At 44.9% G+C, this 108,462-nt stretch overlaps 5 protein-coding genes across 15 annotated transcripts; 4 read left to right on the forward strand and 1 right to left on the reverse strand.

Annotated features, from left to right (window-relative positions):
• The first annotated feature begins 9,104 nt into the window (after window positions 1-9,104).
• On the forward strand, window positions 9,105-19,359 carry LOC105186927 (twisted gastrulation protein homolog 1). 4 transcript variants are annotated; one of them, XM_011147454.2, is made up of 4 exons: window positions 9,105-10,280; window positions 16,766-16,995; window positions 17,560-17,763; window positions 18,074-19,359. In XM_011147454.2, the coding sequence occupies exons 1-4, from the start codon at window positions 10,264-10,266 to the stop codon at window positions 18,391-18,393; spliced, it is 771 nt and encodes a 256-aa protein (XP_011145756.1). In that variant the 5' UTR covers window positions 9,105-10,263; the 3' UTR covers window positions 18,394-19,359. The 4 variants fall into 4 exon arrangements, with proteins under 4 accessions (XP_011145756.1, XP_019698647.1, XP_011145757.1 ...); XM_019843088.2 differs by lacking the exon at window positions 9,105-10,280 and adding an exon at window positions 10,555-10,676; XM_011147455.2 differs by lacking the exon at window positions 9,105-10,280 and adding an exon at window positions 11,430-11,799.
• A 669-nt stretch (window positions 19,360-20,028) lies between these two features.
• On the reverse strand, window positions 20,029-25,766 carry LOC105186928 (uncharacterized). 3 transcript variants are annotated; one of them, XM_011147458.3, is made up of 10 exons: window positions 25,540-25,766; window positions 25,179-25,457; window positions 24,880-25,101; window positions 24,683-24,758; window positions 24,199-24,380; window positions 23,857-24,112; window positions 21,428-21,652; window positions 21,241-21,321; window positions 21,017-21,114; window positions 20,029-20,504 (listed from the first exon to the last, which is right to left on the reverse strand). In XM_011147458.3, the coding sequence occupies exons 2-10, from the start codon at window positions 25,278-25,280 to the stop codon at window positions 20,400-20,402; spliced, it is 1,347 nt and encodes a 448-aa protein (XP_011145760.1). In that variant the 5' UTR covers window positions 25,281-25,457; window positions 25,540-25,766; the 3' UTR covers window positions 20,029-20,399. The 3 variants fall into 3 exon arrangements, with proteins under 3 accessions (XP_011145760.1, XP_011145761.1, XP_025157075.1); XM_011147459.3 differs by having other exon boundaries at window positions 25,179-25,482; XM_025301290.1 differs by having other exon boundaries at window positions 25,179-25,487.
• Window positions 25,767-31,053: 5,287 nt separating this feature from the next.
• Window positions 31,054-59,701, forward strand: fw (CUB and Sushi multiple domains furrowed). Its single transcript, XM_019843096.2, has 22 exons — window positions 31,054-31,861; window positions 44,681-44,798; window positions 47,551-47,609; window positions 49,478-49,687; window positions 50,091-50,186; window positions 50,410-50,532; window positions 50,790-50,953; window positions 51,145-51,271; window positions 52,154-52,303; window positions 52,468-52,644; window positions 53,284-53,463; window positions 53,926-54,044; window positions 54,206-54,440; window positions 54,691-54,864; window positions 55,225-55,404; window positions 55,753-55,998; window positions 56,261-56,440; window positions 56,591-56,764; window positions 56,998-57,177; window positions 58,310-58,418; window positions 58,599-58,781; window positions 59,084-59,701. Exons 1-22 carry the CDS (start codon window positions 31,807-31,809, stop codon window positions 59,187-59,189), a joined length of 3,345 nt encoding a protein of 1,114 aa, XP_019698655.1. The 5' UTR covers window positions 31,054-31,806; the 3' UTR covers window positions 59,190-59,701.
• Window positions 59,702-60,475: 774 nt separating this feature from the next.
• On the forward strand, window positions 60,476-63,678 carry sqh (myosin regulatory light chain sqh). The gene is made up of 4 exons (XM_011147460.3): window positions 60,476-60,616; window positions 62,207-62,412; window positions 62,573-62,786; window positions 63,186-63,678. The coding sequence occupies exons 2-4, from the start codon at window positions 62,223-62,225 to the stop codon at window positions 63,304-63,306; spliced, it is 525 nt and encodes a 174-aa protein (XP_011145762.1). The 5' UTR covers window positions 60,476-60,616; window positions 62,207-62,222; the 3' UTR covers window positions 63,307-63,678.
• Window positions 63,679-67,425: 3,747 nt separating this feature from the next.
• Window positions 67,426-105,219, forward strand: LOC105186931 (uncharacterized). 6 transcript variants are annotated; one of them, XM_025301303.1, is made up of 4 exons: window positions 67,426-67,925; window positions 68,481-68,731; window positions 99,793-99,866; window positions 104,618-105,219. In XM_025301303.1, the coding sequence occupies exon 4, from the start codon at window positions 104,636-104,638 to the stop codon at window positions 105,041-105,043; it is 408 nt and encodes a 135-aa protein (XP_025157088.1). In that variant the 5' UTR covers window positions 67,426-67,925; window positions 68,481-68,731; window positions 99,793-99,866; window positions 104,618-104,635; the 3' UTR covers window positions 105,044-105,219. The 6 variants fall into 6 exon arrangements, with proteins under 6 accessions (XP_025157088.1, XP_025157087.1, XP_025157090.1 ...); XM_025301302.1 differs by having other exon boundaries at window positions 99,793-99,862; XM_025301305.1 differs by lacking the exon at window positions 99,793-99,866.
• The last annotated feature ends 3,243 nt before the right edge of the window (window positions 105,220-108,462 follow it).

Genomic DNA, 108,462 nt, shown 5'->3' on the forward strand with positions numbered 1-108,462 from the left:
AGCCTGCTCAACGGCCCTCAATCTTCAAACGTGTCTTGGCACAGCGAAAGAGATGTAACGTGAATGAGAGATCCTTCCACTGTACTCTGCGTAAAATAATTACAAATTACAAATCAACTCAAATGGGGAGGATGGATTATTTAGAAGCGCCATCTCTCTCTTTTTCCTTATCAGATCGCAGATACGAGGTCTCTTCTAACACACTAGGCGTAAAGCGCAGCTCGTTTAACTGGTATGCAAATCCAACTCCCTTGAATGTAACGTGGCGAGATTTTATAGTTAATTCGATAACAGATAAGGACGAACTCGGTGTTCTTATATCGATCAGCTGGACGTCGAGGAATGTGTACGGATGGGTTGCACGATTTTGCCGCGAAGAGGCTCCAGGTCAGGTTGGCTCCAGGCCTCTGGGCGATCGGGCGAATAATTTAAGCGTGCTCTAAACATTGTTTAACCGTGCGACGTGTAAGCTTATCGTACAGCGCGCGTAACACAGATAATTATAGTTGTTTCGATTCACGGCTGGATGGTTACACTGGCTGAGTGCCAGACATATTCGCGGACGTGCAAGCCGTGCAAATAAACCTCGACTAACAGTCAATGATGACTATATCCACCTACCGCGCCGAGATTTAATCTAAAGTTAGCGCAAACTTATCGGGCTCTCGGCTCTTTAATTTTGATCGCGAAAAGATAACCGTCTGTAAACAACGTCGGTCTGTTTTTTCTGCGAAACGAGATCCAGCAGGAGAATCCCTGGCTAATTAATTATGAGCAAAACAAACAGTTCTCTCTCTCTCTCTCTCTCTCTCTCTCTCTCTCTCTCTCTCTCTCTCTCTCTCTCTTCTGCTCCTCATCCCTCTCCGATAGCAAAGAGAACGATCGGCGTGGAGCGGTTAACGCGACGTCATAAGGTGGAGCGTAAAATTCGCGATCGAGTTTGCGAAATCGCGATCAAGAGACAAAAAGGCAAACGCGCCGCGCTTAAACGCGGCCGCGGCAAAGTGAAAATCTATTACCGGACTTAAAGGCTCGGGCCAATAACCCCATTTACGTTTTATGGCCGGCTGCTCTATCTTGATTTGGGCGGCAAGTAGGTTCCTGGTGTGTTTCTCGCCCTGGAAACCGGAAAGAAAACAAGCGCGCGAAGAAGAGAAAGAAAGAACGATAGAGAGAGAGAGAGAGAGAGAGAGAGAGAGAGAGAGAGAGAGAGAGAGAGAGAGAGAGAGAGAGAGGCAGAAGGAAAGAAGAGTAGTAGGAAGAGGAGAGAAAGCCCCACACGACGACATCGATGGCGAACGAACACATCGACAGAGCTAAGTGGTCTTCGAGTATATACACGAGTGAGCACTAAAGTTTACGACCACGCCTCTGACCGATCAAACCGACCTGAACACGATTCTTCACTTTGCACCGAGCCGAAATCTCGGAACACCCGGATCGCGCCGACACGGGCGCCCAGAACCACAATCCGCCATGAAAATCGCGACTATACCCTTGATTCCGATCGGGATTTAAACTAGTGTCGATGGTACTCGCGCTCGAAGCGCTTCAACGTACAATTTCGAATCGTAAATTACTGGATTATCGGGGCGAAAGAGATTATCTAAATCTACATCGAGGTAACAGTCTTCTAATTAGCACGTTAATACCCAAAATGCCGATCGTGCCGATGGTATCAGCCGGGATACAATACAAATTCCCGAATCCAGTGAGTCGAGTGTTCGATATGAATCTGAAAGAAGTACTACATGTCTCAAAAGCTACAATTTATCGCACTTTCAAAAATTAGCGAGAAAACTCAGTCAGGAATTTTCAAACACAAAAACAGCATTTCACGCTACAATAATGATATTCGTATCGTCTCTCTCTCCTCTCTCTCTCTCTCTCTCTCTCTTCTGATTACTTATAGACGCAATCATTTAAATGCCTTTAAATACCTTTAATATACCTTTAGATTAGAGCTTTAAATGGAACATGCCGCAGATTTAGTGCGGTCTCTGTCGGCAAACTGCTGTCGTGTCAGCAAGCTCTTCTGTCGACACGACACGAACTTAATGCGTACGCAGATGGCTACATTTGCTGCTGACACTCTGATTGAATTCACCGTCGATTGAATCTGCCGGCATACCGGCGACACCTTATACGAGTCCGATGACGAAACGCTCAGCGTGTGCGATGCGGCTACGTCTACTTTCGTCCACATTAGATCGACCGCGAGTATCGACCCCCCGTCGGCGTTCCTGCGGGGGGACGGACGCGACGAGAGATCACACGCAGATCTCCCCACGTTCCGAGAGAGCAAGATGACACAAGCTGGATCAGGCCGCCGCGCAGACTTGGAAGCCACCCCGCTAAGGCTCTACGGTCGAGGTTCGAATTCTTCGACCGGTCATTAGGACGGTATACCTGTGTCTACAATCTTTTGTAGTCTCCTGTTACCTTGCCGGCCACAATGGCCGGGCCTAGACAAGTGTTTTCGTATCTGATTGACCCATCTCCACGGGGCAGGGCTCCGACAAACGGCTAATTTTTCTTCGAGCTAACGACCTTCGTATACCTGACGTCCCTCTATCTCTAGTCTCCACTCCTTTCCCCCTAGTCCCTCTTGCTCGCTCGCTCGCTCACCTAGCCACCGGGGCGCCCAATTTCGCTTCTTTTGTCTTTCCCCGCGGTTGCGTCGCTCCCTTTTAACTCCAGCTCCCGCGAGAACTGCGTAGTCACCGGAAATGCACGCGATCTCAGCCGGCGCGGCGAGTACTCGTCATACAAAGCGGAATTCTGCCTCCCTTTCCTGCTCCCCTTCTCTGCTCCTACCGCTCACCCCCTGTAGCCCTGATACTTGGTCGCTCCTCCACGTCGTCTTTCGGCTACGCACTCCCAAGAGGAATCGAGCCCGCACGGTCCATCCCTCCGCCAGCGGACCACCTACCGCGCGGGAACGCCGTGTCCTGTCGAGGACCCGCCGCGAGGAGGAGGGTCCTCACGTTTTTTTACCGTTACTCGTTTCGTTCGCGGAATTCATCGGGGAATATGAGATCGGGCAGAAAGGTGGGTGCACATATAGCGCGGTCGCTATAACGCCGCGTATATTTCTCCCCGGCGGATGAATGAAGGCGCGCGCGAGCGTGGCGAGTAATTATGAGCCGCCGCGCCGCGCCGCGCCGCGCCGTGCCGCGCCGGCGGAATCCGTCGTAGAAATTTCCCTCAGCGGGTTTCTCCTCGGGGGACCCGTCGTGTTTCGACGAGACTCATGATCTCCCCTTTGATAGCCGGCTCCGCACGACTCTGCAAATGTGCGTCAACGTGACATCGGCGCTATCGTGTGAGTTATAAGCCTGTTAATTGTTCTTCCTTTTCTCCTTGTACGGATTTTTATGTCGGCCCACGTTTGCCGTATCGTCCGACGGTTAGTTTGAGGCGAGGTGCTTTGAGTACGTCGGACGCGCTGAATCTCGCAAAAGTATTTCGCGAAACCCCCGCTGGATATCTCGAGCCGTCTCCGAGACTGCAACACAGGATCTGTTCTCCGCGAGATTTTTTAGACACTTGTTCGGCATCCGTCAGACAAGAGTAACGTGTAACTTGGTTATTAACATAACATGCGACTGCGTCGCGTGTTGGAGTCGATAACTTTCGAATGCTACGAATACGTGACGTATCGATTCTCTTATACAATATCTTCGTCCATATGCTTGATCGCTCGCTCGCTCGCTCGCTCGCTTTGCATCGCGCGTCCGATTTTACTTTTACTTTACTTTTGACTTTCTCCACGATATGATAGCCGGATGCAGTGCCCTCTGCACTGCTCTTTGAAGTTTGTCTTCTAACGCTTCAGGTGATTCGTCCCATTCGTTAGCCTCTTAAGTATTTTTCCTTGTTTTCTCTTCTCAAAGGATTCCTCCGACCTTATCTCGTTCGAACAACTGCCGAGATTATACTAGGGAATATTCTCAGGATAATTATGTCCCAATCTCCTCCTTCGATTTCTCCTTGACGTCGCATTGCTTTTGGTAAATTTTTCACCTCGCTGACAGATTAGAAAAGCTCGTATTACACGCACAATTAATAATTTGTAACTTAATACGTGTCAACATCATCTTTCTAAATTCCGCTCTCGTTCATCCTCTTCAAAACTCAAGAATTATTTCGTTCCGTTTTTTCGTGTTACGCATTCACAGCGACTACGAAGTCTAAATGCAAATTAGGCTTGAAAGCCTCACTCGAGGATCTCCTTTAAAGAACCAAACTCTCAAGCGGCACCTGTCGAGAGTCACCCTCGGCGCTACGCTCGTTGAAGAGCTTTTTGGCATCTCGAGAGATGTCTCAGGTAAAACTTTCCAACGGATGACGTTAATTGAAAATTCGATTTTGCATCTTGTCGTCGCGAGTGGAGAATCGTATAGTTACGCTTTCAGGCGTTAAACGTGTAGTCTCCGTCTCTCGGAGAACGCTTCCAATAATACACACACACACACACACTCTCTCTCTCTCTCTCTCTCTCTCTCTCTCTCTCTCTCTCTCTCTCTCTCATCACCGATCGCTGTCAAACACAAACGCCCGATCCGTATCGTTATCCCGATATTAACGCAATCTCACAACGCAATAATGACGTAAGATCGACGAGAGATCGTGTGGTCATTTTCGGCGCTAAATACGCAGGCAGGCATCGACAGCATCTCACGGCAAGAAGATCCTCCTCTGCGTGACGAGTATGCGACGAGCCTCCGATACTAGAGTAGCAGAGTGCCGTCGCTGACTGCCGCCTTCAAGAATGGACATACGGAATTACGGAGTCCATCGTGCAACCTCTCATTTCCCTCCTACTGCAATCAGCGGCATTTAAGCTTGGCTTTCGAGCGTTTAAGCATTTAGCCGCTTCCGCCATATCTCGCGGTTGTCTTGTACCGGGCTTGTACTTTTTTCGCGGAACCCGGATGGCTCTCCCTCGTTTGGTTCCCAGAAGAACGGACGTGCCGATAGACTCGAGTTCTCGTGGTGTGTCACCGAGCAGAATTGTGCCAGTCACCGTATGTTCTCGGCCGCTTTATCGCCGAGTAATCCGGATAAAGATCAATGGGCGATAAACGACTCATTGAGAATGCCGAATTCTTCGTTATTATAATGGGAACAGAGAATGGAAACGGCAAATAATGAGATACGCGAACGCGGCTCCTCTCTTCTCCGTGCTCTCTTATCAAGATTGTATGTTCTTGATTCCCCGTTCTTCTTCCGTTAAGATATTTGTGAATTGACAAGTCCCAAATCTCGCTCGCATTATCCTTCGATAACCGAGAACGTGATAATTCCGAGACACCTCGTATAAGACGAAAGTTTCATACATCTCGCGAGTACCGTCAAGCGTGGTACCGATACCTTCCGAATGAGAACCTGGACTCTCTCTCTCTCTCTCTCTCTCTCTCTCTCTCTCTCTCTCTCTCTCTCTCTCTCTCTCTCTCTTGATTCGAGATCGAGGTTCACGAGTCTGATCGTGAGTCCTTCGCGTGTGCGATCGCTCCCCTTTCGATATTGCGATAACGCAATCGGCGATCCGCGCCCGTTTCTTCCCCCCGTGGAAATCGCCTTCTATCCTATCTATCAGCCGGCGTGGAATAATTTCACACCTGGATACCGAGCGAGGCGCGTCGACGCGAGAAAGGTCAGCCGGATATCGGTGAGTTTCGGAATGTATCGAGAGAGAGAATGATTATCGGTCCTCTCTCTCTCTCTCTCTCTCTCTCTCTCTCTCTCGCTCTCTCTCTCTCTCTCTCTCTCTCTCTCTCTCTCTTTCTCCCTCTCGCCGTTCGATTCGATCAGATTTCTTGTTTCTTTTGGCAATCGACCGATGTAGACCGCAAAATGTAAAACGCGTTGTCGCGAAACGCGACGTTGACGCGTTCCAAATGTCACACGTCGCGTTCGATTTCCCGCTTGTCGCGACGAGCCCGAGCGGCGAGGAAAGCCGCGCGCCAACGACGCGCGAAAGGTCAGCCAGATATCCACCGATAGTTTCGGAATGCGTATCGATAATTGGAGAATCGCCGCGTCGTTAGGCGGGCAATTCTTTCTCTCTCGCGTTGCTGCGACGCGTTGCGAAACGCGAGCTCGCGCGCGAGAAACCGCGCGAGCGCGAACGGATACGCGGCCGAATGAAAATATTTATTTGCTCAACACTTGACACGCGCGCGAGTGCGCGCATCGTCAGTGCCGAGCGCTGTTTTCTGCGCGGATCATTCGTAAAGACTCCGGTCACGGATTAGCCCGCGCATCGCACGTTCCACGTTATCGCGACAAAGGCCTGCGTTAATCGTTTATTTATTTCGAAAGAACGCGCCTGATATTATTTCGATTCGAGACACGAAAACGTCGTTGAGTTTCTTCGCGCGCACATTGTACTAATGAGATGCGTTTGCCCAACGCGGACGGCGATAATGAATTATCTTGGTATAAGCAGCCTTGGAATAAAAATGTAATTATGTCTGCCAACGCGCGCATCCTCGGTTAGAAAACGGGATGAGTTATGATCGACAGCGGCAGCGGCAACGGCGGCGGCGGCGGCGGCGGCAGCGGGGCGGCGACGGCGGTGGCGACGATGAGAAACGATCAGGTATTCCAGGTAAAACAAGCGTCGCGCGAGCGCGACGATATCTACACACGTAAGCGATGTTGACGATCGAGAGCTTTCAAGGGTTTCGCAATGCGCACTTACTTAATGCGAGTGCACGCGCAAACTTCGCGAACTTCCTCGGCCGCTCTTGCGCAACGATCCCGCGAGCGAGCAGTTCTTTTCTGCGTGTTCAAATTCTTCACGTGTTTCTCCGCCGCAACGTAAAAACCTAAGGCGTCGCTGGTAACTCCGAATGCAACCTGCACTCATCTGCATTCCACTGCTGACGGCGGCATGGAGAGAGAGAGAGAGAGAGAGAGAGAGATGGAGAGAGAGAGAGAGAGAGAGAGAGAGAGAGAGAGAGAGAGAGAGAGAGAGAGAGAGACGCGCGAGCGTGAATACCAACGTTAAAGAAGTCTACGGAATTTTCAAGACCACTGCCCTGTATTTCCGCCTCGCCTGGTTCCCGATTCGCGGGACTTGTTCGACATGCGATCCGCGAAAAAAAAGAGGAAGCGTCCGCGAGAGAGGTTTCGATGGAACGCGAAGTGATGTGGGACGCGCGCGGAATAGAATGCGAATTCTTATCGAGACGTTTGTTATTTGATACCGAAAGTCGTCGTAATAAAAATTTGCGAAAATCCAAGGGCAAGAAGCTCGACTCGGATAACGCGGAGGAATAGTCTAAACATAAATGTGATCCGGATGAAGGAATTTGATCGTAAATACGCGAGGAGAATAAAACATCGCAATCTCGATGATCCGTACGTTGCGAATTCTAGCTAATGCTTGATAAAGCGAAAGACAACATCCATCGTAGATGCGCAGAATATCCAACTGACGCAAAAGACAGTTCAAAATCATCGATCTCTCCGCGGAGAGCTTCGATTGCAAAACTCGCCGGAAATAAATCTTATCGCGGTCGGTCTCGTCATTAGCATACATGATTTATTTTGTCGGCGAGAAAGCCGCTATATTTGTTTTCACACGCTGAAGGCATGTATACGTTTGATCGCCTAACACACTATTCGAATTCCATCTTGAAAAACTCTGCGCATGACTTTTAACATTTCTAGTGCAACCGTGCAAACATTAGACGTCCATTGTGCGGTTTTGATCAATCGATAATGCCTCCAGCGATATTATCAATCAATTAATCTCAGAGAATAATATTCGCAAATGGGTATTCATTAAGAATCATTCTCAATTTCCTGCTTGTTGGCGAGTTGTTGTAATCGGCTTTTAATTGAGTATAATGCGGGTTGTTCGCATAATCGAAACTGTTGTACTTCCGATTAATCAAAACATCTCATTGAATAAGTAATTACAGATACGATACCAATCGGATATATGTGTAACGCGCCGAGTGTCCCTAATTTTTCTATTCTTCAAGCTTTCATTCGCCTAACTCAAGTCTAACTCAAAAGCAGATATGTTTCGACTAAAGCCTCGCAAAAAATGATAACGTTCGAGCCAATCGCGAATTCAGTTGCGTGGATCGAGAACGGCATCGCCAGGTCTGTGAGCTCACGCGCGCTTTTGAGAATGATTTCAAACCCAACCAACAAAGCGCAATCTGTTCTTCCAATCAATTGATAGAATCTCTCCTCTTGTCATCGACAATCTCATCGAAAATTCCTCTCGTGCCGCTCGTCTCAGAATTATTAATCGAAACGAGAGTGCACACACGGTGAATACGCGTGAACTCGCAGACTGACCTGCTACTCACGAGCTTCGCTCTCGGACGTGCAAGGGACTGAAGCCCTCGACACACCGAGCCCCCGAAAGATTCATCATGCGGGACCATCCACGAAGAGAGAGAGACGTCTCCGAGGATTTCGGAGTTGGTCCGATCGACCGGCACGATCGAGCGGCCTGGAGCTCTCGGCTCACCCGTTACTCGTCCAGCACGCTCTCCGAGAGGGAAGGTAAGAAGGAGGAGAACGAGGAGGAGAAAGAGGAGGTGGAGGAGGAGGAGAACGAGCAGGAGAGGGTCGAGGAACAGGGAGCGAGTGAAGGAGAGAGAGAGAGAGAGAGAGAGAGAGAGAAACGTGGAGAGGCTGTGCGAGGCACAGGTAAAACAAAAAGTCGAGAAAAAATTGAAAACCAGTCTTATGCAGTCGGTAGTCCGGACTACCCGACCGTCAGCAGACTCGTTCTCTCTCTCTCTCTCTCTCTCTCTCTCTCTCTCTCTCTCTCTCTGTGCTACTCCCTTCCCCTTGCCTATCTCCCATCGCCATCCTTCTCTCGTTTGATCTCAGCCGTTCTCTCATTCGATTTCTCTCTCGCTCTCCTCTTCTCCACCTCCACCGCGAGAGATCCGCGACGGTACAACCACCACCACCACCACCACCACCACCAACATCACCGCGAGAACGCTGCCGTTGCCGCCGTCGCCACCACCTCCTTTTCCTCCTCCTCTTCCTCCTCCACCTTCACCTCCTCCTCCTCCTCCTCCTTCCGCTTCTGCGGTCCTCTCGGTCCACGCTCTTCCTTAATTCAGTCCAATGAGAGCCGCTCTTCGATTCGTCACACCCGCCGACGAATCTCTCTCTGTTCCGTCTGTTTCTCTCTCTCTCTCTCTCTCTGTCTCTCTCTCTCTCTCTCCCTCTCCCTCCCCCTCTATTTCTCTCCCTTTTCAACCGTCTCTCCGTCTCTAATTTTCTTCCTCGCGGCGCGGAGGAGCGGATAAAGATCGACGTCGATTTCCGAAAAAGCGGCTCGAATCGAGTGCTCCTCTCTCGCACGGCTACCTGGAGAGCGCGAACGTACGAAGGAGCGAGCGAGCGAGCGAGCGATCCACGACGCAAGTGCGTCGCGATGCGTCGCAACGCGGTGTCGTAACGCGCGCGCGGCGCGTGCATCCAGACGGTGCGTGACAGTGCGCGTGCGGTGCGCGTGCGGAATTTCAGTGCAACCCTTCCCGGATGGGAGACGCGCGCGCCGGGCAGGAAGAGGATCCTCGCGGATGGAGGAGAGGCCCGCGTCAGCCCGCAAGTTTGTTTTGACGACGGCTCACCGTGCACCGCTGCACTTGCCGCGCGAGATCGCAGCGTCGTAAACACGCGCGCGCGCGCGCGCGCGAGACTCCTAGTGCGTACTCGCGAGCTGGAGGAGGAGAAAGACAGCGTTTGTTTATCGAGTGATCGAAACGACCGTTCGAACGTCGAGCGCGCGCGCAGTGCAATCGACGGGCGATCGTCTCAGCCGCGAGAGTGAGGTGAGAGTCGACGCGCAGGATCGCCGGATTCAATTCCGAGTTTCACGGAGATTCCGCGATCCCGGACGGCCGAATTTCGCAGATCTGACTCTGATACTTCAGAGTGCGAGTGGGCGCAGGTGTCCGCGGGTTTTGCGAACAGTTTCGTAGTCCGTCGGTCCGGGCATTGTCCGCTGAGGGATCCACGGCTGATTAATCGAAGCGATTAATCGGTTAACCAGGACACCCGCGCGAATGCGAGTGCGAGCCTCGGACGGGCCGGACAGCCAGGTTGAAATCGCGAGGGAGCGCGCTTCCTAGAGGATAGAAGGAAGGATTTCGCCTCGGCGAGGAAACATGTCCCGCGGCGGTCGCAACGCGAACCGGTTGCGCGCTCTTAAAATAGTTTCTCACGCGTAGGTAACTGGCGCGCACGCCGCCCCGCCACTGGAACACGATGCCGGAGAGTGCCAGGTAAATATCGATTGACTATCGCCGTTGGATCAATAGATAGATAGATAGATTAGATAGATAGATAGATAGATAGATAGATAGGCAGGTAGATAGATAGATGGATAGATAGATAGATAGATAGATTTCTCGAGAAAAAGCAGAGGAGGGAGAGAGTAAGAGGAAGAGAGAGAGAGAGAGAGAGAGAGAGAGAGAGAGAGAGAGAGAGAGAGAGAGTGAGCACCCGAGAGAGATCCAACGAGATCGCGATCGCGATCGCACCGGATCGCGGCGGCCAGTCGTCTCTGTGATCATGGAAAATAGCTCGGCTCCAATTAAAGAGGCCGATTTCAGCCGTAATTGCCGCGATCGCTGGAAGTCGTTGGTCCGTCGAAAGAGTTACGGAGAATCCTGTGGATGGTTCGTTCCCTCGACAGATATTTAAAAAAATTTTTTTCACGCGTGCCCTCTGATGAAAGTTCGAACGGAGTTCGCTGCGAGAATTTCGCTCCGACGAGTGGTGAAACGCAGAGATTTTCAGAAGTAACCGCTCGTCTCTTCGCATTGCCTCTCCCACCCTTTTTTCCCCGGAGTGTTTCGGCGAAATTTCTTTAACAAGAAGAGAGTTATTTTCGATGAAGAGCGCCGCGCGCGAACAAAGCATGACGCGACCGACCTATTTCTTCGCGACGGGATGGTTTCGGGGAATCGCGACGGGAAGATCGCGAAACCTCAGGATCTCAGCGAGATCGGAGCTTAATAACGATACTTTTGTTTTTATTATGAAACGCGTCGCGATTGCTTATCGATCCGCGTCAATTGAGAGCCGCGCTCATCATCGCAGTCGCGCTCGGTCGTACTTCAGCGAGAACGCAATCGCGCGCGGGCAACCTCGTGCGCAATTATTCTCAATGGCGATCTATATTCTCCGCGGCGGTCAATGCACACTTTTTCATCGCGACTTGCCAGTTCGCGGGAAAGCAAACCGCGAGCGCGCAAATGCCGCCCGCTGTGGTTCGTCGTCGATCGCGCGCGCGCGCGAGCGAGCGAGCGAGAGAGCGAGAGAGCGAGCGCGACGATCAACAGTGCGTGTCGCGGCACGCGTAAATCGACCTTTCCGGGTATAAAGGCCGTCCCATCGAACGCTAACTCAATTAACAGCCGAACGCAACGTCGAAACGTCTGCGAGGATTAAGCGTTCGGAAAAGTCGACTTTGTACACAAGACACGGTTCGACACGGTCAAGTCAATCGGCCGTGACACGTCTTAGATTCACGGGGGGAAGTTGTAAATCCAGGACCGTAGCCCTATTTTGTAGACCAATTAGCGCTGGATGCGATCACGTTTTCGATTCCGGCTTCTTCTATTTACACGGAATTATTGACGTGAGAATTTCCTTCGATGTAAACAGGCATCAAACGAGGAGCGATAATCGGTAACCGCAGTTAGCGGTAAGTGCGCGATAAGAGAGAATACGTTGAAAGAAATGACATAAACACGGCCATTAAATCACACGGGGAAAGTACCGATAGATGCGAGTAAAGTGAGTACATTTCGTCAAGAATTACGTGCCAGTTTGTTTCAACGACTCCTCCGTCGACCTCTTCGAGATCCTCTCTGCAGACATCTGCAGTTTCATCCGCCGCGATATCTAAGAACGAACGCTATCTAAGATCACACCGCTAATCGACGTCCCCGTTAATTGATGCTTCGCGTCAAACGTGAGCGCCGTCTGTGAATCCGACCTTTTCTTCGTCCATCATCAAGATGTTATTCAATGTTATCGCGACGCGTAGTCGCGTTGAAGCGCTAAATGCGCGTCGAGCAGGCGCGGCCTGTTCGATGGCGAACGCCGAGGACTCGATTTCGAGCGAGCGTGCCGCGAGCGTGTGCTCGCGCGACGGTAATTCCTGCAATAACCGAAAATAATAATACCGCAGACGGCAGACCGTAAATGACCGGAGTGATAGCGCAATAACGGCGCGATGCCAATTGACAGCGCGATGCTTCGATAACGCGGATATTTACGCACGAAGGAGGTCACGATGTGACCAGCCTTCATCGAGTCGCAGCAGCGTCGCGCGTCCGCGCGTTAATTCGACGCGGAGTCAACGTCGCTTCTCGATTAGTCCTGATGCAATTTCCCGAAGAAACAACTATCGACCAAGATGTCGCGTGTATACGCTCAGCGGCCGATCCAAGGATCGAGAATCGACGGAAAACGATCGATCCTGCCCTTCGTCGATCCGCGAACCGTTGCATCACAGAATAGCGCGAAAGGTTGACCTTTTCGCGAAATTCTGCTACCACCGAGACGGCAGCTTGAGCGATCCTTTCAGCAGCTTTCCCGAGTGATTTGCGCCGGAGTGATCTATTCGGCTAATCGAATTTTCCACTTGAGTGGGACGGGACGCAATCCCAAATATCGCAACGTGGATCGTCGAATTGAAGAGACGAGTTGCTTGAGCGAAAATTATACAGAGAGAGAGAGAGAGAGAGAGAGGTCTTTCGTACAACTTTCCAAAATTGCAAGAAGACAGCGAATTTTTCCTAACCTAACCTAACCATTCTTCGCGGGTCTGTTCGCTCGCTTCTGGCCGCGGATCCATTTCGCGTCGATTTCGCGAGCGCGGGCGGATCCACACGCGCGCATCCACGAATTACGCTTACCTGCGTGAGGAGGAACGTGTGAGGAAGAAAGGTGGGACGAAGGAGGCACCGGCGCTGATAGAAAATGATTGGAAAGTCTTCCTTCCTCTGTGACGCGAACGCGCGCAACGTACACCAGAGAGCGGACGTAGGTAGACAGCAGGCTGCCGCCTTCTACGAAGGCGATTGGCGTTTGTTATTGAAGTTATTCCATCGCCTGAGGCCACAGAACGAGAGGCGAGGCTGCGAGTAGCAGCAGCAGCACGGCCGCCTGTCCCTGGATGACAAACATCCACATTTCGCTCGAGCTGGAATTTTTATTAAAACCGCGCTCGATCGCCCGTCTCCACGTACGCGGTGTCCCGAGCGTATTCGCGCGGAATCGCGAGGAGACGACCGCCGCGACGGCTCGCGCCGCGCACCGTCCGGGTCCGGGTCCGGGTCCGGGGACCCGGGACCCGAGCGCGACGATGCTGGATCCGCGCGCGACGTTCGTCTTCTAGGCCGACGGCATATCCACAGCGGTGCTTTCCTCAGCTCTCTCTGTATCGTCTGTCTGTACTGTATTGTCTCGATAATCACGCGCTAATGGACGCTCGTAAATTTTCCACGACGGAATGCGTGTAGCGGCTTATGCCGGAAGATCGTATCATGACAAGTCTCACTAAGTAGACGACGACGGCGGCGAACCCGGCACCCGCACCCGCACCCGCACACAGTTTGCAGGGTGCACCAAAACATCGCAACGGATCCGACAATGGTATGCGACGTGACCAGTCCCTTCCCAATTCTGGCGCGGCTTAGTGCGAAAACTCAATCCTCGTCGGCATCAACTTTCCCTATCGCACCTGAAACTTTTCCTGACCTCGCAAGCTCGTACCCTTCGACACATAAACTCGAGTTTAACGACCGTCAGAATCCGTCAGATCCGATCCGTTAGAATTCGACGCGGCGAGAGTGCGGAGAACTTCCGCACATGTCTTCATTTTCACATATATCACGGGGGGACACAACAGGATTAACGAGTGGCTCGCGTTACCGATCGAAGACATCGCTCGCGCGCACTGCCATGAATCGAGAGATCCATGCCTCGAAGCGGCAAACGTCCTTCGAACGAAACGTCGTTACCGACGTTTGCCCGATTGAATCGCCACCGAAAGTCGTTATTGCGTTAGTGGATGATTATCCGCCGACGAGTTTCCCACCGTGGATTTAGAAAAGGAAAAGAGGAGGAAGAAGAACACAAATAAAGTTCAGCTGCTAAAGTGTAACTGCTTACACACAGATATGAAAGGGAAGAGCAGATAATTACCTGAAAGTCGTCGTAGGAGCGTTTCGTGGTGGTCGGTGCACCTTCATTTACGAATGACCTAGGACCCTCTCCAAATTAGAGTGGGGATCCTACCTTTAAAACTGACGACTACAGGTCGTCCCTCAAAATCCTTGTGAGTCTAGCGCGAGCAACTGTTCCATCAATTCTGTCATCTGGCAACGTTGGGAAAAGTGAATTACTAACTGCTGTAAGTTAATAAGAAAGCGATCGACTAGACAGAATATAGGGAAGTGCAGCTTATTCAGTGTGTGACACATGATAAATGATATCTGCAAAGTTTCCATTGCGTCTGAATATTCGGAAGTTTTGAAAAGCCAAAGCAGGATACATGTGTACGACGTGCATGGCATATAACCGACAATGTGTGTGAAGTGTACATATAGATATACGGAAACTCCAAAGGAATAAACTTTGTAAATCTCATGTTCATAAAGTGCAGGAGTTTATGTGAATATTTTCTGAATCGTTTATCGCTGTCTTCGGAATCTTCGGAATATTCTTCTATTCGACGTCAAAGACTCGAGACTATAAGATAAGGAGGTATTAAATTGTTCGGAATACGCTGCTTCTTTCTTTCTTTTTTTTCTCTCACTGTCTCTCTTCTCTTTCTCACGTTATTAGTAAATACTACATCTGTACCGATTTCAAATAATTTCAAAATACACCAAAACTAGCCTGCCTGGAGACTGGATAAAAAAAAAAACTAGATTGCCTGGAGACTAAAAATCGATTAATGACGCAAGTCAAACATCTCTGAAGAGCTTATTATATAACTCCGATATATTATATAAGATATTTGAGATTTCTCTGATACACGGTACTCCGTATTCCGAATATGACATCTAGAGTAACGTTTAAACGAAAATATAGATATGATATAAATTGTTGTTATGTATAACTCACGTTACAGACAATATTATTTTCCTAACGGAACACAAATATACGAGAGAATGTGGAGCTCGCAACCGACAGCAACGCTTGATATTCGATCGTGTCGAGTCTGTCGTGCCTTCTCGATCACCGTGTGTAACAGGTCGTTGCGATGGAATTCTCTTCCAATAATAATTCACCCGAGATATCGTAGGACGCGATTATGCACGATATAAATAGAAGCTTAATTGGCATGTTTGAAAGGTGCAATTATTGTACGAACGATCATTTTGCATTCGATTAATGTCGTCTTTCTCCTTGTCCTCCTCGGTATGTCGGCAAGTTTTTAATGCTCCCGGGCATGTAATACGCGCGTGTACGCACCTTACACCTACCTACTAACTCGTCTCGAAAGCGAAGAGCACGATCGCTCTTGGTCCGCTCGTGAAAATGTCTGAAGATGACAATCGCTTTCGTCGCGATAGATCTTTGTATTTTAGTCGTGATAATGAACACAGATAATGAACAAAATTCACATTCTCCAATTTTTCTGCATCAAGATAAAAGTAAAACAGCGTTTCAATTTTTCCTGGGAACAGGAAGATTCATATTTTTCGACAAATGTTCGCGCGTGAGAAATTCCTTCCGCTTCAGCGCGATCTCTTGAAAACTGGAGAATTCCATTCATCCACTTTTCTTCTTATTTTACTGTAAAATTTCTCTCTTTCGAGCGGTGGAATCAAATTCTCTTGCAAAGAATTCTCGCGAAGATTGCGAAGAGTCGCAATCTTCGCAAGAACGTGGCTTCATCCGGCCGTTCGCTTCCGGCAGTTACGACTTTAAACGAGGCACATTTTTAATTCTCGCCGCGGCGCGGCGGTCCGCCGCGAGTTCCGGAATTTCCGCAATTATTCCGTCAGGCAGGAAGCGAAATCACTTCCACGCGACAACGGCAACAAAGAGGCCCCCGAATTCGCGAAGGCTTAAACGAGTTTAAACGGTGACCTCGGTGTTATCCCTGGAAGAGAGGAGCAACATTACGCTGATTGCTCGGGTTATAGTCGTGTCGCGTTGCTAGAGGAGAGGAGACTGAAATTTCATTCTTTTAGCACGCGTTCCCCGCTTAATGACACCCTGACTCACGTACATGAATATTCTTAATAATCTTAATCGGGCCTCGTCCGCATAATCGCCGCCCTCCTCGCCTCCCGGTAACACACCATCCCGGCAGTGGCGCGAGCCGGGAGACATTATAATCGCACTTATAATTATAGAGTGTTTCGTGTCTGCGCGTAAACAATGATCGTGGCCGACGTGGTTGGCTTCTACATATGCGTGCCAAGGAAAAAAGAAGCGGAAAGATCATACGTGTTATTTCATTATCATCATATAGATTCACGTGGACGACGGTCGTGCGATTCTCGGTTTATAATACTGCCATGAGACAAAATTCTACACTCTTTGAGATTTATAACACACAGATAAAAAAGAGAAAGTCTCGTACGTACATATGCGTACGGAAAAACTAATTTTCAACGTTCCGTGGATATATCGGGAGGGTCTATCATGTGTTACGAGAGACACTTGTGACGGCAATAATACTTTTGCTGAATGGGCCAAGGGATAAGAAGAGTAAGTCGAGCCGATTTTGTTTCAGCAACAAGATGGGCTTTAGCGCGTTGATCAGCACCGTGACTATTGTCTGCATTATACTTATGATTACCGTGACAAAACGGGCAGAAGCGTGCAATGAGGCAGTCTGCGCAAGTGTCGTGAGCAAGTGCATGCTCACGCAAAGCTGCAAGTGCGACATGGACACCTGTACCTGTTGTAAGGAATGCTTCTCGTGCCTCAGCTATCTATACGACGAATGCTGTTCGTGCGTAGGTAAGAACTGCGTTCCTGTACGAGAGATAATCGAATAGAATCTAATCCGATATATCCAAAAACTTTATCAGATTTATATTATCAAGGCGTTCTTCAAGGCGTAAATACAATAGATGTCACCGAAAATCATGGAAACAAGAATGTAAGATACAAGAAGTCGGACTCTGATAGTCCGATAATTGCAAAAATCGAGATGAAATATAATTGAACTATATGTATCTCTGCCTACTTTTAGAGAGAGAGAGAGAGAGAGAGAGAGAGAGAGAGAGAGAGAACAGAGAGGCGATAGGAAATAAAAAATTGAGTAAAATCACCACGAGATTCAGATCGCTTTTAATTTAACGCGACACGCGACGTGAGCAAAATCGCTACGTACGTATCGGACTGATTTTCTCTCTCAATGATACGGCAGCGTGTATTTTCCGCGAAAAAGTAGGCAGGTCAATCCGGCTTGAACCGCCTACTCAATCGGTTTTCATCCTGCATTCCTCGATAAGGAAGGAAACGACGATAATATCGTTGCATCCTGTATATGATTGCTAACGCGTCGGATTGTGCGCGCAGATCTCTGCCCGAAGCCAAACGTCACCGAGAACCCGTTGAGCAAGAAGTCGCATGTGGAGGATTTCAACGAGCCGGTGCCAGCTCTCTTTCAGGCGCTCACCACCGAGGAGGATCCGCTCCAGCGATGGATCCCCTTTACTTTTCCCGTGGATTATGACCTGTCGCTGTTTCACTCGAAAGACAAGGATATGACTTATCATATGCGTGAGTATCGAGGGTCAGTGCAACGTCTACGTAGAAAATTACGCGCAAAGTATAAGCGCAAAAAGTTATTACATAAAATCAATTATTTCTTTATTTATTCAATGTCCAAGTCATCGTACATCGACATTTGTCCCGTCTCCCACGCATGATCGACCACGATGAGACCACGAAACAAATTAACGAGCATAACAAAATTATTCTATCTATGAGCGTTCGCGAGCTCGTCGAGAACGTCGTGAACGACACGTTGCTCGACACCGCAGAAAGGATCGGGGAGACACAATAACACGACATACTTTGAATGCCGCAGAGACCAACCTCGACGGAGAGTTGCACGCGCTGAAGCCGAACGTGATGACAGTCAACTGCACAGTCGCCTTCATGGCGCAATGCATCTCTTGGAACAAGTGCAGTGCGTCCTGCCAGAGCATGGGCGCCACCAGCTACAGGTGGTTCCACGACGGCTGTTGCGAGTGCATAGGTGACACATGCATCAACTATGGGATCAACGAATCGAGATGCTTAAATTGTCCCTTGAAAAAGGAGGAAGATGACGACCTGAAGGATCAGTACGACGATTACGGTCAGGTGGAGGACGATCTGGTTGATGACGAGGTCATCAACACTTAGTCATCATCAGACCGGCGTCTCCTGCTGCAACAAAGACCTCGCGAACAGTGTTTCGCGAGTGATTTTTAATCGCCGAATCCCGGCACACGATACCCGATGCCGATTGTACGTTACGGACGTGATGATGGTTGGATTGATATTAAAAGGACTAATATTTTTATTGTTTTTTGTTATTGTGTACGAAGATGCCTTTCGGAAGTTATCCTGAATTTTGTGCACTTGAGAATTTTATTCGTCGGATATCAGTCGACGCGACAGGGTGATTCTTTTAAGACTCACCGCGGTTGAGTTCACGCGCTCCAAACTTCTGCTTTCAGAGCTCGCAGTTGTCGCAGAGTTGCGATCTGTGCGACCGCTTACGAGCGATCTTGAACGGTCGCGCTCATCATTCAAAAGTGAGTTCATGTTGTCTTTTTTTTGTTATCTACGAGCGACGATCATAGTGGGACAAAGCAAATCTAATTTTTTAAGAGCTCGAGAATCTCAAACGTGGAAGTGTACAACTGCTAAAGAGAGATTTGCAATAAATTTTATCACTTAAGAGAGTTAACTTAAGTTTTAATATAACATTAAGATGCAACGAGGTTGCCGGATATAAGTGACATTCTTCGCGTTTCGTCGAGAAGCGATCCAAGTCTCCAAGCTCGGCTTGGCCTCCGTATGCAGTTACGCAATATGTAAATGTGCGTGTAACCTCTTGTCTTATCCGCTTTTTTTTTTTTTTTTTTTCTTTAAGAATATACTAGGTTATCGAGTTCTCTTTCGAGCTTAGGTTATCGAGAGTCTTGATTATCGCGCGTCCGTGCCATAAGTAAAATTGTACATATATGTCAAATCGCTCTCGATCAAACGTCGAAGTCGTCTTACACACGCGAGATCCCTTCGGGATTACCACGAGCAGGGGAGATAACAAGTGAATGAAGCTACGTGTATATTCTTGTAGATACATGTGTGTATACGCTCGCGATAATAAAGAAATCTTCGGAAATTTCTGAACGGCACTCTGCGTATCTACGACGATATCTACGATATCTCGCTCTCGGAGCAACGGAGAAATGTTTAACGATCGCGCGTGCAGGCGTTTCATTACCCGAACGGGACATGAGAGATTTAAGAGCAACGCGTTCGCAAGCGAATCTAACAAACGACAAAATTATAAGAAACATTTGATGACCAATTTTGAATGACAATCGTCAAATTATACGTAATTATGTAATGTATCATAGATCTGTGAATCGTATATGTGTATATATATATATATATATATATATATATATATATGAGATGACAGGGCGTACACAGGGCGTTCATTTTACGGACGTAAAACCGGAGTGTTTCATTTCGTAGTATTCGTTAGGTTGACACAGAGACCTACCTAATTCCAATATTACGATATGCGCTCTCTGTCTGTCGGCGAAATACATCTCGCCGACGAACCTTTCGTGTCGCGTGGTATTTCATTGGTTTATAGCAAAGCCGTAAATGTTACGAGCATAATATTGGGAGCACCCTGTATGGCGTCTTTTAAGTATATATATATGCAATATGTAATATTATATATATTATATATGATATTATATATATATATATAATATTATATACATTTTATATATATATATATATTTTATATATATATATATATTTTTTTTTTTCTTATCGTTAGTTGCACAGTCAATATGCACGTACTAAGCGCCGTCATACCGCGCTCACAAATATCAAACATGTACACGTCATGAATAAAATTGGTCAATTCACTATCAACGTGAATCAACGCGAGTCAACGAACTGCGTCATAACGACAAAACGACAAAACTCTTGGATCACCTCAATCGCAAAATATATCCAAACTTGATTTCCCCTTCGGTAACTTCTTTGCATAATATGTAGAATAGATAAAACATTTTAGATAAAAGTGTCATGCCTTTTTTATCACGCGCGCGCGCGCATGTATGCGATACACCTTCCTTTCTCAAGATTGCATAAAACGCGAGGCGAGTGGCAGACATTTAAGCGGGTGGATGTTCGTCTTGTATCTCGTTACTTTCCGGCAACTTGATGAAGGATAAATCACCGCCGCTCCACATTGAGTACAATTGCGACCTCGTACATTCCTAAAATCATCATCGACGTTTACCTTGAGATTAAGAGGAAGAACGACAACAACAATCAGAGAGGAGAAAGCGAAGGATGAACGACGTCTAACAACATCGAAACATGGTGCAATGTGATGAGACAGTGTGCGACGGGAGTATAAACGGATAAGCGAAAAGGAATTCGTACGCATTTGACCGTACGCATTTTAGAAATATATGGTCTTCCCATGTTTCTTCACGGTTTAATTTATATCTTCTCTATAAAAATATAAACGTTATATTTTTTTTCCGAAAACGAACTCAAAAGTGGAGAAAAATGGCAAATTCCTAGGACACATTGTTTGTACACACACTGTTTATTCCTCTATTTGCCATTTCTTTCTACGTTTTAATTCTTTTATCCACCGTAAGCCGATGTCTTAGGAAGCAGGAGGAAGAAGAAGAGGAAATAGCGACCTTAACGAACTTAGGGATCGCTAATATCATACTCTAACAGAAAACGTGCTCTAACTCTAAACTTATTTATTTACCCCGCCACCCGCGCTCTCCGAACCCGACCTGCTGTGCGCCGAGATGCAGGAATCGGTGGACGAGCTGCTCTTGCGAGACGGCAGTGTGTCCGTAGTACCTTCAAAGAGAGACAAGTCCTAAGACCATCGCACGAAAATCACACGAGCCTTTCCACGTCGATTGTTCGAACGACTCAGGCGAGCGACGAAATATTTCGAGAATCCACAATTACTACGCGACTCACCGGTTTCGGTCTCCCGATGATCGCAGTGCGAATGAATGCTGTCTTTACTGTCGCCATGACTGCCGCTGCCACCGCTCTGTTCTGCAGTATAACATTGCAGTACAACGAAATCATTTACAATCTCCTCGCGATCCTACCTGCCGAGAGTAACTTAACTTGTCTACGACAAACGACGATCGAACCTTACCCGAGTCCCTATGCTCGCCGCTGTGAACACTTTGATCGCTGTCGCGATGTCCGGATTGATCGGAATGGTCGCTGGAGTCCTGCGGCCAACACCTGGGCGAGCCTATTCTACGCGAGCCTGGCCAGATAGCGGAGTCGTAATTCGATTCAAAGTTGCAAGTCGTCAACGTGACGCCCGGGATATGTTGACTAGCGTAAGCGGAGAGTTGGTTGGACGGTCGAATTCCTGCGCAACGTACAACCGTCGACTCGTACACAAGAAACTAACAAAGCGAACACCTACTGGTTCACGATTTACATTTAACTCTATAAGCTTATGTTGAACATATATATATGTTATCATCATATATATATATATATATATATACAGGTTGCGTGAAAAGTTTGCGGAGCGAAACTGAAATAAAGAATACCTAATTCTACAAATTATTTTATTCTACAATATAGTCTCCATTAACTTCAATACACTTGGCCCGATGGCTCTCCAATAATTTTATTCCATCGCGGAAGTGTGTTTCTGGAAAGTCCGCGAAATATGCCTCTACGGCTGCTATAGCTTCTTCATTCGACAAAAAATGTTTTCCACGGAGAAATTGTTTTAGGTTTCGGAACAGATAGAAGTCGCTGGGTGCCAAATCTGGCGAATACGGTGGATGATCAAGCAATTTGTACTTCAATTCATTGAATTTAGACATTGACAAAATACTTTTGTGAGCAGGTGCGTTGTTTTGGCGAAAAATGATTTGTTTGTGCTGCAAACCAGGTCTTTTCTCACAAATTTTTGCGTCCAATTGATCCAAAAAGTTACAATAATATTCAGAGTTAATTGTTTTACCTTTTTCCAGATAGTCAATTAACAAAATCCCTTTAGCATCCCAAAAAACTGATGCCAAAACCTTTTTTGCCGATTTTTCATGCTTTGTTTGCTTTGCAGCTGAACATCCAGCTTCGGTCCATTGTAAACGTTCCTGTTTCAATTTAGGATCATGGTGATAAATCCAAGTCTCATCCATAGTTATAAAACGACGCACAAAATCGGTTTTATTCTTCTTAAAACGATCCAAATGACGCTGAGAAATTTGCTTTCGAGCGAGTTTTTGTTGAATTGTTAACGTATGCGGCACCACTTTTCCAAACACCTTTTTCATTTGTAATTCTTTATGCAAAATATGCCGTACCCGTTCATCTGAAATGCCTACGGTCACACTTGGATCTTCACAAACAATAACATGTATTGCTCAATATTTGCTCAATGATTTCTGGTGTTGATGCGCTTTTTGGACCTCCACTGCGTGGATCATTTTCAATGCTTGTACGACCACGTTGAAACTCAACTGCCTATTTACAAACCATTGTTTTCGAAGGAGCAGATTCCACTAACACATTTACCATCTCGGAATGAATTTCCATTGCCTTTAAACCTTTTTTAACAAAGAACTCAATCATTGCACGCTGTTCCAAATTTTCCATTGCAAACAAATATACTGACACGTCAACTTCAATTGGCTTGTAAACACCGAAAGAATTGACAGATGGAAATGAAACCTAACCTAGGTTCATGTGAAGAGTGATTCTATATAACCGACTACAATTTAAAATTCTACCGTTTACTTATAGATGCCGCTCCGCAAACTTTTCACGCAACCTGTATATATATATATATATTATATATATATATATATATTATATATATATTATATATATATATTATATATTATATTATATATTATATTATATATATATTATATATGTTATATATATATGATGTTCTACATATTTTCATAGGACGAGGCCAGACCTGCGCTTCTGCGTTCGATGATAAGAATACTAAATTAGCCACATCACATGTACACGCGATAAAACGAACGTCTTATAGTAGAGTCTCAAGTCAGTCGTCGAGTCGTAGACAACAGGTAATCTCGCAAAGTCAGATATAAGCGCAAGCCTGTCCTCTCGCAGATTATTCATTTCTTTGTAACTCTCAGCCCGTTAGCTTTATTACATAATTCATACTGTATTAAAGCTTATGTTTCTGTTAAGTAACCACTATGTGTTGCTGAGCTCCTCAACGTACTCACACTCCCACATCTCTGCGAGGCTCGAGTAAAATTCTTTTTGATTACAACCGCAACAGCTTATGTTCTCAATTTTGCAAAAATTGCAAGAAATCAAGAGAGGTTCATCCTGCGATAAATTCTGTGTTGTGAAATTGAGTGTTACTTTTCGATCGACCATTGTAAAATTGAAATTTCGCAAAAGAATCGGGAGCCGAGTTGCAAACTTCAAATCTCCTTCAATATGTGATACTTCACAAATTGCTTATAGAATATATTATTTTTGGGATAATCTTCTAGAAATAATTCACATCTTTGTGAAAAGTATCGGGCAATTCGGGGAATTCGCCAGAGAATTCTATTGACGTTTTGCTACCTGGCTTGCAAGAAAGCAGCTGAATGGCTTCCTGAAGACCGTCCTGACTAGCCATTGTGGACGTTTTCCACGCCGAGTCAGGCGTGGTCGACCTGCTGCGGTCCTGCTGGGGCACCTTTAATCGGGACCTCGCATCTTGACGCGGCCACTCTGTGACGTGCCTGCAGTCCCAGGGCATCGACCAACGTCTTACCGTGTTGTCGCAAGACTCGCCCGACATTTCCGCCGCCGCGGTTTCCGACCATCTCCTCTGAACCTTGCGGATACGAAACTGAATGTGACGCTTACTGCTAAGCAAACCGAGTAAACGGAGTAGCGCGAGTTCGCAAGCACAACAATTACCTGCAGAGGAAACAACGAGTATGGCAAAGGGGATCTCTGATAATTCTGCATGGACTGCTGTGTGGACGAGATAGACACGGGCGGTACCGGCGAGCTGTAAAGACGCTCGAAGCATTGCTGAAGAGCGGCGATATCGCAATCGCCACTGCCGCTCTGCGAGCATGAGCATTCCGCCATGCCACCTGCGCGAATTCGTAATTAGAACCGAAACATGGCTTCTCTTAATGTAATCAGCGACTGTCTAGATCCTATTTCAATCATAATCTTCTCCCAAGGAAACTACGCTGCCTCTAAAAGTGAATAGTCTCTAACTTCCTCAGAAACTAACGACTGATAAATGTGACGCTACATACTTTAATATTCATACTTTATCCCTTAAATTTAATGTTCATACTTTATTGAACCATGACCACCACCTACCACGACTTTAACGAATGAGAGAGATCGAAAGTGAATTCCATTTGCCGTATTAATATGAGCTTACCCAAGCATTCGCAGCAAGCAACGCAGAATTGATATTGCAAGTTTATGAATGTCAAGAGATTTTCTCTGAGAATGTCCTGAAAGTGCAAAGCAGCGATTATAGCAGCGTCTAAGTAAGTAAGTAAGTAAGTAAGTAAGTAAGTAAGTAAGTAAGTAAGTAAGTAAGTAAGAGCCAACCAAACCGAAGCAATTACTAACATGTTTGTCCCCGTCATTATCACGAGACTCGTGATCCCTCAGGGCAGTGATCACGTGATTCTTGACAGTATTGCTGGCCACATGCGTAGCCCTCGTCAATTCCTCCCAACCGGTCAAACACTGACCCGTCAAACGACACTGTGCCACCGTGTCGTGAACCGAGAGAAGCCCTTGCAGGGATTGGGCCAATTTAGTACCAGCTGTACATAGGCCATTAAGTGTCTGTAGTACGAGAGACGGTTTATTTTTCTTCGTGGCAACACGTGGCGAGTATTACCAGAGTCAATATATATACCAACCTGCAAGTACGTCAGCCAGTTACCGAGGCATTCGTTTATCTCTAACTGACCCTTCGAAACCTGACCGTCAATAAACTTCGGCTCCGTTCCACCCTCGGCCATATCTGCCGAATCCCCTTACACTGCCGAGAACGTACACCCGAAGATAGAACGCATCGTCGTCTCACGCATACATCGATACGTCAGCACTCAACGTTGAGAGGAGATACGACATCGACTCGCGTCGGGATTCATAGGTACGAGCTCGCGGCAAGTGGAATAACGCGGTGCGAGCTACTCCTGGAGGAGATACAGACGGGAGGACCTAGGCTGATAAGACAAGTGAACCTCGATCGACAATGGCTAATGGCTCAGTACTCACGTCCTCCCGCTTCGGTCTCTTCCATTTACATGAGGCATCTCGAGGAACGGCGAGTCGAGGAGAGGAGTTATTGAATGTCTCGCCAGGAGATCCTCGTGATCCTCGCATCGACGTCGAGGTCGCCGACATCGTTCCTTCGTGTATTCGCCATACGAGCACCTTCGAGATACTCGAGATACAGGAGCACTTGCGTGCGCGTCCACCCGCTTGCTATCATCGTTCTTGACGTTCAACCGGTCCACTTGGCGCTTCGGAGCATTCTGATGCTACGTGCCGTTTCATTCATACGCCTTTCATTGAAGTGGACCGTTTCGCTCGGAAAGTTCGGAATTGACGCTTAGCGCTGCTCCCCAAGTGAACTATACTCGTAGTACTGCGGGCTCCTGTCAGATGACGCCATTCTATTGTTTAACCATGAATGAAGGAGCAACGCGTTTTTACGCGCGAAATTACGTTGCCGATTGGCCGATGAGAATACTTCAATAATTGCGACGTTAATTTGCGTGATTCTCCTCTTTTATTCATTTCTTTTTGTCTTTAATTTGCTCTTTAATAAATTACTGTGTAGCAAGCGTAAAAAAATATATATTGAAAAATACGACTGATGTATGTATGTTTTCTCAGGTTTACTCCCGCTCAACTTGATAAACGAGAAAATGTAACGAATTCATTTTTCCGCCACGTGTACTCGCTACGCATAATTATACTGGCACGATCTATTCCTTTTTTACGGAAGAAAATTGAAAGCGACTTCTAATTCTTATAACATGCATCAAGTGAAATGAGAGATGAGAAGACTCAGAGAGATCTAGAAGCCAACAATTCAATGTAGTCGCTGTCGATTCGATGATATACGAGGGTAGTCCCACAAATACCTGACCTAACAAAGAAAACACAAAAAATTTGGGAGAAAATATCTTTATTTCTCTACATAGTCTCCTTTTAGCTCAATACACTTTTCCCAGCGATGTTCAATAGCTTCGACGATATCCTGTTTATAGTGGGAATCGTCGAGCTCCTCAAAACAGCCATCAAGCCACCTTGGTGTCCATTGTTTTTTTGACTGTTCCTTCGTCTCAGGTGTGAAGTGATGGACCCATGTTTCATCCATGGTTATGAATCGACGCAAAAACTCGGCTTTGTTGCTGCGAAACTTCGCCAAACACTCGATTGTCGAAACATCCTCACGACGCTATTTTTGTTCCAATCGCGGCACCCATCTTGCGCACAGCTTTCTCATGTCCAAATTTTCAGTCAATATGCGATGTATGCAGCACTTTTTGAAATGCCTACCATGTCTGCTAACTCGCGCACTTTCAGTCGACGGTCATCCAATACCACTTTGTGGATTTTCTTCACCATTTCTGGCGTGGTCGCCTCATTTGGTCGACCAGTGCCACCCAATATTTTACCGTTGTAAACGAAGGAGAATAAACGTAACGATGACCAATTTTTTCCATGTTTACAAATTCACTGAGAGCGTTCACTATTGATGGCTGCCAATAAACAAATACTAAACAACGTAGCGTCGTCAAACTTCAAACTTAAGCTTTAATAAGGTTGGTACTTTCTACCATAGTCATTCTTTTCAACCGCTATCTATACGTCAGGTCAGGTACTTTCTGGGACTACCCTCGTAAGAACTGCATTTTGCAGGATTAATGCAATTTCATTCGCATAACTATATCGCACATTATATCGTGTCGGCGCGAAGATTCGATATAATGCATTCAGTTGACGTTGTGATTATAAGGAAACATGGGTATAATTAGGAGCGGCTTATGGGTGAATACCCGAAGATCTCGCGGAAGGAAAGTGGACGCGGTTTCCCCGACTCGTTAATTCATTTTACGTGTTTCACTGTACCTTCAACGACAATGTACCTAATTACCTAGTCTTGAAAAAGTGCGCGCTTCCGTCGTTCCCTCGACATTAACATCGGCTAGAAACGTCGCAAGAGTCTTCCTAGAATCCTAATGTCCTGTTCAGACCGGTAAATCTTTCCTTATCGTAATTATTTCGAGCTCACTCCGAAATACTTGGACCGCATCAAAAGCAGAATCAGATTCATCTTCTCTAAAAAATTCTCGTCTCTTTCGTGACTCGAATCTTCTAAACAGGTGGGACTCTACGACTTAAGCATTGCTGACCCCGCTTGAGGGTCTCCCGGGTTAACAACCTATCTCAGAACACCATCGTATCCTTGAATTATGCCCGTCTCGTTCTGAAAGCGCGACATATCCACGAGTACCTGCGTACCTGTGTTTCTCGAGCGAGCGCGTGGACGAGGTGAGCCTCGCTGGAGGTGAAAGGGGCCCGAGCTGACGTCGGTAGGTAGATGATTGAAAAAAAAAAAAAAACGGCGGACGCGAGAGAGGGAGGTGGTTTGTCGAGGAGAAGGAGGAGGAGGAGGAGGAGGGGTGGAGGAAGGAGAAGGCGGAGGACCGAAGAGGGAGACAACGGCAGCGGAGTGAAAATGCGATCGCGCGGAATATCACGGTGGCGGAGTTACTCGCGGAGCAGGGAGGGAAGGGAAGAGAGGGCTAGAGAGCCCAGCTGGCGCGGGCCCGAAGGCCCCGAGAAGGGGAAGTCTTAACGGTAAAGTCGCGGGTAACCTTATAGGCGACTTCACGACGCGAGTCCGTCGTCACTGACCACGACCGGCCGTTTTTATTTCTCTTCTTTTTTCCCTCACTCAGAGTGCGGCTGACATGGGTATACCCGAGATTGACTCTAAACGGAGGATTCGGTGGGCACACACCGAGGGACGTAGGTAGGAGCGAGTATTATACCCTTCTCGGATCGAGCACCTTGAACCTTGGTGGTGACTCATTCTTTTTTGACCCTTGAGCGCCGTGATTTAATGTCCCGAGATCTCGGCGGCCTCATGTAGGGTCACTCGTGAAACTTGCGTGCATCCATAGCATAGTTGTATAGTTGCTTCCGCTTCCTGCCGGTCGGGATAAGTTACGCGGTGGCCCGCGCAAATTAACGTTGTCGCGAGTCGCATGTTCGGCTGTATCGCTGCCTTAACCCTGGAATTAGTGCTCCAGTTCGAAAACAAGCGAGTTTCGGAATGTGCTTTGATCACGCGACTATCCAAATTTATATTAAAAGGCGAGACTAGCGTAGTTTCTCGAAACTTTGAGAGACGTGCAATGCAACGTGACTCTTATCAGGTAACTTATAAATAACTTCAGCTTCTCTTCTCAAGAGGGAAAAAAAGAGAGATTTAAAAATATCGTCCAGATATTTTATGAAGTTCTTATTTTTATACGTAGTCTGTAGAAAGCTATATAGATGCAATTGTACTATTAACAAGCGGTTGGGTATTATTCACGGTGGAACCGGTCCTCTTTAACGTAAGCAGGAGTTAAAAGGGGGTCGATCGGTCATAGACGGCGATTTTTCGATCTAGTCCGGTTTCGGACTAGATCGAAGCTAGTCTAGCGCGCAATAGTGTTTCTAGATTATCGAAGGATAATTGGAGCATGGCTAGGATCTAGCGTCGAATCGTCGAGGAGAATTTCGAAAATTTAGGAAACACACTCTACACCGGTTCCTGCGGTGAGATTACATGAGCTAGTATGATGTTCATAATTCCAATTGTGAAATTTCAATTAAGGAAAATCTACTTCTCGAACTATTCGCGCGAAAAGTAAATTATACATATAATATTCGCATTACGTATGTGTATACATACACGAAATATGCCCATAGGGAATATTTCTATAGTTTTTAAAGTGAATATTTTCTTCACGATATATATTCGAACCTAAGATACGATATTAAAGCTGTTCAATATCAAGAAGTAACGTGAATGTACAAACATTCACGTAAAAAAACGTGATTAAACTTCACGTAAAAATGGCAATGTCGGGAGGACTGCGTCCTCGCGATGAGGCGAGTCAGGAAATTACGAAGCATTAGCGGGATATCCATCGATGCAACATTCTCGTTATCGGAACTTCACTATGCAATTATCTACGACGATGATCCTTAATCGTCCGATCTATTCTATTTCTGTCAAATCATCACCGCGATAAAATTGCCATTCTAATTTCTTCTATGATAATTCTACAATGTATGATCTCTCAATCCTGAACCTGCTTGTTAGTCAATAAAATGATAATGATTCATTCTAACAACATGAGGAAACGGTCTTTCTATAGAAATATTATTATTTCAAGGCAATAATACATACTATTACCAACTAACAATGATGACATCGTTATCGAGCAAAATCTGCAATATATTTCAACTAAGATTTCTGCAAGTTTCTTTCGATCTCAGCAGCTACGTGTCAGTTACAACGATGTATTAGGTGTACAAATAAATAATTTAACAAATTTTTCAGCTAAAAATTCAAGGTTTATTGTAAAAGAAAGTAAAACAAATTTGCCAATCAAAATATTCGCCGTTGTTTTCTATAACTTTAAGTAGCTTTCAGGCAGCTGATGAATTCCCTGTCGGAAAAATGTTTTGTGCTTTGGACACGATAAAGTCGTCAAGCCATTTTCGAATCTGATCCACTGGTTGGTGGGTGCGTATCGAACAAGGCATGTTGCATCGACTGGAACAAGTGGTTCCATCAGTATAGAAGCGATGTCTGGTAAATACACCGGGTGCTGCAAGACGTCCCAGCCAAAACTCATTATGACGTCTTTTGTCACGGGAGCAATGTGTGGCCTAGCGTTGTGTCCTGCGAAACCCATTTTCCTTCTTTCTGAATTTTCCCCATCTCGTGCAGGCGTTTGGAAACAGTTTGTTGTGGTCCTCCTAACTCTATCTGCAAGCTCTTTTTGCGTTTGTGCTGAATTTTCAGCAAGCAGTTGCTCCAAATCATTGTTGCCGCACTTCCGAGGGCCTCCAGGACATTCTTCGTCACTCAGACTGAAATCGCCGCTTTTAAACCGTCTAAATCAAAATGCACACATATCGTACGATACAACACCTTTGTCGAGAAAAGAACAAATCGATTCGCGTGCTCTTGCAGCATTTTTTCCTTGTTGGAATTCGTAAAGAATACAGTGTCGGATATACCAATCTTATCTGTTGCCATGTTTCACTGTACTGAACTGAATAATTCTTGAGGTTGTGTTGAGCCGATGCTCGCGTCATACTAAATATAACTTTTCACAGCTATATGTCGACACTACATAACCGCAAAAGAGTGGGAAAATTTGATTATTTTAAACTTAATTTCTTAGCCGCTTAAAAAAATTTAGATTACTTATTTGTACACCTGATATCTTGCCATTAAGGATAACATTGGTGAAAAATTGTTCTCGATGGAGGAGTTCCTCCATCGAGTTCCTCCACTGACATTTAACGACGGCAGGGCCGAAACGATTAAAGTCTGCGCAAATACACGGACTCGATGGACTCGCGCTAATGCTAATACGTGCGCTACGCGAAAACGTAGCTGAACGTCGCTGTTCACGCGACTCGGCCGGTCGGTTCAGCTTGGCGCGGGACTTTCATCGCGCCGAGAGAGCAAAGGGGGCCTCAGGCCCGGGGCACTCGACGGTCGACCGGTGAAGGGAACGGATCGTCGGTCTCTGGTCGTTGCTCGTTGCTCGAGCGAACAGCGGCTAAAATGTCGTCGAGTTAGTGATTAAAGTCGTGAATTTCCCCGTTACGGTTCACGTAGTTCGCCGATCTCGTTATTAACCCTGCAACATTTCACCCCGATCGAGCCTGGACGACGGTCCACCGGATGACCCGAGGATGAATCGAGTAGGATGCGCCATGGAGGCTTCTGAGGAGATGAGACAATGAGACTTGAACAGCGTCACGAATAATCCGAGAAGCCGGAGAAACGCTAATCGCGGTCGAAAGACGTCCGATTGACGCTTGGATGAAGTGTGGAAGCGTCGAAGGACTGGAGGAATTATTTGGGATTATTGGGAAGTTGAGATAGTGCAAAAAGATTGGTGAAGAATCCGCGAGAGGATCAGCGTCTCAAAGGCACAAAAGGACCAGCGAAGGAGGACTTCCGGAGAATTCTCAGGAGCGTCATCAGAAGGTGGGACATCGCGCTGTCGCGTTATCGCCGAGTGCTTCCGCGTGGACGCCGGGCGTTTCGACACCGTTTTCATCGGCGAGAAAAGAAACGCACACATCTGCCGTGAAAGTTTCCCCGAGTGGTGCGCGAGTGGTGCACGGCTGAGCCCGTTAGCAGCAGGGCCCCGCGGATGTTCGCGTACCGAGCCGCCGTTGGATCGTCGATGTGATCGCGCGCCGTCTCTCGCCGATCCGTGGAGAATGATCTTGGTGTACGGGATTATCCTGCCCCTCGTGGGAAGCATCGTGGCCCAAGGCACGTATCTCTCGATCCACAGTAGCTAATTTCGAAAGTGGCGTAAGTCCGTGGGAGATTAGAGGCGAATTTGAGACTTTGGAAGAGGATCGAGAAGACGCAACCAGACTGGCATTTAAAATTCGCCGACGTTGCGACATGTACTTTTAAAGAAGAACGCTCTGATCGTGCAAAAGAATTCGCCGCGAGATATTCCTTCGTGACTCCAACGATATTTTAGATTATTTAAATATTCGGGCGATCGAGTCTCGCGTTAAATTTTTATTAAGTTGAAAGTCCGAGTAAGAGCGTTAGCTCTTGTTGGCTGAGAAATAATCGAATCTTGTTGTTGCCTGATCACGCACGTGAAATATAATTCGTTGAAATTATCCAGCTTATCCGTCTTATCGTTTACCGGATGTCGTTTAAAATTTTATCGTTTTATTACGCCACTTTCGAATCGGCAAATTATGTTTTCTCTCTTTCTCTCTTTCGCCGGCGCACCGTCGCTACGCACTTCGGCAGGTTGTTGCACAATACAGATATATATCGAGATGTGTTTCCGCGCGAGGTGAATCCTTTGCGTTCCCGCGAGAAAAAAGGACGCGTCTCACAAAGAGCCTTTTTCACGCTGAAAGCCTTCTATCGTTTGCGAGATAGATCTCGCAAAATGCAAAGTAGATGCACGTACGCGTGTATCCTCTCCGCGTGTGTCTCTCTGTGCCATGCCCATGTCCACGAGAGCATTCCTCGAGAATCCATGACTCTCGAGGGTAAAACTCTCTCGTAGATTCAAACAAACTACGTAGTTTCGTAGTTCCGAGCAGCATCATCAGGGTCAAAGGGAGCCGCGGCTCTAGATATCTATTTAAAAGTCTTCTTCGTCGACAGCAATTCCAAATATAAAAGGGAAAGAAAAGTCCCAGATGAGTGCAGAGTTGAGAATAATAATGAGCGAGTAAGCGAGAAAGAGAGAAAGAGAGAGAGAGAGAGAGAGAGAGAGAGAGAGAGAGAGAGAGAGAGCGCGCATTATCCTCCGCGAGCAACTCGCGGTAATAAAACTGAGAGCGACTGTCAACGAATGCACGCTCGCTCTGCCTACCCAAGAGCCGTAGGAACGGGAAAAGGATGGGTCAAAGGAGAGTCCTTCCTTCGGCGAGATCATTCGCATTTCGCGTTTCGCGTTTCGCGTTTCGCGTTTCGCGTTTCGCGTCCCTGGTGAGTAAGGAAAGGAGAGTAAGCGAGCAAAACAGGTACCGCCCACACTCTCTTGGCTCTCGTCCTCGCTGGTTTTCTGGTGTCTCGAGGTCACCCGGTATATCCGCGGATAAAGAGCCCGCTGGCTCGTGCCATTTCGCGATCTCCCCGCTCGCGCGATAGCTAAGTTCGAAACTCGCTTCCCCATGCGCTTTTCCTCTTTCTGTTTTGACATACCGCGGGTGCTCCCTCGCGAGAATAACGAGAATACTCGGCCGTTAAATGCCAACGAGTAAAAGTATTATATTGTCGAGATACGTTATCCCGTTCTACTAGATACGGCGCTTCGTATTTCGTTGCCGTCTAATAGTAGCGTTAATTCCACGCAATATGATCCTTTTTTCTCTTCTCTCTCTCTCTCTCTCTCGCTCTCGCTCTCGCTCTCGCTCTGTCTCTCTAGCTCCATCTCCTCACAGCAGCCACAAATGCCACGGATTGAAAGCGCGAACGCGCTCTCTATCTCGCTCTATTTGAACTTACACATTTCGTTGTGACGCAAGTGAAGTGCGCCCGCGTCAATTCGCGCGTGTGAGGTTGTGCAAAAACACGTGTGCCGAGAAATGACTTCGCGATCATTGATTAACCTGCACGATAAAATATAATTAGCTAAATAAATCCAATGGGAATTTAACGAATAGCTAGTACACTCTGAAAATTCTACTTGTCATTCGCCGTTAAATTCACTATTCTCCAAATTTTAGGGCAACTACACAAAAATTGTGAAATATATTAGTAAGCAAAATTCTACTCAGACGTCAAGTCAAGTCTAATCAAATTTGTGTAAAAACTACATATTGAGTGAAATTTCACTGCGTTGATCAAGTGCCACTGCTGAAAGTTCGTTCCAATGGATGTGACCTATATACGCGAGTGCAATTCGAACCTGCCGGAAGGTAAAAGGGTATTCGGGCCGTACGTCGCTGGACACACCGGAAGTAGGGGAGGCTCACCTGTCGCAATCGAAACGTGAGCCGGTAGCGCGGTCTGACCTCCTTTTTAGACCTTCTTCTATTTTCGCCATAAAAAATAAACGGAATTAAACTGGACCAGCGCCGCGAGAAACGGGATATGTAGATGATGCGTTCTATCGGGGCGAACCGCTTTTACATTTCCACGACCGTTATCCTTGAAACGCCGGCTTATCCAACGACGTCTATTCGGTTAAGTAGATCGTATCGATTGCACTCCGCGATCTGCTGCTGTCAACCAGATTGATTTCGTCCTTCGCGAGCCCGTACATTCCCGCATATTTCTTCCGCGACGCATATGTAACATCGGTAATTCCATCGGGAAAATGCAATCTCTTTGCATAAGATTATAGGTTTGTCGGAGTCAAGTCATGTCGCGAAGTATTTGAAAGTACGTGCGTAGGGTGCTCAGTAATCAACACGTCCGGTGTTAACGACGGTATTCTTCGTTAAGATCCAAAGTACGTACTTTCTTCGCGAGAACGTTCTTCAACAAGGGTACGAGATTTTCAACGCGACGGGGAAGACACACGAGTGAAAATAATATTTAAAACTCGATTTTCCCGACTCAAGTGAGATCCATGACTAATCTCTGCTCGAAAGTTCAACGGTTGCTTGAACTTTCCGTTATATCGAGCAGAATGGAAGCGTAGAGGATTGACGCAGGCCTTTGACACATTCTTGGATCGGCAACTCTCCAGGAATAATCGAGTTGTAACGATAGTAGGTACCTGTTCGAGCTTCCTGGCCGAAACGAAATTTGCGGAATATATATACGAAGAACTCGTAGTTGTAATAAACAAGGAAACATGCTATTTGAATGTACAGAAAAAATACAGCGTAATGTAATAAGCGAGAAATTTCAAGCAAAATGCGATTGCAGCAATAATATAATCGTTGTAATTACCACGACGCAGGTAAGACCACTGAAAAATCGCAACTACCTATCTCCGCGAGACAAACTCGGCAAATTTACTGTTAAACCGACGGCCTCGGTTTTCTAAAGCGATGATGAGTGAATTTCGACGACAATATGTGTGAAATCGCTTGTCTTGCTTGTAGCAGCAATATTCTTAATAGAACACTCATAGAAATTGGTCTCGTGTGGCCGCGACCGCAAACACGCATGCACGCATACACACACACACACACACACACACATACACACCTAAGCGAGAAAAGTGCTACAATGTGAAAGTGCTCGCAACTACTTCAAAATTCCGATAGCGATTCCGCCACGACTTTCTTCCGAACGTCGCAGAGTTTTCGGCCGGAACGCAACCCGAAACTATAATATCATTTTTCTTCCCTCGGGATGTTTGAAAAAAATTCTCACTGTTAAAATGGGACCGAAACAGCTAGTCATCTGCGGCTAGACTTCTTTCTATTTTAATCCGATGCTTTTAGCCGCAAATTATCGGAAATTGGATAACAAACTTCACTCGAGAAAAAATGCATCTCCGATTGACTAAAGAGCCCGAAGGCACGATGGTGGTGATTCTAGGACACTACCTCATTAACTGCACACATACGCGCGCCTGTGTGTACGTGTACGTGCAATTTGCAATTCCCATTTTTTAACGTCGGAATTAAAAGCCGGTTATCCGCACAATTTCCCATAATGATACTTTAATCGTTGATATTGTAACAATATATAAAGTTCCACGCATACCGAACAAAGCAACTTCTCGAAGGACGAAGTAATCTGAGTTTACGATTCGCAGAAGTATGTTAACTTCGTTTCCACCTGCGGCTCGGCATGCGCCGAGGCTCGCCGAGATCTCGCTTTTGCAATGCTCGCGACTTCTCACATCCTTCCTCGTTTTTCACTTTTACACCCCGAAGTGTTGGTTTGCGCGCCAAGTGTCGAACGAGATACGAGTCGAGTTCGCACGCTGCCGAGCGCGATCCGATCCGATCCGATGGCGTTGCGCGGGTGGCGGGTCAGTGTGTTCGCCCTCGTAATGATCGCGCGATGGAAGGTAAAAAGTCCTCAGGGGAAGGGAGAGAGAGGGAGATAGGGAGAGAGACCGCGAGAGAGACCCTCCCGTCGGGAAAGAGGAAGCGGACCGCGAGCGCGATCGACGCTGGGACGATCGTAACATTTAGCCATCAGGGTTAAGTCGAACGGGAGAATGCGAAGCGTGCAACTATAGCACAGTCGAACGCACACACTAGGGCGGGGTTCTTCGGATGCAATACGGATGTAGGAGCAACGACAGAGAGAGAGAGAGAGAGAGAGAGAGAGGGGGGAGGACAAGAGTAAATTGCGAAAATTGCCGAGGAAATTTCCAATTTCTACGTTCAATCGCCAGAATTGTTATCCGCTTATTCCCTACCTCGAGAAGTAGAATTTCTATCGACATTTTAGCGACATTTCTATCGCAAGAACTAAATAAGACTATGAAAGATTTCCCCGCCGGGGAAAAGAACAAAAGTATTTCGCGAATACGTGTAGGATGTTGTGGGAGATTCTAGATACGAGTATATTTACAAGATCGCGAGATGCTCCCTTTAGATGCTCCGCGTTAATCTTCAATGGACGGAGCGACGTCTAATGACGTTGTATCTTCCGACCTTGGGATTGATATTCTTTACGAGAGATTTATTTTCACCTGACTGAAATGCTCGACTCGGTGCTTCGTAATTGAACGAAATCACGGGCTCTCGCGCGGTTGCGCCAATGAAATTTCTAATTTATACGCTTAGTCACAAATCTCTACACACACACACGTGAGGAAAATATCAGTTGTTAAAGGATGCATGTTGCATCCTTTAACCGGTAAAGCCGGTAAAGAGAATTGAGGCGCTCTATTCACGCGTCCATCCACTGATCGACATATGTTTGTACGTTTGATGACTAAGCGTACAAACGATATTGTACAATCCGTGAATTGCGTTATATAACCGTGAATTCCGAAAACCTACTGTTGCACGCCGCATCCCGTTTCCGCAAACCTGCGTCAATTGCGAAAAGGAGGAAAAGAAGAAAAAACAGCGGAGCAAAACTTGCGCGTAGCCGCTTTCACGCCGTTCTCGTCGCGACGCAACGTCCTTGGAGGTCACCGAAGCAGCGAGGATGCGAGCGATGGCACCCCTCGACCGGCCTCGAAAGCGGCTCACGGTGTGTGCAGTTTTGACGGGTCGCGTCGCGCACGTACATAGTAATAATACACAGCCGCAACTATGACGTGTTTCATAACATTTCACGGCAGGTTAGGTGTAGAAAGATGGCGCAACAAGACGCGCGGCCATACCGAGCCCGATATTATACCTCGCGTTTCGCCGCGTACAATGGATTAGGAAACCCGATATAAAGCGAGCTCTCGTCGAATCTCCCGGCGATAATCCACGGCAACAGGTAAATGCCGGAAACGTCGTGGCGGGCTCGGAAGAAAACAATGTCCCGTTAAACGACGGAATAGTAGACTAGAACGCTACAAAATGTCCCGCCCTCAATCTCGTTACGCTTGAGGGACAATTTTTTTTAATCTTTTTCCTCATAAAAATGTCAACAAAACGTGTCGAATCTGTCATCGAGATACAATGTTGTAAAAATGGGACATCCTGCATGTCTCAACGACATCGAGGAAATCAACGAAGATTTCTACTAGAAACTATGCCTTTAGACGGACACGTATCTAACACGGTATAACGCGAATTAGAAAATAAATTAAAATTTCGGCGGAGAAGAGAGAACGAGAGAGAGAGAGAGAGAGAGAGAGAGAAAATGGAGATTAATTAATCCGCTCCGATAAATTCTACATATATTTTGTATATCTGGTCTGCTATGAAGTTCCTCGCTTTTATTTTCGCGGATGCTTCCATGATTTCAGTATTCCGAAAGTATACTTCCAGTCGGATAAAATTGGTAAAGTTTAATTTTTCCTCCTTCCGAGTAATGTTCGTACGATTTACGCAAAATGGGAAAGACGCTGCTGAACCTCTCGAATAAGAGTCGAATAAAATATGAGTTATGAGTAATCGTTATAATTACAGGCATTGTCGTACGATCGCGAACGTCGGTCTGTTGTCGAAAGTACGAGCGAGTAAAACTGTCAACCGGTTTCTCTCGGCGCGGCAGTAAAGTTCGCTCTCGGTAGCGGCGTCGCTTTTACGCAAACCAGCCGACACGTAATACCCGTCTGATTACGCCAATCAAAAATCGCAGGGTAACGTGAAGAAAAAAAAAAAGTGTCGCGTGTCTGATCGGATCGGCGAGCAGTGAGTTGTCTTCCGCGGGCGACTTCCGCGGGCATAACTTTGATCGGATCGTTGCAGTGTGCTATTGTTCCCAGCCCCGAAAGCTCTTATTGTCGCAAGACATGCGGCTGGCAACGCGTGTCGCAAGTTCGACAAATTGGTGGGAAAGTAACGGAAAAATGCAAAGTTGGCGGAGACCGAGAAGGAGGAGAAAATGACGTAATAATGCAAAGAAAAGCGAACGTTCTCTCTTATATGTAAGCTGAATCGAAAGCGACAGATCGAGTTTCTCACGATACTGAATGAAACGTTTAATTGCCCTAAAATTGCCTTAATCGAACGCTCGTTTCTCGAAGAATCGACGAAGCCGGACACTTAACCGCTGAACTCTGCTATTTGCGTGCGACAAAATAAAATTAGCCGCGAAATTAATTTCCGCATGCTTACATACCATATATATGTATTATCAGGTGCTTGCTAGACACACTTTCCATACTCCACCGCGCATTCTCTCCTCTGTTCTCGCTGTCAAGCGTATGCACAAATTCGTCTCTCATTTTCGATGCAGAAAGTGTAACAAAGTGCAGCCACGAAAATAGGCTCATTACCTTGATGCTCACCGAACGCTAAACAGCAAATTACTCATCCGTCGGAAAAGGCAGAGGTAGCACCGGTGTTATTTAAATTATGCCACGGAACGACGAGAGAAGAGAAGAGAAGAGACCGTGAGTCAAAGTAGCTCGAGCCGATCGTGGTAAAATATCGGCTGGTCGTTAGGTAATCTACTTTGACGCGCGGGAGAGATCCCCGGGTAATAATAATACGCGCCTTCGCAAAGCCTCCTTCCGGTTGTAACAGTATGCACAACACATGCACCCTACACATACGCACACGCACATCCACCCGGTCGATCGACCTCTCCCTCTTGCCATAGATCGCAGACACGCCTACTTTCTAACTTCCTTCGACAACGTTCGAATACCGCGCGCCGCGCACCGCTTTGCTACGCTTTGCTACAGATCCGCGCTGGTAGACGCGGTGGTCGATTGTTGTATCCATGTTCTTACTCAACGCTACATACATAACGTGCTGCATGCACGGTGCAGGAGAGATATTACAAAAGCTCTCTTCGCAGTTCGTTCGAACTCTCATACCCTAACTGCAATCGGGAAGTCGAGTCGCGACGTGCGTGACACGACGCATCGACGACAAGCGCGACGACAAATCGCGTGTTTTAATGAAACTTTAATTGAAATCGCGACGAGAAGACGGGGAGCGGAGTGAGCCGCGCCCCGGAGGGTGCGCTGAAAAAGCGCACGAGTCCGGGAGAAAATTGCTTTCGGATCACGATCCGGAATTCAAATTCTTTCGCTTTTAAATCCCCGGCGGTATTCGGTGCGCGAATGTAACGCGTATGAGGGACACGTAACGGAGTTTCGGGTGACATAGTGTCAATGTTAAGAGCACGATAAAACGGCCGATCGACGGCGACGTGGTATGCCTCGAGTCGCGCCGGCAATGCCGGAGAATGTCAAACGCTCGCAACGACGTTACGCAATACGGAATTGAACGATACAGTACGGTAAAGTAAGTGGATAAAATACAAATGAACAAATGTCCGTGTGCGCGATGCACGCAATGTCAGCTGCTTGCGACCGTGTATGAACGAATTTATGAATTTTAAGCAGCCGTCATCCTCTCTCGCTAGCATGCGTTTACCACACGTTCGCAAAAAGATCGCGTTGCGTACGGTTTGCGTTTCCGGCATATTCCGTGAACGACAGGGCGACGCAGCCGATGACGCGTCGATGATCGTCAACGATATGCGCGAGAAGAACTGTACCGTGACACACACGCTCTCCGACAGCGGTAATCCCGATCCGCCGTGGGTATACGAGCGTGTACCGTTATTTCGGCTCGGAGGTTTTGTAACCGAGTGACCCAGACCCGGGGAGAACGCGCGCGCGCGCGCGCGCGCCGAGGACTCGCCGCGTCGCCGGTGCATCCCGTGTATCAGTATTACGTAGAAACCGTCGACCGGTTTTTCACGCGGCTTTTCTTGCCCGCCATCGATCGCCGAGGATTCCTCACGAAACTGGTTCCTAATTACCGCTGCTGCTGCTGCTGCTGCTGCTGCTGCTGCTGCTGCTACCGCTGCTACTTCAGCGGTCGCAGGCTAGTTTGCGAATCGACGATTAACGATAAATGCGCCTGCACAAGTCTTGCCAAGTCATCTCTTTGCGCAATTTTAATTGAGTAATTCATCATTTCGCGATTGAGATTCCAGAAATCCCTGCAAAGCCGCAGATCTCGTTTGACATGTGATATTTTTACTTACGAGTATCAGAAATTGCGTGGAAATTTTTAATTTTTAATTTACTCGGTGAAAGTATTTTGCTATTGATTTTGCTATCTTGCGATATGTTTTTAAATCAATATCGTTTTATACTCTTATATCAACGAAATTTCTTTACGCGTATATGTCCACCCCCCCCCCCTCCCTATTAATGTAAAAAGCAATATTTCAAAAAAACGACCTTCAATGCCAATGGACACAATACAACACAGCGAGGGGTTCATTGCTTCGTGAAAATTAACGACGCATTCTTCACTCCTAAAACCGTTACCTCAAAGTGAGAGTCGCGCGGTCAATGTCAATGTGAGTTGCTGTTGCATTAATGCATTAAGGAATACTAGGTACTATGAAAAGACGTATTCTTAATTAGCTTATTTAAGGATTAAAAGAGTAATCTGCTGATGCATATGGAGATTTTGTGAGATGCCACATCACACAAGAGATGTGGGAAATAAAGTCGCATAGCTCGACTTAAAAGGTGGCATACAATCGAAATGAAACTTACACGAACGCTAATCGTTTGTGAAACGCAGCCTCGCGTGTGTACGCTCGAACACGGTCGATCACGGCGCGATATAATGGGGAAAGTAATTAAAATTGGAACACAACAAAAGGAGAGAAAAGAAAGAAATCTCATCTCGTCGGGATTACCCGAAGTAGAACAGACGCCCGATAGTCAATTGCGAGGTGAAAATAATTCACCATCTGGGAGTCGGAATGAAAACTTCGCGGCGGGCAAGCAACGAACCGCGATCTCGATCACATGCGAAGATTCATTAGAATCCAATGATATACCACTGAATATCAGAATATATTAAAATTTTTACCTCTTCTCTATCACATGAGTGTATGTCATATTTTTGGAAACGACTTAAAAATTTTTTGTTAATTTAATGTCAGAAAAATGAGAGAACAAAATGACATCGTACAAAATCGAACAATGGTGTGTTGTTAATAAGCGTAGAAAAAAATTGCATGTCGCTGACAAATCTCTTTGCGATTGTCGCCGATGCGAAATTCGGTCGCTAATTAAAAACGTTCGCACGCGCGCGCATAGAAGCGCGGGATTATATTCCGTTTCGTGAGAAATGCGATTCTCTCTCGAGAGCGCGTTTCGGATCGGAACATAATAACGGAAGCTTTCACTCCGAAGATGTCAGGCCTCGCACGGAGTTAAAATTAACGAAACGCCTCCGGGAGAATCGCGGCAGAGAGAAAGATCCTCCCTGCCGTTTCTTTTATCCTCGGATTACCGACCGTGCAGCCCGCACGAGAGAATGTCTCTCTTATAAGTTTATTAGTATGCCTCGAGACGTAACTTTGCCTCACGGGCAAAAAGTAATAAGTTCACAATTATTCGCGAGTTTTAACACATTTGTGACACTGTAATCAGAGAAAGGCAATTTCTATAAGTCACAAAGTAAAGCGAACAGTTTATCGAAGCCGTTGTGATTTTACACGCAAATGACTTCTCAGAATGTAAAATATTCAAACGAGCAGCGGGAATCTATTTTACATGCAAGTTTCGGTCTAATTGAATTTATATATGCTTGTTTGTCTTAAAAGTTTATCTTGAATATATGGAATGTATGGATGTTCGTAAATTCGCTCTCGAAGAAACAAGTTTCGGAACGTCAAGCAGTGTCATAACTCTGTTTTTTCGTAGAAAACACAACTATCCCGTTGCATATATTTCAGTTGCTTGAAAAATTCACTAAACAACCAGCCAGAGGATCGTTATCACAAGACTACCACGATGAGGCTACCCGCCTCGAAAATCCAAGGTGATCAACCAGATTCAATCACCTTGAAAGCACGACAGGAAATCGTTCCGCGAGTCGCGCGACCTCGCACGTGTAATCGACGAGATTGTATCGCGCGTCTTCGAGAATTGTTCATAATGTCTAGATGATAGACAAGAATGACGCCCCTCAACTGGAATAATAGGATAGCCCAAGCCGAGCGAAGCGCAATTTAAGGACAAATTCATAACTTGATTTTATCAGGGACGCGATTTACGTGTCGGGCTAATAATCGTTTCAATCAAACTTAATTTCACATCGAATGGATTTCAACGAAGAGAATATTCTTCGTCAAAACGGATAACGTTCTGAGGCTGGAAATTACAGCTTTATATAGGTTCGATGTATTTTCAACGCTTATTTGTCCGTCTATCAAGAAGTCTTTTAACTTTCTACGTTTTTCACTCGTCAACCTTTACGGTGACATTTTACGCTCGAAAGCTTTTCTCAGCTGATAAGTATCCACAGTGAAGTAAGACCCCGACAAAATACGGACATACCAGATAAGTCCACGAACAAAGCATAGCGTATCTTGTTGTGTCGAGATAATCGCAAAAAGCGGAACGACACGCGCAGAGCTCTAAGGACCTGTTCAAACGAACGATTTCGCCGCGTGATCACTACACCGCGAAGGGTTAAAGAGACTCCGGACACATTCGTAAAATTACGAATAACACGTGAGAATCGAGGAAACGAGAAAGGCGCTTTCATTTAAGCGCGCACGGAAAAAAACGCGCAGAAATAGCGCGTCGATAACGGGAATTCTCTTGTGGAAATAGGAGCGTTGAATTTCACATCACGATATGGCGTCTTCGGCGCGCATTTCGAGACATGAATCGTCGGCCTTTGGCGCGTTTCCATCACGCGACACGATAGACTTTCCCCGCGAAGGAAAAGTTCGCCTTATGCGAGCGCATCAACGGATCTCCCGATCCCGAAAGGATTCTTCATATCTCGCCTTATGCGCACAGTGTTCCGCGGAAATCGCGCGCTTTCTCGAATCCGCATACAGTAAAGCAGAGAGGGCCGATCTTTATGGAAATTTGAAAGAAAAAAATGTACCGCGTTGAAAGAATAATACAGAGGCTGCGTAATGAGCAATCATCGTCGTGCTCCTTCTGACGCCCGATTCCAACTCTAATGCGTGTCGTGGAAGTCGTAGAACTCGCATAATGGAATTCGCGTGGGATCCTATCCAAGGCTCCTACAACGGCCGTCAGCTTCGCTCGTGAAGTAACGCCGCGAGCGAGAGAAGTCGTGTCTTTTTAGTTCAGAGTAAATAAATGAATTTTGAAAAGAAATTTCAAGAGGAAAAAACGGAGTGTCGCCTCGAAAGTCGGCGCAATTTACGGGACAACCTCCTTTCCTGATAATATAAGATTACACAAATTATCATATAGTAATAAACATAAATATAATTCTCTCTTTCAAATCAACGATTTGAATGGTAACATTGATGAATACAGAGCACCCAGATGCATGTCTAGAGATCGAGCTAACGGTTCGTGACTGTTATTCAGATTGCTGTCGTGAGGACGACTCCCGTCTGCCTCGTCGAGCATGACCGATCATTTTGGTTACGGAAATGTTGAGTCGACACGTCATGCTCTGAAAATTCGGTCGATGATCACGTCACGGACGAACGCGAAAAAGCGGACTGCAACCGATGGAAGCTATATCGAAGGTGTCCGCGAGCATCCTACCATTGCATGCTACCATTGCGAGCGAGTCGCTTCGGCCCAACAACAGTCTTTGCAGATTTAAGATGAAACGATTGCTCTCGAATTATCTCTATACGCGGAAAATATATTTATTTATATGTCATGTACGTGTTATATATGTACACTATATATTTCACACTGTCCAAGTCGACAGGGAATTCTATAAAACAATTTAGGCGTTAGAAAATAAGAGAGATACATGTCTCTTGTGAAAGCAATACGTTTTATTAGTAATTCGTTAAGTAATAACATTCTTAAGTTTGCAAAAAATGTATTAATCGTACATTTAATAAAATCTAATTCCTCCGAGATTATCCCTGAATAGTGCGTGAGGATTGTAAACGGCTTCCAACAATCGCCGGGATGAATCGTCCGCAACGAGAATTCTAATGTATTAGCAATGATGGGAACTCGCGTGGATAGTTTCGCGCAAATTACGAATATAATAGACGGTTACGCGAACAATTTGATGTTTGTATCAGCGAGATGCCATCGCCTTCGCAACTAAACGTTCGTAATTTTGCTGATTACAGGACTAAAGTGCGGCCATCCGGCCGTGCCGATGAACGCGAAGGTGTCGTTATCTGACGAATCCTTGGCGACCGGCACCGTCGCGAAGTACACCTGCGATGCCGGTTACGAGCTTTTTGGGTAAGTGCAACAATATGTTACAAGTTATAGTCATCTGCAAGCAAAAGAAGAGAAAATAGTAGAAAGTAAAAGAAAGTAAAAGAAAGTAAAAGTATAAATTTGTATGTGAAATATTTTTAATGTAAAAAACATATTTACGAGAAGTTCTTCACAAGGTCTTCTCCAAAAATCACGAAAAAGCGCGATTTGAGAAGAAATAATTTTAATTGCAACTATCAATTACAATAGAAAATTTCTTGCTAATTTTTCATATTACTAACAATATTGCCAGACGTAACAGCTTTTGAGGTTTATCAATGCTTTAAATGTCTTAACATTAGTATATACTTAATTAAGACGGAAATCTCGTAAAACGTTTGCTGAGAAGTTAAAAACAACTATGACAGTGCCTCAATTGTTTGTATCACCGTGAGTCTTGTTGGTAACTTCTTGTCGTAGAATATTCATGATAATGACGCGATTTTACAATGGGGCTACGCCCATCGAGGCGATATCCGCGAAGATAACCAATATTGCTTTCCCGGAAAGAATCTCGATCGACAGGCGTGCCGTTCTCCTCGTTGCGGCGAGTGAATGAGAAAGAGTGTCGACAAGACGTACATAAAGAAGTAGGCAGTGTATTCGAAGAAAAACTATATTCTTAAACAAAGTCCGATAATTTATTCCATATGATAATCCACTCGCTTATCACAGCTACTATTTGTAAAAAATTCCAAAGTTCGATTCTTCAATTTACGAAATTAAGTATTTAAACATACGAATAACATATGGAAAATATAAAAGAATTGTTTCTCATCGGTTTCATTTGTAGAAAATCATTTTGATATGTAGCTGAGAAAGAGAGAAGTATGTTTTTAAGGTCACGATTCAAATTGTCCAACTTGAGACACGTTTGAGAGTTTCAATTACATACCTCCCGTTAGTTTGAGAATACACCTTAATCACGAGGTTTCGAGTAGTGTGTCGTGTATCTCACCGCGGTACCGTTGCGAACTGTACATGTTAATTAACGCTTCATTTCTTAGGTGTAACGACAAGCTGCCGGGCCGAATGTCGTCGTCGGTCTTTAGAGCTCCCTGTCTCATTGAATTTCAGTCGACACCGTTAAATTAAAATAATAATGCGCTCCTTTAATTCCCATCGAGCTGCTTTATAATTCACTCGTCACTTTCGGCACTTAACTTCGTTACGATGCCGATGGGCCGATGGACCGGTCTATTTTGCCATAATGATATTTCATCAGATACATCGCAGATACACACGCAGATAATGACTATATAGGTGAAAATTAGTATAAAATTTCGAAACATTTTGAAATTATAACAAGTCCGAGAGACGACGAAATACGACAACGGAATTATTATCGTACACCATGCGGCTCATCGTCTACGTCGAGAATTGCGATCAGAATTATTTCGTCTCAATTGATCCCCTTTTTTTCTTTATAATTCTGATTCCTATTTCCTTTAAGATTGAGTCGAGTTCGTGAAAATTTCGTTCTAAAGAATAAAGAATTACCGACTTTCGATTCTTCTACGAAAAAGACTGCAAATTCGTCGAATAGCGTACGACGAGCAAGACGAGCAAAGGGGGAAGAAGTACACCTGACAAGTAACAATTGTCGATAAAATATTAGATACGCGCCGCGCAAGACCTGCGCGAGACGCGTTTATCAATTGCGAGGTAACGGTGCTGCTTTTGTCGCGAAAAGAAAAGGAGCAAGAGGGAGAAGATGCGGCGGCAAACTTAATTTCCCATCGACATGAGAGCACACGACCGGAAAACTGACAATTGCGTTACGCGCGATCAGGAGAATATATTTTAATACTTTTCTTTTTTTTTTCTTTCAACGCACGCAACGCGATGCGGTGTTCCAGGAGAACGGAATGCACATTCGTCGAGAATGGTGATTGTCGATAATGCGGTCGACATCGCCGACTTTCTCCGTTTGCGCGCTTTTCCAACGGGACAGTGTTTGAGAAAAGTCACGAGAGGGGAACAAAGAATACACAATGTGCAAAAAATCCCGCTTGCATTCCTCGCCTCGAAACTGGAAACGGCAGTTTACGACAAGAAAAAAAAACATAAAAGAAAAGACGGCTACTTCTTCGTCCGCTCCGTAGACGATCGTTTCACGTCGTGTCGGATTATTTACCGACTTGAAACTTAGGTTCGGTCGTCAGGGTTAAGCGAAATTAATGGAACGTTTTCCAAGTTTTAAGTTCACGTCGCACGCGATGGCGCGTGACGTTAATACACGCCTCGCGAATAATTGCACCGTCCGGGTAATTACACGGATGAATGCGTAATCATAGCGTTGTCGGGCTTTTTTTTTGTCGAAAGCGCGTGAGCGCGTGTTCTTTCTTCACGGATCTACATACGAATTATCTATGAATGCCTCTCGTGACTACTCGAATATTGCTACGTCAAATTTTAACGGACACAACAGCCTTCCTTGTCTCTTATCGAGCTGATTTCTTTTCCTTCGAAAAGAAATCAGCACGAGTGCGTCACTCGTACACTTGCGTACCTTGCGTCTCTTTCTCCCCCTGGCGATACGTAATCACACATTATACGCGGAAACCTGTAACATGTTTCGCTTCAACCGCTAAGGGGTTTTCCATTTTATGACGCGTAACAAAGCTTTTATTATCAGCGTCATTTTGCGCAACGTCGACGTCGAGAGAGTGACATCGGTTGCTACTTTCCGATAATATATATTCGCCGTGACCTGACTGTTACTTTCTTCCAGGACCGGCAGTCTGACGTGCAACACCAGAGGAAAATGGCAGGGTGACCTACCGTTCTGCGGTGAGTATTCACTCTCTCTCATTGACAAAATCACGACGACTGCAAGAAGATTTAGTTTAGTTGGAGATCAAGAATTTTTTAACGATTTTAACGTTTTTAACGTTTTTAACGATTCGTCCGTCGTCAGCGTGCATACGATCTTTAGCATTTCGGAGTCGCTTTCGAAAAGTAATTTGTCAACATTCGAATAAACACACGTTAGTTGATGAAAGCGAAAGTACATTAATATTCTTAGATCGTATTTTTAAAGTCTGTGTTCTCGAGGACTATAAACTGCAGACTTAAAATCATGCAAGCTGTGATACAAACCTAATGCGAATAATAAGTTTAGTTAGATTACTTTCTAGAAAAAAAGTAAAAAACCATGTTATCTAAAAAAGAAACATTATAGTATCAACATATATAATACAGTTAAGTGCTCACACGGAGAGAGTTCACGTAATTTTGAAATGAATGAAAAAATAATTTTTTAATCAATAGTCCAATAATTGCCCAAGGCACAATTCTGTTTATCGACATAATTAATAAACTTACGATAATTAGATCGGTATATGTCTCGCCGGCATTGAACAATTTTCACCGCCCGCAATCTAGTAAAGTCCATTTTAATTATACATCTTTATAATTCACTCGGCGTATTCGCATCCGTTTTCCGTCGCATCAAGCGACGATGGTATTCGACTTTCTCCGTCGGACGAAATCCGCCGGTTCGTTTTCGTGATATGACTGAAAGACGCGAACGCGAGAGGTCGTCGAACGAGAATCGCATTTTCGTCGGAGGACACCAAAGTGCCTGCCTTAAAATGCCAATCAAGCCACTTTCCCTCACTTTATACAGAGTGTCCCGAAATTATCGCCTATTCTGCCAAACATAGACAAAACTTACGACAATGATAGATTTGCTTATGACGGAATGTTTTTAAAGAGTGATATTTAAAAAATTATATTTTGATCATATTATTTAAATAGTAAAGACTGGTAAATAGTGAAAACAACGAAGCGATTAGTCGAGGAATTCGTAGGTGACACAAAATCAACGAGACACCCTGTGGATTAAGCGACACCCCGTGAAAGGCACTTGCTCGTTCGCAATGCGTGAAATTTCAACAGCGAGCGTTATCCAACAAATAATACTTGATTCGCGACGATCGATTTTTGTAAATAGCCACGTTATATATAGCTGGGTTATGGTAAAAAGGCCGTTCCGGTTTTCACAAGACTTTCCCTGCGACGCGTAAAAAGTCGCTTGACTCGGGACCACAAGAAAATATATAATTGTCATTGTTCAACGGTAGCGGAACGATCGCCGCGCCGTTTCCGCGAAGTACCCGTCAGCGGGTCGTAGCGAATCGTGACGAAAATTGCTCTCGGAGAAGAAACATCCGCGTCGATACGCGCAGACGCGCAGAAGCAACATCGGCGATGGCAAGCCGATGCCGGGCGACAGTTAAGCGTCGGCGATAATTAACGTTATTGTCGAACGCATCCTGCCGTTCAGCTACGAGCTTTGTTACTCAAGCATCGACATTACCGATGATTAGAGACCGGCTAAATCGCGATTAGTAAGCGACGACAAGCGGCGCTTCGTTAACTCGTCAAATAGCTAACCAATATAACAACTAAGTCATCATCAAGAGAAATCATTCAGAAATTAGCACCTTGAGTAACGAATTTATCAATTGCGATATCGCGATAGCGACTAATCGGAGAATCGAATTTTTTATTCGATGCAACAGAGAAAAAAAGAGAGAGAGAAAGAGAGAGAAATTTTTTTGGAGAACACGAATTTTTCGAAGAAACATTCAGATTTCGTCAACAGGCTTGTGTAATTTTTTCTCCAACAAAATGCAACGGGACAATTGCGACAGGTACAAACGTTGGTTTTCGTAAGCCGGCGAATCAATCGACTACCGTGAGGGGCGGAAACGCGAATCATGGAAACGACGGTGACTTCAGTACGGAACACGACGGGAAGAGATGCACAGAGACCCAGAGTGAGCCGAGTCCCTGGTGGAGAGTCGATCTCCTCAAGCCGTATTCCGTCAAGATCGTTCGAGTGACGACACGAGGCTGCTGTGGTAAACTTTCGCGTCATAGAGAGCGTTATTACATATCATATATGCACAGTCGAGATTCAAAACGAGCACGGGATCGCGAATTCGCGAGACAACTTGTTTGTCTCGACTCGCTTTCGTCTTGGTAATCCTGAATTCCAGCATTTTACATTTACATTCAGGCCCACGTAAATCACATAAACCACGTTTCATGTATTTTACTACAAAATATTTTTTCTCACGAAAGAAGACATATAAATCTGTCTAATTTCAAGACAAACTTGAAGAAAGATTGCTTGACGTAAAGTAAACTTGGAGTCTCAGAGAATACTATCTCAGCTGATTTCCACACAAACCGTAAGCTCGTTTTAAGACCTGACTGTGACTGCGGTTAGCCGGAGGAATGACTTATCGATTGCCACGGCAGGTCATCAGCCTCTTCAGGACATCGAGATAAGAGTGGGCAACAGCAGCGCTGAATTGCAGCGCAATCCACTGTGCGCCTGGTTCCCTGGCACTATCGGTAAGTGCTGCGAAATGATCGCGAATCGTTCGCGAACGAGAAAACGTTCAGAATAAATAACACTCGAATCGCAAGCAGATATATTCGCGAGCAATTTTTTAGAGAAAAGAAAATATCTGTTGTTCATTCCGAATTGTTGGGCGCGTCGGTCGGCTAGTTCTGAACGTTTCTTGAAAAATCACGACGAATCTATCAAGACCGCTGACTGAAATCGAACTCGCAGAGGAGGGTATCACGAAGACCTTCGTCTGTGCCAGAGCACTGGTGGGCCAGTACGTCTTTCTGCAGCTCGTCGGCGTCGAGGGTAGCCTGAGCCTTTGCGAGGTGGAGGTCTTCGCTACGGACGGTAAGCTCAAAGTTCCGTCCTCGTGAAAAAGAAAACGATAAACCTCGTATCCGATTCTCATCCTAAGTAACGCGTAGAGTGTTGCCTCTCGCTAAAGTTGCACGTGAATCGAACGTAATATCTCTAACACATTGTCTAACGAATCTCAGGAGATCGCGAAGTTACCTCGAACCTTCTTTCAACTAGTACAATCGCAGAACGATCGTGCTATCTCGGAATATCCCTTCCTGTAGAAAAATAATGCCGAATGTTTGCAGAATTCTCGATAGACAGGTGCGCCCATGCCGGCACGCCCGCCGATGCCGACTTGACAGCCTTCAATTCCACATGTTACGAATTTGTGGTGAAGAAGGGCGGCTCGTTTCAAGAAGCGAGGCACTACTGCAAACAGCGCGGAGGCGACCTCGTCCACGGTTTCAAGGTTCTTATAATTTATCTCTAAACATGAATCTAAAACAACGATCGAACGACACACACATGTGAAAGATGCCAGTAATCCTGGCCAAGCATCCTTCATTGCATAAGACATATCGAAAACGACAACGATTTTTTTTTTCTTTCATTGTCGATGACACACGACGAGGTTTAATCAGGAAGATCTTAATATCGCAGGGCATATCGTCTACATTCATCCTGAACAACCTGGAAAGGCGGAAGGATAAATTGAAGACTCAGTTGGTCTGGATCGGAGCCCAGAAGGAGCCGCAAATCACCGCGCGAACGTGGCGATGGGTGGATGGTAAGTCAACGGACGGTGACGGTTGGCGAAATTTCGGCGAGACGGCCGCCCATTTTTCCCATTATTAATCGCGAGACGGAGCGGAGCGATCGCCCGTGAGAATCGTGCCGCCGCGAGGGCGGAGTTAGGTAATCCAGGGTGAGATTCGGCGACTCGATTGTCGTTTCGCGCGGCAATTATCCGGCAATTACAGGACAATTGTTATTTCGGAAGGGCAATTTTACAAATCTGTAACGGGGAGTCCCGGTCGAGGAGGAGGAGGAGGAGGAGGAGGAGAAGGACGACGGTCACGTTCTGTTCGCGATTCTGCGTGCGATGAGACAATCAGGTATCATGTAATCGTCAGAACAAATCGAATCGTTACGAGATTGCAGCCGAAGCATCGCGGTGATAAATAGAACGTGAAAGTTATAACCGTGTCGAAATCGACAGGAAGTTACATCTGCCGACGTGCGGCCGATGTCAATTAATAATTACTTTTGCCGCACACACAATATCATCCATCGTCAACGCAGCGGAACATATGGCAGATAATACTCGCTGATAGTGCGACAAAATAAATTACCGATCGTTTAGATCGGTACGACTCATAAAAATATGATATTCCACCTGTGAGAAATATTAACTTCTCCCGCACCAGGCTTGAAACTAATCGCAATGTAAATTAAACGACAGTACATTTAATTGCTACGCAACATCTGAAATATCGCTAAACGTATTTAAGAAAAAAACTGTACTATCTGAAATTATCTAAAACTTTATATACAGATGGAGAAAAGAGAATTTTAACCAATCTCTCGTAACGTGGGAACAAGGCGGGAGTGAAGGCGCAGATCGGAGAATTAATGAGAACATAAAAATAAAACAGGTCGTCTATTTCAGGCGAGATCGTGCAGAGGCCATCCTGGGGCAAGGACCAGCCGAACAACTACAACGGCGAGCAAAACTGCGTTGTGCTGGATGGAGGTCGCGGCTGGCTTTGGAATGACGTCGGCTGTAATCTCGACTACCTTCACTGGATCTGCCAGAGCAGTAAGCGCCGGGAATTTTGTTTTCGAAACGACGAAAAATCCGGCTCAGCCGTCACCGATTGAGCAAAAAAGAAAGAGAAAGAAAAAGGAACAAAGAAAAAGAAACTCGCGCGAGAGACGTCTCTCGTACTATAAAACTGTAAAGATTCGCCGATTTGTTCGCAGGACCGCCGACTTGTGGCAGCCCCGAAAAATCGGAGAACACCACAATCGTAGGAAACAAAAGATCAATAGGCTCCACGATAGAATACGTTTGTCCGGATGGATATATGCTGGTCGGATCGAAGAACAGAATATGCGGGCCGAGCGGTTTCTGGAGTGGCGACGTGCCTACGTGCAAGTGTGAGTGTAATTTTGCGATATTTTAAGAAAGTCAATATGTCTGTGTTCGCTTTATTATTCAGCCAGTGTGGCTGCATTTGTCGCCTGTATCCCAATACGAATGCAATAGTCTTATCCTTTATAATATCTATAATTATGACAATGATAATTAGCATCACACACTTGGAGAATGAGAAAGACAGAGAAAACGAGAGAGAGAGAGAGAGAGAGAGAGAGAGAGAGAGAGAGAGAGAGAGAGAGAAAATGAGACTTAAATATTGAATATAACGATCTTGTTCTATTTCGTAACATTAATATACAATATTCGTGATATATGCGATACGATAGCTCAAAGATTGCATTGAATTGCAAGAATCATCTCGTGACTTTCGCACGAAGCCTAACTATGTTAATTTGATTTCAACAATGAATTTTATTCACGCGATTTGAAGATACCCTACAAATGTTATCACGAAAATTAAGCAAAACTCCAAAAGATTTCTGAGAGATGAGAAGCGTCTTTTAAGTCGCATCTGGGTGGTTATCTGGGTGGTTTCGAGCATCAAAGAGGTCTTTAATTCGCACTGCGAGCACACGCAGTGCGAATACGAAGCGGATTCGTCATGCGTGACCTCCGTCATCTTCCGGATGTTTTTATAGTCGTCGACTGCGGCGCGCTACCGGATCTGGAAAACGGCGCTATCACGCTGTTGGAAGGTAGGACTACACACGGTGCTCTCGCGGATTACGTCTGCAAGGAAAACTACACGCTGGTTGGCGACACGAGACGGAGATGCGGCGACGGCGGCATCTGGAGCGGACATCAACCGCAGTGCTTGTGTAAATTAAATGCATGCTTTGCATTTGAGTGACAAATAACTCGAGATTCTTTCGCATATTATTGTAAATTCTCAATTTAAACGCTTGCAAGTTGGACATTCCGGGATATCTACAAAGTAAACAATCACTCGCGTAACATATTGAGATGTTTTTATAAATATTCTGACACGCGAATATTATTAAACATCACGTGTAAATAAATTTCATTGCATATAAAGATGGTGAAATAAATTGGATTCAATCTGATCGTGAATTAGATCAACAATTGATCATTATTAAATTGTTTCCGTACGATGTATACTCACAATAGTCTTTGATCATTAAACATATAAAAGCCCATGTGTGTGTATTAAAGTCAATTAGGGAATAACTTTACCTCAACACGCTATAGTTGAATGAAGAGTCATGTTTTCAACGTTGCCGCTGCTTACCAATACAATTGCATGGCTAATTAATTTTCAGTCGACTGGTGCCCCGAACCACCGGAAGTGAACGGTGGTGTCGTAACAATTACCGGAAGGAGAGCGAGCTCCACCGCCACTTATTCCTGCCAAAACGGATTTATTTTGTTCGGAGATAATGTAAGTTCGCCATGTTTTCTTTAATTCGCAACTGCTGTTCTTAATATTACCCCGTTCGCACGATTCGTATACGAATTTTTTAGCATTTCTATGAATTAATTAAAACTTGGTTAACAATTCGTGTGACTCTTTAATTATAATCCTTCGATTCGATAACCAAGGTCCTCACCTGCGGTATCGGAGGTGAGTGGTCCAGCAAGGCACCGCAATGTCGATTCGTCGATTGCGGAACTCCGGCCCAAATCGAATTCGGTACCATCGTTCTAATCAACGGCACGACCACGGTGGGCAGCCTGGCCGTCTACACCTGTCAAGAGGATCATTGGTTGGTTGGCGAAGGGAAGCAAGAGTGCACCAAAGAGGGCAAATGGAGTCACGACACGCCGTCGTGCGAATGTAAGGATAATTTTTGAAGAGTTTATGTGAAATTCCAGTCAAGAAGCATGAAGCATCTCGCTATGCAAGATAACACATAATATTTAAAGAACATCGCCTTATCTGTTAAAAATTTCACGTAAATAATAACTGACAGATTAAATCTTTCACAACGCGAAGGGCAATTCAGTGCGCCCGTCGTTTACTTAAAAACTTTTTTATACCGCAAACAATTCGATCGAATATTCGATATCTATGCATTTCTCTACAGTAATTACGTGCGAGGAACCCGAAGTACCTACAGGAGGTTATGTGGTGGGATACGATTTGAACGTACATAGTGCTATCGAATATCACTGCGATGTGGGCTACTTGCTTCACGGAGAAGCAAGGCATTCATGTGGCAAAGACGGAGAGTGGACGGGAGAGGTGCCGAGCTGCGAATGTGAGTCACGTCGTATCACTTTCCCGTCGAAACTTATAGGAGTGACATAATCACAGTGGTTATGAAAGGAGCGATTTACGCGATCAAGGTCATATTCGCGTCATTGTAGACCTTTACTTCGAACGAGATTTCCTTCGGAAATGCTTGTTATGATTTTCGATTAAATACTCAGAAAAAGCATACAGTGTATATTATATTGTGTTTTCCATTCTGTTTTTTTCAAATTTATCTCTATATACTTCTATTAAATGCATCTATTAAATGGAAATACAAAAACTCTCTTCAACTCAATTATGTACAACTCGACAATGTTAACTACTTTTAAGATGTTGTGTTGACCGGAATATTTATCGCGCGTAGACGTTGACTGCGGCAAGGTTCTTCCGGTTCTAAACGGCGCGGCGGAATACGCGAATGGGACGACTCATCTCGGCAGCGAAATCACGTACAGCTGCACGAGAAATTACCGACTAAACGGTGTATCCAGGAGATATTGCCTGGACAACGGTCAATGGAGCGACGCGACTCCAAAATGCGAAGGTAATATTGCCTCGGGAGAGATCGTTCAACGGGACAAGCAAATTTGAGCGAATTTAAAAATACCTGAAGAAGATATTAACACAGAGGACAAAGGTTTAAATTCCCGTTTCAAACAGGATGTGTGATGTTCGTAAAGCACGTGACCCTCTTTGTATAGTATAATTTCAAGATTGGTTTAATATACGATGTGTATGTGTGTCCTAAACTTTCGGAAAATTCGTTTTTCTGTTTTTCACTGCTCTCCGCGTACACATTATAAAAGTTTGAATACGAATTTCTCCTAATTATCCAAAGTGTCTTTTACTTTATACGGCACGTTCATTGCATTTGTATATCTTTTTATTTCAGAGATTCGTTGCCCGGAACCTGTGTTGGCGGAACACGGGATTCTTTCGGTGACAGGAAACGATCGGATGTATGGAAGAACGCTGATTCGCACCGGGACTGCGGAGAATTCGAACACAGGCGCGACTTCGTACAAAATTGGGGCCCTGGCGAAGTATCGGTGCGAGAGGGGATACAAGGTAGTCGGGGAACCTCTGTCCACCTGCGAGGAGAATGGAAAGTGGAGCGGCGAAGTGCCGCAATGCGTCTGTAAGCGCTCAAGGATTGTCGAATCTCAACGAAATCATGCACTAACACGAATCGATTGTGCGTCATATAATGTAGAAATATTACGACTATGATGGACCATTTCAAACAAATGTAATCTCTTCTTCGCTAAATAATCAATAAGGATTTCGTTAAGAATAGTGTTATGAAATATCGTAGAAAAAATTGTTTACGCCAGTGAAATACCGATCGGTGTTTCTTTTTTAATGTTAAAACTATTGAACAAATGTCATTCTTTTGACAGATGTCGATTGTGGCAAACCCGAGCACATTCAACACGGACATTACACGTTGACATCAAACGCAACGTATTACGGAGCGGCTGCACTTTACGAGTGCGACGGCAATTTCGAGCTGGATGGCTTCGCTAGAAGACTGTGTCTCGAAAACAGCACCTGGAGCAGTGACACTCCGGTTTGTCGAGGTAATTAGCCGGAGATATTTAATTCTTCAACATACATACAGAGAAAACTGTCGCGTAAAAATTACACGCATTTTGTAGGATTAAAGTGGTGTAATCATCATAGATATTAAATTATACAAGGATTAATCACAACGAGCAATTTTTTGATAGAAATCCGATGCCGAGATCCGGAGAAAATCGGTGTATTATCGACGCAAGTATCAACCCACAGTGTAGGCGGAGTGGCGCACTACAGCTGTCCACGTGGATTTTACATGGAAGGAAACGAGACAAGGATCTGTTTGCAAAATGGATCATGGAGCGGTACAACGCCTGCATGCTTCTGTAAGAACTTCCTCTGTTAACAGTATTATTTTTCGTCTTTAATGTTAAAAATTTTTCCGATTTATCGTTGGGAGATATAATTAATCCTTTTTGCACGAATTACACATACTATATGAAATCACGATCCACGATGCTGCGATATTTATCAATCATGGATCTACCGTAAATCTACCGTAAATATTTTTCTACTAATAAACGCGATCGGAGCGCCTTAACTTGTGCGGTCTTTTCAGCGGTCGATTGCAAGCATCCTGGACCGATAGAGAACGGTAGAGTGATAGTGGTGAATGGATCGACGACTTATGGAGGAGCCGCGGAATATCACTGCTTACCGCAGTATGAGAGGGTCGGCATATTCCTGAGGAAGTGCCTGGACACGGGATTCTGGAACGGCGAGGAGCCGAAATGTGAACGTAAATAGTCTATTCTTGAGGAATATGCTTGATATATTTAACATACAGAGTTTGCCAAAAGTTCCGGGACAGCTAGTTATCTCAAAAAATAATGATGAATTGTTTAAAACAATGTTTGAAACAAAAGTTGTGTAGGGCTTAAAAAATACTATCAGATATTGATAATTGTTTGACCTTGGAATGACCTTGAGAAACGTTATCAAGGTCGACATAAAAATCTTAAATGGAAACTCCAATTTTTTATTACACCATCTTTCTCCACCAATTAACTTGAACAACTTTTGTCTGTGTAAAACATTTTTTTATTTGCCTAATATTTTTTGAGATATTTAAGGACTTTTTAACTTGGTAACTTTTTTAATATTTAACTTACGATAACTCTCGCTAACTGTTTGTCGGGATATAAAAATGGTATTAGACTTTTCTATTCTATTTGGTCTCAGGAATATATTGTTACAATAGCGCCCTGACTTTTGTTAATTTGATGATTTTGAAATTTCGAAAGATCGATAAATTAACAAAAGATGGAGCATTATTGTACCAATATATTCTTGAGATCAGATAGAATAGAAAAGTCTAGTACCATTTTTATCCCGACAAAACAGTTAGCGAGATATCATAAGTTAAATATTGAAAAAGTTACCAAGCTATCCTTAAATATCTCAAAAAATATTTGGCAAATAAAAAATGTTTTAGACAAAAAAGTTGTTCAAATCAATTGGTGTAATAAAAAGACGGTGTAATAAAAAATTGGAGTTTCCATTTAAGATTTTTATGTCGACCTTGATAACGTTTCTCAAGGTCAAACAATTATCAATATCTGATAGCTTATTTTTAACCCCTACAACTTTTGTATCAAACATTGTTTTAAACAATCATTATTTTTTAAAATAATTAGCCGTTCCGGAACTTTTGGCAGACCTTGTATAATACCCTAATTATAAGACATCAGCAAATTTCATCAGCTAACTCCTCCTTCTTTCCTCAAGATATTCGAAAATTCTTTCGTAAAATACTTCGGCCAGCAAACAGCTCGAAGCAATATTATGGATCGTTTGTTTTATCCCGAGGACATATGTGAAACAATTAGAAACGTGACAGAAATATTCGATGTATGTCATTTATGTTGCAGTGGCGGTGAACGAAGTTGCTGAGGCTCAAGGTGTCGGCACCAGCGTTGGCATCGGAGCTGGCGTCATCATATTTATACTAATCATCCTCGGACTAGTCTATCTCAGGCTGTGAGTATCATCTTTCGAAGAAAGCATATTTCTTTCGACAATAATTCAAAGCCGAGATAGAATTGAACCGTACTTGTGAGGCTTGCGGATGATTCTTTAATTTGGACTCGGAGATTTCAGTCGAATAGAGGAGACTCTTTGATCGATTAACTGGAAACTAATGTACGCTAATATTTATAGACGAAAAGCTACGCCGGTGAAAAATACCGAGAACGTTCAGGCGGCGGAGAGGAAAGAGGACCAAAATGCCGCAGTAATGTCTTACGCGACGTTGAACGACGGTACACACAATACCATGTACGAGAACGTCCCCGAGGATGGTCTCTACGATAATCCCTACAGCTTAGGCGGTAGCGCGTACAGGTAAGTTAAAAAGATCGTATTAAATCGAATGAATTTCAAATTTCTATAAATTAAGGTATATGTGTCGCACTATTAATCTGCTTTTGTATTCTGCTTGATATTAGTATAAAGATAATTATTTCTTTGAACATACGCGCATATATTATTTGGAAAGTACGAATATCCTCGGAGTAAAATATACAAAAAAGATAAACAGTAAGTACAAACGTGATAAGATGTTCTACTTCGATCATTTCACCGCGTTGCGTTAAATGGGTAGAATTGATACAGAAATTTCGCATAATTTGATACGTTCGCGACAGGTACGGTGGACATCCGAGAAGAATGTACGGCAGATCTGGACACTACGAGGCCGAACCGGTTTCCAACAGGAACGGGATCACCATCAACGGAGTATCTGTGCGATAGCTCGAAATTACAACGACCGACTTCGACCTCGTCGGGAATCGAACGATCGGAGGTGATTGTCGTCGACCTCGGGAGATTTGTCGCACGATTCTCACCGTTCTCGAGATGGCGCTCCGTGTACAGAAAACGCCGAAGAACTTGTTGTCGTTATTTATGTTACCGCGCATCGCGGGGTGGTGACGATTTATGTAAATAATTCGCGTAAGAGCGGAGAAAGCACAGACTCGCGTGCCTCGCGACGTCTGAAAGAGTTGCACACTGAGAATGATCGTCCTCTCTACGAGATTTCATCTCCGAGGATCAACTACGTGTACGATTCTGTATATACGGTGTATCAATCGTTTAGGTTCATTACTCGTAGCCTTTAAGCGAAACGTTGTAGCGTAAGTTTACGATTGTGCGAATAAAGAAACCAATGCTCTGTTTTACTCTATATCACTATGTCTCATGTTATCTAGCTCTGACCTCACAGAATTTCAGAAATCAGGACTGCAAACTTGTGTTTTTACTTTCGTTAACTTAATCTCGCGTTTAAAAATAACTATTTTATATTATATGTAATATAAAATATTTTAGAAAAAAAAAACAAGAGTTAAAGAACTTTAATAACGATTCCTCGACTTTGAACCTTTGAAACTGATCTTTTCTTGATAAAAAATGTTCACTTACTGCTACCATCATCGCGAGAGATTACAAAACGATTAGTCTCCTTCATGTCCTTATATGGTTCTGAGTCGGCGCAACATACGTTCAACCAAGTATGGAAGCGATTCTCAATTCAGGGCTGTGATCACTTTCACAGATCATACCCACAAAATTTTATAAATTAAATATACTGCATTAATTATTACTATATAAATTATTACTAGAAAAATTTCTTCCTTAAAAATTTATACAAAATTATTTAGTATTACTATTATTAGTATCGTCATTAATTTATAATGTTTGGTTTTATCAAATTATTTTCTTCTCAGAATGTTTGAAATCCGTTTGTAAGAATTTAAATTCCAGCCAAAAATCACATAAATTTTCATATGAAATATAAAATAAAACTTTCGCTTATTCTTGATTACTAACAACATAGTAATTGTCATCGTTTCAAGATTTTTATAATTAAAAGAACGATCCAATATTATTCGAATACACTATAACTGAATGAGAAATCGGTTGCTGTTTGCAAACATCCTGTGCGCAAGAAAGCAATGCACAATCCTGAGGTCAACGCTTTGGCCTAAATTTTTCGTGCTCTTCATGATTCGCGCCTTTATTCTTCCATGACTTCCAGCAGATGGTGCTAGTTGGTCGGGTGTGGTGAATAACCACAGAGTGACGCGTAACGTGACTCACAGTATACACCGTGAGGTTCAGCTTCGTTCTAGTCACGAATTTTCGTTTATTGGATTTCCATCTTTATATTGTTTCATCGGGTAAGTACACTCATGCTACTGCTCCTCGTTTAATTCGCAATTAACTGAACGACGCGATTCTTTTCTCGAAAATCCAAGCATGTGGAACCTCGACGGTTTTGACAGCGAGTCTTCTCGAAGAACCGCCATTGTCACTCGGTTATGGTTTGCACGATGTGAGTCGTGTGCAATTCGAGAAAAATGTAAAGAGTCTTGGTAAAACCAAACAAGTCACGAAAACGCTATAGTTAGCAACAAAACGTTGCTTATTTAGGTTATGTGTTGTGCACATAAAGTTGTGAGAAAAAAGCGCTAATGACACGAGAGAAACGTCTACAAACAGGAGCAGTACCGTAGTAGATAACAGGCGATATAATGGGAACGAAGAAAACGAAAGATTTGAAAAGTAGGACGATTTTAAAAAGATGGGCAAATGCTTGTATAAGTGTATAAATATTGTTACAAAATTTTAACGAATAATCCTAAGAGAAAATATATATATCTCAAGTGACAAATATTCATAAATATAAGAAATGAAAATCAGAAATAATTTTATATTTAAAAAGAGGTTGTTATATCTTATAATATTTATGTGAATATATTTTATATATAAAATATGTTTTTTTAGTGTTAAAAGAGAATAAAAATAAAAATAATTTTTATGCATAAAATAAATTCAAATCTGCCACCGAATGAGTAATTTCACACCGTATAACCAGTATGACAAAGGCTTTTGGGATTTTGTGAAACTACATTTGAAAATTAATGTTATAATCAGATTTCTATGTTTGTAAACAATGCAAAATCTGATGATACTAAATAGTCCTGTTATGCAAAAAGTAATATCTTTAGAGGCTCTATCTTCAAACTAGACAAATCTATGAATAGTTGATAGGAAAATTAACTTAAGTTAGCGGTAACATGCTGTATGTGAAACAGAAGGTCACTCGAGCATACGTAGAGAATAACGACCCGTTAGTCGCACCCTCATCCAAGTGGTATTATTTTTATCCCAATTTCGGTCACGTCGGTATATCCTGAATTTGATTATCCGAAAATAAACACCGCGATGGCGACTTGGCAACTTGAGCCGCGTCATCATGGTGTTCCTTTTAATTCGGAAAGAACGCACCTTTGTTTCGCTAAAATCTCGCGATAAATTTATGACCGAAAAATCACAAGTTTATTTCTCAAGCAAACAATATACAAAGACCACTGTGATGTATGGTTTCTAAATAGATCATGTCAAGCACCGTTTTCTTTGAAATATATCAAATTGGATCAAAATTTATTGACCTAATCTCAAAGTCAATAGTGTACTCTAAATTTCTCAATAAATTATCAACTGTTCTAGTTTCTATATAAAAAAAAAAACATCAAATATATGTCAAAGAATCCATAGTTTCATCTGAGAAACATTCTTACATGTCCTTGTTACAATTTTTATGAAGTGCCTATTATTTAAATTTGTAAAGATATGAAATCTTAGTAAATATAGTTCTATTCTAGCGAATAATTTCACACAAACATAAATTTTAATTTTAAATAGGCATTGATTTCAATATATTATATACAACTGAATGAAGAAACTTTTAATTTCTCTTTTAATAGGTTACAAAACTTCAGTATGTCTTCTCGCAAAACTGCTGGTCGCCGTGCCACCACAAAGAAACGCGCTCAACGCGCTACATCAAACGTCTTCGCGATGTTTGATCAGGCGCAAATCGCGGAATTCAAGGAGGCTTTCAACATGATTGATCAAAATCATGATGGATTCATTGATAAAGAAGATCTGCACGACATGTTAGCATCCCTGGGTGAGTATTTTAAATCTCAAAACTTTTTCTTTCAAAAATAATTTAAAATAAGATTCATAAAAATCTTTTCACGATCTATCTACACGAATATCAGCAATTATATGTTCCCTTTTAAATGGAAGTGAAATATGAGTGTGAAACTTAAGCATTTTTTTTACAGGAAAAAATCCTACTGATGAATATTTAGAAGCAATGATGAATGAAGCACCTGGACCTATCAACTTTACAATGTTCCTGACACTATTCGGAGAGAGATTGCAAGGGACTGACCCGGAAGATGTAATTAAGAACGCTTTTGGCTGTTTTGACGAGGAAAATACTGGTCACATAAATGAAGAACGTCTTCGTGAACTGCTCACGACAATGGGCGACAGGTAATCAATGTATTATCAAAATTTTACTATAATTATAACATTGTTGTGCATTATTGTCTAAATGAGATTTATATGGATATATCAAAATATGTAGGAATTAAATTTAATGATCCTTTGAATGATTCTTTTTATGAGAAAGAATAATTATTCTGATTTATAAATGTTTTACCATTTTTAGTAATCATATAATCGGCAAATAATAATCGATCAGTTATATAATCTACAGGATTGTTAAAATCTTCCAAAAAATTAAATAGAAACTCCAAAAAAACATTTTTACAATCATTTGCATGAATATACGATTATATGTTATTTTTTACATTTAAAACATGAATTTTTTTTAATGATGAAATCATTAACTTAATAATGCAATACCAATTTTTTTTTTTCTATCGTTAGATTCACGGACGATGACGTAGACGAAATGTATCGCGAGGCACCGATCAAAGGTTCTATGTTTGACTACCTGGAATTTACTCGAATCCTGAAGCATGGCGCAAAGGACAAGGATGAACAGTAGTGAGCGAACGCGGATTCATCTACAAGTCGTTTGCGTATCTGATACACAAAATCGTAGATAATATATGAAGTATTTCGTCCATTCCTTGCACTTCTTAATTCGTCAGATTTTTGTTCATCAAACATCTTTATCAGTAAACATTTTTATTTCATTACTGATAAGGAAATTCTATTCAAGACTTACAGGACAACTCTGAACTATAAAATATGTTAAAAAATTTAAGAATTTCTATTCTGCTTGCATTTCGTTTGCTTTTATGCTTCTACAGAAATTAAAGTGGAAAGATTGCTCAAATAAGAGTAATCGTAATGCATTTAGAAGCGCAAGGTGCGTAATATAAAAAGATCTTCGCGTGCTATTCGCCGTCAGCCGTAATAATTTTTTGGACGATTGCTGTACAGTCGGTGAAAGTTACACGTGTAAAATATTTATATATATATACATATATATATACATAAACTGGACATGTAACTGTTGTAGATTCAGCATTTATATTTTAATATAATATTCTATTGCGTACGAAATTAAACGATATTTGTTTTCTTATTTCTCTTATCTAAAAATTATATTACAGTAATTATATAAATTCAATTATAGAGATCAATACCTAGACTTTAGATTTTTAATGATTCTCTTATGATAAATGGATCTCTCGAGCAATAATAATTATAGGTTGGATGGTGTAAAATTTTGCATGCATAAGGACATAAAAATTATATTCGTATAAAATTTGATAGGATTTGAAGCACATCTTTCAGGAGGAATACATTCCACAGAGGAAACGTTGCCCAAAGTAAAAGAGAACAAAAATGTTTATTGTTTCCCTCCTTGGGAAATATTAAGAGGCTAATAGCCGGCTGTTAGTGGCATGTAATTACGAGTAGACGCTTTTATGAGCAACAAATGCGCGCCACAGATCTGGCTGTGGAAAGCCGGATATATGTAATCGAAAGATTCCGCAACTTTTTAACGATTTTTCCGCTTGAGTTTACCGTTAATTTCACACGAGAGAAATTCTCATACTAATAATACACCATTAATTATAGTGAAATCATACATACGCGGCATTCTACCTTGGACGATTTCACAGAAATTTTCTTCACTATTCGAGAGCGTAGAAATTCGAACATGCAAATTAATTCTGTAGTTTCGTTTTGTTATATTCTTACCACAGGTTGTGCTAATATTGAAATATATTCCGTGCAATATCCGATATTTGACCTCAATTTTATCTTCGTAAAATGAAGATATGCAATAAACGAATATATGTTAGATCTGATATCGTATAAATCCGCGAAATTAACGATTATTGCGCGAATGAGGATATACCACAAGTTCTCATTAATAAAGAATCAAGAATTTACTTAAAAAAGACTCACCGGTTGCTACCAGCGATTGTTTGTGAAAATCTATATGCCTCGAAGATAATCCGATGCTTGGTGATCTGTTAACCTGAAGATGATCCTTTGCTCCGACAATAATCCATTCGTTCCGCACAATTCTCTCCAGGCGATCATGCATTGCTTCAACGACGTATTTATCATTCGTAAAATCTTCCGGCGTCATACTCCCGATATTTCCGGAACACGTACTGAAAGAATGCTTGATTATAAAATTCTCCGCGTTATATTTCCGGTGTCGTCGAAATTCACATACGCGAACGCGACCTAATAGCGTGACTGCACGTCCGAATGCAAAAATATTACGTAGTAACGCGTCCTCCGCGTCCTTACGTGATATCGCTATGGGACGCGGAAAAACTCACATAACATCACTACATTCTTCGACGCTTTGGAAATATCGCGAACGAGTAAAAGTAATTGTAAAATCTGCTCTGTTCTGATTACCCGATATCGCACTTCCGACATTATTGAGATGTCCCGAAACATCTACCGAGCAAACTCGAAGCGGTCTCGAACTCGACGAATTAGTAATTAACACGGCGTCTTGCTAATATCACCGAAGCGTTTTGTCTTTGCAAACACGATTTTAACAATTCGACGCCGTGTTTCGCGATATTTCCCAACGATCGCGATGGATTTCGCGGACAAGATGATTACTCTACTTACTTTCCAATATTTCCCGAAGCACTGTGCCCGTCGCCTTCGATTATCGAAGTATCAACGCGAGTCATGCAACTAACTTCAGTATCCTCCCGAGATCGCTAACCTAATTTTTTAAGGTTATACGTGCTATATTATCACGAATCGTTCCACGATACATGACAACTGTTTCTCGACATTGCGTATTTAAATTTTTCGACTAGAAAAAGAACAGAAAAGCAAGAAAGAACGAATTCTCGGAAATTTGAATTATGTCGACTGAAACTGGTGATCGTCGAGCGTGTGGCATGCGCTACTCTTCATCGAGTTTATACAAAGTCGGATTACTCGGACTCTTCGCGTTCTTCGAATAGTGTAGAATACCACGTAACGTGTTTGGAAGGCCGAATACTTTACTAGGAATGGTGCTTCGCGTTCGTAGCATCCGCAAAAGCGTCAACTCGAGCGTCCGTTAGTGTCGTTTCACTAAACAGGCTGATTACCGGAACGATGGAATACAAAAGTGCAACTTGTAAGTTGTTCATTATGTTTCGTACGTTATTTGTATTGTTCATACTATGTTCACGTATAAGAACAATATAATTATTATTTTGACATTTTATGTTTTTTTATTACGGTGCTAATTCTGGCGACCCTCATGAAAAATAATAAGTACAAAAATTTAATTTAATACCTTATTTGTTTCCCAAGTCGTTTTTCCAATTTCATGTTATTCCTCGCATGCGGAGCAAGTTAAAAGCGACAGAGAATTTCGAGAATAAGTTTTGTAAATAATTAACGTCATTGGATTACTTTGAGTTTATTGGTTTTAAGGAACATCGTGTATTGTCGCGTGCTTTGTAAACGCTGAATTGTCAGCACTAGAAAAATAAACGTTCGTAATGTTATTAGATCGTTGGAACAAAGGAATATGTGCGTTCTAGAATGTCCGCGAATTGCTATGCGGTCCATACGTGTTACTACGCTTAAGTAGTAACACATATGAGGACACAATAGTCGGGAATATTGTTCGAATGATTATAGAGACACGAAATTTTATATTCAGAAATTATACGTTTTAACGTAATCTCGGTTAGCTTCGAAATCGACAAAATTATCGTAAAAAGGAAACTGGTTTTGATGACACGATTTTCAGGCCTATTTCGGCGTAGTAATAAACATCGAATGCGTGCTGCGTCTATTTCTGAAAGTACCGAAGACGCGATCACGAAGAGTTCTTTTCAAGAAAGGATTATACGAAAAATCGCAGGAAATGATGAGGGCACTCGAGCTTCAACGCGTGTCAGGTAACATGAAAAAAATCCTCGTAGATGTGACGTTTCGCATACGCGATGAACAATTCACACACATTAACACAGGTACAGATGATTACAGAGATCATTGTGTAATATTCCGGTTGTGGTATTCCTGATATTCGCGGTATTTAGGTGCAGATCATTAACGAGTGGAAACGAATCGGGGGGAATAAACGTATCGATGTATATACGAAAAACGGTGAAAACTTCGCGAATATTCCCTATATTCCTATATTTTGAATTTTATTCTATATCAAAGATTAAACCGCGAGAAAGGTACCTCTAAATTCTCGATAAAAAACAAACGATACAGACGGCTTACCATCGGAATATATTCTAGCACGAAATGTCGAAGATCTTTTCCCGTAATCTATATTCAAAACGAAATAGACATATTTAAAATGTAGACGGACAGAGAGAGAGAGAGAGAGAGAGAGAGAGAGAGAGAGAGAGAGAGAGAGAGAGAGAGAGAGAGAGAGAGAGAGAGACTTCTAACAAAGTACAGAAGAAAATAGCTGAAAGTAATCTCTCGTCTGCCTATCGCTTCTTTCCTGTCTCTCTCTTGTCCTTCCCCTATCACACTCCAGAGCATAATTCGTAAACAAATCACTGCATATTCTGCAAAACATACGAGACGCGTAAACACGCGTAGCAAAAACTGTACAGTGGCAACGACAGGTATCGCCGCGTCGTACCCGCGCCCGCGGGGCGGGACGGGCGGACGCATGCGCGCGCCGCATGTAGTCCACGCCGGGTATACGGAACGGAGTCCTTTAGTCTCCTCTTTACCGCGCGTGTGATCGGTTCGCCTGTACGGTGAGACAGGTACGTTCCCGTCCGCCCGACCGCCCCCTTGCCTTCGCGTTCGCTCGGTCCGGCTCGCCGAGCGCTTCGTGTCGCTTCGTCGGACGGCCGCCCCCGCCTTCATCGCGCTCGCTCCGCTCCGCTCCGCTCCGCGTTCGTCCGGTAAATAGAGCGGGCTAGGCTACTTCGCCTCCGTGCCGTAACTGCGATTTAATCGTCGATCGAAGAGGCTGTGCGGGTGGCCCCTGCGTCGCGAGTGCACCGTGCGACCGAGCGAGAGCGTCTCGACGAGCTCCGCCGTCGCTCCCTGCCGCCGTCGGGAACAGCAATGGGCCAACGATGAGGAATTGGGTTACGACGCCACGCGACCCACGATGTCCTGCGTCGAGGATACCGCATTCGATCCTCGGGACCGTTCGTTAGACCGCGCTCGGCACACAGCCGTGAAGTACGTCTTGTGAGTAGCACTTACTCGTTTATCGAAGTCAGGGTCGAATAACGAGCGAGTAATTCCGCGAGATACTCGCGCTAACATTTGCGTCGCGTTGTCGTCTCGTGGTCATCGTGGTTTAAAGAGGGTGAGATAGATATATTGCGCGTCGTGACGTCGTGACGACAAGTAGTCGTCCTCGTTATTGAAGCGACGACATCCCGCGATGTTACGTCCGGACACTGAAATGAATGTGCGTTTCGTTATTGAAATAGCGTCCTGAATATCGAGGGCATTACGTCGCGCCGGGGACACCGTGCTGCGAATGTTCGCCGCGCTGTTGTTACGGAAACCCGGGACGAAGATTACGTCGCAACACCGCGCGCGCGGACATTATTGAAGTAATCATCCCGACTTGCGTCGCGAATTACGTCACCGACAAGCCGTGTAAACATAAACGCCACTCGTCATTGCGACGTCGCGGAATCGGGGCGAATCGCATGAATCTTCCGATTCATTCGCGAGGCATACAATCGGGAGCTACTACGCGGATCCTGAAACATTTCAAATTGTGATTTCAAGGAGGCCGCATCCCGCCGCGTCGATCGCGTCGGTGCTGCTCGCCAATCTGGGCTGATCGCGTTGTGCATCGGAACACGTCTGTCGTACACGTCGTCCGTCCCGTCGACCCCTCGAGGACACCTCGCCAGTGCATCGGATGTGTGAGAAAGTGCAGCCGCAGCGATACGGTGGACCGTAGAGGTTAGGCTAGGCCGACACCCACCGAGCGAGTCGATCAGCTGTTCCGCGGCGCCGACATCATCGTCGTTTCGGTAAGTACTCGTCTGGTTTTCACTTTCCTCGCCACCTCACCGTTCAGATGCATCACGCGGTATCTCGAAAACGACGAATCCCTGTCCCGTTCGATATCGACACGCACGCGAGCAAATTGTCGATATCTTCAAGCATTGCTATTGGATATGAACTTTTTTTATTTATCTACTTTTCCCCTTGCGTTTTAGGGTTTCGTTTTATCTGCATCCTAACGAAGACAATACAGTGTGATGGGAAAATCGCGTTTCAAAATCAATGTTCGGTAATGTACGCGTTTGATGAATCACTCCCGCGTCTCCCGCGTCTTATAATTATTTCGGCTCTCGCGTTACATCGTCACTGAATATCGATTCCAATTGCCAGCGTTCTTGGTATTAATATGAAAAATTCAGAATAACGTTGGTATTCCTAGATGCACCTGGCTCGAGCGAGTCGATGCGCTGCTCCACTTTTTCGGAATGCAGCCCGGGCCCAGGGCTGCCTTAACAACTGCGCTTAATGAGCGCCCTTAGCGCCTCTTCTTCTTTACTCGGTTGATCTTTGTTCCGCTGAAAAATACAGATACATTTTTATTGCTTGTTAGAATCTATATTTACTTGTTTACGTGTACGACATGCTTTGAGGACGGATAGATTCGCGATGAAAAGTATTCACGACTCAGCAAACAGTTACTTTGTTACGCAACAAAGTAACAATTACGTAACATACCATAAGATTTAGCTGACATTGTAACATCGATGATACTTTGTGTTTACTGGGGAGTTTACTGTGGCGTTTCTTCTTGTTACTGCTTGATTTGTTAACCATTTGCATCTCACAGCTCTAAATACTACTTCAACTAAATTCAGAAATCGGAGACGTTCAAGTGACAGTCGGCCTCTATCACCGCGCGCATTAATGCGCGCATTATTGGTGAAAAGTGAACGTCTCGTGGCTCACGGAATATTCTGCGGCTGGTGATGAATAAAGTGACAATCATTATGTGCAGATTATTCCGGTTTTACGGTTAGATATTTCAAGGCGGCCCAGCCTGGTTAGGTCCTTGGACAAAATTCCTCCGTGATTTCGGGGATTTTATTGACTTGACCGTCACGTCGTTTCACCTCGAGCGATAAATCGGATAAACACAGGTCTTATGTTTTCTGTCGTGAAAAAAGTGAGAAAGTTCGCGCCACATCGGTGTGAAATCATAATGCGACAATATTTTAATAATAAATCTTAGTTTCCATCTGTACGTTCTTTGCGCCATTTCTCGGTGTTTCCTGAAAGATATCGCGAGCGATATTGCGACGAATTGCGCAAGCATAAAGAGAATTGCGCAAAGAACGCAAATGGGAATATTTCATCGTGAGACAATCACGGCCTCTTGAAATGTCAAGAACATTATAGTACGAATATTTCTCTCCTATCGCTAATTCGTGTCGCGTGTCGCGCGAAAAGTCCTCGCTTTGTTTACGATGTTCGGCATGAGAGGGGAACGCACAGGTGGTCAACGTTTTTACGATGTTGGGTAGTCGCGACGTTGCAAGGTCAAGTCGTACATGCGAAGCAGTCATAATTTCCCCCCATTATAATGCTTGAATTACATTCAACGAGTGTCACAATTACATAGAAAGAGAATGCATATTAAACTTTGAGTTCGGCCTATTGTTGCAGCGGCACGGGTTTTTCCAGTAAGTCACGAGTCGTCGTTTAATCGCGACATAATTGATCGAGTCAACAAATTGTGTCGTATTATCGCGCGAAAATTACGCCTGTTTTCTAACGTTTAACGTATATTACGAGTTTCCCAGCTGCGTTGCGAGCTGTTTCCCGCGTGATGAAAATGTTTATTATGCCCAACTTACCGTCGCATTAGGAACGTCAATGGCGCAAAGAATCTCCGCTTTCACGGTGTGTCCCGAACAGTAGCGGTACGACGAAATCGCTGTGTCGGCGACGTAACGGCAGATTGCAACGGGCGACTGGCGTTTTTACCGCAAATTTACATTGTTGCGGAAACACTCGGCAAATTACGTCTGACTTTTGCTTATGATTGTTTTTTCCGCGGTCGTCTTATATAACGTCGTCATGACTCTCCGTTCGACGTAGGAAGGCTCGATAAACCGGAAATGACCCATTGAAAGTGTACCTTTTTAAAGCTTTTTAAAGCTCATCCAAGAGGAACGTCTGAGCTCTCAATTCGTGCACCTTCTTCGTAAAGTAAAAATATTGTGTGTGTGTGTGTGTGTGTGTGTGTGTATGTAGCATCGTGTTCTCAAAGTATTTGACACCTCCAACGCGTATTTTCTGTCTAACGTCTCTATTGACGCATTCCTTGTGAAATATTATTATCCGGCCAACAAATGTTATGTTGACGCTTTTATTCGCGCATTCACGTCGATGAAGACGACCTGAAAATAAATTTAAATTTACGGCCGCTCGTTTGCGTTTCCATAGGACTAATTATATGATAAATCGCGTGTAAAGTGCGACTATGGAGCTCGCAGACGCGCGACGTAATGCGACACGACCCACGCGCGAACGAAATCTCGTGTACGCAACGTTGCGTAAGAATTCAGGAACTAACTCGGCGAAATGAATACGCATAATCGGTCTATACGAGAGAGCAGATCGTATAAGAAAATTTACGACACCGACCGCGGTAAAGGGAGCCGTCGCGACATGTGCGGCGGAACATAATTTTTCTCGTCTCTCACAATCGTTGCACTTGGCGTGTAATACACACGTGCGTGCGTGCGTGCGTATGGTGCAAGCATTCATATAAGCGGAACATTAAATGTCATACAGACCGTCCTAGCAGTTTTATTCGGGTGCTTTGATGCAAGCACATCGCAACGAGCCATCGAATTTGTTTCCCAGTCACTCAGTTAGCGCACATGTTATGTGTAAGCAAAAAGTCGTTACATAAAGTGAGATTTCTCGACACCCCTTTCGCGATAAGCCGCAAGGACGTAATTATGCTTCTCCTCTGCCGTTTCCTTTATCATCTTGTGAGTCTTTTTACATTCGGTTTCGCCTAGAAACGCGCGTTTGAATTCCAGGCCAATTAGGGGCCTGTGTCTGTGGAAGGCTTCATAAATAGCAGCATATGTCGTTTAACATGGTTAGCACGCAACAAGTACCGTACACAACGTGTACGACAGGTACAACATGTATGGTAAGTGTTGCGAATCGAGAACATCTCGCCGACGATTGATTTGAACGGATCGTTCGATTGGCTGTAGGCTTCCGCGCCTCATTCGTTTAGATATGACTTTATCGAAGATGAGTTACGTGACAGATTCATATCCAATTAATAATGAAGCCATTTCGTTCTTCTCGATTACATAAGTTAGGTTTGTTTGTAAAACAGATCCAACGGACAATTTGTTTTCCCTGTTCGCTGTTAAACTGAATTAGTCGTCCCGCTATTTACCTCCTCGCATTAATCTCACCGTCGTTATTAAATATAATTGATAACTTTTACTCCCGATAAGGCGAACCCTATTTTAAGTTATTATCAGGAGAGCGAAATAAAAATAGAAGATAGTAAATCGCGCGTTACTCCCGCCGACAGTCGGAAATATTTAAGAGAGAGAGAGGTGCGAAATAGCGTTGCGCGAGAGGCAGCTTATCGTCGCTGTTTTTCGCGTTTGATCGACACGCGTGCGCCACGTAGAGCTCGAGGAAGATAAGGCAATCAAGCATATAACGACTCGCACATGTCGCGTGCTCATCACGCGAACGGTATTATGGGGCTACCGCAACTGTGCCGCCGCGTTTGCGAATAGGGGAACGCGGAACAAAGCGCTCGTTGCTTCGAATATACTCGCCAGGAGCGGATTAAGGCAAAAAGGAATTTGGCGAGGAGCCATAATTCGTCGCGGTTTTTCCCGGCCTTCAACACTCGGCGTCTCGCGGCGACAAAATTCCAAATTGAATTCCTGTTGAAGCCAACTTCACCCGTTTATCCCCTCTGTGGTAGAAACTTGCAAAATTTATCGTGTAGACGAATGCCGTAGATGAGTCACGCGCGGATATACAGGCGCGCGAGCGCGCGCGCCTGCCCGCAAGTCTGGCATAGTCAAAAATAAGACGAAGCGCGAAGGTATTCATCCGATGCCGCAAGGCATCGAGATATCCTTGGACGTTGCGGCCCTGATACTCTCCTCCTCCTCACCGGTTGCCCCTTGTGTCGTCGTAAACGGGACTTAGTCCTCTCGGAAGTTCCTTTGTGCGACGTTGTGCGCAAACAACAATAGCGATCGCGATGAATTAATGTCTTTTTACTGCCACTTATTGCATTATCGACAGTCGCTTTGATATCACTCGACCCGGCTTGCCCCGCGATCCCAATCGCCAATCGTTCTGATTACAGCCTAATCGTAATGCGTAATCAAATTGCATGCCGGGAACAATAGCAATAATATGTACTACGGTTTTGAGCCGCGTTCACTGAAATATCTGATTTTCCAGTCGATCCGTCCGATGACCATCGTATTTTAATCTGATCAAGATGCGAACCCTCGCATCCTTATCACAAGCATACTTTATCATAATAATTTTTATTTAATAACGTGGAAGTGCGACTTGTCAGTCGTACGATATCTAAATCCGATCGCGTATTATGAACTAGAATTTTTCTTACGCTTCTCAGGTGTGTAGAAATCAATTTAGTTCGGGCTTAGGTACACTCGCTTGCGGTTACTTCACTCGGCTTGAGAGTGGTAGACACTCCTAGTGGAGAGTAGTAGATATTCCTAGTAGATTTGCTACTTTAATTTAAGGTAACACGTATTTCGTTCACGCGAACGTTCACGGTTCGGTTAATACGAGCGAGTACGGTCAGAGCATGAATCATTCCTCACCCCTGCTTATTTCGTGACCGAGCAGATGGTGACAGACGTCGATCCAGTCGTTCTCTGTAGATCAGCCATCGGCTGATCTACGGCGCGATCACGAATCTGCGAGCATTGGCTGGCGACGACACGTAGACACGCGAGTTCCTCGTGCGTTCAATTTTCACGCATCTTCCCCCTCCCCCCCTCCCCACCGGTTTCCCAACGCAACCAGGATTCTCCCCTCGTATCGCGACCCTCGGCTTTTCCTCGATATTACCCCCTAGGGACGATCTCGGATGCGTTCATAAAAATGCCAAAGCCAACGTTTGGCCTCTCTTTGCCACTCTCTCTCTCTCTCTCTCTCTTCCGCCACTCGATGACGCTGGTGAATGATACGCGAGCGCGACGAAAGCTCTAAGAGAACGTTCACGAGCGCTCGTGGGGTTTTTAATTGGATTAATTGGGTAGTTCATTGACAGGATGAGAATCTAATCTGGAGAAATTACTTTCTATTAGAATGCCCGTGGTTGACGCGTATTCGGTCGATTTACGTGGTATTTCTCGTTCGTTATACGTATGTTTCGCAACATTTGGAGAGATCGTTTATCGTTAAATCTGAGAGACATGCTCGCCGATGTTATTTTCGACAGACGTGAATAAGTATTTTTGCATAGAAAAATAACAAAATATACAGGTCAAAAAGTGAAAAATATAAATTGTCGGTTTGAGAAAATTTGAGAAAATTTGCAGCTTAGATTAATCGCGGGGCATTCTATAAGTAGTCCCAATTAGTGAAACTAGTGAATTCTGTGAATGCCGCTTTTTTTTCTCTCCTGAAAACACGGAGGGGTGTAAGCGGCTGGTCCCCCTCATGGATGCCTATATCTAGATGTAGAGCCATTACTAGACGCCGCGACGTCTGGCAGTCGTTTTCTGCTCTACCTCTACGTACTTTTCTCTCTATCTCTTCGGCCACCCATTCTCTTTATCTCGCATTCCTGCCGATATCTCGCCAATATCCGGTTAATTTAGCCGGCAGGCGTGCGAGGATTTTTAGCGGCGCGAGGCAGCGAAGCGTTGAAATTGAATCATGAGTCATCGAAATCTGCGAATGTATATATATATTTTTTTCATTTTGCGAGAAAACGGCATCGCCTGTTTTTGCTATCGTCAGCGATTTGTGTGGACGATACGAAAGTGCTCTCGAGAAAGTGTCCTCGGAGACGAAAAGTCTGTCTGACAACGTTAATTGAAAACTAGCTGTCGGAGCAGAGCACTCAATTAAAAACTCATTAACTGCGCACCTCTCGGCGATCATGCGTGCGCGATCGTTATTCGCGGAATGAAAATGTGCTGTTAAGTGTGTCGAAGGTTAAGTCCTGCAGCTGAAATGTTAACCGGTCATCCAGGCGGAATATTATAATACAGAACCGTGGAAAATATTCGGAATAAAAGTATCCCTAGCGTCGGCTGACATTTTCAGTCGTTCTGCCGTTTCTTCCACACTCATGGCCGCTGACATTTCTCGAAAGTGGTGAATGCCTTTCTCGGTCGAGTCATTTCGAGAGATTCGACGTGACTGCTCTAAGCGATGAACTCTCACGAACTTCTCGAACGCGTATTTATTTATAAAATAGTCTCTAAAATGGTCTGTTTTTTGCTGCTGCTGATTGATGCTCAGTGTTGAACATCAATGAAACACGGTTAATCGCATTACACCTATATGCTTATAACTTTATGACATGTCACTTGTTTTTCAATTGTTACGGCACGATGTATTTAAGTTGGTTCGTATCAATACGATTGGAAACAATATACGTAGTAGGTAGAGACGCGATATATATCGCCAAGTAAATAAATGGAGAGAAGGAAGAAACATCGCGTCACACGGTGCTATCTGTGAGGTACTCGCGTGAGGGTAGTAATCCTGTTGTAACGTTAAACACGTACGAAAAATGCTGGCGGAAGATATGGAAACCTTGCGCGTTATTTTTTTATACATCCATATCGCATCGTATACGCAGTCGGCGCTCAAGTACAAAATGGAATACGACACACGGAGTCCGATTCGAAATTAATGCGAATCTACGGCTTCTTAATTCTCTTCTAACGTCCGCTTAAATTATCGATTTTGAGCTCGGTCTGATCGCCATGGAGACGTTGTAGCGCTGACGAAGAGCGAAGAGTGCTCGTAAGGGCCGTAAAGTCGAGTGTATGAATAACGGCATAAAATGTCGTTTTCGAGAACAAAGCGGCGCGATCCTTTGAAGAATCGCGAGAGAACGGCAAAATTGCGACACGCACACGAGTGAACATCTGACATTTAAGTTTCGTTGCATCATCTTTGTTTAGGTTTAGGTAAAACTTGAGGTGATATACTCGTACTACACGTGTGTTCCTTTTCGTAGTCGTGGTTTTTCACGACAGTGACTTCACGACGATCAGTTGAAACGGCCATAATTCTTTGAGAATTTTATAACGACTGTCGTGTTATTATCGTGCATATCTTGCATTTTTACATTAAGACGTTGCGGTGTCGTGGTGTTTACGCTGAACCCCACTGAGCTGAAATAACGAGCCCCGAATAATCCTCATTGCACAAATATTTTCGTGCGCTCGCCGGCTACAATCAATATTTACCACAAGCGACGATAATCCCTCGATTTTACGTGATAGTGCCGCACGCCCGCTGCTGGTCATAAAATAATTCGCCTCAAGCACGCCTTATTCAAGTTACACGGGAATTACGACGTAAAGCTCGTAACGAAGCCTGAGATCGTTATAACTTGCGCGAAAGTCGCTCGGAATCGTGCCTGTGAATTACTCCATTGCGCATTGCGCAACGATACGTTTCCATGCTGCGCGCGCGTTTAACGTTAAATACGATTAAGCTTCTTTTTGCTCGATGCGAAAATAGTATCGTAAACGATAAATAATGGAATTACTCGGCTAATTCGAACCGACAAGTATATATATATATGTATATATATATATACTTGTCGGTTCGAATTAGCCGAGTAATTCCATTATTTATCGTTTACGATAAATATATATATATATTATATATTACGATAAATATGTATATATATATATATATATATATATATATATATGACGTTCGGTAAAATTGTATGTATCGCCGAACTCGACCGCTCGGGAATATCCGACAGTTTACTTTTTTTGTGAGCGGCTATACGTAGACGTAGCTCGATAAAAGTTATATCGTTGAAATCGCCCCGCTCAGTGCGAGTGTCCCCCGTAATTTCCGGAAAAACTGGTTCCCGAAAACGCGGTCGAGTTGCGCCACAACCCAAGATGTTTCACTGTCGACCAGCGTGGCCGGTTATCCGGGTCACCCGGTATATGGGTCGACCCGGTTGCAGTTTGGTGGGCTTCCAGGACGACGTCTAGACGCGACGTCCTGAAGAGTCACGGTGGAAAAGCGGACTTTCCCCGACGCGGGCGCGCCCTCGAATCGTTACTTCGGGCCTATCTAGGCGGAACGATTTCCAACCGCATCTGATCTTCGATTTTCGCTTTTTATATAAAAATGACACACGCTACCTTCTATCTTGCGGCTAAAACAACGTATAAGAATTATGCGATATCTATTGTTACTTTTTGGAACTTTTTGAACCTTGAAAGTAATCAACCTTGTGTCGCGCATTCACAAAAGTTAACGATGTTAATTCGTGAAAAAGCGCTATTTCTGATAATTATAATGATTTCGCGATTGTTTATAACATAAAAAACAATCGGAGATGCGTATTTTTACTACGGAGTGTAGGTCAAGATATACGTATGATTGTGTTGGCTAAAAATAACTTATAGACTTGTGAACATGTGACACTTTTTCCATCCACTCGTAGAGCCACGGAATAAACATGGATCTTGCTGGCTCGTCACGTTACACGCTTACACAGATTGCAAAATTCGCATTTCTTGTTACCTTAGAATGTCGTAAAAGTAACAAGTTGGATTCGTGAGATTAGCGTCGTTAGAATCGTGAGATTTTCTCACGCTGATACTTCTGAGAAAGTGAGCTAAATGCCGCGACATCGCGTGAAAATCATCCCATTTAAGCAGTCTCTTTTTATTACGTGACAATGAGACGTAAGCCGCGTCGTAAGTCAGTCGCGGGATCGCTTCCCTACGACGATGGCGGTAGTGAATAGCGTGGATAAGGAAGGGTGTGATTCCGAGTAGAGAGATAGATATATAACAGTCAGCATCCACAGTCGAATCCGCGGACTCGCCGAGTTTTGAGACATTTATGGAGCAAAATTTCTGAGAGCTGTTAAATTTCTGAGTAGCGTGTAAAATATTGAAAGACACACGAGGGTCCTTCAGAATTTTCTAAAGTCTCCGAGAAAATCACTAGAAGCTACACCAGGGGGGTGACCGTGGCTCTCCCTCGATTTGAACCTATGAACGACGTTGGGGGTGTATAGCGCTGCGCAGACGCGATATCGATTTCTCGCGAGTGCCGTGTGCGCGAGTGGGCGAAGGAGAGAGCCGGCCCATCGCATCTCGCATCCACAACCATTCCCTGTGGTGTCCAAGGGTCAACCATGTCGCGTAGGGGACGCGGGAAGTGCAGGGCACAATATATAGTGGATTGAGGGTGCAGTACTGTGCCGCTCGACTTGAGCTGCCGACGATGACGATTGTGGAAGCCTGGTTGAAAATGACCAGTTCGTTTCCTCCCGAATATTCCTGAAAGACTTTTCTAGACCCTTTCGCGTATCTTTATTGCAGGATAAATCAGGGACAGGTATTACGGTATTTCAGTCACTTTCGTCTAAGAAGAACGAAAGAAATTGAATTTGAAACTGGATTTTTTTTTAAGAGAAGCTTGCAAGGCTCCTTTGAGATAATACCACACGGATTAAGATTCATGCATGAAATGAACAAATAAATGAAATAGACTCCCGTGTAATCTCCTTTCGTAATTCTTGATATGTATAAAGTAGAAATCCTTTGCAAAGTTATAAGAATAATAGGAGTATATTTGCAAGCGACTTGGTGCCGTCGGATTCTCCGAGTAATCGTCTTTGGGAGTTTCGATTCCATTTCCTGCGTTTCTCGTAGTAGTATAGAACGGAGTTTGCATTCTCCTGACAAGTTATTATGCCAAATCCGATAATTCTCTTGACGTATATATTTATTTCTGTATCATCGCAACATACATTTGCGAAATATAGTTGACTTCATTTTGCAATCGGCTGCGCATTTACTGAAAATTATTTCATTATTTTGAGAAAATTACTTCAGTATTTTGAGATGGAACAATCAGGTGTTTCATTCTAAGTCACCCGCGTCTCCGAAATCCCGCTTCTGTCGAAATGCGCGTGGAAAAATTTTAGAATTGAAACGAACCGAGATCTCTCTTTTTTGTAATCGATCGAACGCCGATTGGAAATGTGCACGTTCGAGGAAATTATTTCTCCGCGGCGTATCTTCTCTCATTCAGAGAGTGGGATGTTCGTTAAGCTCTCTTTTCGTTTGGAGAGGTCGCGATTTAAATGTCTCACTGGCGTTTAACCCATCGATAATCCCGACAATCCCGTAATTCAATTAGTTCCCACGTCCCTGAAGAAAAATGCCGACAAACGTCACGTTGCGCTCTCGGTGTCGGAGAAGACGTACAAGAGACGCTCTCGACCAATAAGCTGCACCAACACGAGCGAAAAAATGTCATGGTTATTGCGCACAATGTAGGACATACAGACAGCCCTGTTCGTTTAGCTGAGATAGAAAGCGCGCAGTGTATATAGCAGCGGAAAGACGTATCGCGATCGTTACTCGTAAACTGAAAGGGCGCGCGTAACGAATGGTGTTGTATTGGAGCGCCGGAATAAATCTCCTCCGATTTCGACAGCAATTCGCGCATAATCCGAAGAAACGAAACTTTTCCAGTAGGTAGAATAGAAGCGCCGCGATAATAAATGATCGTAGTGTGGTTTCTTACTCCAGCCGTGTTATTTCGGCAACGGAAAATTTTTACTTTACGTTAATATAATTTTCGAGAGATAAATGCAAACGAAAAGGAGATATTTTTCAGTATCAGTAGATGAATGATATTTTCTCGGGAAAAAATCCCGCGCCGTTTATTCGCTCACCGATGCTCCTGCTGATTTTCACACGCGATGCTCTATCGCGAACACACGCGATCGTGATGATCGTGATGATCGGTTTCGAGAATCGTTTTGTCTCGCGGACAAGATCGTAATTGTGTAATGAGAGTCGCCGCGACAGGTGTGGGTGACTTGGATTTATGTTTCCTTCCTGGCTAATATCCGGACGACTTTGTTCGCGCACGACGGCTACACACACATACACGTGCCGCACCTGATTGCCGTAGGGTTGGGCAGTGAGTTTTGAGGAACGGTGTGACAATGAAACCTGATCTGATAGGCTCGATCGGTAGCTTCACAGGCCACTGCGCCCGCGACAATGCCGAAAGGCCCGACGACGACGGGAGGGCGGAAGAGCCGCCGCGCCGCGCCGCGCCGCGCCGCGCCGGGGGCTCTGGGGTGAGAGAGTGTTTCGTTAAGTGTTTGAAATTCAACGCGACTTGCCCATCCTGTGCCTCGTGCGAACCTTGTTGCACTCTCCAATTTCCCTCGTCCTCCTCCCTCCGTCATAATTTCGGATCGTTTTTCGTGTAAACTTTGTAAAAGTAGAAGTGAGAAAAATTCGATACGTTCCAGTCAGCAGTCCTCCGTTCGTTCCATGAATAATTGGTGTGAAAATAATAAGAAAGCTTTTTGCTTTCTACATTTGGACTTCTGACATTTTGATTTCTGACATAAGAGTCGCAAGTGATAATAATAGTTGAAATATTAAATCTGCCAGAGCACAAAAATTTATACGGCGAATTTACCGTTAACATTACACTATGCGACTATGCGTTATATGCGGTACGCACGTTCGAATTGAAATGTTCCTTTGTGTACTTTAATAGGGTCTTAATCGGATAAATTTATTTGTCCGTGCCTACGCGCGTTTGAAAGTCGAGAACAACAATCGTGAAATATAAAAATGTTGGAAGCAGAGTTATTGCATTTTAAAAGTGGAAAATAGGTCAGAATGGATTCGAACGGAACGGCAAGATTAATGGCGAAGCAAGCGATACAAATTTAGATGAACGTTATTTTTCTCGGAATTAAATGTTCTCGTAGATTTGATCACGGCTGTAGCGCCTCGCGTCTTCAGAATTCCTTTTTTCTTTTTTTGTTTTCGGTTACGTAAATCCAAGCTCATACCGCACTTTCTCCTTTGATTTGCTCTTTTACTTCTCGTTGCATTTTCCACTTTCATTCCTATCCCTATTTTCGATGAACGTCGCAGATACAGAGACTTACGACGAGACTTATGCGCTCACGACGTTTATCGCACGATATTTCTGTCGGACATCGGTTCTCGGATCGCAAAAAAGACACGCGCTCGCCTGTCAGCGCGACTCGCGCTCGCGGAGGAGGCGTCTGATGGAAATATCGCGCAATGAGTGTCAGGTACAGCAGCGTTGCAACGAGGAATTCGAAGACACGCATTCGCGAGGCAACGGAGAAAACGAAAACAACGTGGAAAATTTGCGCGCGAGTTGTCGCTTAGCCAACGGGGGAAAGTTATAATAAGAGGGAAAGCATTCAGCCCGCGGAAAGCTTGCAAAACGTTATTTACCAAAATTCCGTGACATGTTTTAACACAATTATACTGGGGGAATATGATCAAAATACGTGCGCGCAAATATTTTAGGCGTCTTAAAAACCAAATCACCGACTAGTATTGTAGTAATAACATGCTTCGAATGTAACTTTTATTTAAAACGTGTCCATCGAGACATTTAAAGGTTGCAAAAGAGAAGTTGACCCATGAACTTCCTGGCGAGAGGAGGAAAAGTCACCCTGGAATTCACAGTCGCAAATTCTATGCATCCTCTGTGTACATTTCTACGAGGCGACGACGCAACATAAACACGATCATCCATCATCCACTGGCACGTTCTAATTCTGGCAACTGACCTAACTCACTGACGATACATACGTGTGCGAGTTAGTATAGTCGTCTCGCGAGGTGATTCGTAAGTTTTTTTGACGTTGCAGTTTCGTCGATGGCTTAGAACTAGTTGGAAAAGGTTGGAGTACAAAAGAGATATTTTTGCGCCACCTCCATCAGATTCTCGTTATCGCAATGAGAATGCATGCGAAACGGTATTTTGAAATAATTATTTTTGCCAGGTGTATCGTTTTGGTTCCATGAATTAATATCAAACTAAAAAAATATGTTTCCTATATATATATTTTTTTTCCGAATTAGCTCTCACTTTCATTGGTGTGTCGCGTATTTAATTTTTTCCTAGTTTGTGTGAACAGCATCGATTAATTGTTCGTGGAATAACACACTGACTGAAAAAAACCGGTTCTCGATTCAGACCTTAAATTGAAAACTTACTCAATAGGTTTACTCCATTCACTCCGGCTTGCTCCAATAACTCTTGTGATCTCCAAGAAGCGCTCCCTCTCACGCCTCGTCACTCTAAATTTTACGAGCCGCAAATGTTTGCCTTCAACCTTTCCCAAGTAGCTGCTTACGTGTCTATATAAGGTACACATAAGATATATTCGCGCTTGTCCGCGTTTGCTTTTATCTGCGGATATTCTTCGACAAACTTGGAGTCGATTTTCCGCGATTGTTAATTAAATCCTGCATTTGAACGAGCATACCGAAGACACCGCGCAGCGATACATCCAACAAATTCAATTCCCTCGGAGATCTTTCGAAGAGTTAATTTTTCTCCGGCAGAAGGATTCGACCGATAAATTTGCAGCCGCAAACCATCGACCGGTGGTTTCGTTGCTCCGACATGTTATCCAGAATATACTTGGGACGCGCGCAAATGTTCCGCTACGTATATGTATGATAGCGTGCGATTCCGCGAATGTAAATTAAACTCCATGGAACATAAAGCGAGAGGCGGCCGAGGCAACGAGGATACGGAATAAATGACCGGCCGACCTTTGTGAGTCGAGGTTGTATCAGTATAAAGGTAACATCAGCGATCCGTGCACGAAACCAGCAATTAAAGGAAAGGATCCGCGTTGCGGTACCAACCTTCCATTTTCGTTCCTCGCCGATTTACCGATCGCGAATTCGCGGACGCGCGCATCCCTCGATCCGCCGCGCCGCGCCGCGCCGCACAGTGTTGCAGAAATCGCTAAACGTGGCCAAAATAGGAAAAAATAAAAAGCGAAATTTTCGGCTCCCGTTTTCAATATATTTTCTAAAAGGTCCAAATTAATAAGTTGTAAGTAACATTTTGATGAAATCCAATTGTATCACGAAGATAAATGAATTCAAATGTACACGTGATGCGAAGTACAGCAGAATAGAGCTGGGTTATAACCCTCCAAATGATATAACTGATTTTGCGTTGAAACAATTTTTTATCATGAAAATGATGTGACCCTGTCTAATATCTCATCTGTGTAGTTTTATCTCCAATAAAGAGTGTATTAGAAAGTTATAAGTATATACAATAAAAATTACAGGACTCACTTTTAATATACAGTTAATCACTTCAATCGTGATATATAAAAAATGCATCATTTCGCAGCATGTTGTAACTTTGTGAAAATAAAGATAAAATATCTATTAATCCTTATGCAAAGGTAGAAAGAGCGATATCCAGCGCTTACAAAAATATGATAAATTTTATGAGCAGAGTTTGACATTCAGTGCGCTTACGGTCACAGACAGTAGACAGACGCTATCTACTGCAGGTAATATTGTTCAACACAAAAATTATATCCTCTATCAAAATCCTTTATTCTAGTTAATTTTGCTAATGTTAACTACAAATATAATAATTAACGATAATGTTTAAACTCTAATTAAATAATGTAGTAAACAATAGTAAAAATAACGACTGTAGAGTTATGAGAGAGTATCCATACAAGAAAAAACTCGAGAATTGCGACGAATGAAGATTTATTTGAAAGACTTCTTTCCTCAGATCCCATCATTTTGTCTTTAAAAAAAGTTTCAGATAAAAAAGCCGCGATCCCTTCCCTAAAGAAGTTATTGAATTGCTTGCAAATCTAATTGTAGCAAATATAGTTTCGGACGATGAATAGTTATATTAAATATTTTGTCTAGTCAATAGTTATACGAAGTAGAGAGCAGAAGATAAAAACTAAAAAAGGAAATAAAAAACAAAAGAATAAAGAAACAAAAATGTAAAAAATAAAATAATAAAATTAGAAAACATGTTATTTTAGTGATAAAGTACTAGTATTTACAATATAGTACGCTTCTTTTCATTCAACTGTAGTACATTATAGCGACAATTGATTTATGGCCACTATTTGGAGGTTTCGCCGAACACTGTGCGCCGGCGGAAAAACGCGAATTCACGACTTAGGCGACGGACGAACGCGCTACGACGATTTATCGTCGCGGGAAACGTATCGATTCGAGAGTACAGCGTCGGCGTCGCGGAGAAGGCTTCAGCCGGATTAAAAATCTATTAGGTAGGAAAACGTGGCATGAGAGAGGCCGATCGTCGCGACGCGCCTTGCGCCACTCGGGAAATTGTCTTGGTACGCTGACCCAGTGTGGTGTACGCCGTTGGATCGAAATAACTCCCTGGCCAGCTTCCTAGAACCACCGAAATTCTACTCGCTAAGCCACGCGTCTGCACCGTCTCTCCATTAGCGCGGCTAAAATGGATGAAACCGGAAGCAACTCGCGAATCCCGACGCGAGTCCCAACGATCGTCTGAGAATCGTGGATGAATTGCTGTTCATTGACCCGATGTATTATTCCTAGGGATAGAGCGATGAAGAGCGATATCGGCCCCTCTTTGTTTAGCTAAAATTACATTTGAACGTAGACAAGCTTCGACGATCGGACTATACCGGTTGATTGTAATCATCGCACCGACAGCGTGGGCGTAATTGATGGAACAATACGATATCTCTTGGAAGCGGAAATAGTACAAATAGAATTCCTCTCAGTCGTGTTTCTTTTGTCTGAGACTGTTGAACTTGCAATCGGACAATTTCTTTCTTTCGTAACTTGGACTTTCTCGCAAGCTTGCCCTCTTCTTGAAACGCAATTCGTCGCAAACGATACAGTCTATTATAAATTACTCGTAGCTCGACATTTCCTATTGATAGGAAAGCTATATATTTAGCACAGCTTTGGAATTGATTTCTTAGTACTTACTATCGCATCTGTACTGAATCTGTACGTACCAATTATGTACGTTATCCTATACATCAATTGACAAAATTTTTTAAATATATACTGAAAAACAGAAGAAAGTACCAATATTTGCTCTGTCCGCCTGTCTGTTATCGGAAGACAAGGGGGGTTAAGTGCCCCTCGCAGGAATGACTCGCTAGGCGAAAGGCGCGTCTTCGCGGAAGATCGTGTTCCCGTTCCTCAGCGTTTACAGCTAACGATAACTTTATTGGATTATCGCATCGTTGCACTTAACCCGTCCAATTCCGCCAATTGACTCGACACACCCACGCTCCTCCCGCGCCCGGAGCTCTCTCTCTCTCTCTCTCTCTCTCTCTCTCTCTCTCGCGGCAGGCTGTTTGCGTCGCGACGCTTTATCCGCATTCCGAATTGCCGGGTCACTCGAAACGCATCCTGGCTGGCCCCTCGTGAATTCGCGCAAGCCGGGCGCTCGCGAAAACTTCGTTTCGGCGAGACGTCGGGAAAACTCGCGTGACAATCGTCCAAACAGGAGCTGCGCGCGCGCTTTGATAAAAAGGACTCCTCGTATCTCGCGAGTCTGATTTTAAGTGACCATACAATACTCACGACGAGTTCTTCTTTATAAATGTTATTAATAATATTGGAATACATTGAATATATGTATATATATTCCCGTGTATGTTCGTTAACAAAACAATTCAACGTTATCCGGCCACCATACTATTGGGTTGGCAACTAAGTGATTGCGGATTTTAAATAAGAATGAAAATTCAAAATTTTTAATTTGCTTTTTTAAATTTTTTTCAATGCATGTATGCGATACATTGAGCTTCTCTGCAATATCACGTGTTGTGCTATGACGATCTGAATCGATAATGGCCTTGATATGGGTCTCACCGACTTCAACTGGACGGCCAGTTCGTTGAGCATTTTTCAATGAAAAATCACCAGAACAAAATCTGGCAAACCAATTTTGACACTGCCTTTCTTTCAAGGCTTCATTCCCATATACGGCACATAACTTCTTGTGTGCTTGCGATGCGTTCTTGCCTTTTCGGAAATAATACAATAAAATATGTCTGAAGTGCACGTCTTGCTTTCCCATTTTTAAATTGGGATAAAAACAAAACTAAACAACTAATCGATATAATTTTTGTACTAAATGAAAGGTAGAAGTCCAAACAATAAGAAAAAAATATAGGTTAGGTACTTTGAACACGTTAACGAAACAAAAGAAAGTGTAAAATCCATCTGTCGACAAAATCCGCAATCACTTAGTTGCCAACCCAATACATCTCGAAAGTTGACGAGTGGTTCAATTTCGCGTCTTCTGTCCCAAGTCTGTCCCGACAAGTAGGACATTCGACTTATGAGCTTTTTTATCGAGAGTTACACGAGAGAGAGAGAGAGAGAGAGAGAGAGAGAGAGAGAGAGGGGGGGGTGCTCGTGTACCCAGCGACGCTAAACGGAAGCAGTCGGCCGTGGGAAAAAGAGGGTCCCGCGACAGATTGAAGGTCAGCGGCGACGTCGTCGTCGCGTGCAAGATTAGCGTATTATGTTATACGTTATGTCACCCGTGTACGATCGTGACTGCATACGCGGGAACACACGACTGCAAACGTTCATGCACCGCCGAGTGTCGAAGTCGTGTAACGTTCGCTCGCGGTCGGACAATGAAATTTGCCGTGGCAATTTACGATGAACACAGGTGCCCCCGGCATACTTTCTATTTTAATGAGCGAGTTAATTTTAGACGAAGAAGTGCTTCTCTCGTCGAGATCGCCAGTGGTCGTTTCTTCGCGGCACAAAGTAGCCGGTCGCTGTGTAACCGAGCGCTTCTAAAAGTAGATAAATACTTGTGTGCCGCGGCTCTACGCTTTCGAAATTGGCGCGCTGTCACGCGTGTGACGGATCCCTTCACTTTGATGACGGTGCACGATATCGATCGCGCCATTGACAATTGACAATCGTCCAAATAGTCGTTGTTGCGACAAGTCGGTTAGGTTGCGAGAATCCCCCCCTGACAGTCGGCCTGATTCCGTCGTGGCTTTTATCGTTCGTGGCCCCGCGAACGTGATCAGAATAGGTTCCCCTTTCCTTCTCCCTTTCTTTCCCTGGCCCTTTCTCTCTTCTCGCCGTGATATCCTTTCGCAGAAATTGGAGATCATTGGAGCCGCGCCATTAGCATTTCCTTCCAAGAAACTCAAATAACTGTGAAAATATTTTTTTTATCGGCGTCACTTTATTAATATTCTTCTGAAACAAGGCTTCGCCACTCGACTGACTGATCGTGTTGGCCAGCAGCGTTATCGGCGATCTAATAAGCGGGTTCCGAACAGTCAACAAGCCCGTGCCAACATTGCCGGCCAACAAACCTCGGAATTCGGTCTGGGGCGAGATTCTTTGTTGGCCAACTTTGTTAGAAGCCAATGTAAACGGGTCACAGGCGGCCGATGTGCTCAGAGTCGAGGGAGAAAGAGAGAAGATTCTCTTCCCCCCTCGGAAGTCGTTCTCGGCGCTGCTAACGTGTGTGTGTGTGTGTGTGTGTGCTTGTCTCGCAGTAATCGGTACCGTTAGACACAATAGGTTCTCGCGGGCATTCGCTTTTGCTCGCGCTGTTAATTCACGAAATCGCGCGACTAATCCACTCGCCGATTATTCGCGCAATTCTTTTCTCCTCCGAGACGTGAGGCTTAATTCGCAAAAAAAAAACTCCGGTCGCGCGCGCGCGCGCGCCGTCTTCTCTGTTTCTCAGCGCGTTCACTCTCTCTCTCTCTCTCTCTCTCTGCTTCGAATAGGCACGAATACTTTGGGCGATCCAAAGTCGATGATCGCGCAAGGTGGACGACCGCGTAATAGTCACTCGAAGAAATTTCAATGCCGGCGTCGTGCACGCGGCAACCTAACCGTCGGACTCGCAACTCGCAAATCGTTAACCTCCGCACAGTGGCACACTGTCTCATCATCGTTCCGCTGTCGTTACGGCGATCGTAGTAAACCCGGCATCACGCGAATGCTGCGGCTCTTTGCACATCGGCATCGAGACTTTTCCCATCGTTGTCGACCGATCGATGATCGGCCGCGAGTCCGCCGCGAGTGCAAAGGGACTGTTCGTTGAATCGAGTCTCTTTAAACAACATCCTTCTTCAATCGTTTAATTTTTAAGTAGCTGTCGTGAACTGCGAGTCGTGAAAGCAGGGATTTAAGAGTATCGAGGGTGCAAACGGAGGAAATGTTTCTTCATCGGGTAGATTGAAGAGGAGAGTTTCGTTTCGACGAAATCTTTCCTCGAGAACTAATCACTGAGGAATCCGTAATCGAGAGAGAGAGAGAGAGAGAGAGAGAGAGAGAGAGAGAGAGAGAGAGAGAGAGAGAGAGCGCATCTGTTTCCTGCGAAGGGTAGTTAGGGGGGACGCTCGCTGTACACGTGAATCGCGAGGACGAGCTAAGTATAGCTCTTTGATCGGCAATGTGCTAATTACCGAGGGTACTGCGAGCTCGACTCCGCAGTGTCCAATAAATTCGAAAAGGAGATAAACGACGAATGAGTTCGGTGAATCTCGCCCATTCATCTCCCTCCCTTTCTTTCTGCCCGTTCTGCACTCGTCTTTCTCTCGTCGCTTTGATCGCCGCGAAATGACTTTATCGCTATAAGCTGGCCCCGCAGAGATCGCCTCGCTTACTACTGATCTCTCGCGTACGGGTCGCAGCGATGCAACGCATGCATCGGTGTGCATCCGTGCACTCTTGGATGAGAAGCGAGTCTGCAGCAAGATACGAAGAGCGATTTAAGCCAGACGAAACTCTCGCGGCATGCACTCGCGGTGAGCACTCGTCGATAAAACACGCGCAGCCCACGGTCGCGCTGATCCGGTGTTATTAATCTTCTGACGCACTTTGAGAGTCCGGCTTCTGTTTGATTTTCTAATCAGGAGCTGTCTCTTCAGAGATAGCGTCGAGATTTTCGATCTGAGAAAAATATTGAGAGACCCGCGACTGTATGTAATCTTGAGATAAATTATGTTAATAATAAATAAATATTTTAATAATCATATTTATAATAATACTAGACGGTTATATGGCTTGGTTATCGGTGATTCTTGGCTTCCTTTCTTGATGAATCATATTTCCGCGCGTAAATAAATTCCGCGGTGTCCTTGACGAGAAACTCGTATACAAACCGTAAATGGAATGGTGAAATCACTTGAATCATCGTGATACCGCTGCCGGCGTGTCTCTCCGCGCGACGCGATCCTACCTATCCTGGGTTAATCCTGCGTGCGCCATTAAGAAAGACGCCATTAAGAAAGACGCCGGTCTCACCGGTTCTCGTTCCGCGAGATCGCGGAAAATCGCACGATACAGCGGTAGTCATCGAGCACTCGTTAACTCGCCTGCTCGATTTAGCGCGGATTCTGATTTCTAGAAAATCCGACAGAACTGGCCGCATAGTCGACCGCGAGGGATGAAATCGGATATCTGATTATACCGAAGACTCGTTTCGTGCTCGCGTATAAGGAGAAGCGTAATGCGTGTACAGAGTGTGACGCAAAATAATGCAGACACTTTTCTGTACATTTCTCGATCACTTCTGCCTTGCTTTCCCCCATCAACATTATCTCGAGAATGAGAAAAAAAGAAAATATGTCAGGAGGCAACATGCCTCCTCACCTCATCGCGATAATGAGCCTTCTGTCTCGCAAACTTGGCGCATTATGTCACAGTGCCACCCTATATGCACGTAATCCTGATGGTAACCACTGTCGGAGGACGACTGCTCTATGTGCAACGGCAGATAGTCGCTGGTATTACGGTCCGTTGATACTACAGTTACGTTAATGCTCGCACGACAGAAGGAAGCCGAGACGCGGAAGACACAGGATCAGGGAGACGGAGCGATCGTTATGTTACGGCGTCGTATCCTCGTCCTTCGCCTGAGTCCTCGCGCTGTTCGCCGGGAACGAGGCGGATTACTGCGTTGTCGCAATTAACCGGCCTACCCCTTTTTCGTTCTCCGCGGGATGCATAAAGTGAAATGTCGCTTCTCCTAACCCAGGAGATCCTTCTTTCTTATCCTGAAATTAAACATTTTTTCAATTTTAGAATTTCTGAAATTTTCACTCAGTGGATTGAGAATACAGAGAAATATGAAGAGATATTTCTAAAGATCTTGGTTATAAATTTGAAGAATATGGAAATATCCGCGATATAGAATTGACGCGCTCTAGGATTTACAAATCCGGCTCTCGATCGCCGCCGAGCAACCTCACGCACGTCACAGAGTCGGGTCATAGAGTCTAGGATCCAAGAATCTATAAATAGGAGGATCTTGTTCCCACGGATTATCGCGTCACAGAATCCGACTGTATTCCGGGATTCGCGAACCGCGCACGTGCATTCGTAGAATCCCCTCGAGGATCCACGCGCGCGCAACGATCGGCGCTTTACGCTTACGCATCCGAGATTACATTTATAGATACGGCGTATCTATAAATCCGAGATCCAAGTAGTAGCGCCGGCGATGCGAAATCGCGGGACAACGGCGTCGTTAGAGGCAATTTCCGCGCTTCCGCCGCCGACGCACACTCTACGCTGCTCGGGCGAGCGAGACCTGAATCTTTGAAAATGGTGTGAACCGCGCGCGCACACACACACTCGATCTCGAATGCTGGGATGGCAAGCAGTCGGGAAAATATATAATATAAGTTTTGAATAACAATAAGTTCTCTGAATAATAATTGATAATCTTTTGTTGCGTCTTATACAACATTGCAGGTAACAACAACGCGAGATTCCCAAGAATCCCAATAAATGTTTTTTTGTATTTAATATATGTAAATGTTGCTGTGCTACGAGGGTAGTTCCAGATGTACCTGACCTGACGTATAAATAGCGGTTGTTGTTTGAAAAGAATGACTATGGTAGAAAGTATCAACCTTATAAAGCTTAAGTTTGAAGTTTGACGACGTTACGTTGTTTAGTATTTGCTTGTTGGCAGCCATCAATAGTGAACGCTCTCAGTGAATTTGTAAACATGGAAAAAACTGGTCATCGTTACGTGAGATACAATACTTTCATTTGAAAGGCTTCAGTCCAACCAATATGAAAGCGGAGCTAGATTCTACTCTGGAGGAGTCTGCTCCTTCGTTTACAACGGTAAAATATTGGGTGGCACTGGTCGACCAAATGAGGCGACCACGCCAGAAATGGTGAAGAAAATCCACAAAGTGGCATTGGATGACCGTCGACTGAAAGCGCGCGAGTTAGCAGACATGGTAGGCATTTCAAAAAGTGCTGCATACATCGCATATTGACTGAAAATTTGCACATGAGAAAGCTGTGCGCAAGATGGGTGCCGCGATTGGAGCAAAAACAGCGTCGTGAGGATGTTTCGACAATCGAGTGTTTGGCGAAGTTTCGCAGCAACAAAGCCGAGTTTTTGCGTCGATTCATAACCATGGATGAAACATGGGTCCATCACTTCACACCTGAGACGAAGGAACAGTCAAAAAAACAACGGACACCAAGGTGGCTTGATGGCTGTTTTGAGGAGCTCGACGATTCCCACTATAAACAGGATATCGTCGAAGCTATTGAACATCGCTGGGAAAAGTGTATTGAGCTAAAAGGAGACTATGTAGAGAAATAAAGATATTTTTTCCCAAATTTTTTGTGTTTTCTTTGTTAGGTCAGGTACTTGTGGGACTACCCTCGTAGCGTAGTATTAGTATTCGGATAATTTCCTGTCTAAATTTCCCGTATAAATGTTGTTCCACGAAAGATACGGTGTTTTCTCTACGGAGAAGCCCGATACTCCCATGATGCGATCGTGCTCGTACGGCGGCCTGCGGTTCTCTCCGGTCGCGCGTTACGACACCGCCGCGTTGCGTGACCCGAATCCACGCGTATTTCCATTTGATTACACGTATTTTATTGGCGCGGCCTTTTTTCCCGTATCGCAACGGCGCGTAAGTGCGCGCGCACCTCCTTCGGGCATCACCGTCATGCAATGCTCTGCTCTATTAACGAGGGAGGGAGGGAGGGGGGGGGGGACGACAAGGAAGACGCGCGCGCGAGTAACGGCATCGGATCGCGCGAGTTCCGGCTCGGATCTTCGAGCCGGAGGCTTCTCGCAGAGGGAGGAACCTCCTCCTCCGCGAGGCCGCGTTTCTCCGGGCAGGAAGTCACGCCGCCGGAAATCGCGTCGCGAGTTAACGTTACGGACGACGCGTGCCGGAAGCCACGCGAACGGTGCAAGCGGAGTATAGCGGGACGGGGCGTAATTGAGGATTATTTCGTTCTAGTTCTTAATCACCCAAGCACCGCGTGGTGAAGAACCGTGCGTTATTACAGCGTCTACCTGTGAGAAAGTTCATCTCGACCTCTCTCAGCCGACCCGTTGATGAATCCCTAATTAAGTCAAGTTGACGTCTTGATGAGAAATTAATTGATAGCGCCGCGATTTCACGCACACGATGTTCGTGCTGCGTTCGGCCGTAAGTATTAATCATAGATTGCGTAATTAAAAGGCGTGATTGACTTCTACGTCGGGTCGCGCAACTTTTTACGATCGACGCTGAAACGATTACCTCAACGTTGAGCGAAATCCCGGTGCGAGATCTGAGGTGAAACCCGTTTGACATTAATTAATAAAAATATAAATATTCATTCGCGTGCGCGCGCGCGGCGAAATCGGTGGTCTCTCTCGCGGTGGGCCCAGGCGCAGAAGGACGACAAATTTTCATCGGAAGACACGTCGAGTCTTGTGTTCATCAAAGCGCACACGACCGACGTTCGACGCGTGAATCTCGCAAGCGCCCGGCGTATAACGAGAGACTTCGCGAACGTTTTCTCGCCTTCAGACGGCCAGGGATAACGAGCGCCGGCAGGACGACTCCGTTGTAATTACCGTGTCGGATTAGATTAGATGGCAGGATAATTGGATCGAGGCGACCATCGATATAAGCGCGCGCGCGGTCGTCTCCGACGATAGAGGGGTGGAGAAGGGGAGAAGAGCGCCCGCTTTCTCTCTCTCTCTCTCTCTCTCTCTCTCTTTCTTTCTCGCTCTAAGCTCTCTCTCTCTTTCTCGCTCTAAGCTCTCTCTCTCTCTCTCTCGATGGCAATAAACGTCGGTTTTCTCGACGCGACCGGCAATGAAAGTTGAGCGGCGAGCCCCGGCCCTTCCTACGCGCCGCGGCTTTATAGTGATTGACTATTCCTGGACGTTGGCTCGTGAATCAACTTTGTGGCTGAAAATATACGTACGCGCCCGAGCGGAAGTGCGTGCATAGGTGCACCGGCGCGCATAGGTGTGCTCTCTCTCCCTTTTTCTCTTTCTCTCTCTCTCTCTCTCTCTCTCTCTCTCTCTCTCTCTCTCTCTCTCTCTCTCTCTCTCTCTCTCTCTCTCTGTCTCTCTCTCTCTCTCTCTCTCTCTCTCTCTCTCTCTCTCTCTCTCTCTCTCTCTCTCTCTCTCCCTCTGTGCGCGCTCGACGCAGAGCAGCGACATTTCAACGAGACGAGACCGCGCGGACACTCCGAGATAGGCGAATATCTCGCTGTAACCACCGCCTGGAGAATTATATTTCCTAGGTTTTGTCTAGCTAGCAGAATTTGAATTAATCGATGACGCGACGAAAATCCGTCGGAGGGAGGCGCTCCTATATTTAAAGATTTTTTTTTTCGCTGGAGAATTCGTGGATCCAAGGACTTTTCAGGCGTACATAATCCCAGTACTAAAACTTGCGACTTTATTAACGCGCGCCAGACTTGTTTCGAAATATTTTATAATTGTTTTGACTCTTCTTCTTTTTTTGTAACGCCTGCCCATAATTCTAACGGGTTTCAACGACATCGTCCATTTGCTCAGCCGCGAAAAGCGGAGGCGGAAGGAAAGATTGAACGATCGCGTAATCAGATTCTGACGTCATTGCGATGACTTCATCCACGTTTTCTATGCACGTGTCGTGAAATCGCGTTCGTGAGCAGAAACATGATCGTTGCATGAACGCCGCTTTAACCCTTGGCCGGCAATTTTACCGCCGTACGTATCTTCATTCGAGCTGCAGCACTCGTCGAAGTCGAAAGAGAGAGGGGGAGAGAGAGAGAGAGAGAGAGAGAGAGAGAGAGAGAGAGAGAGAGAGAGAGAGAGAGAGAGAGAGAGAGAGAGAGAGAGAGATGCTTTCGGGCAGTTGGACTGTGCGGAATTAAGGATGCATCGGCAATTGACGGGGCTTAAAGTTCACGTCAATAATCGTGACATCCGCATTATACGTTCGCGCTATTTCTCCACCTGATAAAAATACACGGCACGAGGAAAGCGCGCCTGGCGGTGAGGCGAACATTCGGATAAACGTTTCTGGTCGCGGGCATGGCAGTCGATGATGTCATCCGCCGATCATTTCGCATACGTAAGCCTCGCATTCGTCGTAACTATAATCGTCCCGAAAAATTATTCACTTTAGTGCTTTCAAGCGCACGAGTTCCCACGTGAATAAATTTGCGTCAGCCTGCACGGGCGCGCGCGTGCGCCGCCGGGTTCCTGTCGCGACGCGATAACGCGTTATCGAAATATCGTTCGTGAAATCGTCGCAATTAATCCCAACGAGGATTTATTCCGCACCCGGAACAAACTTTTCATCCTAGAAAGAGAAAAATAAAAAAGCATCTGCGAAGCATTCCTTTTTCGAAGCACTTTTTCGTTTTGACTGAAAATTCTCGCACATCGGTTCGGCACATCAGTACTATACAGTACTGTAATTTATAATACTCGCAGGAGTAATTTCAGCTCACGAGAAATAATGATTCGCAAATTGCTTCGCAGTTCCCCGACCGATATTCTATCTCTCTACGTTGCGCGCCGTGTGCATCCGTTTTATGCGCTCAATTGTATTAACATTTCGGCTCCTCGAAAGCGCAGATTTATCACGCGAGCCGCCTGCGGTGCTTCGTCCGAATTATGCAAACCCGAGGCGCGATTTATTCTGCTCTCTCTCTCTCTCTCTTTCTCTCTCTCTCTCTCTCTCTCTCTCTCTCCCTCTCTCTCTCTCTCTCTCTCTCTCTCTCTCTTTCTCGAGATGCACAGCCCGTTTTGGTCGTGCAACACGAGAATGCACCGTATGCACGAGTGCTGCGTCGTAGGATGACGGCGGAGCATGCAAATTTATCAATTTAGCGCCCCGGCGCATTCAAGCGCATTGCATCATTGCGTCGTAATCGTGGCGGAACCGGCGGCCATCGTTGCGCGTAATTCGTCGTCGCGTCCCCTTACTCAAGTGTACTAAATAAATTAACGTACATGCCGAAGTAGCGTGTTTATATTTTAACAACTTTCATTAGCACGTTTGATTTGCATCGGAATTAATCTGCGGGGTTTCCCTGCGGAACGAGAAATGCTTAACCTATTGTTCACTCGAATCGAATTTTACGATTCGCGATTGTTTTGATATTATGTCTGAAAGCGTTGTTCGCATTGCTATACACACCGACGTCGTCCTTGCAACTTGAAAATCTCTCGAAAGGCTTTGATTTCGTTTAAGCATCCTAATATCTTCTCTTTTCCGGCGGATCAATGAACGATAGCCGGAGTAGGATGACTGGTTGCGAACGCGTGTTTGCCTTCGTACGACCTTGTCGCCGGCAAAATGAAATGACTCAGGCAGGTGATAAGCGCAATCGCAGGACGATTGCCACCCGGCTGGGGAGTAGTCGAACAACCGATAAGCCGGTCTTTTTTAATCTTCCGATGTACCGCGGCGATCTGGAGCGAAATGGAGCTCCGCGTCATATAGTTTTCTTATCACGCGTGCGGCCTTCGAGATATTGCAGAGTCTTACTTTACATCACGTTTATCGGATTATGGAGCTTGGCGCGAGAACGATATCGAAATCGATTTATTATCTGCGAATATTGTTTTTCATGTAATCATATTATAGCTGTTGTGTGTGGAATTCACGATGAGACGAAATATTCGGACCATCTCACTTAAATTATACGAGGGTGGTCCGATAAGTACTTAGCCTACAAAAGAAAAACGAAAATTTTGGAAAAGTGGCGATTTATTTCTCAACATAGTCTCCTTTTAGCTCGATACACTTGACCCAGCGATGCTCCAACTTCTTTAACCCGTCTGAAAAATACGTTTTCTCGAGGTCTGCAAAGTAGGCCTCCGTGGCGGCGATGACCTCCTCATTCGACTCAAATTTCTGCCCGGCGAGTGAGTTTTTCAAGTTTGGAAACAAAAAGAAGTCGCACGGGGCCAAATCTGGAGAATACGGTGGATGGGGCAGCAGTTCGTAGCCCAATTCGACCAATTTGACCGTGGCGAGGGCGGAGGTGTGAGCCGGTGCGTTGTCATGGTGGAAGAGCACTTTTTTCTTCGCCAAATGGGGCCGTTTTTTCTACAATTCGGCGTCGAATCGGCTCAATAATTCGGCATAGTATAGCCCTGTGACCGTTTTGCCCTTCTCCAGGTAGTCGATGTAGATCACACCTTGTGAATCCCAGAAAACGGTGGCCATCACCTTTCCGGCCGATAGGACAGTCTTCGCCTTCTTCGGAGCACGTTCGCCGGGTGAAGTCCACTGTTTCGACTGTTCCTTGGTCTCTGGTGTGTACCAGTGGATCCATGTTTCGTCGACGGTCACGAAACGACGCAGAAACTCCCTCGGATTGCGCTTAAACAGTGTCAAACACTGCTCTGAAGTGGTCTCACGGTTGCGCTTGTTGTCCGGAGTGAGCAAACGCGGCACCCATCGCGCCGACAGCTTTCTCATGCCCAAAATTTCATGCAGGATATGACCCACGCGGTCTTTTGAGATGCCTACTGTCTCAGCTATCTCGCGCACCTTCAATCGGCGGTCTGTCAATACGAAATCGTGGATTTTTGTCATGTTATCCTCCGTGATAGCCGTTTTCGGGGCACCTGGGCGTGGCTCATCAAAAACCAACGTGCGACCACGTTGAAACTCGTTAAACCAATTTTTGACGGTCGCCATCGAAGGAGAAGAGTCACCGTACACAGCATCCAAGCGCTCTTTGATTTCGCTGCGCGATTTCCCTTCCAAAAACAAGAATCGAATCACCGACCGATATTGCTCTTTTTTCATTTTTCTAAAATCCGCGGACACGCCCGCTTCCACACGCGGTCAAAACAAAACTACGAGTCCGATTCGGCTGAAATTTCGACAGTAGCCGTCTACGAGAATGTACTACACGATAGTAAATTTCTTTTGCGATAGTGGCGCCATCGGGCGGTGAGGCTAAGTACTTATCGGACCGCCCTCGTAGTATCAGGCTTGGCAATACTTCCGCTCTACGTATAAAAACAACGAAATTAGTTTCTGCTATCGTTGTACACGAATAATTAATTTTTCCATTTATATAAAATTTCTATAAATCATTCTACAGATTCTCGATGCAATTTCTTCCCGTTTGAATTATTTCGATCTTGTAAGTACTGATGAAAATGGGATCTCTTTCTTCAAACTACATATACAGGGTGCACGATTTATCTGAAGACATTGAAATATCTCGAGAATTATGCATTGGATAAAAAAAAGTGGTTAATGAAAGTTGTTAGTCTCGAAGGGGGACATCCAATGATACCAAACTCGACCTCCCACCCCACCTCCTGGGGGTAGGGGTTGGGGGCAACTTTGAAATCTTAAATGGAAACCCCCATTTTTTATTGCAGATACGGATTCTACGCTACAAAATACGTAAATTTTGTCCGAAACTTTTTTTTTTATTCGTGATAGATGGCGCTGTAATCGCAAAAAATTATATTTTCCGCAATTCTCCAGAAATGATCATTGAATTGAGAAATAAAAAATACCTGTTCAATATTTTTAAAGAACATAATAAAAGTTATTCCCCCCCATCCTCTCGGGGTAGGGTGGGTGGTAACGTTCAAATCTCAAATGGGAACCCGAATCGAAGAGGGAACTGCTCGACGCGCCACTGTGGGTGTATGGCGAACTACGGCTTATTATAAAAGGCAGAGATGGATTGGCAGAGGTGGCCCGATTAATTGGCCTGCTAGGTCGCCTGATTTAACATCATCGGATTTCTTTCTGTGGGGTTACATAAAAGATAAGGTTTATCAACAAGTGCCAACAACTCGTGAAAATATGGTAGAACGCATAAGAAACGCTTGCGCTGAAACTCCCGCAGATATGCTTCTATCCTGTGTACAGTCATTTGAAAAAAGGATCAATAAGTGTATTGAAGTTGAAGGTAAAAATTTCGAACACTTACTCTGATTAATTGAACAGTGAGAGGCAAGGGGACTCACATTAAAAAAGCACCCCGATCTGTGAGAGGCAAGGGGACTCACATTAAAAAAGCACCCGAAGGGAACATAAAACTACTACGTCCTCGTCATTGTTCCTGTGTAACGCTAAAAGTAGTTTCTCGGAAAAATTCAACGCTATCTATCACGAGTGAAAAAAATTGTTTCAATAAAAATTTCACGTACAATCTAATTCTGCAATGAAAAATGTGGGTCCCCATTTGAGATTTGAACGTTATCACCCACCCTACCCCGAGAGGATGGGGGGGGAATAACTTTTATTATGTTCTTTAAAAATATTGAACAGGTATTTTTTATTTCTCAATCCAATGATCATTTCTGGAGAATATATTGCGGAAAATATAATTTTTTGCGATTACAGCGCCATCTATCACGAATAAAAAAAAAAAGTTTCGGACAAAATTTACGTATTTTGTGGCGTAGAATCCGTATCTGCAATAAAAAATGGGGGTTTCCATTTAAGATTTCAAAGTTGCCCCCAACCCCCACTCCCAGGGGGTGGGGTGGGAGGTCGAGTTTGGTATCATTGAATGTCCCCCTTCGAGACTAACAACTTTCATTAACCACTCTTTTTTATCCAATGCATAGTTCTCGAGATATTTCAATGTCTTCAGATAAATCGTGCACCCTGTATATATATATATATATATATATATATACACACAAGATGATTCTTATAAAGTGACGAATTTAATTATTAGCGAAATTTATAAAGACGTGTGAAAAAATAGTTCCTACTGAGCAAGTCGGTATGGACCATTTTTTCGTATATCATCGCACAAATTTCGCTAATAATTAAATCAGTCACTTTATATGAATCTCCCTGTATATTATGACAAGATGGATATTAAAATATTTCATGTCATCAAAACCTGCCTTGACTTTGCCGTTTGGAAACTCGATTCCCTCATTAATTCGCCCTCTAATCGACATTACGACGACTGCGCACCGCACGATCGCAATTAACCGTCACAATGAACCGCAATTCACACATATCGGTCTCGTCGTTGGCAATGCAAACACAGCCGGCGAATCCATCCCGCGAAAATTCATTTTCACGACGGTCGTGCGAGCGCCGATCCCCCCTCCTCGCGAAGCGAAGGCGTCTCTCTTCAGGGCGAGTCTCGCTACGCCTATCTCGGCGCCTACGTCGACTCGTTCGAGAAGTCATTGCCCTCGACCCGTCCTCTGGTTCCCACGCCCGTTTATATACCACCGCGTGTGCGTGATGTCACCTGTCCCCGCGAAAACAGGTGCCCATTCAAGCGAGAGACGAGATCGTTTCCTCCCGTCGTTTCCCTTGCTTTTCTCCGCCGCCTCGGGAGAAAAAAGAAGCCGTTGCTCCACGTGCGTCCTCTTCGTTCTCGAGTAATAGACTGCCGCTTAGAGGCCGCTCGGTCATTTCTAAACCAGTATCTAACTCTTTGCTAACCGGAGCGTCTACACTGCGGACGATATTCATAGTCAGGACCTCGAGCGAGCTGGTAGTTGTGCGGCGTGAACTTCAGGAGCCTCAGGACACCGTTTGTAAATCGGCCTCCGTCGAGACCGATTCACTACCAAACGGACGCGCTGCGACACAAATTTACCTATTTATCTGCGCTTTAGGGTTTATTCACCTTTACACTAAATATTTTACCTTGGATGCGTAAAGAGACGCTCGTCGATTTAACAGAAACTCGAATCTCTGTTTCAGGTAATCCCGATGGTACTCCATCAAGAGAACACTTTAGACATCCTGACCGCGAATATTCCTTGGCGCGAACGTGAGTACGTTGCGTTTAAATTCTTGCGCTTTTCCTCCGTACGATAAGATAAAGATTCCGAAAACCTTGCCTGCCATTTTCTTTTTTACAACAATATGAAATTCGTTAGGACTAGAAATTTAGTAAATTTTAAACTTTTACGACGATGGCATTCATATCCGCACAAGCGTGTAGTAACTTTCACACCCTCGTAAGTCGCGTTTACCAAACGAACACCTCGAATGAGAGCCATTCGATATCGCGAAAAGTGCGGCGGCGAGCGATGTCGGTTAAAGGGTTAACTGGCTGCGCAAGCACTCATCTCGGAAACGCAACCGCGAGCGCCTCGAAATATCCTCCGTGACCGTGATTTGCCGAAGGAAAATCGGGTTCGTTCCGGTGTTTGTAAAGCCCGCGTAACGGGAGCGGATGGGAGCCGATTCAGCCGTGAAATTCTTCACGCACGGAAGGGCTCGGGGCTCTTTAAACCAGACGGGGGTTCGCATGGGAAAGGAGCAGGTTGAATGGCTACCACGGCCGCCGCCGCCGCCGCCACGGTACTGGCGGCGCTCGTCACGACGAATGCACCTGCAGTTCTACCTGCACGCGCGAAGCGATCGAGCGTTTCGGTTCCGCGGAAGACTCCGAGAAATGTCGCAAATCGGCGAGACTGCTCGGATTAGGGTGTACCTCGAAGCACATTTCTTCACGAAACGAGGGGTATTCTCGCGATCAAGCGCGGCTTAATCCCACTTATCCTTCGAGAATATTCAGTTGCATCTCGTCTTAGGGTCAGTTGTTTCAATTCCTTGGTAAGTTGGAACAACCGGCCCCCTAATAACTACTTAAAAATTCATTTCTAAATTTTTGAAAGCGAATAGATAAAAAATATTTCTGAATAAATTAATACGCTTGTGATGATAACTAATACATCAATGATCAGAAATAAATTGCAATGAAACTTCGGAAAAGTATTGTTGAATAATCTTTCCTTGATATTCAGAATATTCTATGTAAATAAAGGTAATTCTAAATGAATGAAAAATATGCTTGTAATGATAAATAATTCGTGAATAATCAGAAATTATTAGTTTTTTTTCCGTGGTGTCCTTGATATTCGCGAAATAGAATTTCAGTAAAGTCAGAGCAAACTCGGGGGGAAAATCAATTTCGTCACTTATGCGATCTTTATTAATAAACGGTAAGATACTAACGACCTTAAAAGATGATCTGCCTGATGCATCTCGGCGACCTAATTCTAAATTGTAACTTGCAGACCCACTCGCAGCGATCTTATCAATCCGGTGGAACATTTTCTCTCCGTGGCGGTAATGATCATAAATACACCTGCCGCCGCGTATTCGTAGCAGTCCTTATTTACCCCTGGAACCTCCGGAGAGCATTCCGGAGAGAGAGGGATTGTGAAATCGTTGAAAATTATTAAATTCTTCCCGCTATCTTAACAAAACAGAATTAACAATTAATGAGATGAGAATGACTGATTGATGTGATGAGAAGATCGTCGCGTCCAATTTATATCTTTTTCTATCCTCGATGAATAGGAGAAGCGTTTCCGTGGGAAAAATTGCACGACAGGAAAAACCATTCGGTTACCATTCGGTTCGGTGCGCGGCCGACAAGACGAAGTGCGAGAACGAGAGAGGTACTTTTTTCCGACGAGAGCAATGGTGAAGACGAAGAAGGCTTAGAAATGTCCCACGAGCTGACGTGATTACGCGATTCAGCCGCTAATCACGACGCCACTCCCAATTTACTACTTTTTATGGGAATCGATCCGCTTCCGCGCGTCTCGTGGCTGGCGCAGCTATAAAAATTTGCAACCTTGCTCGCCTTGATGCAACATTAACGACCGGCTACTTTATCCGCCGGTGTGTAGTAGCGGCGAGTGGAAATCCACTATTTCAAACGGATAGAAATCCGACGTCACGCAGGGGGGCACGAGAGAGAGAGAGAGAGAGAGAGAGAGAGGAAATGCCGACCGGGCATAGCCAGACTCTCTTACATGTGTACAGATGTATATGTAGACGCTGCAAGATGCATGCCGCCTCAGGAGGACGATATCACCTCCGAATTGATGTACATACGTGGAACCGATAGCGGCGGCACAGAACGCGCAGGTTTGCGCCGGAGAACGTTCGTCTAGAACGGAACGGATGAGAGAGGCGGCCGGCTAGAGCGGAGTAGAGTAGGTATAGCTATAGTCGGCCGTATCTGTAACCTTTGCCTCGCTTTTGCGTCGCCGCTCACGGCTCAGTTGCGGCCTGGCGTTCTACTCCGAACGAACGTTCCTCTCCATCTCGCGCCTGATCCTCCGTGTCGCCGGTGCAGGCGGCTCAAGAGAGACGTCGGCGGAAGTGACGACGGTACTTGTGATCGCGCGTCGGAAGTGTCAATGAGACGCTCGCCCGTCAGGCGACGAATGAGTGTCGATGTTTGCGAAGTCATCGCGATGCGATAGCATCTTGATCCGCGAGCGAGTGACGCGCGTGTCTTTCGTTGAGGCAAGGGTTGATGCGCTAAAATAATTTCGCAGAGACACGATCGTGTGCCAAAAAGCAGTGCGATCACGAGGTCACGGGAGAAGTAGTCATTGAGCAAACGCGCGCAAGCGTCGGTGCGAGCGAGCGAGTGAACGAGTCGCGGAGTAAAGCTCGCGACCGCGCGCGCGGTTTTCTGCACGCTAATGAAGTCGACGTGCGAAATCGCGCGCGTCTGAGCGTGAACGACGCGACGACGATTCGTCGATGCGTGAAGCTCCGCGAGTGATAAACGCCGCGGGACGAGAACTTACGCGCACCGGTGAGTGAGTCGGTGCCGATACATCAGACGAAGCGATGCCGACGAATCGGTTGAGCGGACTTGGCGATTAGTTCTCGCAGTCGCGGCTCCTTTACGCGCGATTTTCCAGCGGCTCGTCTTAAGTCGCCGATTTAGCCGCGTTTGATCTCGCTGCCGTCGCATTTCGCTCCTCTTCGCCATTAATCTTCTTTTTATTTTATCATCGTCGTCCTCGTCATACACATCGTTTCTACCGCAGGTCGTTCTGTCGAATCACTCACCGAGGAAAGTGTTGACTCTGTAACTCTGTAGCGTAGTGAGATAATCATAGCCCGTCAAGGCATCGATAAGTGCTGTTGCAATGTTAATGACGGTATATAATCTTATACGCATATTGCATCTTTTTTAGAATGACAAAAAATATGATCGATGCGGAAAATGACTATGATTTTAGTGGGATTAGCAATCTGTTTTCCTTGCTCTCTGTTCGATGTTAATTTTCTATTATTAACGTACTGTATCACGAGTCTGGCATTCTCTCGATTTACGTGCGCTGCAGAACCTCCGTTTAGAATTCTCGCGTCTCAATCATGAGCTTTCGGTTAGCTCGCGACCGCGTCGCGTCGCGTCGGTCATCCGCGGCAGTCATCGATATCACCCGTTCCTCAAACGTTTCCCATTCATCAGGGAGTCCGCGCTGTATAACTCCAGCGTCCCTTGCGCTCGCTCGACTTCCACGTTCCACGTACATTGACCAGGCCAGGTATTACCCGCCTTCTCGTGTCTTCATTTACGAGCGTCTCGTTCGAGAGAAACACGATCCAGAGGCGCGTTCTCTGTTCACTCGACGTTCCGCGATGTTCGCCGTTTCTCTCTCTTTTTTTTTTCTTTTTCATATTGGATATCGCGCAAAGGTGCGCGTACTTTGTCGTCAACGGCGCCTAAAGATAGATACGACGTCTCGCGGTCTATGTCAGTCAATGACTGTGTAAACGCATTTAAAGCGGATCGTTTCGTCCGAGCGCTCGCGTTCCGATTGATCGCGGCTGTTTGCGTAACATCGTTGCGGGACACCGACGGGCGGTGTCTGATACAGTTACTCGTAGGCGATGATAACGACGACGACGACGACGACGATGTGATAATGATGATGATGCTGACGTCATACGTTCGGGAAAATCTCTCGCGACGGCGAGGACACGACGCCCGCCGGTTTGACAGGAGACGGCTGGCTTATCGCGCTAATAATAATTGTTCTTCGTCACCGGAGACTGTAAGCGCCGTGATGCGCGCGAAATCGCGCGACCGTCGCCAGATATCGAACCGTGCGTCGGCTTAATCCTTTTAATGCTCCAGGAACAATGCTCGCTATTGTCCGCAGTTCCTCAGCGCGGAGTCGATGAAATCAAGTCGTTTCTCTCTTTCTCTTGCAATACTTCTCGTCGGGTTTCATGCGACGGTAGCTTTTCACGATTTATCGGATTACATGAGGATTAAATCGCGAGAGGGGTGTGAAAATTAAATCACGTGCGACTGAAGTCCAAAATGTCGCGCTGTTTGCTCTTACTCGCCTGGCGGAATGTATAATTTTGAACGTTGCAATTTTTCTTCGGCCCTGTATGACTTATGCGCGCGCATGCGAGAATCAAATAACATCATTTCGTTGGACCTTCCCGCGGATGTAATATACGTTAGCACGAGGTCCCCGCATGCACATTCCGCAATGTGTATTATTTCCGTGATGTTATTAACCTCTAAATATATCTCTTGAAACATCAATCAACCAGCTGTCCGTCGTGCTCTTTTTACCATGAACGGTGCGCTTTTTCCGCGCTTCCTACGACACTCGATTGATCTCTTTTGTACCGCTACTTATTTTTCTCGCCGTTGCGCTACCGGTTAACAACGACCACTTCCCCCCGTCCCCCGCCTTCGTCGAAGCGGCGGTCGCGCTGAATTTCCGCCTTCGTATTCCAGGTGAAGGCAAGAGGGACGATGTTGTCGTACATGCTGCCGACGGAGGACAAGCCACCGCCCGGAGAAGCCAGCCAGAACAATTATCGCGCCGCCAAGCTGCAAAAGAGCAACGTCGTGGCCAGCGCCTCACCCAGGAAGTACACGGACGCGACTAGAACGATGATCGTCTCCACCAGGATCGAGGATCATGCGACCAGCGACCTGCGGCACACACCGCCGTCTCACGCGGTCGGCCCACAGCGGGACTCTCGGCCGATCGAGAGCCCGAAGCACAACGGCACCGCCACGAGGAAGTCGACCCTGCACAACGCCAGGGTCACCAAGGACGACAGCCTCTACAGCATCGACAGCGACGCCAGCACCGCCGGCAGCGAGCGCAAAAATAAGATCCTGAACGGCGCGAAGCACGCCAATCTGAAGAGGTAAGGTTGATGAAAGAATTGCGCGGTCTTGTCTCAGGAGCTTGCGAAAGTTCGTCGGATTTTTAATCCGTCATCTTGCTATTGTTAACATGTCGATTGCCACGGGGTAAATTTCCACTGACTGTCTCTAAGCGCAACCGAAGCTCGAGTAATCACGAGAGACACGGTAAATAAATATGATATAATACGATTCACGATGCATATTTATCAGCTCGAGTCTATGTGTGTATGTGTGTATGCCAAATGACTCATCTTGTAAGCCAATAAAATCATCGACGACCCGACGAACTTCAGTAACAAGTCTCTCCAGTATGCCTGTATATGTCGGCGAACCTTACGTTCCGCAAGTTCACAAGTGAATATGAAAATCGTGAATACGATGGAGAAGAGTAGAGGAGCAACGAAGAAGTTTGAACTCTGGGTTGTTTTTCTTTTTCTGGTAATCTCGAACTGCGGATTCAAGTGATGAAAGTCGGTTGAGATGTGACGTGGATCGTGTTTTTTCTTTCGGGGCATTATTCGCTCATCCTGTTGAAACTCCGTAAAAACGTAACGGTTCTTCAGGGGGCACAAGCTATTGTTATCGTTTCTCCCGAAGTGTCGAGAAAGTTTCGCAAGATCAGACAGCGTAATATCTCTCTCTCTCTCTCTCTCTCTCTCTCTCTCTCTCTCTCTCTCTCTCTCTCTCTCTCTCTCTCTCTCTTTCTCTCCGCTCTCTTTCTCTCTTGAAGCAGGTCTCCGAAGGCGCTCTTCGAAGGCGATATCGATGAATACGGCTCGTCTTCGCCGTCAAAGACCCGCAATTACCCACCTCGCAAGTACAAGCACGAGTTCGTCGGGTTTTATACACAGCGCGTAAACGCCTCTCCCGTTCGTGAGAGCGTGATGCGCGAGCGAGGGAGAGAGAAAGAGAGAGAGAGAGAGAGAGAGAGAGAGAGAGAGAGAGAGAGAACACACGTCACTGTGTATCAGTCTTATAAGCTGACTTTCGCAGCCCATACGAGACTTTTACGACATTTGCACGTGGGATAGGTCAGGGTCAGCATCGCCAACTTCTTCGATGGGGCGTTTTGATGCGTCGAGGCGAGTCTTCGCTCGGACGTACCGAGACATCGTCTCTCCCGAGCGCACTTAATAATCCTGACAAGGGACACGGGATAGCGCGAGGTGACTAAGTACGAAACTGGTGTGAAGCAACGCGAACTAGGAAGACACGGTCCTTCGAGCGCGTGTTTCTCCATCCTCCACAACCTCGTGTCCGCGACCGTGAAATACCAGAGTCAAGTTGTAGTGATTGTGTGACTTACTTCTCGCATCTCTTCTTTCATTTGTCCAACGAGAAAAGAACGAAAACTCGTATATGTTTGAGTTGCTAAAACAAATAATTAGTTTGATACTATTCGCATTATAATTATTTAAATTAGTATTAGAATATTTAATTAAATTAGAACAATTATTTCTCGCTTGTGTCTCGTAGTTAGCAATATTAGTCGTTTGTTGTCGCGTTTGTTATTCCTTTTTTTATGTTTCCCAAAATTCTGTCATGTGATATGAAGTTGGACATGCTGCTCTGTATTTCGTAAAGCCTCGCGAAAAATAGCGGCTGTCTCGAGTCTGTTGTGTGAATACGCACAGTTGTCGCGGTTTCATCGCCGCACCGACGAGAATGGAATTCAAGTCGCAGCCTTGTCGCTGCAATGTTAATTACTCGGCTGCGCGCGGATTCGTTTAGCGTATTTAAAAATAGCTGAAAACTTCGCGAATTCGATGATATCGCGGAGAACGAGCTGCTAGTGACCTCAGGATATCTCTCAGGATCGTGTACGAGTTCGCTGCAAACCCGAGTGTGTTATGTTTTGACACATATAAGCTGAAGCTTTCCTCACGCGTTTCTTGTCATCTCGTTCGAAGTCACGTCATTTGATGCATTTCGATATCACTTAACGCGTTTAAACGCGTTAAACGCGACGTGATTCAAGACGACAAGATACACGTATAAAGGAAGCTTCAGCTTATACGCGTCAAAATAACACACTCGGGTTTGCAGTGTTATCCTTGTATTTTCGTCCGGAGATGTAAGAAAATTAATAGAGATGTGCGAATCAAGAATTTTTACGCCGAATCGAATCTCATTTTTTTTAATTCGGATCGAATCGAGAATCTATGAAATTTCATTCGAATTCAAATCGAATCGAATCATTAAAAAATTTAACACGACTATTAAACATGCAAATAATGATGGAAGATTTTAATATGAAAGAGAATATTGATATTGCAATATCATCTTAAAGTAAAATATATACTTGAATATTTAAAGTAATTTATAATTATGTTATTAATTATAAGGGTTAATTAAGGGTTCAAACATACAGGCCCAGATGGCCCGTTTTGTAGCTGACGCACGCAAACGATAATTTGCGTATATTTGATTCCTATTCGAATTATTCGGATTCGAATCACAGGGATCACAGGGATTCGGACTCGAATCGAATCGATTTACATTAGATTCGATTCGCACATCTCTAAAAATGAAGAACTGTAGCGATTCTTGGCAATGACTCACGAGACGAAGCGTGCGTTAAAGTGCTTGCTCAGATCGTAACAACGAGAACGGTTAACGGATCTCTCCTTAACGCGCCTTCGGGGAAGTGCGGCGTTTATACGCATCGAGTTGTTCGCAACAGTACCGGCTGCGACAAATTTGAATCACTCTAGAAAGGAACTCTGTGACCTGAGCCGTTGCCAAAACGCTGTTGCGTACTTAGAAAACACTGTTGCGTATATTTGACGTCTATTTTCGTATGTGTATCAGCGGGCAGTAGATGCCGCTCATGTACTGGAATTTTTCCCCCGCTCGATCCCCCGAGTCTGTTTCATCCGTGATGAGTGTGACGCTTATTTCCGACACATTCCATGAAAGTCGATTCTTTCTCCTTTTCAGTCTGTTTCTTCTTCAATCGGCGATCATCGACGAGTGGTGAATAGGAAGGAAAAATTAACGTTAACGTCGCGATCGTTTCTAGAAGGATGAAACGGTGGTGAATCGTCAGCACATGTCAAAGCGCGAAGAGATTGAAATGGATGCAAAGTGTTTTCTATAGCAAACAAGAAGCGTGGGATTCCGTAATCGATTCCAGCAAAACCCCAGACTATACCCTCGCTAATCGACTGCCGCCGTGGTTCGCTGCGTTCGATACTTCACAAGCCGTGAGACTAAAGTTATCGCAGTCCCGTGCAACATTTTTTCTACGATCGAGCAAAAATAGACTCTGTGAAAAAAATTTTTCTTCAAGTACACAAGGTGTCTCGAGAGATACACCATTACTGTACCTACGATTGTCTACGACTTGTCTTGAATCGACAATGAATCGCCCCCCTGCATTCATGAAAAATAGAGAGAGATCTATCGATCGGCGGCCGTAT

The sequence above is a fragment of the Harpegnathos saltator genome, unplaced genomic scaffold, assembly GCF_003227715.2.
Source record: "Harpegnathos saltator strain DR-91 unplaced genomic scaffold, Hsal_v8.6 scaffold41, whole genome shotgun sequence".
Classification (NCBI taxonomy): domain Eukaryota; kingdom Metazoa; phylum Arthropoda; class Insecta; order Hymenoptera; family Formicidae; genus Harpegnathos; species Harpegnathos saltator.

Bases quoted from the DNA above. Each gene is read 5' to 3' on its own strand.
- fw (XM_019843096.2), top strand. From the start codon at position 31,807: ATGATCTTGGTGTACGGGATTATCCTGCCCCTCGTGGGAAGCATCGTG. The intron at 44,799-47,550 runs GTAAGTGCAACA...ACTTTCTTCCAG, and splicing joins GCCGGTTACGAGCTTTTTGG to GACCGGCAGTCTGACGTGCA. The intron at 58,782-59,083 runs GTAAGTTAAAAA...CGTTCGCGACAG, and splicing joins TTAGGCGGTAGCGCGTACAG to GTACGGTGGACATCCGAGAA.
- LOC105186928 (XM_011147458.3), bottom strand. From the start codon at position 25,280: ATGGCCGAGGGTGGAACGGAGCCGAAGTTTATTGACGGTCAGGTTTCG. The intron at 24,113-24,198 runs GTAATTGTTGTG...CGTATCCGCAAG, and splicing joins ACTCGTTGTTTCCTCTGCAG to GTTCAGAGGAGATGGTCGGA. The intron at 21,322-21,427 runs GTAAGGTTCGAT...GTTATACTGCAG, and splicing joins CGGCGAGCATAGGGACTCGG to AACAGAGCGGTGGCAGCGGC.
- LOC105186927 (XM_019843088.2), top strand. From the start codon at position 10,570: ATGGAAAATAGCTCGGCTCCAATTAAAGAGGCCGATTTCAGCCGTAAT. The intron at 10,677-16,765 runs GTTCGTTCCCTC...ATTTTGTTTCAG, and splicing joins TACGGAGAATCCTGTGGATG to CAACAAGATGGGCTTTAGCG. The intron at 17,764-18,073 runs GTGAGTATCGAG...TGAATGCCGCAG, and splicing joins GGATATGACTTATCATATGC to AGACCAACCTCGACGGAGAG.
- LOC105186931 (XM_025301303.1), top strand. From the start codon at position 104,636: ATGTTGTCGTACATGCTGCCGACGGAGGACAAGCCACCGCCCGGAGAA.
- sqh (XM_011147460.3), top strand. From the start codon at position 62,223: ATGTCTTCTCGCAAAACTGCTGGTCGCCGTGCCACCACAAAGAAACGC. The intron at 62,413-62,572 runs GTGAGTATTTTA...TTTTTTTTACAG, and splicing joins CGACATGTTAGCATCCCTGG to GAAAAAATCCTACTGATGAA. The intron at 62,787-63,185 runs GTAATCAATGTA...TTCTATCGTTAG, and splicing joins CTCACGACAATGGGCGACAG to ATTCACGGACGATGACGTAG.